General features: G+C 46.9%; 2 protein-coding genes across 2 annotated transcripts in view; both read left to right on the top strand.

Moving 5' to 3' along the window:
- Positions 1 to 25,273: 25,273 nt before the first annotated feature.
- znf609a (zinc finger protein 609a) lies at positions 25,274 to 134,575 on the top strand. Its single transcript, XM_061222039.1, has 9 exons — positions 25,274 to 25,681; positions 69,974 to 70,852; positions 116,350 to 116,575; positions 124,361 to 124,448; positions 125,726 to 128,066; positions 128,526 to 128,928; positions 129,252 to 129,587; positions 129,888 to 129,966; positions 130,396 to 134,575. The coding sequence occupies exons 2-8, from the start codon at positions 70,103 to 70,105 to the stop codon at positions 129,959 to 129,961; spliced, it is 4,218 nt and encodes a 1,405-aa protein (XP_061078023.1). The 5' UTR covers positions 25,274 to 25,681; positions 69,974 to 70,102; the 3' UTR covers positions 129,962 to 129,966; positions 130,396 to 134,575.
- An 8,399-nt stretch (positions 134,576 to 142,974) lies between these two features.
- Positions 142,975 to 144,179, top strand: part of LOC133112008 (GRAM domain-containing protein 2A) — a 31,272-nt gene continuing 30,067 nt past the window's right edge. The window contains exon 1 of the mRNA XM_061222672.1: positions 142,975 to 143,178. The gene's annotated coding sequence lies outside the window, so the exon portion shown is untranslated. The remainder of the gene's footprint in view (positions 143,179 to 144,179) is intronic.

Here is a 144,179-nt window from a genome sequence, read left to right as displayed (position 1 = left end):
TTGGCCCAGTAGGGTCTCTAGGTTCTACAGGGCATCGCTGTGGCATTGTGGGATAGAGGGGGTGATCAGTCACATATGACAACATCCATAGAAAAGGATACTTATGTGCTCCAGATTCAGCACTGCCCTTTACCCAGAGGCATTTTCAGCTCAGTTTCCACTGAGAAGAAAAGATTGCCTAAAAATGCCTATTCTTCTCTGTCCAAGTGACAGACTTTAGTGTATCTTGGGATGGATCCATCATTTCTCATGCAGCGTTGCATCCAAAATGTGTCTGGTCGCACGAAAAGCATTTTAAGGACAGTTCTTCCTTTTTTCACTTAATTTCCGAGCATTGGCATACTGTTCCTCACTAGATATCTATCTCACTATTATCTATTCTCCAAATCAAGCGGTGGCTGGAATGCAGTGTTTCTGGAGGAACGTGTGCAGGCTTGTGCAGCAATTACAGTCTAACACAGGTATCTGCATTACAGTGCACTGAATGGGCTCCACTTGGGGATATAAGAGCAACCCTGACAATGCTGAAATACATCACAAAGAGGATCCCATGCTGTGTGCTGTTGAAGAACAGAGCTTTCCATTATTTCTGAAAGACGGTGTGTGGCTGTTCGGCCCTGCCCGGCTGTAATGACACATCTATCTATAAAAGTGTGTAGCTGCCCAGAACATTTGGAGCATTAGGAGCAAGGAAAATCAATCCCAACTGATGGCTCATTGGTAGTCTCCTTTGTTGCTTAGGATTGTGAGATGGACGCCCAGATGGAATAATTGATTAAGTATTGACCCGCTCTCACAAATGATGGATTCTGGGAGTCAAACTGCTTACCTCTGCCATTCTCACTTCGGAGGTGGTGATCGAAGCGCGCGAGAGCCCCCGAGTTTAGACATCATTCGTGCCGAGACGGAGAGGAGAAAGAGCGAGAGACAGACGGAGAGAGAGAGAGAGAAAGATGGTTGTAATCAACGTTCCCTCCGTGGAGGATGCAGCCGGTGTTCTGAACGCAGCCAATCCCCTTGAACTGTGAAAATGTCTGACATTCCACGCTTTGATCCGATCTCTCCGCGGCGGGATGAGCTGAGACGCTCGCTGAGAGAGCCACGCGTTCGCACCGCCAGCCTCCGAGCGCTTCCTGCCTGTCGTTACGCCACCGTGAGCGCAGGTTTCCCCTCATCCGGGAGAGAGGGTACAGCCACCCAGCCGGGGTGCGATTTCTCCCGGTCAAACCGGGAGCCGGGTTGCCGCTTTACTCTGTAAGTGCTCCTAAGTGTTTTAATCCCTCATATGACAGCCAGCCATTTATCAGCACCCCTGTCCTGTTGTTAGTCGTGCATGTGTTCGCCCTGACATGAGGAAATCGACAGAGGAATGCCGGGCTGGCCCAAGGCCCGTTTTGCACCTGGGGCCCTGCGTTAAATGTCAACGGCGGGGGCCTGGCTGTTGGTCTCTAGGTGTGTGTGTGTGTGTGTGTGTGTGTGTGTCCAGGGGCGGTGGGGTGAGGTGGGGGAGCCAGTGCAGGAGCGCGGGCCGATTTCCATTTTTATTAACAATCGGGTTACCTCTGTCAGGGAGACGGATGGATGTGAGCTCCCGGATCAATGTCACTCCGCCTCCAGCATGCCAAAGGAGCCGGCGCCGGGCAAGCACTAACCGCGTCCTGTCCTCTCCCTCTCTGCCCCTCTCTCTCTCCTTCTCTCACTCTCTCTCACTATCTCTCACTCTCTTCCACTCCCTCTCTCTCTCTCCCTCTCTCTGTCTCTCACGCTTTCTCTGTCATTTCCTCCCTCTCTATCTCTCACTCTCTCTGTCTCTTTCACTCTTCCTCTCCCTCTCTTTCTTTCTCTCGCCTTCTCTCACTCCCTCTCTCTCACTCTCTCTGCCTCCTACTCTCTCTCTGTCTCTGTCTCTGTCTCTCGTCCCCTCCGAGATGCAGGTCCCACCCACAGTCCCCTCGGCCTGTCCCCGTCACTGTTGGAGTTCGCACAAGGCTTCATTACACATTCCCTTTGTGTGGGAGGTCTGTGTTTACGCGAGGTAATATTCTGAGTGTCGCATTTCTGTGGCATGGCGACACACAGAAACACACTCTTACGCACACCGGGATGCAGATGCAGTCAGAAAATAACAGTGCCACACATTCGCCCCAAGCTGCCTGCTCGAAGTTATTAAAGTGACTGCGGAGGTATTATTAGAGGTTATTACACTATTGCACATTATTGGATAGTAATCCAGTGCTTGGCGCATAAGCGCGCAATATGTTCTCGGCTAAATCAAAAAGAGTGGTGAATCTCCACAGGAAGTGCAGCAGTGGGACTTTAATGAAACGACTGAACAGAAAGGATGGGTTTTCTTTTTTATTATTCCACTTCTGCGTGTCAGCCGTGAGGAGAGCGGGCAGTTTGAGGGAACGGACGGCCTCTCAGGCGTGTCCGTCAGGGGCGGACGCCGTGGGAGAGGGAGCGCTCACGGATGTGGAGGGATGGGAGAGAAGGCGGACACACGCGGGGCGGGTTATCTGGGTGTGCTGCGCTGAGCTGGGAGGCGGTCGCAGAGGGACTGTTAATGTGAGAGGGGACTGCGGTGGGGGGGGGAGGGGTGGCGGGCGGGTGTTCACGGGGCCAGCAGACTCTGAGGCAGGCATCACTTCACTGGCTCCGCTCCACTGCCTGCTATTGTAGGCAATGTATTGTCACAGTGTAGACTCCTGAGGACACAATGGTGTGCGATGGTCTGACAGTGAGCCTACATACACGCATACACACTGTGCATTCATGTGTACATACATACATACATACATACGTACACACTACACACTGTGAATTAATGTGTACATACATACATACGTACACACATACACACTGTGCATCCATGTGTACATACATACATACGTACACACATACACACTGTGAATGAATGTGTACATACACACATACACACTGCATTCATGTATACATACATACTTACGTACACACGTACACACTGTGCATTCATGTGTACATACATACATACACACATACACACTGTGAACTCATGTACATACACACTGTGCATTCAGGTATACATACATACATACGTACACACATACACACTGTGAATTCATGTGTACATACACACATACACACTGTGAATTCATGTGTACATACACACATACACACTGTGCATTCATGTATACATACATACATACACACATACACACTGTGAATTCATGTATACATACATTCTTACGTACACACATACACACTGTGAATTCATGTGTACATACCTACATACGTATATACATACACACTGCACATTCATACGTACATACAGACATATATACACACTGTATAGTCATGCATGTATGCATACATACATACGTACATATGTACATACAATGCAGTCCGTAAGTATTTGGACGGGGACATTTCTTGTTGTTTTTGCTCTGTACTCCAGCGAACAGTTGAAATGATACAATCACTATGTGGTTAAAGCTTCAGACTTTCAGCTTCAGTTTGATTTACATTGTACATATATACATGCATGCATACGTACACATTACAGTATATATACATAAATAGTATACATTCACACGCATAGAGTCTCTCTCTGTTCACACGCATAGTCTCTCTCTCTGTTCACACGCATAGTCTCTCTCTCTCTGTTCACACGCATAGTCTCTCGCTCTGTTCACACGCATAGTCTCTCTGTCTCTGTTCACACGCATAGTCTCTCTCTCTCTGTTCACACGCATAGTCTCTCTCTCTGTTCACACGCATAGTCTCTCTCTCTGTTCACACGCATAGTCTCTCTCTCTGTTCACACAGAGCAGATGTCTCCATATGCCTCTGCAGCAGGGGGACCTCCTCCTCTCAGCTCATCCCCAGAGAGCAGCTCTGCACTCTGACCGTTAAACAAGCACCACCACCACCACCACCATCGCCGCTGCTGCTGCTGTTGCCGCTCAGCCAGGGACAGGGCTGAGGGGGAGAGCACAAAGGCTGGCATCCCCCGCCTGGGGAGAGCTGCCCTGGCTGTGTGCAGGGGAGAGAAGAAAAGAGCCCCCTGCAGCAGTGTCAGCCGCCCTGTCAGCCCTGACACGTCTCTCCCTCCGCATCGCTGCACAGATATGCAAATCGGCCCGCCTCTCCCCAATGCGGCGCACTAGATCAACTTCAATTCACTCCCCCATTTCACCGCCCGGCTCTCAGCAGACCTGAGCCGCCGCTAATAAAGAGCTTTCTCTTCATGCCTCAGAGATCAAATGGAGAAATGCTGCGCGCATTCCTCTGTGTGTGTGTGTGTGAGAGTGTGTGTGTGTGTGTGTGTGAGTGTGTGTCTATGTGTGTGTGTGTGTGTGTGTGTGTGTGTGTCTATGTGTGTGTGTGTGTGTGTGTGTGAGCAAGAGAGAGGTGCAGAGAGAAACTGTGTAGGTGTATGTGCATTTGTGAGAGAGAGATTGTCTTTGTGTCTGCTAGAGACTGTGTGTGCGCTTGTGAGTGAGTGAGTGTATGTATGTATGTGTGTAACAGAGATGGACTGTGTATGTGCATGCATGCCTGCATGTGTATGTGTGCTGGCACGGGTCATATGCTCTTGCATAATGCAAATGATGTTGTGATAAGACATGCTTTAAAAAAAATAAAAAAGCTTCAGTGACCTGATTATTTCTGAACGCTTGCAGTCAGATTTCAATAGACACCAACAGCGTGTCTCGGTACTAATCAACTCTCCCACATCATTTGAATTCCAGCCTGTGATCCGTCTAAATCCTGAATTGAGTTTGACATTATAATTTGGGGCTGACGATGGATGGGTTTGGCATTTTATTAACTTGTGTTTTTCACCTTTTGCAAGTTTTTCAGTAATCCTGAGAGGCAGTAAGTTGTGCTGATGACATTGAAACAAGCTGCTTTAAACACCAGCATGAACTCAGTTGGATGTAGGAGCATGCTGTCTGGTTATTTTTTTAAATCTTGCCATTCAGATTTAATACAAGGGGATTGGTTCTTTTTTTATGCATTTTAATGTAATCATTTATTTTCCCACTCCTGTGATTTGCATTTCCGCTGTACAGCATGAGATATGGTGTGTGTATGTGTGTGTCTGTGTGTGTGTGTGTGTGTGTGTGTGTGTGTGTGTGTGTGTGAGGGGAATTGGGATTTAGGAGGTGGGTTGAGGAGATGAAGTGAAATTAACATCTCTGTGGTCACGACAGCATTGCCTTCAGTGTCTGATATCGGGGTTGAAGACCAAAATGGTCTCCACTACAAACACTAGAAAGCCTTAAGCCTCTGCCTGGCTGCAATGAGAATAGCCGTCCCCTTGTCCCCAACATGGCTGCTGACAACTATGCGCTAAACTGAGATAAGGCACGCTATAAAATGGCCGTAGGTGTTTCACCCACAGAAATATGGCACACAGTCAGCATTCTCTCATTACTTGTACCGCACAACAAGTGGGCAGTAAGCTTTACTTATCTCAGTCAAGTGCTTGTTTATGAGGCGACGCACGAGAGGTTAGCTAAATAAGACCGGTCAAATGGCTGGTGAGTGTGGTAGGCTCTATCAGTGATTAGGGTCTAGGGGAGGGGGAGGGCTAGTGGAGGGCGGTAGCTGCCACGCAGAGGAAATTGTGGGGAGGGATTTTTAATGAGAAGGGGAGGGATGTGTGGTCACAGCAGTACAGATGACCCCCAGCACTGGGGAGCGTTTGTATCCCTGCGTGGCGTGGGGAGGCCAGGGGGCCGGTGTAGCGCTAGCGGCCTAGCCTCGGCTGCCCGTGGCGAATCCCCTCTCCTCCCTCTCTCTGGAGCGGCGGGCCCCAAACGCCATGTGGCAGGTGGAATTGATTAATGTCACAGCGCGTTAGGGACAGTGCCGTAAAGCTGCCTCACACATCCACACTGTGCCCGTCCTGGCGTGTGTGTGTGTGTGTGACTAAAACAGATGACAGCACTCACTGGATCACTGAGTCAAACTGCTTGCCTCTGACCAGGACGGCTTGGCGGTGGAGAAGTTGAGTGGCGTCCACAATGGAATCCGCACAGCTATTCAATTTACCTTCACCTTAAACTGAACTGCCAGAGCAGAGCGCTGTGGCAGGCAGGGATTTAGATCTGACTAAACCCAGGGTGAGCGTAAGAGGGGGATGTGACTGAACCCAGGGTGAGCATATGAGGGGGATGTGAATTAGATGTGACTCATCCCAGGGTTAGTGTATGAGGGAGATGTGAATTAGATGTGACTCATCCCAGGGTGAGCGTATGATGGGGATGTGAATTAGATGTGACTCATCCCAGGGTTAGTGTATGAGGGAGATGTGAATTAGATGTGACTCAACCCAGAGTGGGCATAAGGGGAATGTGAATTAGATGTGACTGAACCCAGGGTGAGCGTATGAGGGGGATGTGAATTAGATGTGACTCATCCCAGGGTTAGTGTATGAGGGAGATGTGAATTAGATGTGACTCAACCCAGAGTGGGCATAAGGGGAATGTGAATTAGATGTGACTGAACCCAGAATGAGCTTAAGAGGCTGTTTCCTCACACTGAGGAATATAATAACTGAATTTCCTCCCACATTAGACCGGGGAAGACGTGAGAATCTTCGTGATTTTTTGCCCTCATAATCTAATGAAGTGGAAAGTAACAGCTGCGATTTGCACTTGAACGAATTGAATGAGCACTTCTTGTAGTGAGATAAGCCTCTAATGGAGTCACATTTCAAACAATAGTGTCCCTCTCTGAAGGGTGATATTTTAAAGTAAAGGGCACACAGTTATGGTCGCAGTTACCCTGTGGACACTGTGAAAATTCTGATAGCAACGAGCACATCAAGTAGCATATTCAGCGCCCAAGCTCTGATATTCTCATCTCACAAGCGTAGCGCTATCGCCCAGCACGCTTACCTGTACCTGCAACTTGATCTTCTTATGATCGCACTGAACCTCTGGTCCTTTTGCACCAGATATCCATGTACTCCGGCCATTGGCTTCCCAGCACTGTGTCTCAGGTAGCGTACTTTGTCTCAGGTACACGTACAGTGTCTCATGTTGGCTGTGTGTGGCTGGCTCAGCTCACTGATGAGTGCCTGCCCTTCCTTAGATTACCAGGGTCAGGCTCCATTCTGTTATTTCTGCTGCATCATGCTGCCTTAAGTATGAGCCAGCTTGCGATACCCACTGTGGCCTTTCGTCCTATAATAATGATAACAATGGACCTGGACTGCGTTTATATAATGCCTCTTATCTCCTAATGTGAAAGTGCTTTACAGTGAAGGACCCAAAAAATCCCTCATTTATAACACTCGCCTGAGGTACACTCTACAGCCATTTTATGCCGGAATGTTCTCATCTGAGGTGGAGAGGGAGGGACATCTGTCTGTGTGTTTTCTTTCCTTGTTTCCATAAAAACACTTTATACTGACCTACAGTATATTATCCGGTCTATGTGATTTTCTAGGTCTCCAGTTATTAAATAAATTCAATAACTTGAATTGAATGAAGCCTGGAGCTTGTAGCCCATTTTAAAAACACCATTCTCTCATTACTTCTTCCCTTCTCCCCACCCTTGTCACTTTTTGAGTGAGAGCAATTTGCACTCCTGCCAACATACACAAAATAAATGTATGACATCATGTGGGGAGTAATAATACGTTTAAAAAAGACAGTTGTGCTTCTTCCTGTGCTGGAATACAGACAAAATAGGTATGCTCGCCAAAATGAAAACAGCGTATCAAGATGAAACAAGTGAATGCATATTAAAAAAACCACACCTAATAAAAACCAAGCTGAGGGCTTAATTGGGTAGTTATTGCATCTGGTTTGGTTTTAACTTTGATTATGTTGTCAAAATAACATTGTGTTTTCTCTTTGGTATCAGCTTTTTTTTTGTGTGCTCGAATTACACTTGTTCTGCAGATAATCCATTTAGCTGCCAGCATTGATGGAAGGGGTTTGGTTTCATCTAACAACACAAAAAAGATGTTTAGGGCTGCCAAAGTAAAAAGGAGCATTTGTAGTTCAGAGAGGAGGGGAAACAGAAGTTTTTCTTTTTATCGGAGACCTAGAGCTACCGTTGATCACCCTTCCATTAAAGCTCACTGGACTCTGACCTGGCTGAGAGTGGAGGTCTAAATGCAGTAGAACCACAGAGGAAGATTGGCTTGTTTGTTTGCTGGGGTCGGGTGGTGGATGTGCTCGAGGAACGTCCCGCAGCGTTGGGGGAGCCCTGTGCGGGGCGGCGGTGGCCTGGGCGGTGGCCTGGGCGGTGGCCTGCTCAGGGCGGTCTGAGCTGGGTATTGAGCCGAGCCCTCCAGCGGCCCTGTGGGTAATAAAGTGCGCAGACAGCAGCCCCGAGTCCGGCCGCGATCGATGGCGGCCGCTCCTGCCGTCCCGGCTTTGCCGCGTCGGCCGAATCCCAAATCCTCCGGCTCAGCAGCTTCCAGAGGAGCGATCAGCCTTCCGCCAGGACGATCGCATCGCACGCGGGTTTCACGCCGGCGTTCAGCCGATCGCCACTTATCTGCGTTACGAAAGATCATCTCACCCCAGGGACAGCTCGCTGTCAGTCTTCCACTGGCCTTGGTTTGTTTTGCTACCCCCACCCCCCCCACCCCCCAAAAAAAAAAACCTACCATAATTTGTTGTCTTTTGTCTGTTTTGACTCAGCAGGTCAATTAACAGCGATCTGTCTGACTGCCACAAAACGACGGAGCTCTGTTGGATTAGTGTGTGAACCGCAGCTGACTGCAGAGTCTGGCGTCCGTGAAAGATGAGGCTCCCATCCTGCGGTCGGGGAGCGGTGTCGATCCGCTGTCCTGCAGAACGAGCACTTAATGAGCATGAATTAAGCACGTCTACAGTTTCCACTTAGGCGGCCATTTGAAGTAACCGAAAGCACAGAAGGAGCTTTTTTTCCCCCTCTCTCTCTCTCTCCCTATTATGGAGGTTGTGCCTTCTGGAGTGACAAAATAAACGGTGTTATTCTGTCTGGCCTGGCAGCATGAAATCTCCTCGGCCACAGACTGTTTTGTCTTGCAGTCCTGAAAGCGGTGAGCGCTGAGTGTTTCTGAAAGCCCTGCTTACATCTCCACAGCCCAGGCCCCTGAGTCCTGCCTTAATGTGATCAGGCAGATAACAAACACAACTGACAAGCGCTACCGCCTCCGACTCACTGCACGTTCTTCCCTGTATCTGCCTCGGACAGAAGAGCGGGGAAACTTGCCAACCTGCCTTTGGTCAACGCCCGTTGTTCCGATAGCGGGGGAGCGCGGGCGAGTCGCCCAGGGAGGGGGGTTAGCGATGTGGCACCGGTGTAAACCATGTATGTGCCGGATATATAGCGGGGCGCTTCCCTTCCCGAGAGGGGTGCCTGAAGGGTTTGGAAGTGGAACACTGGAGAGAGGAAGGGAGAATAGCTATGCTAATTCAGGCCAGAGTCTCGTATTCCCCCGGTTAATGATCCAGTCTCCCCAGTCCGGGCGGATAAAAGTGGAGCTGGCCATCGAGGCAGCCCCCCCGCCCCCCAGCCGGCATTGTCCGCCGCTATAAAGAGGAGCGGAGAGCTGTGGGGCCCGGGGGGGGGAGGGGGGTGCAGCTCGGTGGAATGACTGCCGACTAGCCTGGAGACATCTGACCCAAGCGCCGGCGCAGATTAGGGGGCTTTTGTATTCTGGGGCTGGGATGCCTGGCAGTCCTTTGTGCCTGACAGGCAGATAACATGTCCACACCTTTCATGGTTAATTGGGGTGTGAGTGATGGGGGGGCCTGAAGGTCTGGAGGTTAGCTTGGAAGAGGAGCCAAGGTGGCAGTTCACGGGGGGGCAAGGGGGGTGGGGGTGTAGGTGGCAGAAAATGTTGGTGGTTGGAAGGGTGTTCTTTTCACCTGGTCTTAACTCCCATTCTGGGCTGATAATGTATGTGCCTGTGTTTGAAACTACTGGGGCTGATGTCAACAGAGCACTGTGGAAATGTCAGTTGACATCCTCAAAAAGCTTTTAGAGCTCTAGAGATCTAAAATAGTTCCTTCCGCGTACTTTCTTTTAAACACAATTCTTTTTTGAATATTTTTAGTTCAAGGAAAGGCTGGTCCAAGTTTTTGTCAACTTGAAGAACGGTTTCCCCAGCACGGCGGATGAAAATATCCATTGCAGCTTGTGTATGATTCCAAAAATAAGCATGAAGCCGTGACCAAAGAATACCCTCAGAGTCCCAGGTTGAGTTTCCTTCTTAAACAAACAGTTTCAGCGCTAAGTGTCTGTTCACACACACCCGCATAGCTCCTCCCTCTCACACATTCCACTCTCTCCTTCTCACAAGCCCACTGTTGCCAGTCACTTGCAAAGCTCAACTTTGATCACTCTCCTCCAGTAACCGTTCTCTTTCAGTCAGGTCGAGGGCGGGTCCCTGTGAATTTGGCCTCCAGCGCTTTAAAGAGATCAGATTAACGTACATTAGAGGTGCCTTTAAATTTGAGCCTCTTTGTATTTTTTTTGACAACCAGGAAACCCATTTAGATTAGGTGCTGAGAATCCAAACAATATTTTCCCTTTGACTAAGATCCAGATGGGCTTTTGGGTAAATTATTTAAAGGCAGAAAAGAGCTGTAAATGGTTAATGGTTGTATATACTGTGCTGTGTGCCTCTATGAGGCTCTGAACGGGGGTGGTGTAATGGAAAAACTGAGGAATGTCGACCACATTTGCCTCAAGTTTCTTCACACACACTCCAGACTCTGAACACTTTTTTTTTTTTTACTAGAAACGCAAAAACAGAATCTTCAAGGGGGAAGGGCATTCCAAACAGGCTTTTCATACATTTCATTCTCTCACTCCATAGCAACGCCGAACTGAATGTTGTCGCCTGGGAGATTTGGAGGGCTTTATTTCCTGGCACCTCGAACACCGTACTGTAGGATAACAGAGCAAATGTTTGACCACAAGCAAGAACTCAAAGTACCTTTTCATGTCTCAATCATTTGAGCTCTGTTGAAGGGGCACACTGCTACATTAAGTAAACCTCCTTACCAGCAATCATGGAAAATGCAAGAATTTGATAGAGGCATCTCCTGAAATTTAGCCTGAAGTGGGGTGCTGGATAGAAATTAAATGAGCAAACACACACACGCACACACATTTCAGAAAAGCAATCAGACTTCTGCATGTAATGGCTCAAGGAACAGGATCTGTGGGACACATCTTGAATTTATTTTGCCAGGCAGTGTCAGAACCCAGGAAAAGCTTTTATCAACAGGTCTATTACTCATGTCATCCACTGGTGAACAAGGTTCTGTGTGCATGTGTGTGCGTGTGTGTGTGTGTGTATGTGCGTGTGGTATTTTCTCAGGCCAATAGCTGCTTGTATAAGCCTGTGGCAATTTCCACCTACTAACAAATAAATGAATGAAATAGATTACATTTGAGGCTCTGCTGGCTAACAGGAGAGCTTTAGGCTACTGTGTTGCAGCTACAGTCCAGTTGCTAATGACAGGCTTTGTCTTCAGCAGCATAGCTTGACTTGCTAGGCTAATAATCTACAGTGCTTTGCACCTGACCAGGTTGACACAAGTGTGAGATAAGTCCATCCAACCTCCAAGGAGGAACTTCACGAGCATTGATGGTCAGCATGACCTTGTGTAAGTGGGGCTCCAAGTGAAGGCACCAATTCATGTCGTACAATTGTCCTGGCTGGCTTGTGTAGCTGACAAGCAGCAAACATCAAGGTTCAATATTTACAACAAAAGATAGCTGGAATAAACTAGTTTGCTACTAGCTTGCAAATCTTGCGTAACCAGCCAGTTACCTGTGTCTATGTTCACATTCATACACGGGGGAGAAACACATTTGAAGTACCATGGATTGTGCCTAAGCTATTTCAAATGATATATCTACAACAAATTGTTAACACAGGCTTGACATTTCAAACACGTCCTCCCATATTTCTTGTACGCCAATCGTTTTTAAACAGAGCCGTACCAAGGCCTTCAAAGATGTGATGTGAGCACTTTTGCTGTCTTTACTCATGTTTTGGCCCCCAGTTGAATTCCTATTGGTCAACTCTGATCACTGTTTTTGGTGAGAAATAGGCAAGAGGATATAGCTGCCTTTGCTTCTTTTTTGCTGGAAGGAGAATCCTTTTAGACTGGGAATCACCTCGCCCACCAACAGAATCACTTGGGTTCAGTGATTTGATGCTTTTATTAAAAATAGAAAAATATGTATGAAGTATGCGATAAGAGGTTCATCAAGTACATTTTATGTGGGGCTCTTTTTTTAATAAACTGAATGTTTGACCTGAAAACTGAGCTATAACAAAATGTGGCAGCCACATTACCCCTGCTTTCTGCCTTCAGTCATCCGTCTGCTAATTAGAAAGACAATGTTAAAGTATCCTGTAACATTTGAAGGCCTATTAATCTTATGTATTAGCCTCTGGCTGTAGCATATATCCTATACCAATTTCACAGGCATTGATTACGCTTAGTCCTGGACTAAATTGAGTTTTGTATTGAGAATCTCTATTGAAAATTGAATTTAGTCCAGGACTAGGCTTAATCTGTCTCTATGAAACTGGCCCACAAATGACTTTGGTATGGTATGATATAGCTATGATATGATAGCTATGATGAATATGCTAATTATATGTTTTTGTTAAACAATTTTTTTTGTCTGTTTTTTTATTATCGTTCTTGCAAAAATGTTTTCTGTAATTGTATATTTTATTATCCTTCCTTGTCATTGACATGTATGCTACCTATAAGCCGTCTGTTGGGGAGAAGGTGGAAAGGGGGGGAAATGTATCCTTCTGGATAAAAATAAATGTAAACAAAGAAGAGTTGGACCAGTGGTCTGAAATCTCCATAATAACATAGCATTGAGGAGATCAATAATGTTACTTGGGCAAATTATGAAGTACAGGTCAGGTTGCCGGGAAAGGGGAGATCTTACTGTCACCCGTCAGATTGCAGGAAATGTAATTTCACAGACTCTAACTACCCTTCCCAGACACTCCCGGGGCTGAGGCTACACCACCGCACCAGCACAATCACCCCCGCAGAGCCCTCTCCCCCAATCAGCAGGCCTCTCCCCCTCTCCGCACCTCTGCACTCTGCTTTCCTAATCACTGGACCTTGAGATGTGAAAAGGTCACACTGTGTTCTCTGATGGGCTTTTTCCTCACTCTCATCTCTAAACCTCCCTCCCCCCTCCAGCCCCCTGCCCTCAACTCCAAACCTCCCTCCCCCTCCCGCCCCCCTGCCCTCATCTCTACACCTCTCGCCCCCTGCCTTCATCTCTCCTCCCTCCCCCCTCCCGCCTCGCTCCCAGTCGGCTGATACCGGTGGAGGCAGCCCGACGGCTTCCCACAGCGGGCTCCTCAGAACTCCTGTGAGAGGGAGACAATGAGACAGCCACGCTGGGGCATGCGCCACGCCACGCTGAGCGCGCCTGTTCCGTCGGGATCCGCCGCCCTCGCGGCAAAATGGCCCTCGCGGGAACCTTTCCAGAAAAAAATCAGTCCGAGCTCTTTTCGGGAGAAGCTTCCCGTTCGGAAATTTCAAGGGCTTTCAAAAGCCCTCTCCGCGTCACATGACTGTAATTGAGTAAAGGGCAAAGCCGTCTGAAAAATACACCCCTGCAAGGGGCTTAATGGGCTAAGTGTGTTTGCATCCTGCACATTTATATTCTCTGTGGCGAGGCGTGCTCAAGTTACAAAGATTTGTGCCTCATTTGTTATCCTTGATGTTAACATCATTAAGAGAATGTCCTATGATATGATAATGATCTAAATTACAGTGACTGACAAAAGTAATGACTTGAGAGAATTTAACAAGAATGGTGTGTACATGGAAGGAGGGAGAGAGAGAGGGAGGGAGGGAGGGAGGGAGAGGCGACAGGCTTCCTCATTAAATCTTCCCCTAAGATGTTGAGAATTTGCTTTGCTTTTAACTGGTCCGCAGTGCCGCTGCTTGGCTTTTTTCTTGTGCAACGAGTTCTTGTCTCCGGTTCAACGTTTCAATTATCTCAATTCACTCGGCTTGTTTGTTTTCTTACACCATTCTGGCAGTCTCCCTTACTCCCCTGTGAAACTTCGGTTTCAGCAAAGTTTTTTTTGACAGTTTTGAAAATAAAAAAACGGGGCTCAGAAGAAAACGCCGTGTCCTCTTCAGACTGAATGGGGGTTTGGGGATTTAATGAGCTGGCGGGGAGAGAATGTGGAATTTCGCTTCGACCGGGGAAAGGAGCGGGCACAAGAGCTATTTAGTTCCTCTTCTCTCTTCATTATTCCAGCCACAAAGGAGCCTGTCAAAAGCAGCCCGCTCAGATTTGTGGCAGGCCGGCCCCAGTGTGATTGAGTGGCCTCTTTTGGACAGAAGCATCTCTCCAGCAAAAGGAATAAACAAGGGAGCCAAATGAACATAATGACTCCTGATGGAGGCCCGTTCCTTCAGCAGATACAATGCCGCTGCCCCTGCTGCTTCTCCCGGAGCTCCACTGCATCTATAATGCAGCTCCGTATCTGCTTTTTTTAAAAATGGCACAAAACAAAATCAGATTTCATTATTTAGAACGCAGAGACCCAGGCTGACCCGACCGGCTTCGCACAGCTGCCGGCCTCAGTATGGTTTTGAATGTTTTCTGATGGGGTTTTGCGATGTCGTTTCGCAATACTTCTGCGGTTGAGCCATTCCCCTGATTGCAGATGTGCCCTTCTGGTCACATGCGCGCAAGCCAGTGTGGGATTGTTCAATCTTGCCCTCACTGCCAGGGAGAATGTGTCGATTTGTTCATTTAAAGATTATAACTGAAAATGGAGCTCTTCATTTTATTCATCAGATTCATAGTATGGGAAGGATTTTTAGCTTAAGGATTTTTAGCTTTTTTTTCCTTACTTTACTCAAGAGATAAGTAAATGTGTTTTACTGCCAGTTGCTGTTGCAGTGATCTAATGTGTATTTAAAGATAAATAAATGAATATGAGAGATACTAATAAAATGACATTTTGCTGTTTTGTGTTGATGATCTCGTCCCTTGCAGCCATTTGAAACCACCCCTTGTGAGAGAGCAGCTTTTGTTTTCCATCCACACAAAGGGGCTTTCCGAGGAACACGTTCAACAATTTGCTGAAGTTCAGCCTTACTGAATTATTAATGACAGCTGATGCGTGAAGCTACAGCAATTGCTGTTGCCCCCCCCCTCCAAAAAAAAACAAAAAACTTGCCACATCATGCAACATTTGATCTGTATCTTATTTAGGCAAAGTGCCACCATATTTCTCTGCTAAATAAACACCCAAGGCCATATAGGGCGCTCTAGTTATTCAGCCACAGTTTGGGAGGATAAAGGTGCATTGTGGCTGTTTGAATGTGAAAGCGGAGAATTAGTGCGACCTCTGTGCTCCTCAATGACAATCAACACTTGGGTGGGAAGGAATCAGCGGGCCTTCCTGTGCTCTGCCAACAGTAGCCCTCCAGGTATGTTCCCCTCCCCCCGCCCGCTGTGAGTCAGCCAGCCCTCTGAATGGAGAGGAATGCTAATGTGCTAATGCTAATGTGCACACCTAATGCCTGACGCCGTGGGGCCATTCGAGCTGGGCTTTTTGTTCCAGAAAGTCCTGTCCACTTGTCGTCAATGGTGTCTTCCACAACACCGCTACTGTCACCCTGGAACAATGGGCCTGCTGTGCCGTCAGCTCGGATGGCCTGACTTCTTTCAAGTCGCTCGGTGATTTCTATCCTGCTTGATTAGACGTTCATTCAGAACTCAAGGATCAAACCCCCCCGGCCGTGCCAATCAAAGTCTTGGCCACACAATGATTAGCGTCACTTGCGACTGACGTTAAACGTTTGGCGTGGATGGACTTTTGCTTGGAAGCCGTGACACAGTCCTACTCAAACCTAATGTTTGACAAGTTGATATCCTAGAACATTTTATGGACCTCTGCAGTTCTCACAATCTTCATGTGTCCCTCTGAATCTGCCAGAGGAACACAAAGCATCCATGACAGTTGGCTTAATTTGTAAAATTGGTTCATAGCTGCTTCCTCTATCTAGAGGACTTGTAATTAGATGCTCTTCAGTATTGGACTACAGTTGATGGCATATTTAGCCTTTCCGTATATCCAATTGTCATTTTCGGCAGATCCAGTGTTGAGTAAAAGCAAGAACTCTGTGAAACGGACGCTTAATGGCAGCACTGTCGCGTGTTCTGCTTCTATTTACTCCACATGGAGGGTTGAGCGGTACACAGCGTCAGGCGTGCCAGTTTTCACGATTCAACACAGAAGATTTTGGCAGGGTGGGAGCTTGGACATGACAGCTTGATGTGACGTGCTTGGCCTGTGGAAAAAGCCTCTCTCGTCCAGCCCACCCAGGGGGAAAGAGCGCACTCTGTGAAACGGCTCACCCCCTTCTAACAGCGGTACGGACAAGCATATTTCCCTGTGCATCAAAATACACCAAGTATATTAAAATGGTGGGTTCGTGTGTGCCCTGCAATGGACTGGCGACCTGTCCAGGGTGTATTCCTGCCTTTCGCCCAATGTATGCTGGGATAGGCTCCAGCCCCCCTGCGACCCTGTTCAGGATAAGCGGGTTAGGATAATGAATGAATGATGAACGAATGAATGATAATTTCTTTAAATTGTACAATAAATAAAAATAAGAGTAACTCCAAACACCATTGCTTATTTTTTATTTCATATCATGCACCTGAAGAAAATCTGTATTTCTGGCTTAGATTTTGTGGTACCTTGGAGCACTGCCTAAATACATAATATATATATTTTTATGAGGGTTAAGTCCTGCAACCATCTAAGAGCTGGAGCAGAATGCTCCACAGCAGCGGTGTGCTTTAAGTAGCCTCCACGAGGAAAGTGTGCGAGTGAGCATGCTTGCATGGGGAGGGCCGGGTGCACGACCCCACCCCCACCCCTTTAACTGTCATTGCAGTGTACAGCTGAGAGAGGGGTTTGCTGCTGGGGGCTTGAGAATGGGCAACCACAGGGGCACTCTCTGACTCATCCATCCAGTGCGGTCGTAAACGTCAGCGCCGCGGTCAGCGCTCTGCGGCCTGCGTCTGTTTTCACTCCCGCAGCGTTAAAAGAGCCTTTTGTTGAGTGCCAGGGTAAGAGGGTAAAAGGGCTCCTCCAACAGCATTTACCCCCCCCTTCCCCCCTCCATCACACACTACAGAGAAAGGCCTTGTCCTTTCTCCAACACTGGGCAGGCCTGGTTTTCACTACAATGCCTGCGGTCAAAATGTCAGCCAAGCTGTGCAGTGGGAAATGTCTCATGTGCAGAGATTAGACCTACGGAAAAAAACCAAAAGGCATTTTCATTTCCTATCGCAGTCCTCAGGGATGTGGGCCTTAAGTGCTGGTTTGTTAAGAAAATATATTCCCCTCCCCCACCAGAAAAAGAACAACCGCTACTCTTTTTTTCTACAGAACAATTTGTAGCTTTAATCTATTGCTGTCCCTAACCATACCTTAATCATAAATAAATCAAATTTGAAAAAGCGAAGCTGTTTGATTGCGTGAAATAATAAAACGTCTGTTTCTTCTTCTTTTATCACACTTGTTCCAGATTGACACAAACGGAGGACTGTCATCTGCCTATTAAAATCCCTGCTGGGTTGTACATACATGTCATACATCTTACATACATCTTTTACCGATTGTGTCCCTGGACCTCGCCAACGCTTCCCCATTCTGGATGCCCGAGAGAGGCGCGAGACACATTGCGAAGATGCATATCGGAGCAGGGGCCCGGGAGTTGTGTTCATTACATGCGCTCACCGCCGCGGCTCCCCGGTCGTCCATTCTGGTTAGTCATGAGGTCCGTAGCGGCGTTCAGGGGGGGAAGCGAAGCGTATGAACTTTTGAACGTCTGGTTCCCCCAAGGCAGGGAGCTTCACTGTGAAAATCTTGACAGGCTCAGTCTACGTGAAGAATGTGGTGGCACAGCTGGAGAGAGCTTCGCACAAGTTCCCGGGGAAACTGGGACAAGGAGTGTCACTCCGCCGCGTTCAGAGGTAGAGCTCTCTCACACCTCCAAATTAACACACAGTGCCTTCTGTTCTCACGTTCCCTCACTCTGTGGAAAGATACTACCGCGCTACCTGATTTGCATCTCATGTAAATGTGTGAGCGTGTGTGTGTAAAGGGGCTTATTACTGTGCATCAACTATGGTCTTGAATTGAGTTCAAAGGCCAACATAAATATAATTTAAACTCGTATTCTTAGTTTGTTATGTTCCGAGTACCAACAACCATTCAAGAGACTGACCGCTTTGACCTTTTGTCATCCATGGTAAACTGTAGCAGCTAATAATTACATTTGTCTGCATTTAACTAGGCCTGTGTTTGACAGAAGATTAGGTCCACAGGTGCAAGTGCAAATCCGCTCTGGTGTAAAATTCAACTATGACCAGCTTGAAATTGCCAGCTACCAACTGCCTCAAAACATAGCTTGAGCTGGTCAAACCGTGTTGGGTATGGAGCTGGTCTGAACTGGTCAACCAGCTGTCAAATCTTTCCCCTGCTGAAAAAAACCACTCAGAACAGTGAAGATACAAACCGTTTTCCACCTGTGCCGACATACCTCAGGTGTCCTCTCTGTGCGGGCGGGGGCTGACAGTGAGCGGCGTGTGAGTTTGTGCTGCGGAGCTGTGACTGCACCCAGCTGGCAGGGAAAGACGGGCCCGCAGAGCTGCTACACTTCATCAGGCGAGGGGGAGCCTGCCTGTCATGTGCCCCCCGGCCGCGGGCGGCGGGGCGAGGGGCCAGGCTCTCCAAACACGGAGCAGGAAGCGTCCGCGCCGCGGGGCCCGCAGGCAGCGGGGGCGGGTCAGCGCTGTTTACACTGGGCCTTCCCGTCGGCTCTCCGGCGAGGGGGAGCGGATGCCCGGCCTTCGCTCGCGGGCTCCTCTTCCTCACGGAGAATAAGAAGGTCAGATGAATAAATCAATGGAGTGACGTCACCCGCTTTTCCTCCCGTGGGCTGAGAGGGCCCGAAACACACCTGTGAGTGGCTGGGACTTGTGAAACGGCAGGGCCACGGAGCGAATCCTGCGTCTAATCGCCTAAGTGGGCTTCCCTGCAGGTTTCTGAGGACATTTATTACGAGGGATTACTTAAAGTATGATGTATGTGGACTGGGATGGCTTACTTTACAGTTACCAGCACACTTAACTCCTCACGGCATGGCCTCCATGTAAAATACTGCTGATTTGTTATGGTCTTGTCAGACCGTGTGAGGTGAATGTTTACAGTGGGGGGTGCTCGCCGTATTTACACCAGATGAGAGCAATATACAGTCATATCAGGAGCGCGAGTCAATGCGAGAGTTGTGTCAGATGTCTCTCGCTCTCATTTGCAACAAAAGCGCTCTCCTGTGTGCACTAGATATGTGTGACAGAGCTTATTTCCTTTGCACCTGCACACATGCCATTTCTCATTTAAAATCACATGCTTTTTCTGTGATTCATCCCGGCCTGTTTTTCGCTCAAATCAGGCTGCCTACTGTTGCGCTAAGGCGAACATCTGCACCGTGTGGCTTGCTTGGTTTCTCCATGAAACACGCTTGCTTGGCACAGCGCTTTGCGGACTGGTAAAATGGCCGGGTGTAAGCAGTAATTTGCTTTCCCTTCATCTGCGCTCATTAATCTTTCCTCCTTTTTTTTCCACCGCAAAGCCGTTCGTTAGAATTAGCTATTAATTAACAGAGTAAGCGCCACTGTCGACATAAAGGAGAGATAAAAACACAATTGGGACATTTTCTCTGTTTTTTTTCCCTAAAAAGCAAGGTAACAATAAAAATGTATATGTAATCACAGAAAAGCACAGGTGATTATCGCGCAAGCTGCTTCTTTAATTAGTCTTCTGGTGATTTATTTTATTCGATTTCGCCCACAAGGCACAATGTCACATTCACGCTCCGCAGACATTACTGATATGAATCAAGCTCAAATCTCTGTCACCCACCGTGGCTGATTTATGGTTGTAAGTAAGGAAAATGCGTGTTTCTGACATAGCTTGTTAATTTAGGTTACGCCCGGTGTGCCTGACAGACGGCACAGTTTGACGCCTCTGACTTAAAGAGGGAATCTGCGGCATTCTCCTTTTCCTCGCTGAGCTGTCTGCTATTTAGGAGTGAAAAAGCGAGCCCCAGCTCGCTCCCTTGCCTCAAAATGGCAGCTGCTTCTGCGCGGATGAATGTGCGAGCCAGCATGAGGCAGTGTGAAGACTGAGTGCTGTGGCTGACTGCCGCGCTCTCTGTGTGAAAATGATCCCATTAATTCAGTTTTCCCTGGCCTCCCTGTGCCTGTTGTCTCTGTGTGTTACTGAGATGATTCCTCCTGTCATGTCAAAGGCAACATTACCATATCCTCGTTGCCTGGGCAACCAGCTCAGGGAAGAAATCCCTTAAAGCCACCCCGCTAGAAGCAGGTAAACATGAGAGGTTATCTCTGCTGCTGTATGACAAATAGCATGGCATGTCAGCTTGTCGAAAGGACCAGCTCTCACTGCTTCACAATTCAGCTGTTTGTTGTTGGTCTTATTTTTATAATAACCATGCACTACTGAACCTGTTTCATTTTTCATTTGCAGCCAGGTTCACAGTAGACACAATGGAGCTCGGTGATTTCATCTCTATGTTTTGTTTTTGTCATCTCACAGACAAAGAGCCCGATTTGTCCTCACTTCACCTTGTGTTTTAGTGAAGGAGTTCGGTTCAAAGGTTATCCACCCTACCCTACCCCGCCTCGCCTCCTCACCCCCTTGTCAATCACCTTTTTTCCCATCTAATGGAGCCAGCCTAATTATCTTGTTACGTGTAATCAGAACCACCAGGCCTGCCCTGAAACCAAGCAATTGCAGGAAATCCAACCTCACACTCCAGTGTGGTTCAAAGGGCTGGACACAGGGCCCCCCAGAGCAGAGTAATGCTCAAAACAACATCCACAGTAAAGCCCTGTGAATGAGCAAAGCCAGGTCTGTCTTCTCTGTAGAGGCTGACCAACATACCGTCAGTGTGTTTTCCTCTGTGTACATTTTGAAGAAGCACACACACCCACACATAAAGATACACATACTATATGTTGGGAAGTTATACAAATATATTACTTATATGGAAAATTGTAAATAATTTATCCTTGCTGCACACCCATTGATGAGTTACCTATCGAAAGATATAATGCATACAACACAACACTTCACAGTCCCTAAACAGGAAATTTGACTTACAAACATTCCTAAAATATAGCAGTGATGTGAAGCATTGTAACACCATGCTAACTTCATGATTATTTCAAGAACAATGTTGAATACCAAGCAATGCTTAAAGCAGCAGAGAACAGGTAGGTGTGAAGTGAAAGGTGAAAATGATAAATAGTTTGTATTAATTGCTCTCACACAGTTCACTCTTTTTCTCACTCCCTCGATACAAAATCATCATTAGTAGAAAATGAGGCTTTTAATTTAGACCCTGTTCATTTAATCAGCTATCTCGGGTAGTTTAGGTAGGAAATTGCGGTTATGATGAATGATTTCATAGCCCTGTCACTTTTATTTTTTGATGTCAGAAAAATGGTAACCAGAAGTGATCTCTGGCTTGATAAGGAATAGGTCATTTGAATTTGAAGTAGGGCTATGCTTAAGAAGGGAAACATTTAGCATGTGAAAAGAACAGGATGCAATAAACTAGTTTAGTCTGATACATGCATGATATTTTACATAAAATCTCAGTTTAGTCAAAGGCGGAAATATAAATTTAAATGTTTGATATTATTTTCAGAATGGTGATGGAACATTCTTCCTGTGCATTATTTCTCGGTAGCTTTGGGTTGAATGTGATGGATTAGGCATGGGCTATAGTTACCAGAGAAATCCCTCACACACACACACACACACAAAGTTAGCAGCAGGCAGACCCATAAGGATGCATGACCTGCCCTCAGTGCCCAGGATCTGATTGACCTTATTTGTGCCTACGCTGTCAATATCACAGCCATAGATAGATGGCAAGTAATGATTTAGTGATACAAAAATCATCCACCATGCATTTCCCCCCCATGTGAGCAATGTCTTCAGCACCCTCGTGTACTAATTAATCACCTTTTTCTTTAGCTCAGTTCATTGTTTTGTTGTTAAATGCACTTAGTATTATGTTGAAATGTGTCAAATATTGAAAATAAATTCAATTGAAATCAATTAAAAAAGCTTACTCAAGCTGTGAATAATGAAAGACTATTTCTAATCTTGTTAATAATTGTAATAGTGTATGTACTTACAGTTGGCAGTGTAAAAAATAAACATAAAAGACAAATAAATGATGACAACATTGATGGAGATGTTTTGTTATTGACCTTCATCCTGTGGATTCAACATTTCTAAAGCAAGTTGATACATTTCCTTTGATGATGAATCCTTGTTTCTCGAATGTAACATGTCATGCATTTCACTCCTACTTGGGATACAATGCCTCCATTACTTTAATTGCTTGAATACAATAATCCACAAGGTAACATTATCAGTATTACCAGCACATATTCAGGTTTGTAATTATTTATGGACACATCCATCTGGATAGCCCACAGACAGCAAAAGCCCTTAAGCAGAGGACATCAAATACTCATACAATCTTTTGCTAAGTTGTTTCACACCCTGTGGTCTTTTTTCCACTGCTCTATGGGAACACAAAGTTCAAAATTTTTATCAATAATTTTTTGGTTAGTAACATGTGTTAATGAACAAAGACCTTTCTGCAAGAACAATCGAGAAAACAGCTTGTGGCAGGACATGACAAACTAATACGCTGCCACTCTGTGCTCAGAATTCAGGGCCATGATCAAACCCGAATGAAAAACTAACAGGGAATATATTTTTCACAGATCATATAGTGTATGTATGTGCTATCTGTTTAACAATAGATAGGACTGCGGGTTGGTAGGAGTCTGGAAGCATGGAATTTAAGTAAACTGGTGCATATAATTCACACGCAAGACATTTCTGATTCCAGGTGTGTAATTCCTTCCCTTATAAATATTCAGCTGTAAAAATATATTGGGGAAATACAAGCTATATATCAGATTAATTATGTGCAAAAATTAAGCAACACACATTTTATGATTTTACTCATAAAAAATTAAGCATGAATCCAATGAGCACCTTTGCAATATATCCCTTGTTATACACCTAAGCACAACACAAGGTGATTGACAAGTGAAAATCACCCCCGTGCAGTATTTTGCACAAATTGTTCTGGCACCTATCCTCAGTCATCTGTCATGCCTCCATTACATTCCCCTCCATCCATCTGCTGAAAATAAAACAGAATAATTTCCATTGCCTCGTTTGCCCCTGTCCTTTTGCCTCCTGTACACAGAGGTCTTTGTGCAGTCCTCTCTATCTCGGAGCTCAACAGCTAAATTAATGTGTGAATGCATCATCTCAAACTGTGTTGCCATATGGCTTGTTAAAACCTGTGCCTAATCTCTAAAATATAGGAAATCAGTTCACTTGACAGTAAGTAGTCTACTTCATGGTGTAAATCTTTCTAGCCATTTTGTGCAGTGGGATAATAGTGCTCCTTATTGTGTGAGATTGTCCATATGGGTTTTTATAGTAAGGCAATACTATATATATTTTATGTTTATTGCTAAATTCTTGTTGGTATACCATACCATAAGTGAACAAACTAAAAGATAAAATTGTTTTCTTCCTGGAAATAGACATTGTTAGGAGCCAAAATGAAACATTGTAAAAATTATTGATTGACCTTTCATGTGTCTTTAAACCAATGACCATGATGCGTCATTTACACCACAATAAGCAATACCAAAGATAGAAATGACTGCAAATGTTTGTCTTCCTCAGTTAACTGAAGGGAAATTTAGCTATTTAGCTAAGTTTTCATCGAAAATAAATTCCGATATATTGATGATGTTTTAAGACTCTACGCTTATTTAACAGATTATCTTGAATAGAATTTTGCAGTACATTGTTGAAATTCAAAACACACTCAGTAACTGTAAAATGTAGCTACCAATGTAACGGAGCGTTAACCGGACATGTTTACGACTATTTTAGATAGTGTTGATAATAACGTATCGCATACAGAAGGCAACAGTAACATTATATGATATTGGATTTGCTACCGATTATTATCTTCGTTAGAGATATTTTGCTATTTGTGGGTGGCAACCACTTCAACTCGAATAGGCCGAATTGTATTGCAGAGTTAGCCATAGACTATCAGATTCAACGGTTGCAGTGGAACGTTGTAGGCTGATATTTTATTTTGCGTTCGACTAACTTTTAAAAAAAATCTTCAACGAAACTCAAGAAACCGTGGTAAGTCTTTATACCATTTTATGCTTTAATGATGATACAATAGTGACCTGTTTGGATTCAGACCATTCAAATAAAAATGATCCATGTAAACGTGGTGGCTGCGAACTTTCTAGGCTATTTAACTTTTTAATCTAAGCACATAATATGTCTACTTAGCTATAGTGGTCAAAAAAGCACATGTCAAAACGTTATTCAAGTTGGTGTAGTAGGCTAGTCATTATTTTGTTTAAACGTATTTGTATTTTGATTTTTAAACTTAAATGAACTATTAACTACTATTGTGCAAGATGGGCTTTGATTACTTTGCGTCATCATCATCATTGCCGTTAATTTATAGGCCAAACCCATCCATTAGCCGAATTTATTTGTAATAAAAAAAATTGTAATGTTTACTATAAAGTGCATTGATTCAGCCCATTATAATAAACATATAAATATGAAAATCTATTCAGTTATAGCCTATACATTATTGTGATCAGTTATCATAACGTTACATTTAAATAGGCTGTATTTGATCAATTAAAGACTGTAGTGTGCTTAGCTATATATTTTTAGCTAGCAGTTTGTAAAATATCCCCGCATAATTTTGCAAGATTTATCCTGACAACAACACACTTGCTCTATGAGGCGCTAATGAGGTTTGTTTTTAAATAATCTGAAGTAGCTCCGTGTGTGAGTTAATACTAGATTAGTGTTACACGCGTGGCGCGCTTTTCATTGTATCAGTATCTAAGTAAAAGTCAATAATGGCAGTAATTCTACTTAGGATATTGAGTCGTTAGATTTTGTAAAAAAAATAAAATAAATAAATAAATAAATCCAAATCCTTCAGAGGACTCCAGTTCCGGTTCTTTGTACTGTGCTAAATCTTCTGGCGCCGGTTCAATCCGACTGGAATATTTGCCTGGGCTTTCGAGTAGCTCGTTCTGCTTGTTGGTTACATTGTATCAATCTCCCAGCATTGAGAGATACAAACAGCCATCAAGATATATTAGAGATAGCAACAGCAAAACGGAGTCAAGGATTTTAACTGGGGTGGAAACTGCCTGAATATACTGGATTTTACTACCCGGGAGGCCGAGGAGACGTGCTTTACTTTGAAACGGGCTTGAAATTGAACCCCCCAAAATGCCCATTTTAGCCGGTATTTTCCTATTTTGAACGGGATCTCAACGTGTGAAGGCTGCAGTCTACTGAATTGGCCTTTCCCTTGCTGTTGGATTTCTTGGGAGTACACTGATTGATTGTGTTTATTTTGACAAAACTCGGGCCCTTCTATTCGTTTTACCCTTACTATCTGGATCTATGGAGTGTACTTAAATATTCGTTGGATCGGGGTCTGCAAGTGGGGTAAGTTGTAAGATTTTTTCTCCCTTTTAAGACGAGAGGCAGTCAGTTAGCTAGTTAGCAAGCTAGCGAAGTTAGCTATGTGTTGACTGCACGCTTTGCCTTGGCGAAAAGCCCTTTGTCTGGGAGAGCCAGGAATATTTTAATCATAACGCCAGCCAGTCTTAAACTCTTGATGTGATATGTTCGAAAGGCATGAAATTGTAAACGGAATACTTTAATCCCAAATTTAGCAAGTATTTCGTTTGGATTAGCCAGGTTGCTAGCTCCAGAAATACACATTTCATCATGGTCGCCTCAGAAGACATTGTCGGGCATGTAACGTTAGTTAGCTTGCTAGCTAGTTAGCTAACATTAGTTCACAATTTTCAGAAGTTTTTTTCTACACACGAGAGGTATACATTTTGATGTGTATGTCGGTCTGTAAAACATGATATGAGGAAGATATGCATTATCTTACAAGACATATGGATAAATAATTTAGTGTGACTTTTTGTTTAAACTTGGCTGGCTAGCCAGCTAGCTACTAGCCCCAAATCACAGCTCAGTTTCCTGGGACGACCTATTGGGGGTAAGTTAGCTAGCTAACGTGGAAGCGGAGAGCTTGATCAAATACAAGGAACGTTTATTCTTACCGACCAGTAATTTAGCTGTAACATAGCCGTCGAACTAGCTTACGAGTAAATGAGACGTATTAACCTACGCCGACTTTCATATTAGACTGCGAGTAAGATATTAATACTAGCTCGCGTTAGCTAACTTGGGCCTGGTGTTTGCACCGCTGTGCATTTATGGAAAGAGAGAGAGGGTCGTTCTTTGTCAAGGAAAACGCGGTCACTTTAAAGATTTCGGTACATATGCAGTGCCTGTACGTGTCTAGTGGTTGCTCGGTGGCAGTCGCACATCTTTGAAATGTATTGTAATGTGTTTATCGTGTTTGTGGCCTGCCCCTCGTTGTGTGTTAAACACCGATCGGCATGTTCTAGGCGCGGGGTTGGAGGCACTCTGCACCGCGCACAACACAAACGACCAACGCGTTGGTAAACTGTGCTGTCCTGGGATTGTGACGGATTAGAATTGGTGCCAGTCATTCTGATGTGTTTTTTCGATTTTAAATGGTCAGTTTTGGATTAGCGTTATGTTTGTATTGAATCGTATTGTATTGAATAACGAAAACAAGCAAACAATGATAATCATTCTAATTCATTTTCAAATGTTGCATTGGCATGCTACAATTTGGCGTATTGGCACAGATGTCTTGCTTGTTAGCGATTATTAAATGTTAGCTAGCAATCCAGCAACCCGTGTGGGTACCGTTCTCCGTGTAATTATAAATGAGCCTTTGTATAGTAGTTATTTGTCTTTGCTTTATTAGCTATCTAGCCAATTCGACAATAATAAAGCTTTAATTAGCTAAAGTTAGTAACGTTAGTATAGCAAGCTACGTGCTTTTCCTTAAAGCCTCACTGTGGAAATATTACAGACAAGTACTTTAGCTATTTTTGATTAAAATATTGACTAGATTAAACGTTTTCTTTGAATTATGTTATCAAGCTACTGACTATCAAAGTTAGATAGCTACATAGGGTGGGTCTATAGCTAGGCTATAGCTACTTTCTCCATGACTTGCACCAATTATTTAATGTTCACTCAGCGTGGCGAGTGTTTTTCTTTTTCTTTTTTTTTCCCTACCTGTATAACAATTACAACGTGTACATTTGCCCGCCCACTGGCGTGCTAATTGTTACTATTTTGGTGAATTTCTCTGCAGGTCACAAACCGATAATCCTGTGATAATTTTTTTTGTTGCTTTGTTCCTTGAGGCTACAAAGTGTATTTTTAGAGTAACCCACTTTGTTCCTACCCATTGGTGGGTGACGTCCAAATAAGACACAATGTGTAATTAAGGGAATCGTTATTTTCAGTGCCAAGGCCTTTCAGTTGTCACGATTTTCATTATGGTCAGCTAATGTAGTCATAAATTAAGCAGGATTGATATAATTACAGAGACATTGTAGGATATCCTACGTAATATCATTGTTTGTCATGGTTGCTGCACTTGCCTTTTTGAATATAGGCTATTCACAACCACAATAATGCATAGCCTATAATTCATTTGAAAGGTAGTCGTGTATGTATTTCAGTCAGCCACTCTGTGAAGCCAGGAGTCCAACAATGATCAAATTAATTGCGGCAGTCATCTCAGTTAATCATCAATTCCCACTTTATTGGTCATGTGAGAAGAATGACAGCACAAAGTTTATGTCCATTTTCCCAATCTAATGTCAATCCCCATCCAGTGCGTTGGAGAGTGCGGCACTGTCCCCGAAGGACACTGAAATAAGCTTTTCTGTTGCTATGTTTTAAAGCATGTTGCTGTTTATCATTCTGTCTGTGCCCTGACCTTCTGTGCCAGTCACATGAGGTCAGTCATCTCTCATGGCGTTGCACAGCCGGAGAGAGACGTTTTTTCAAGCTGTTGATATCGGCTCAATGGAGCAGGGTCTGATGTCCACCTCTATCCGCTCGCCTTAAATAAAACTCAGTGTACTGTGAATGGTACTCTACAAAAGAATACAGAGTTCCCCATCTGCCTTTGCTTGGCTCAGAAGGCAGTCCTATCAGTAGAGAAAAGCCTTTCCAAGTCAATCGGTCTCTCAGATGTTCTGTAAACCATATTTTCTTGTTTGAACAATGCCTTTCCCCAATCGCCACATGCTTGTAAAACTGCATGTCATTTTGAGTGAGTCACTTTTCCAAGAGGAATATCTGCACTGACCAATGCCTCCGTTAAATCATGAATGAAATCATTGGCCTTTTGCCACTCTCTTCCCTTTTGACAGCCATGTCCCTCTTGCTTCTGTCCATCTCACACTGTTTTTTGTGTCAGGTGCAGGTTGATTGTAGTCTTTGTCTTGTGGTCAAAAGGCACATTTGAAGATGTGCAAAATAAATAGAATCCATCGTTATGCAGTTTTTTATGAGTAGGACATTATTTTACCTTGGATACTCATATCTGTATTTCACTTTCACCTCTAATCATTTCCTGGAACAACATCATTTTATTGTTTTGCATTGATCAACACCTCATAATTGCTACCCCAATTGAATAATTACTTGTGTGTCTGTGCTCATTACTAAGTGATTGCAGAACTCGGGAGAGCCTACAGGGACACCTGGAGGATAACACCTTCAGTTCAGCTCGACAGCCCGGATGGTCACGTGCTGCAGATTAACTCCAGGCCATAATTATGGGTTATGTTCCATTTAAAAAAGCCAACATGTCCACCTAGTCATTTCTACCTTTGCTTTGTTAATCAATTGACATTTCGGTTTATACTTTGCAAGACATTGGTGCCAGCCATTTGCTTATGATGCAATGGCAAGTTTTTAGTTTTTATAATAAAAAATCGCAGTTATCGCATTGTATTATTGCCTTTCATTCTTGGCTTATTACTGTGCACTCCTTGAATGGAACACGTCTAGAGAGCAATGTAGCTTTTCAATTTGTTCTGCATAATCTGCGGTAAACTTCATAAAATCTGTGTTTGAATTTAAAATTGTCTACAGCAGAAGCTAGGAATAGCTCGTAAGTCAGAGTATAAATTCTGAGTTCTCTGGGATTACATTTGTAGTTCCCCACGGAGCCGCAAGGTCAGTGCTTGTTGTGCTGCCCGATAGCCTGATGGTGTAACATTTCGGAAATGGGTTACTCAGTCCAGCTACGAATGACAGATGTGGAGGCCATAGATGATTGGATTTTGAGTACAAGCTTTAGGAGTGAACATTCATTCAGGGTGCAGTGGGTTGTATGACCTGAGAAGGCCCTGTGCTATGCCATTCTCATGCTACTGTGACATTGAGGTTCAGCTGTTTCAGCACTACTGGTCCTGTGGCAGTTGCCTGCTGACTTTTTCCCCTTGGGGGTAGGCTTTGTATCTATATTCTCTATACATTTGAGCAGTTCCAGTTGGGCTTGTCATCTCTCTTTTTGTATTGCTGTATAAATATTGCTTATTAAAGTAAAACTGACAAAGTAGTTTGGAAATTCAATGTTTATTGGCACATATTTCAGATAATGTTTAGGGGGGATGCCTTAATCCCTATGATTTGGCCCTCATGTTTTCATGACTCAAGGGCTAGGATTAGATTTTCTCTGTGTATGTGCAATTATTTTTGACAACCAGGGCTTTCTAATGAAAGCTTCACTTTTGTGAAGTGCGTACAGTTTGATTCTGAACTAAAAGTGTAGGCCTATATGATGATTTATATAGAGAGTGAAAATGTTACATTTAAAAAGATTTCAATGTCCCCATCTAGGGAAGTTTTCTTTATTTTACCAGATGGGGTTTTCATCACCAATAGTGTTTTTGTCTGAAGTGGTTTGATAAATAAGTATCAGGCTTATGGCCTAAATTATTCTCTCAAAAATGTCTGTGAATGTTCCCTTCCTGATGAATGGCATTGTGTCTGGAATGCCCTTCTAGCATTTCTGTGAACAATTCAGTGTTCTTTGGCCAAGGGAGCATTATTTGCTCTGACATTAATTGCTACATATTGTGTATGGTACGGATTAAAAATTGCGCAATTTGTGATATTCCCAGGGTTGCGTTGGATTCTGTTTTTGCCAGTGTAAAAGTGTCCGGACTGTGAGACAATGAGTTAATGCTGGATACTGCCTGCTTCAGTGGGCGGGTTATTTTCCTTTCCCGATCTCTGCATCCATAAAAATCACCTGCTATTTGTCCAGAGCTCCTCTGGAGGTAATACGATGAGAAAAATACAAGCAGCAATAATGATGATATTATTTGGTCCCTCAGTTTTCTATACGTGGTTAGCACTGCCTACTCTAAAACGCATTCAGCAAATGAGCCTGAACTGCTTTACACAGATGTTTAGTGTATCAGATGCACTGGGGTGTTACATATCTCCTGGATGCTAAGGAGCATGTAAATAAGGCTATCAAATACGACTGCATGGACAAGTACGTTCCATCACATAGCTTCGCTCGCAATGCGAGCGGTTCCCCAGTGATTGTCAGATTGTTAACAAAGTGATCAGTGTTATTACTGTTGGTTTCTGGCCAGCTGGAGGGTCCCGGGAAACTCGGACTCTGGTTTTGTTGCTGGATCCGTAACGACAGTGTTCATGACCACAAGGCAGAAATGGCTAACTTTTCCCTTTGACAAGCTTTTGACAATTTAAGTGGGGTTTTTTTACGCCCACCACAGGATATAGATTTTCCAATTGTCTAATTGTGTAATCATTGCTTTAGAATTGTATTAGCAGAACACTGTTGCCTAGCAAAGCAGAGTGAAATATCAACAATACATGGGATATAATTGGATATTTGACGTGTTACAGTGAGTGGTTCTGGTCAGGAATAAAATGGGTCACTCTACATGTGCATAATACTGTTTTGGTACTGCCATATTCAGGATGATTCTGATTCAACTCCAGCCTATGGTCTGCAGAGTTTAAAGGCAATACACTGTCCTGCACTGTTGCTGTAACACTTCTGCCCTAGTTGCTTCAATTTCTCGACCTACAACCAGCCTCCAATCCCTGGTCTATGTTAAAAACTCACAAGACTAATTCAATTTATGAGAAGTGCATATTAAAATGAAAGTAGTTCATTGAAGCTTTTTCATCCTTTTTTGTATAAATTACTTTAATTTCAAATTTAATAGAAATACAGTTGACTGATTTTCATGCAGCTCCATTTTTAATTTGGAATTGGCTAAGTCCTGAAATCCTAAAAGCTAAAACTTTAGGACTGTTTGTTGGACATTTTGGACATGATTACTTTGAGAACCAGTTTTAAAGTGTAAAGTACAGTTTATTATAACCAGTATGGAGTTTTAGCAGACAATCTTATTTTCGAATTGCTCCTGCATTATAGTTCATATGACCGTCCATCATGAAGCTGGTCTTAATTAAGTTCCAGGCTGTCTCATACCGCATTCCAACTTGTTTTAATACAAATGTAACCGCCGTACTCTTATCCAGATTTTAGGCATGTTCAGTGGAATGGCCCAAATGTCTTATGTTTCTCTGTCCTAAATCAATCAAACTGAGCTTACCATTCTCTCCAATAGCTACTGTTCAGGACCCGCTTGTAGACAGAAAACTGTAAATTGTTCACTGTGATGAGAATGGTTACATTAATAAAAGAGCAGTTACTGTTACTTATTCTGTGAACGCCTGTTGGAGAGGAGACATTTCTTCCGGTAGGACCACATGCAGAACAAGAAGTAAGGCATGATATAGCCTAGCCTATGTTTGTACTTGGTTGTCAGAACCCAGCTGTTTGAATAGGCAACCTCTCTGATACACTTTCATTGCAGATGTGCATGATTCACAGGCGATTGGATGTGGTGTAGGGAGTCCCCATGCACTCGCCTATTTATTGAGCCGTCAATCCAACCTTCTAATTCTGCACCTCTGCCACTCTTAAAATGGGCTCCTCAATCTAGAGTTTAAAAATTCAAACCTTCACCTCTATCCTGTCTGTTTTGATAAATGACCTGAAGTCATTCAAAACAACTCAGGCAGTGTGTAAGTGATTTACCTCTGGCTCTAGTGGATACCAACAGAATGGTATCTGCTATTCGGCCGACTGTGGGGTGTCCGTTGGCTTGGTGTCCCTGCCTAACAGATGCAATGGCATAAAACTAGAACCTGCTGGATGTTACTTAAAAAAAAAAAAAAAATTATAATAATAATGTGTTTCCAGTATTCATGTCATAAGTATAGCTGCGGTGTATACGAGTCAGTGAACACTATATCCTAGGAGTGTGAGTCAACAGTGCACACAGATTTTGAAACCGTAGCCAGTGATTGTGTGTGTCACCTCCTCAGGATGTGGCTATGGCTATGGCTATTACTTCAAGCCCAGCCAGTCTTGCTGTTTTCTAGATAGTTCGCTTGTCGGTTTTGGCCGGCTTTCTCTTTTGGTAAGTGATTGCATTCCTTCACCTTCTGATTCATCACCTGGGTGTGCAAATACCTCGGTGTGCAAGTTGGTAGAAATGTATGTGCTGTGGACGCTTGGTGCGGTTTCCTTGATCAGAATTCTGCGTTTGAGTAAATGGTCAGGCAAATCTTTTCTGAATATACACATTTTTAACACTCACTCGCCAGTATTCAGTTTTTAAACAATACCCATTTTGCTAACAAGGCTTTAGTCTCTGTGGTACGCCACAGTGCTTGCTTGCTAGTTTTCACACCATCCTGTGTATTGTTTGTCTGTTCCTGCTGGCTGTTACAAGGCTATGAAATCCCTTTTCCACTTCTTTTCAATTGATTTATTGGAGGGTTGCAAGTGTGACATTGCCACCCAATGTGAGATCTGTGGACTACTTCTTACTCAGACTGCTGGGCTGTGTACCCATCTCTTCTGAAGAGGGCTGCCTGTCTGAGGCCTCAGGCCCAGTGTTCACACACTGAAACATCACCCAAAATCCAAAATCACCCATTCTGTTGTTTCCTCCAGGCCACCTGGACATTTCTTTCCACATACCATACTTCTGTTCTTGGTCGTGTTATGTGCGATACCACTGCGGATGGTTAGAAAGAGGAATTCTTGGCCTGCATTTTTCATAGAGCCATTTTGCCAGTGGCTCATAATGTGGTTGTGAACCTTCAGGCCATTTTGTCTTTCTTCTTCATCAGCCCTACGGCAGCTTCCTGCCGGTCAGGTTCCACTGGAAACCGCTTGCCTGGAGGAGCCCCTGCCACTTAATTCTGCTGAAGGGCCATTCTTACTGCTGACTGTTGTATTTTATTGCCTTTTGAATATACGCATTCCAGCACAAAAAAGTTCTGAAAGTGCAGTCGCATTACATAGGTGCTCAGAGTGGTAATCTTTGTTGGCCATAAGCTCATGACACTGTCAGAATCTGCACTACTGAGGTAATGTGCAGTTTCAGTGAGCATTGATTATAACTGCCTTTAGGCCTGTTTATAGTTCTGCGACAGTGTGGCTTGACTGAAATCGCAGGGCGGTCGGTCATGAAAGTTCTATTGTCGCCCGACATATACTGTGGTCATTGTCCTTAGCAAAAAACTGTAACCAGCGATATCCATTGCCCATTGCCGGCCGAAGCAACGCTCTATCGCCGGACTACAAACTGGCATTTACTCTGGCTATTGCTGAAATGGGCTAAAGTGGGGGGGGGGGGGGGGGCACTCCTGCTATTCCAGAGAATGGCACATTCCTGTTGGTGTCCTCTCAGAAAATGGAATTGTGCCTGGTCAGTTGGTGTAAAAATACAGACAGTCTCAATTAAAACCCTGTTATTCAGCAGCCTCAGTATCTGTTGAAAATTCAGCAGGGCTTTACTGGGCCTTGTTGAGGGGAGTTAATTGAACATTCAGATATCATGCAGTATGCAGGTTATTTGGGGTGAAAATTGCTCCGTAGTGCCTGCGAGCAGTTCAAACATTGGTTACAGCCAGCTGAATTCTGAACGGGAGTGCGGCGGCGTATGCTAGCGTACTCAAGGACGGGGATGTGAGCAGCGACTGTGAACACCTTTGAGACCGCATCAAAGGCAAAGCTTTCTGTTCACGAGAGAGCCGAGGAGATATCGTGAGTGCATGCTCTTCATCTACCTTGCTTCTCCCCTCTGAAAGAAGATACCGTCTCTGGAAATCCAAGGCGTATTGTCGAAACCTGGCTGGGAGCTTGCGGTACACGCAGGGAGCAGGCCTCCCTCTGGCATTGGATGTCATTAGGTGGAGCAGTGTCGTTTAAAGGAAATAACCAGTCCCAAACTTGTTTACAGCCCTCTTTATTGGTCCGAAATTCTGCCAGTGGGCCTGAGCCTGTGACTGAGACTTGGTGTTGCAAAGAATTTGTTCATTTTTTAAATTCAGGAGAAATGTAAAACAACCTGTGAACATGTATGGATTAGCCAGTTTATTTTTATTAGGGATAATGCCTATAGCCTGTGAACCACCCCTGGGCATGCATATAACTGTCAGCACATTTGGAATTTCCTGTTCATCACAAAACTACAGAATACCGAAGAGCCATCCATGCTTTTAATTAACACCCTTTCTCTGGGTGTGTATAAATTATCCTGGATTTATTATGTGAGAATTGTTCTCTAATGTAGGTCATTACGTACTAAATACTAAAGCATACTGAATCCTGCGCCAGAATTTGCAGAGGCGTTGTCTTCCCAGTAGCCATATTTGTCACTTTTGATGTAGCTTTGTGACAAGATTCTGTATAATGGCCTGCTACATGGCTTAATCACCCAGATTAGAAGGCATCTTCAGGTAATTATTTTCATCTTTTTTTCCTTTTCTTTTTTTTTTTCTTTTTAACTTGATCATGTTTGGAATTCATTGACAGACATCTTGTTCTGGTCTGATGTGAGCTTTCTTTTCAGGATTTGAACTGGGCTCCAGCATGACAGCATTCTATATCAAAGTGAGTTTTTCAGGATGAAATTTCCACTTCAAGCCTTTATGAAACTGGCCCACTCTGCACGTTAACAGTTCTTTTTTTCTTTTTTCTTTTTTATCTGAATCAGATGTTCGATAAACCTTGGTTCAGACCTGTTGTATTGTGTTTCCACATCATTGTGGTAGAAACGGACTGAATCATCTCATTCTGCTTTATGGGGTTGAACATGGCCTGGTATTTTAAGTGTGGAAATAATGTGGACTTCAGACTTTCTCTGGTTTCGCCATATCGATGTAGAATTTAAATTTGAGTTTGAACATGGGTGAATACTCTGAATGTACTACAACAGTGCTGACCTGTTTTGAGTGAAGCTGTATTGAGTTCAGCCTGCTCATTGGTCTCAACTGATTATGAAGGCATTATGAAATGCCCTGGTAATCTTTTTAGCCCTCAGTATAAATGTTGCAAAGCCTTTTTTGGTAAATCCATAGTACTCTTAATTCTAAGAAGAAATCTCTTCCTTTGCCTTACAGCATTATTCAGTATAAGCTTTACTCACCCATTTGATCTTAAAAACTGAGATTCTTTTTAGTATCTGCTATGTCAACTTTTTTTCACCACATTCATGAACTATTGCTGGATGGTGCTGCAAGATGAATTGGCACCTTTGTGTTATATTTGGTTTAAATTGGGTATATTTCTTGGATGCATCAAATGATGAGTTTCATGTATGCTTCACATGGTACTTTTGTGGAAGATTCGGAGTTGAAAGTGTGTTGCTTTTTATTTTAGGAGCCAATTTGTAGACATAGCTATACTGTGTCTATCTACCAGGACTAAATTAGGGATCAGTGTTTTCATTGGTGGGGTTTCAAAGGATTGGGGGGGTTTCCAACACCAGCAAAGCATTAGCCAGGAGCTGGAGTAGCATTTAGCCTAAGCATAGCCTGCAGTGAACTCCTTAACCTCCATCTGTCAGTAAGGCCTCCACCCCCCCCCCCCCCCTCGAGAGACTCATTTAATTTACTCTGGCATGAAATCTGCTGCTTTTATTGATCTGATTTGGGAGACTTGTCATGCCACTCGCTGGTTATTATTAGAGCGGTGCCATTGGTTAATAGGCCGAGCCTGCATTTTGCAAAGAGCAGGAATTACAAGTCCATGAGTTCACCATGTGGTTCAGTTCAACTTATGAGAAACTCATCCAACAAACATGGCTGTATAAACTAAACCTAAGTGGTAGAAAAAATGGTAGAATGATATTCTTTTAATACAATTGAGATTATTTTTCCAAAATGACAGCATCATACCCCATTATTTTTAATAAAATCCAACAAAATCCTCTGTTTATGATGATTTTTTCATCTCAGTCGGCTTTCTGTTTCACTGGTGTGGGATAGGGATGTCAAATTTAGATCCAATGGGCCTCATGCAAGAACATTTTCGTATTATCATACATTTCTGTGCTCATAATTTTTGGAGAAATTATCTATTTTCCTTCAAATTTCCATGCGAGTTCCCTCTTTAAGAGCCAATATCTCTAGAATGACAAAGCCAATGAGGCTAATGTTTTGAATGTTCTCTATTCAATATATAAAGAACATTTCCACAATGTTTGACCAAAATTGGAGTGGTCACCCCCCACAAACCTGGTTGATTTCACGGAACGACCCAATATTTACACAGCCATAGGCAGCACTGTGAGATTCAAAGAGAAAGCACTAATAACGTTAGTCTCTTTGAATGAAAAGTCGAAAACTTGATGTCAATGTCTTGCTACCTTGCTCTTATTTCACATAATTGGGCCTATTTCAATGCGTGCAGCAACACTTGACGACATGGCTCAGGCAGCAAGAGCAGTCGTCTGGCACTGTGTGTGGTTGGTGTGCGAGTGTGTGTCTGAATGGGTGAATGAGAAGCATCAATTGTACAGCGCTTTGGATAAAGGCGCGATATAAATGCCAACCATTTACCATTTACCATTCACTTCTGTTTGTCAGTTCCAATTCCTGTTAAATCTGTCAAAATGAAATTATTAATGGCAGCTGCTCGACTAAATAACTTATTATTTTGAGGCATTTTAGCCAGTGTAGCAAAAGTTTGTTTTGATTAACGCCCAAACATTATTAGAGGGAAGTTATTAATTTCTTCCTGCTAATCCCGCCATTTCATCCTGCTTCTGTCAAGTGTCATCGTATAATGATCAAATAAATAAGTTTGTGTTATTTTTGTGAGTTGGCGTATAATGGAAAAATAGTTTTTTATCAGAAACGGAATTGGTGTAAAGGACAGCATGAAGTGAGCACTTACCCGATTTGGCAAGTACAACATCAATCAACTGGCCCGACCCCATCTCGTACTGGCCTTGGCTCAGTGGACACTCCTTATTGTTAAGCCCTGCTATATGGCATTGGAGCTTTCATTGGGCTCAAGTGTTATGGTCAGATGAGACCAGCATTGACCTTTTTAGCCATGTACACCAGTTTGTTTGAGATGGGAATGACTCCCTGCATTCAGGGTAATCTCCATATCACCACAGATGCCTACGACAGCAAACCCAGTGTAGGATCCTCCAGTATCAACCATACAGCTGTATCTGCAGTTCAGATTGCAATTGAATTTGGTGGAAGGTGAGTTTCATTGATAAACTACACAAGCCAGAGAATGGGTTGGATCCACTTATCTAGCTTTGAGGGCTAAGTAGCTAAATTTGGCATGCATTATGATGTGTTAAGATTCAAACTCACTGAGGATGTCCTGTATTCTGAAGCGCTGCCTGTCTTCAATGTCTCCGGTCTAGATTAAAGGGAGATTCCACTTTGGTACAACGCAAGTCATTTTGTGCCACGAGCCCCATTTTATTTGTACAAAGTGAATGCTAGCAAGTCAGCTGTTCCTTCTGACTTTTAACGGTATCACCATATCTCTCATGTGTCCAGCTCCCAGTTTACTCCCATTCATTTTTGGGACCTCACCGAACGTCATTGTTTTAAAGGGCTCACTAACGACGGAGTATAACTGTTCAATGAAACCATATGCTCTTTTTTATAATGTCTGATTAATATGACATTTCTGTCATATTACCTTAAGAAGAAAAAAAATCTGGAAAGTTCTGTTATTTGAATTAAGTGACATTCATGCGAACACTAACATTCAAATGGACACGTGCATTAAAATACTCTACGGCTTGTTGCATGTCTATTCAGTAGTTCTGTTCATTGCTAACCTAAACCTGAAATCAGCTTGAAAAAAACATTTGAAATTAGTATTCTCACTTATTGATGAATTATCTTCTGCTTTAGTGTGTGCTTTAAAACTATTAATTTTGGCGAGTACTCAAATGAATGGGAGTGAATTGGGAGCCAGACAAATGGGAAATACCAACACTAGCAATGGGTAATGCTAGCAGGGACAGTTGCCTAGTATTCAGAGAAATTGAAGAGGTGACCTTTAGGAAATTGTCTGGTCTAATTAAAATAAATAATAGAACTGTATAAAGATCAGACTTGCCATTTCGAACATAGCTGTTCTCTTGCTGAAATGAAATGTGATGACAACACTTGCGTTACACTTTGAGTTTTGCTAATTATTGGGTTTCGTGAGATGTGCAGATGGTGCAAGGTCCCCCGTGCAGGCAAAATAATTCCCTATTTATTATTGTGAGAGTTTTCCACACCTTTTCCTCTATAGCCTGAAAACCTTGGTGGTGTTGTTCTCTACAAGCTTGAAGATGTTCTCCTGATTCTCACACCAGAAGTGTGAACATTACCACCAACTGACAGAAATCACACCAGCTTGCACCATGGGACCATCAGTATGTTCGACACACCTACTCACCATCTACAGGGCTAATGTTAATGTGGATTTTATAAATCTCCCACCTCTCAATCATCTCCAAGCATGTGTTCGAGCTATCAGATTGAATTTTGAATTTCTCATGCCATGAATCAAGAAATAAAAACAAACTTGATATTCATTACAGTTGTCTACACAAAAAGAAATGCCTACTTCGATGGTGAACTGATACTGTAATATGTGTGTTGTCTTGAGCTTGAATTTAGACAAATCCTGAGACCTGCAAGAAAAATATCACATTGTGTTTTATTTGCTACTATATGCAGCCTACATATTTCTTCGTACATGGAGCATGGCTGTTGAGAGATTCGCGACTTCGTCCCTCAGTTTGTGTGCCTGGCCTGTTGCCACTGCCTTGCGAATGTAAGACATCAGGAGGCTGGGTGGAAGCAGAGCTCTGTGCTGACAGCATTAATTGTCCTTTACTTGTTCTGAAAGCAGATACGTTACATCCCACTGTGGTGTCCTGTGGGAAAGGGGAGGGGGAGGGGGAGGTGGGCAGGCAGGAAAAGTGAGGGCCTGGCTATATTTAGCGCTTGGCTCACTGTTTGATCTTATTGGATCTGTCATTTAACTTTGAAAGCTATGCTTCAGCTCCCAAGTGCTGGAGGCTGGCACTGCCCAGGCAGCCGATGAGCAGGTCTTGGGTCTGCCAGTTCAGAAGTCCGGTTTTCCCACATGTTATGGGTATGAGTGACTGAACTGTGCCTCTGGGCATCTGATACTAATTCAGGGAAGATGATCAGTGCCACCACAGTGATGTTTTAGCTACATACCAACTGATAACAAACCAGATAGGGCGAGTGGCTCATCTTGTTAAGGCCGTCTTCTAGCTCATGGATGGGCATAAACGAATCTCGACCATCGCCAACTGTGGCCGGCTGATCTGTTGACTCTAGCATCTCCCAGGTTGGTAGGGTTTCCTGTGAGTGAGTCCTGATGAATGCAGTGGAGCATTACAAAATTCTGAGAAAAAGACAGAAGCAATAAAAGCATTAAAGATTATGGGCTACAGGAGGTGTGTCCTAGCACTTAAACCCTCCCTCCTTGGAAAATGTGGGTTTATTGCAATGTTTTTCTGTCGAGGGTTGATTGGTTTTTTGATAAGATTTTCAATGTCAGATGAGTGACAAAACCATGGCAATTATATTTTGCAGTTATCTTCAGACTATATATGGGTATTATTGATGTGAAACACAGAAATTACTCGATGTTCAAATGGATGATTTATAGACACGATGCAGATCACGGTGAACCAGATGTGATTAAAGGAGGTGTTCATTGCAGAAAATTATTTTAACCTCAGGGTACAATGCATAAAATGGTAATGTACTAATTCCCAGAGTGAACTCCAATTCCCAGAGTTACCATTTAAAGCTGAAAGACAAACAGAAAATGAAATAATTTTCAACACATTCAGGCGCAAACATTTTTGACTGACTGCTGCATTCTCACGGAGAGTCGCATACATTTTTAATTCAGTTTCGTGAATATTTAGCAGCATTGCTCGACTCCTCTGAAGATGCTTTAGTACGTCTTGCGTCGTACATCTCATGCACAGGTATGGTTGTGGTTTATTGGCTTCCTATCATGAAGCATAATCAGTAAATCATAACAATGACATAACGTCAAACATAACAATAAATCATAATTCAGACCGAACAGTAAATGAAAATGTTGCGCTAGTTCGTACCCCTTACTCCCCGTCTTCTTGAAAGAATAACTTGACCATTAGGATTAACCAGATAATGCTTTTGGTTCACTTGGCTCTTAAATTATGAAACCATTAAATTATGTTATTACAGCTGCTTAAATGAGGCTGATTTCAGCTTTAGCAGGCTGCTAGCAGGCATAGTCTACATGTTTGCTTGTGTCCTAAATGTTTTTATGCCTGCAGTCTTTTCTCATAATGGCAGTTTTTCGCAATTCATTTCATCCTTGTAGCTAGCTTGGTATGATGTTTGGAGTATTTTGTCAGAATTTTTGTATTCAATATTTAATGTTGTGTAATATATATATTCAATATTAATTACTCCATTTTCTTTTCTTTTATGAGGTGAGGATTATAGTTCCATTTATTTGACAAGACTAAATGGACATTTCCAAAATCCTAGTAAGCAGTAATGGATAGGCCTAGTGTAACTGGAAAAACTGGATAGAATCGGCAAATAATGGACTTTGTTTTTCAACATGCTCGCTTATGCTCTCCCGATGCCAAGTCTCTTCATCAAATTGGAATACAGGAGAACCCAGGGCCCGCCAAAGAAATCCATTCTGACCAAAAGTGTGGTGCCAAGGAACTGGGCAGCAATGAAAAGGTTCACACGTCTAAAGTCCTGTGCTAATGTGACCGCTGTTCAGTGCATTATTAGTCCCAGGAATATTCTCTACAGGAGTACTTATTGCTTCCATGCCCAGAATGTAACCGGGAACCAAAATGTTTTCTCTTCTCTTCTCCCCCCCCCCCCCCCCCCCTCTCCTACCTACTCATTTTCCCTGCAGTTAAAATAATGTAAATTGAGTTGCTTTTGAAAGCTGGCTTTGATCGTTACCTCCGGGGAATTGAATTGAAAGTGTACTCATGCTGCTCCTGACCGCTCGCTGAACCTCTGCTTCTGACAGGAGAGTGACAAGGGGCTAGATGGCAGAGAATGAGCCTTGTACTGCGGAGAAAGAGCCTGTCTATCTGGAATTTAGACCCATGGCTTTGCCACCGACAAGCTTGGAGTGTCACCTGAAGCATTACGGTTTCATCAGTGAGGGATCGTTGGGGCAATGTCATTTCACACTCTAACCTTCACCCACCCCCCCCCCCCCCCCCCTCACACACACACACCCACACACCCTCGCTGCTCAACCTCCCATCGATCTTTCCGGAAATTTCTGCCCCGTCGCTCAACCTGGTTGCTGGTCTGCGTCACTCATGACCATGGAGGGGGGAGTGTCCTAACCTACCTTCTGCACATTCTGCGTTTTCCTTTACCTGGAGATCATTAGGCTATCTCTGGAATGTGATTGATTGTGCAAGCTTGAAAATTTCATGCAGTTGAAGTTATGTCCATGCTTTTGGAAATAAGCTCTCTGGGACATGCTCGGATGCATGTGACGAGCACACACCAATTCTGGCCCTAACGAAGCTGACTAACACCGGCTTGGGGCGTCTAACCATAAATCCCTTGGTATTTTCTTCTTTGTAACATTCTTTGGCAGCTTACTATAGGACTCTGACAAAATTACTTCATCAAGAAAAACCATTTGTTTGCAATTTCAAACCTGTCAATAATTTTATGAAGCATTTAGATGGTGGTAATTGTTCACTTGATAATGATTGTACTCCAACATGTTTTTGTGTACATTTGATATCTACAGCTTTAGAATGGATTTTCTCGGGTACAGTATATGTGGACCACGGGGGCTGTTTTGAAATGATATGACACAGGATACACAATCACGGTGAAAGGATAATGGCCACCTTTCCTTTTTCATCATTTCCTTTTTGTACTAAAAATAAAACTGAAAATATTAAGTGGAAGGTGGCTAATGCATGAGTGTTTTTGAGTGAAATGGCTAGAGAATACTGGAAAGGGTGGGCTGGTGAGAGAATCAGTAGTGGAGAGCCGTTTCCAAATACAAGGAGGTTTTGCTTACAGTGTAGCTTTGAGGGAACGAGCAGCGATTCTTTCGGTAAAGTCAGTAGCTAAAACACATCTGATTGACTGAACAGCCCGATTGTTCAGCTCCGGCTTTTTATAGGGAGTCCTGGAATAGCAGCGCATCTTGAAAGCGAGTTTGCTAGCTAGTTTGTCCGCAATCTGGGAATAATGATATATCTTCACTCTGTGGTTATTTTTTCAGCAGATGTTCAATTTTGGTGGAAAACAGTGTGGCAGGAAGGTACCTATTTGTCTTCCTTAAAACTCTTAAGCAGAACCTGCGGAGGTCACAATTTCTGCAATTTAAAGAAATTAATCTGATGCTTTTTGTTTTGTGGCTACTTTTGAGTCCATATAGTCATTTCCTCATATAATAGAGTACTTTCAGTACTGGCTAAAGAAGACCCTCTAAGATATCCCCTCCCCCATCCCATTGTAGCATAAGGCTTGAGAGCCTGTGGGTCTGGCTGAATGGAGAGGACACAGAGGTGAATGGCCAGTTTGCCCCTAAGTGCGGTGGGCTGTTGTTCACTGCTAATCGGGCACTGCTGCTTCACACGGCTTTTGAAGTCAACGTATCGCCTTTCCGTCGCCCTGCGCCTCCGCACCAGGGCCCCAGAGCCCATGCTGCTTCAGGGAGGGTCGGCGTGTCTTTCTCCCCGGCTGCTGAATGCCTTTCTGATCTCGCTGTGGTGGAAATTGGCAGGTGACAAAAACAAAATCACACAGGCTGGGTAATTGCACAGAAGGGAAATGTCATATGGTGACTGTGTGGGCGGTGTGGAAAAGACACTATCGACTACAGTGGATTGGGGTTTTTTTTTTTCGTTTTTTTTTTCTTTCCCATTTAAACCCTGCAAAAATAGGTTTGTGTTGAAGGCATATGTTGGTTTTGGTAAAGAAGGTGACATTTTGGCTAATTTCTTCATTATGAGATTTCTGTTTGGAGGCCCTTGTATTTGTGAGAAGCCTCTTGAACACTGTGGTGCAAGCAAGTGGGTTGAAAAGCTGTACCTTTCAAGCACCATATTGTGCATGCATTATCCGGTCTGCCATATTCAGTAATTCAAGTGTCTCTTTAATGTGTCAAACTGTGTTTGTGCTGATAATGGGAACATGCTGAGATGGCCAAAGGAGCTCTCTCTCTCTCTTTCTCTTGTTTTCTCTCTCTCTTGCTTTCTCTTTCTCTCCCTTTCTCTCCCCCAATCTTTATCTTTCTACCTATCACTCTCTCTCTGTCTCTGAGATTGTACAGTGTGGGTGTTTTAATTTTTTAGATTTATTTTATCTTCACAGCTACACAGAGGGAAGGAAATTGGTGAAGGTAGCACAATGCCCAGTCTCCTGGAGGAGATCTTCAAAGATCAGACAGGGTTGTCGGCACAAAGCCGGGCTTTGAGAACACTTCACCTTGTGCGGAAAGCACAATAAAAGAGATGGATTTACTGTGAACTGGGGTTGGCTACGTAGCCCAAGCTTTCATCCTTTTTATCACCTCCCTGAAAGGGAGACTTTAGATTTTGTTAGTATTTATCATTCTCCTTTCACTGAGCATGTAGAGCATATTTTTGTATAAAAATAAAGAAAATTGATTGATTTGCCTTCATAGTAATGGCCAGACTAATGTAGTTACATTTTAGATTACCCCACAAGTAAAATACTTGAACTGCAAAAATTCAAGCTCTGTTCTCACCTCAAACCATTGAATGGTAGTTTGCACTGGACTCCCGCCCTACCAAACCAATTGAAGAGTTATTAATGCACTCAACAAACCATGTTTTTGTCCCCTGCAAATGATAATCAAAGGTGGCCAAAATACGACCTAATTTTGTCCATCATGCTTTGGTTTCTTTTTATGTTTTATGGTCTGAGGCTTCCAATTTATTCACCTTTTAGATGAGCCAAAGTACCACAGCACTGTCAGAATTGCCTTTAAAATGGGCAGGAATCACAGCACTCTGCTGCCATCATCACCTCTTGATTCATGTGTATGAGAAACGGCTCGTGTGCAAACTGCCTGGCTCTAGGTCAACATAGATGGTAAGTCACAGATCATTATACAGGCTTCAGGCTATTGGAAAGATAATGCACGCCATCAGTGGGAGATTCAGAATGGTGAAAGTATGTTGCAAAAGAGCTGGTTAGTGTCTGCGACTGTTTTTCATTTCTGTTGTTTGTCCGTGTTTGTCCTCAGCCGAAGGCTCGCTTCAGTGTGTAACTGCATAGCACTGATGGGCTTGTGAAATTCCACTCCACCATAATGCACTGTTGATAGGCGGCTGATTTATCCAAATGCATCTCTGAATATTCTTCCGTTGAAGGTTTTGTCAGGTTTGGTTCATTCTGTTTAATGAGTGCAGGCTCTTTTGTGCTGAAACAATAACAATAAGGCCACAATGATTAACTGCAACGGGGCACAGATTAGGTGTTTAAAGAATTATCCATTGCGTCTGGGGGTATGTCATCATTTTACCCCCTCTCGCCCCCTTCAGAAATGACCGTTTTGAGTGGTTCCCCCTTCACTGCAGAGTAGATTGAATGTGTAAGTGATAGATTGGCTTAACGTGCTAATTCGGGGCGGCAGCTTCCTCTGTGAATTCCCCACGGGGAAAGCAATTACATGCCTGCTCTGAACTGGGTCATCTTGTAGCAGGATGAAGTCGCTTGAACAATGCACCGCGGGAGGCCACCAACAAAACACAGCTTGTTTCCTGTATGCGAATCTCTCCTCGCTGCTGAGCCCATGAGTTGTGTCAAGCGATAATGCTTCATGGCCAGCTAAGCTCTAGGACATTAGTCTGGATGGACACTGTGCAAACACTTTGGGCTGCATTTCCTGAAAGCCCATATTACCAGTACACACACACTTTTGCTTTGAGGAAATGGACTCTTAAATTTATTCAAGAGCCTTTTAAGTTGACAAAGTTGCAAACTGATGGTGACTCCCAGATGCAACTACTCTCATTTCAGGCCTTGGGTGGTGAGGAGGCGCTCCTCTCTTGACTGTTGGCGGTTTTGACTCTTGTTCTCTCTGACTCACTTCAAATTTGTTCTCGGAGCTGTGGGGCGAGTAGAACTGTAGTGCTTTGCTGCCATTGCAAGCAGACTGGAAGTGCTCTGTAATGGTGCCCTGGTCAGCCTCCAACCCACATTGAATCTCAGCCCAAAGCCACCACAGATTTGGTGGTCTTGTGTTGGCTGCAACATTCGGGACAAAATCCATCTTTGACACAAAGCCTGCGAACTCTCTCTCTTTCTTCCAGAATACTAATCTGCAAAGCTTCAAATTATGTGAAGGCATGAGAATGCTTGCTTAATTGGCTAGCAAGCCCTTGGGGAGCGTTATTAGTTGGGGTTTAACCCGCTGTTCTCTGTAAACAGTGTACACTTGTTTTAGTAGGTAATCTTCAAGCTTCAGGATACTGCTCTGCCTGAAAAGATGTTGCAATTTTCTGTTTGTTTAATTTACCATACCTGTTTTAGCAGATTTAATCAGGGAATAGAGGGCTAATTAATTTAGAGAAGGTGGAATTAACCATTTGTTTAACCTGTATTGAAAACAGATGCTGTAGGTTTCTGTCTGTGTAGGTATCTGTGATAGGCAATACTTTAAGCCCTTCTCCTGCTTTTCTGTGCTTGATTCCTGTACAAACAAAATGGAAAGCAATCTCTTTAATTGCCTACAGTTTACCCACAAGCCCTACATTTTTGCGTGTGCCAAGAAAACCTTTGAACCTCCTGTGAAAATAACCAGTAAGAAATTTCCGTTATTCTCGTCAGTCTGCCTTCTATTTTTGAAACTAATACTTCCAAAGCACAATGGCGAGTGCAATCATCTTGTACTGGAATTAAGGAAGGGAAGGAAAACAAAGGAAACATCCATTGTTCTTCAGACCAATTAAGTGCTATTACAGCAGCGGAGTCTTTCAGTGTGACTCACTGCACTGGAAAAACCACCCAGTGCTCCGCATTCTAACAGTGATAATTGTGCGTTCAATGTGCCACCTTACAAATGGTAAGAATGTGAACGCATGATGTATACACGGGTCCGTATAAAAACCGCACACTCCTATTATTGGACCTAGGAGACCAGAGATTATTCTTCCTGCTTTTATTTAAGAGTTCATTTTAGAGACTTAGGACTAGGTCCTTCCTTTCCCTAGCCTATTGTTTGATTTATTAATGTGATTTATTATTTATAAGAAGCCTGGTCTTGTAGAAGGGTGCCTCATTTCTGCACATAAAGGTTGCACATTGAGGAAAAGTAGCCTCTCCAGCTGGCCCTGTTTGCTTGCATGCCTCTACTTCTGCTGTTTGCTTTATGTTGCAAATGAGCCATGACCCAGCACTCTTTCAAAGCTATTTATTAATGCACAAGTTTGAAAGGGAATTTTAAGTGGTCCACACAGGCGTGCGCTTGTGCTCGGTCTTGCGTGTAGCCCGGTTACTGGAGAATTTCAGGCGATTTAAAAACGAAACGGGCGATGTTTGTTTTGTTAATGACATAGCCTATTTCAAGGTGTCTTTATTTTTAAACAAAAACACATAATGTTGTCTGGTGTCGGAGCCTACCTGGGGCCTGTGGACAGATAAAGACTGCTGGTGTGTGGCACCAAAGAATGGCTGACCTGAGTGAGGGCTAGAGTCCACTGCTGGGTGTTTGTTTTACACGGATTGGTTTCTATAGCGACTTGTAAAAAGTCTCCAGCTAACATCTGAGGTGGCTCTTGGAGCTGATCATTGACAGGAGGAAGACCCTTTTCTGTGAAGGAACCTACTGGACTTGTTTGGGCAGCAAAATGGCACCAAGACCGGCTAATATGCATATACACCACCGGTGGGCCTCTGGACGAGTTTCAGGCACTCGTTTCTCCCACGATACAGCAGCTTCCAGAAAAATGGAACCAGTTTTCCCACCGGTTTACTGCCATCGCTTGGTGCATGGTAGCTATAAACCTGCGTTGGTACTGTATTTTGGTTTCACAGTGTATATTTAAAGGTATAGTATGTGATGTGTTTTGCTATATACTTTTTGATACCTTTAGTCTTTGGCGGTTTTTAGGAAAACTTAGTGTGGTGTCGTTCACCAAAAACTGAAGTGGCACACTGGAAGTGATACAGAAGAAGGCCATTGGTTCAAGTTTGAGCGTAGCAGCTAGATATCACCCATACCTCAGGCTGTTGTCACAGAATGTCGAAGGGGATGCCCTTTCGTCACTTTCCGCACGGTCCACAAAAAGCATATGTAACACCGCCCAGTTTACTCACTAGTGAACTAGTGGCTAGACTGTTTTATATTTGATTGCCGTACTTCATAATCTTATATTAATTTAAGCTTCAAAGTCTGCTCCAAACATTTGGCAAAAGGTTATCGTCCAGCAGGGGATGGTTTAGCAAGCTGAAATGCTGCGTTGCAAATTAACTTGAGCACTCGTCTCCACTAAACGGCTTCCTGAAAGTATCATTTTTCCCCACGTTGGGTGAAATGTTTTTAACACTGCCTGCCTTGCCCCTCCTGACTGCATTGCATTGGATGAGCTAACATTAGCTCACAAAGTAACATGCAATGTTTGCTTTGTCGTGCACTTCCTAGCTATCGAGCTAAGACGAGTAATTAAGCTGGCATATGCAGACAAATTAAACCCATTTTAGCTGATTCTGAGCTTAATTCTCAAATACAATTTATTTTCAGTTGCCTACAAGCATGTGATTAAATGTAACAACAGTCAGTTTTCCCTAAAACTAGAAAGCTGCTAGCGGCGGGCCATGAAGAAGGATAAAAGGCTAAAAGGTTTGGTACTTCTTCACTACAAGATTGCTCATCCCATGAACTTTTATCACTGTGCTTCTCTGTGGTTTTTGCCTTCAGGGTAGACCCTGGGATAAAGCAGAAGCAAAATGAGCTGTGCGCCAGCAGAGATAAAAGCCGATAACCTGCAGAAGATTACAGCACACCGTGACCCAGACTTGAACCACAACAAAATAAGCCAATTTAGCCAATTACCTTTGGAGTCTGATATTTGTGTTATTAGAAACATTTGCAAAAGCCATTGGTTGCATGGCAAGATTCTAGAGAAAAGAGCTTAATTCGAAAATGATATGTCACTCTAACTAGCTTGCTCAAGATGAGTAAATTAAAACGGAAATCGCTCCTAGGGTAAAAAAAAAGAAAAAGAAAAGATTGTTTTGATCAGAAAATACCATTTGTTGTTTATTTCAACCTTCTAATCACACGGTTTCATTGTGGTTCTGTTACAAGTGTCATAATTACGAATGACATACAATTATTGTGACTTGCCATATTATGGCCAAATAGTTATCTTTATCAGAAGTGAATTGGTGTAAAACGCAGATTTCGAAATGGTGCTGCCCTGCTTCAATGACGAATTGAACAAAATCGACAAATTGAACAAACATGCCTACTTTTTTTTTCACCATATTTTTAAAGTGGACCAGGAAAACAGCAAGCTGGCAGAATAAAACCCTGAGGTGAATTGGTTCCCAACATTGTTCTTTGAGAGCTACCATCCTGATCACACACTTTGTTAGGGTTGGAATGAAAACCTGCAGGATTGTAGATTTCCAGGAATAGGGTTGGGAACCACTGATTTAAGTGTCGCCTAACATTTAAACCATGTTTTTATGGTGGATGATACACCAGTCATTAGTGGCCAATAGTGTAATAAAAACAAAACTGCCTTGTGAGCTACTCTTCTGCACTACAAAAACTCATAGTGGATTTCTCAGATGTCTGTGTGCGCTTAAATAGGCTCAGGATATTTTCTCAGTAGAATTCTGTTGGTAGTATTGAGCAACAGCGCTTTTATCAGGAAAAATGAAAAGGACTCGCTCAAGGCAAGAAAGGAACCAACAACAAATCCGCCTGCAGATGTGTGTTTAGATCTCACTCTTAATTTACCCTTTCATTTTATGTATATTATTATATACTTTGTGTGTAATGTTGAGATCATAGCTTGCTTTGTCATGGTGACTGTAGAGCTGTGAAGCTTTGTGTGCTTCCCTGAGAGTGGTTGTGCTGTCAAGTAATATTGACAATACTTCCCAAAGTCTAGCTTCGTCAGTCAATGCAAATCTAAAATGGTCTGAAGTCAAAACAAAACGGCACAGAATCAAGGAACAAGGTTTGCTAAATTAATATAAATTAGGGCTGTTTGTTAGATATGTGTTTCCAGTGGCAGTCCTTAAGTAAATGTACTGTTTAAGGAATTAAATGTGAAGTGTAAAATCAATACCTAGTAATAATAAAAAGTTGTTAGCTCTAAATATTTGAACAGGTTAGCTAATTGTCTTAGTTGGCTATACTATAAATCTGTGACTTGGTATTGGAGAGGGATGTGACATTGGTTTTGTGCAATCTTATTGGGTCTCCTAGAACTTATGTTCTGTTGCATCATTTTTTAAATTTTTTAATTTTTATTTTTTATAATTTGACCACTGTTTCTTTTAGTTATATTTTCAATAGAACATTTATTTAATCCCTCAACTCTCAAAATTTGAGAGGTTTTTTTGAGGGCCACATTTTAACCTTTTGTGACTTCAGAATGTTGGAGGTAGCTATACTTTGGCCATAGCCTAATACAAGAGATTGACCATTGGACCTCTCCAACCGGACCCCCGATCTGAGGTTGTGGACTGCTGCAGCCATGCTCCTCTCCTGGCTCCTGGTTCATGCCCACACTTTGACACATCCTGGAGTGCCATATTCATCCCCCTCCCCCTCTGGACTGCATACTCTCCATCCATTCTGTTGACTTTCTATACTACCTGCTAGCTTAATACCTGAACCATTTTAGCCTATAGGCCAGTGGAGGATGGGCAACCCCCTATAGCCGGTTCCTCTCAAGATTTCTTCCCATCGGGGAGTTTTTTCTCACCACTGTTTGACGGTTTTTCCCCTTCTAGGGAGTCATTTACCTCATATGCTATTTGGGGGCTTAGGGCGGATATGTCCCTTTATGTTTACTGTTTAAATCATCCCTGTGACAGTCTACTGTGAGAACACAACCGAAATTGAATTGAAATCATTGCGAAAGTATCATGCGTCGCAATCTCAGGATGTGGGATGCAAATACATTCTTGGGTTCTTGGCAGAAGCTAAGTAAGCTCCTCAGCTTCCTCTTCCGTTCAGATAATTTTTTGACCTTGGGGCTCATGTCTTGTTATCATGCCTTGCTGATCTCCTCCTCCCCCTCCTCCCACACACTCCAAAGGGACTCGATTTCTTCATAGTCGTCATTTTGCACTTCTGTAAGGAGTATGTCACTTAACGGGTAACAGATCATAGTTGTCCTCAAGCAGTTCTTGCTCATAACTTGTGAGCATCTGAGACACATCTAGGCAATGTGGTGAAATGGTTATACAATTTCAGCAGGCCGTATGCTGAGTTTCGGCAATATTTGTTGCAGACTTGCAACAGATGTCTTGCTATTGAGTTATATGTTCTAGGCTCTAGACTGCACGCAAGTCCCATGGCATCCTGCAGTTATTTTTTCTGGAATGCAGATTGACTGCAAATAATGCTATGTCATATCCTGACAGGCTCAGTCCTTTAGTAGACTACGCTTTGCTTAATTTTGCTTTTGGTTAGTGGAAAACCTTTGAAGCATTAAATATGTTTGGTTTACATCTTGCAGAAAACTAGCCTTTCTGACGTACACCTCCCTAAGCTGCCTAAACACTGGTATTGTCTGACATTTAGCCATAATCTGCCTAAAATTGTTTACTTTTAAAAGAGGCAAAAGGTGGGTCATTCTTATCAAACAGGAAAACTTCACTATAACAAACCAGACATGGGGATCGCTTCATTTTGTTATAGTTAGCTGGACTACATAACCATCAAAATAAGTTTGCCATCTTGGTGTTAAGTGTTTGCTATTGTTTAAAATTAAAACCTCATTAAATTAATTTAATCTTAATTACTGATTCAGTTTGAAATGTATCATTTGAATTTTTTACTGGTGGATGCATTGAACATGGATTATCCTATAAACGTTTTTCATCCTTGGCAGATCTTGTGGATCTTTTACTCTCATTCGAGTTCATTTTCTTCTGCTGCCTTTGCAATGTTCAGAAGGCCATCTTGTGACAGCTAGACATCTAGTGTCTACGAGCTGTAGCTGTCGCTGCCAGTGGGCTGGCTAATTCAGTTTGCGGAAGTCGTCTTGCATTAACCAAATTGCCAAACTGCACAGCCTCTTATGTAAGACAATCTTGATATCATTTACAGGATGGCTTGCCATGTCACTCTGATTAGATATGCGCCACTAGTCTGCTTGAACTGCACATTTGTTGTGCATGACTTTGACTTCCATCTTGGCAAATGGCAGGAATTGTTTCCGATGGCTATGTGAATGCAGATATTGTGGACCATATATTAAATGCTCACATCTATTGGTGCCTCCCCATCTTAAGTGCTGTCATTGAGTGCCACCACTGGAGATTGCCCCAATGGCCTAATGCATTGAGTACATGTGGCTCAGCTTGGAGCCCTAGGTTCCCCTGCCATAAGCAGACACTCACGACTGGGAAACCATACTGAACGCCCCATACAGCACTGTTCTCCAGCATTTTAATCAGAATTTTTACGAATATGTCCATTTCCACCACCTCCCCCCATCCCTATTTTACAGATTCAGCAGTGAGCATAGGGCCTGTCAGTCTATGGATTTTAATAGCAAGTAATTACACCCTCCTGTAAGTTGATTGATAGGCAGTAGAAAGTTCAGTGCAGGTAGAATGCACAGGAGCAGACTTGAAACTTTAGACTTTTTTCCGGCAGTACGCTCCATCAGCATCAGTACAAACGCAATGATTCTTTTTTAAAAAGGTCTATTTTCTTACAGCTCAAATTAGGATCTCTTCTTACAGCTCCAATCAAATTAGATTTGATTGGACCATGATTAGGACCTATTTGGACATGGTTTGCATTTTTAAATGAGAAAGTAAGAATTTATGCTATGGCTGCATAATTAAATTATTTTTAAAAGGAGAGGAACATGTTCTTATTTCAGCCTGTAGGGTAAAATCTGAGAGGCGTTGATCAGGAGACTATAAATAACTATCTGTAAAAGACCCACTCTGTCTATCAGGAAAGTTGAGGCTCAGTGTTCAAACATTTCAGCATTGCTTTTTGAATTTTGTTATTGCATATTAAAACTTAAAATTCTCCAGTCAACGGCCTTGTGCTGTGAATGGGCTTCAAAGCTTCAAGTAATATTATGATAAAAGCAATATAATATGAACATGGTTGCATGCTTTTTCATTTCAAATATTTGGAAACAGAAAATCTTATCAAAATCTTCTCATCAACTGTGTGTTTGAAGCAAAGCTTGTTAAACCAATTGCGTACGTTCTTACATAAATTTCGAAGGAAGAGGAGATGAATCCTAAAACATCTGTGCCATAGGTATGCTCAAGTGTCCAATTCCAAGTAAGCCGTCAACGTGACTTCACATGCTTATGTGGATCTGTAGGAAGAGATTATTTGTGTCGTACATTCCAATGTCTGTTTCCTTCACTTCAGTTTTCATCTCATTTTGTAAACGTTTTACCACGTGATACAGTCCCTAGTGGTCATAAGCAGTGTCTTGTTTATATTTATATTAAGTGAAGTACTGACATATTTTAATGCGTTTTCAAAATTTATTTTGGCCATCTTAAATGGTTCCATTTAAATTTAAACATTGAAAGTCATATAATTGCCTAATTGGCAAATCAAAATATACTTTTAGATTGACTCTGTGCTCACGGATGTTCAGCAGTGGGTAGTTAAAGACATAGGTTATTTGACTTTAGAGAGCTTGCATTTTGCAAAAGTCATTATAGTTCCTCTAGCCGGGTTTAATATTGTGGTCGGGTTGGGTCTTTCACCATTCGCGTTGTGGGTTTTGACGGGTTACAACGGGTTTCCTCCTTATGTCGGTTGATAAAGTTGGGGAAATTGGGATTCTAGATGCAGCACTAATTGGCCGAATTCTGGTACTTGCTCTTGCCAATGAGTCTCCTATGAACTTCAAGAAATGTCATACAATAGATCAATAAGTGAACTACATATTTAAAATGCATACATTATTTGATAGCTGTAATACAGCAGCATTCAAACCCCCCTGAAATAGCCAAAGATGGATTTCTCTAACTAGTTGTCGATTGTTCATAAAGCATGTGTGTCGGGTGGCTTAACATGGAACCGGGTACTACCACCAGCTTTTACCCACTTTGGCTAATAGTTTGGGCTATTCCAGCAGCAAATCACATAGCTACTGGGAAACTATCAGGAAATAGGAAGTTGCGAGTGATGAAAGGGCATTTATTTTTACCTGAACTTACCATTTCAGCTACAAAAAAAATCTCTTATTAGCTTGTAATTTTTTGTAAATGCTTACAGCTTGGTTAACCGTTTAAGCGTTTAACCGTTCAAATCCCTAAAATGAACTGTAGTCTTAATCTGTTTCAGTTCTCATAATTGTTCGACATGGGTTACTCATCATGCATATTAAAGTCGCTATCCTTAATTTTCCAGTTTTGGTGGATTTTGGATCTGTGGTGACTGGTGGTCACAAAAGTTTATTTTCATACTTCGAATCCATTTGAAGTTCCATTGAAAACGAAACTGTGGAAACAATGTTGTTTGACACCTATTGAGCAACATACCAAAACCTAATTTTAAAGGATTTTAGGTGCTTGACATGGTGATTGTCACACCCTACAACACTAGTGGAAAACCGCATACATGAGCAATTTAAGGACACAATATTTTGGGAAGGTATCAAATATGTTGTTTTTTATATATGTATTCATAAGAAATATGTTAAATTGCAGATTGACCGTTTAACTTCAACCTTACATTTGGTAGCCATTTGGCACAACCCCTGGTTATATTACTGCTTGCACATACAGTGTTGTGAAGTTTGTTGTCATACTAAGAAATTGGCTAGACCCATTTTGCAGAAAGAACACATCATTAAGCAAATGTGAAATGCAATTTATAGCCTTGCTTCCCTACAGAAACGGAAGCACTATTTAAAAGCTAATGAGGAAAATTTGGAGCGTTTAGCCTGAACTGAATCCTATCATTTGAAGGAGCTTTTCTTTTCCTCCGAGACTGCTTCTGTCACAAACTAGAATACATTTCGGCTGCGTACTGTCAGCGGAGAATATCAAGGATGTTCATCAAAAATACTTTTTCATTCCCCCGTGTCTATGTACTTCAGTGTGTAGTGTACTTTACATTGGAACAGTCTGGCCAGTTTTTGGTTTACATTAAATAATAAAGTAAAAGGCTATTCCATTTTATCTGCCTTTTTTGGTGAGAACCTCCCTCCTCACCATGACCTGTCAAGGGTTTCACCTTGGTTTTATCCTGTGCGTCTCTTCTCAACATTTGTAGAACATTTGTAACTGTCATGTCAAACACACATTCTGTGGCTTCTGGTGAAACGCAATATTGGGATCACTTGTTATAATTCTCATTCCTCCCTAGTCCCCAATTTCCCTCTGCCGGCCTCAACGGGAAACCAAGAAGACGTTTTAAAATGACGACAGTGAGCGTAGGGAATGGACTTTGTTCTTCTGGAAGGCCTGGTCGGTAATGAGCACCGTATGCCATTACGGTCCTTAATGTTTTCCTGTGCTGTTTGGTCATGGAAGGAGCGCTTCAAGAGGTGCTGGGCAGCTGGTCTTTATTTCCATGCCTAGCACGAGTGCGTATGGCGCACATGTTCCTCTTTGTTAGAAAGCCGCTCGTCTTTTCGTGATTTGACTCATCGATGGCACGACATTGTGTTCCACACAGAAGAATTTCCCAGAAGATTTAGGGGGGAGTGTGATTTGCACAGGACTTTTGAGTGGGTCTTGCTTTGCACATGATGCTCAAAGTAGAGACTTCTGGGGTGATTTTGATCAATGCCTAGACATAGCAGCAGAAGATGAAACAGGTTTGTTGACCAGTAAATATGCGTTATGACAACTAGAATTATTTCACATGACCACCCACCCATTTTGGGCTTTGTGAAACCTTGCTTTCACACAATCTCTGGATTTGAATTTTACCCGACTTTTTTCTTTTTTCTTCTTCATCCAGTCGCTTCAGATTGCATACTTGTAATATTTGCATTGAAAATGTACAGCTCTTGTGCGTTTGTGTAATGAAGGGTTTTGCCTGTGTGTCCATGACCGATTTCATGGAAGCCTTTTCATGAGCAGCGAGGGCTGTTAGTACGCCTTTGATTCGGTTTTGGCCTGGAATGTTACGGCTGTTGGTTCAGCTGGATCGCTGTGGTTAAACCTTGGCTTGCACTCTATTAGTCGTTGATATTTGGCAGATTTATCCCTCCCTTGACCTGCCATGTGGTCTTGGCAATTACCGCCGGTGATCGAATGTTTACGACGCAAGTTCACAATCCGCTAGCGGTTACTGGAGGATCACGCCGGCATAAGCTATTGTCAAGGCATTAGTCAGTCGTTTCGGGTTTCCTTTCCTTTTTTTCTGCTTCTGAATACCTGCGATTCCACATCTGTGCTTAACGCTCACTCTCCGTTGTGACCTCCATGCCAAATGAGGCTCCCCCGCCCGAGCCGTCCAAGTGGAACCGTGGAGCGGAGTCTGCCCTCCGGAACAGCTGCTCACGGAGGAAAGGGTTGTTGGAGGCGATTTATCAAATTAGAAGAATTTGGAAATCATCAGATGCCAGACCCAGTCTTGCAAGGCTGAAGCAGACTGCTCTTGACTTCATTAAAGCACTTAATTGATCAATAACGAACATATGTGCCGAGTGCAGCGAGCGCGGCCGGGTTCTGAGAGACGCCTTGCAGCTGCAGCTCGGGCCTCTAAGATGGAGGTTGTGGAGCCGTGTGGAGGACACCGGCCTTTGGGAAGCGCTCCCTCCACCCCTCCCCCCCCCCAACTCCCTGGGACGAAGCCTCCGGCCCCTACATCGCGTCTCATATTTTTGTTTTATTTTCTAGGCGAGCGCAAAGGGAAGCGTGCAGGTTGACTGACTGTTTTAATTCCCCCAACAACTGTAGCCGGTTATTTATAACCACAGGGAAGGCATGTGTCAGCCCCTGACGAGCTGCACTATCGTCAGATCGTTTCTGGTTTTTACCCTGAAGCAGGACTTGCCCTCGTCATTCGCTGCGAGCTTGCTTGGGTTCCCTTTACAGATCTCTTCTCTCTTCTCTCTTCTTCCTTCAAGGCCCAGGGATCAGTGCTGGCTTTGGCGGTTTGAATATTTTATTGAGTGCTCCATCAGCTGTGTTGGTCCCAGGTGCCATTTTGCCATTTCCTCTGTGTCGTCCAGAGGGCAGGGCTGGGCTGAGTGCTGCGTTTCCGCACGCCCGTGAGTTATGGGGCTGACACCTGAGAGCGACGGAAATGAGCCGAAATGGATTTTGACCGTTTGGCCTGAAGTACCTGTTCAGCCAGCCTTCAGGTTAGCTGGTAACAGCTGCTGGTGAGTGGACACGCGCACAAGCACAGTTAAGCTTGTTGGCTGTCACACTGTGGAACTGTAGGTCTAAATAATGCCCTTGGACAGAAGTGACTTTAACCCTCAGCCAAGCAGTGTTCCAAGTGCTTCCATTTCAGAAAGGTCTTTGTTTTGCGGCAAAATCCAAGTTAATATTGGACAACTGAGGTCACCCTTTAATTGTGTAGGTTGTAGGCATTTATTCTTTGTTCAATATAAAAAAGTTTTAATCATCTTGGTAGTGCTTTGAATACTAGTTTGAGCGCTACTGATATGCAGTGGTTGCGCTCGCCTATGGAATGCGGTATCTTTTGAATGCAGGACATTTCAAAGTCTGCTTTGCTGTCATTCAATTGTTTTGACAATGTTTCCATAATATGCCAACTCACAGTAATAACACTGATTGATTGCATGTTCATAATTTTATTATGACACTTGAAACTGAAGTGGCCTGAAATAGTGAGATTAGCAGGATTAAATGAGCTACACTTCTTTGGCGTTCTGATCAAAACAGATATTTTTCAGTCTAATAATATTAAAAACCCTAAGCCCCGCAATTTTGGTTTTAATTTACTTTAGTTGATTAAGCTAGCTAGAGCGTGACATCTCGATTTCAATTCTTCATTCTTAAGCACTTACTTTTTCTCGAAGTGCTACAAACGGCTGTGTAGCTAAATATTATGATCAATAAACAACACACGTCAGACACCAAAAGAAGATTTGCTGAAAGAAACACAAGTAAATATTTTGTTGTAGATCAAGTCTGTCATCGGCTGTTGTAAAAAATAAAATAAAATTAAGATGGTACCTTGGGATATCTGCGTTAATGGAAAGCAATATGTTTTTTTCTCATGCATTTAGTTTTTTTTTCTGCACAAATTCAGAATCCTGCATTAATCCAACCACTGATTTGTAAAAACACAAATAAATAAAAAACGGAGCAGGCAGTCACGCCCCATGTTTTGCCTGTGTCCTGTCCTGCTCTTTGGAGCACAATGAGGCCCTGCAGGAGACGCAGTTGGCTCAATAGTCAGGAAGATGGTTATGAAAAGCAGCATTGATGAGATTTAGTCTCCACTTTGCCGAGTCTCTAATTTGATTTTGGGAATTTGGTGCCATTAAATCGGATGAGGTTGAAGCACAGGACATGCTCGGAACAATAAGGCGACGTCCTCCATCTCTTTTTAAGAAGATGGCTGTGACGAGGCGGACTGGCTAATGCAATTGTTTTTGACAGCATTTGGGACCGGTTGTTAAATGGGTCAGTTGGAATGAGTCTGATATGAGCTGGCAGTTCTGGTTCACGACTAAAGGGTGAACTTGAGTCTGTTCAGTTCACTTTATTGCCCAAATGATCTTATCAGCCGCGTTATGAACCTAGAAGGTAGAAGGTAATGAAGTGGGTATTATTTCCTATGTAGCAATCCCGTTATGAATGAAAAAAGGGAAGCTAGTTTGCAAGGAGGAAATGTGGTGTTAAATGTTTGTAAATATTATTTTTCAAATGTGACAGTGGAGATCCAGTCTTGTTATTAATCCTAGGCAAAATACTTTTGTCATTTGTGAAGGCTGTCTGCCTCTTGTATAACCATCCACCATAGAGGGAAGTGCTCTTGTGTCTCGTTGTGAATTCGCAGAATGCCTCTTAGTGCCGTTAGGCTATTTTTAGTTTGTTTGCTCAAGTTCTGTTTTTGTGTTATGAACTGTCGCATGTCGTTACTTCATACTAAACATTCCACCAGGGTGGACTTTTGTTATGTTGCCTGGTATTGGGTCATCCAAGGCTGTCATGATTATTGAACGCTTCAATTTTTGCTTTGGCCATTAGTGTGCACATTTCTAGCCTTCATGTGATCATTGTTCTCCAGATTTATTATTAAACTTTTGATTATCCTTACAAATCTTGCCTGCTGACGGTTACACATTACTAAGATTCCCATGACGTGCTAATTATTTTTGCATTTGAAATGCAGTTACTTGCATTTCCTTGCATTCCTTTTGATGTTTGGTGAAAATCCAAAGGATTGTGAAGATTTATCTTTTAGAAATGCTACTCTCACGGCTTTGAATCCTTTCATGGAATTTTCTAAACAAAATGTAGGCCTGTGTTTTGTACTTGACCCAGGGGAAAAATGCTGTTCCCTGATATTTCTTATAATTTATGAGCCTAGTTATTCTTTGACAGTGTTGTGATTCAGCTATTCTGTCTGTCTGTTGGTTTTCACGGATGTGGAAGGCTCTCGCACAGTTTCTCTGAAGATGCCTGACTTCCACTGACTGCATAATGTACTGCGTGCAGCTGACTGTGGACAATATTCTTGCTGTGTTATCTCACTGTTAGGTTATGGGGAAAACGCTCAATTTCTTCAGCGCCCCGTGTGGCATTTATGACATGCAGGATTTCATATTTTATTACAATCCAATCTCATGCTTTGAACGTCTCTGCGTGAAGCGTGTTTCCTCTTGAGTCAATATGGCGGAGAGGAGGAAACCTGAGAGGCGCATAGCCTATCGCCCGAGCGATGAATTTCACAGTCTTCTCCTTTCCTCTCCCGTCTACATCGGAGGTAATGAATTGCATATGGCTCAAGCACTTTAGATCTGCAATAATTTGTCACATCTGGGGCGGCGATAAGTGATGTTTGCATGGAGGCTCTTCCACCGCTGTGTGAGTGTTGATCGATGGAACGCTAGCGGCTAGCGGTAATGCCCAGTGTGTCGTGTTACAGCCTCTTCTCCGAAGCGCGTTCTTCATGTGTGAAATCTGGGAATGCCTCCGCAGCGAGCCGTTTTGGAGGGAAAGGTTCGGAGACGTCTCCAGGGTTCAGCTCGCGTTTAGAGTTGGGCGTACGCTGCCCCGGTCCGTGCGGCCCGACCCGTTAATGGAGCCGCTTCTTCACACACCAGGAAAATCAATCCGCCGGCTTGTCGGCATCTGAAGGTGCTGCCTCTCTGTCCACCGCCGGGGTGCGGGAGGTGCCTCCCTGTAAATTGCCCGGAAGCGATCTGTGACATGATGGCCGCGGACATTTTCTCTCCGCTTCCATTAGCCAGGAGGCTGCGGTTCAGCCTGCCAAACCCCCCCCCCCCTCTCTGGACTCTGGGGGTGGTCACAGCGGAGCGAAACCCACCGCTTCCCCCAATCATCTGCGCTTAATTCATATGTATGTGTGTCACGCACGCGGAGATGAAAGCGATAGCGGATGCTTTATTTATGCTTTTTTCCCTTCCCCCGGTTATCAGCCCGCGCCGGGGCAGCATCAAAGCCGTTTCTGGAGTGGCCCCGCTCCCCCGGAGCAGGCGATGGGCGGCGACACGACCAGGTGGCCTCGGCAGTTCGAGGCCGAGCCCGCGCCCTTTCTTAAATCTCTGCGTCCGGACCGAGCCGGCGCGGGACCCGGAGATTAGGTGTAGAGTCCACTTAAAGCGCAGCGGCGCGTGTGAAAATTGAAGTCACCACCCCCCCCCCCCCCAACCCAATCCCACTCACCCCGCTCTGACATTTGCTGAGATGGAGCCTGGCTGACCCACGGAATCTCCGCTCGCATCACCTGCAGCTCCCTGTACATTTCTATTTCAGTCGCCGGCTCAAGCACACAATCCAATTACTTGTTGTGGGGGTGGGGGGGGGTTACGGTATAGATCTCTGTACGGCCGCCTGTCTTTACCTGCAGGGGCAGATAAATTGCTCCTCTGCACAGGTTCTGCACATGTAGCTAAAAGACTTGGTGAAAGGTTACCATGTAACCATGTTTGATTAGTACTCCAGTCCAAGGTGGATAATATTCTCCAAGCTGTATACCTCGGTTATCAAGGTAGCTGTTGAAATGTTTCGTTTTTTTTTTTTTCCTCCTTTTACTACCTTATTGTAGATAATGTTCTTGTGAAATTTGCATTTGTGCAGCTCTAGTGCTGGGTGATTTGTCCATAGTTGCTGTTAAACCCCCTCCTCCGCACCGCACCGCCTGGAATTACTGAAATGGAAAATTGCCATTGAAATTCTCCTCACACTCAGAGGGAAAGGGTACGCCGCTCTCCTGCAGAAAAGATCGATTCCAATAAGAGCGAGGGTGGCAAGAGGGACGGGGGGGAAAAAAAGCGAGCGCGGTTCGTCGAGGGTTGTTACGCGTTCCGTGATTAGATGGGGCCCGACTTGTAAGTCTGTTACCATCCATGTATGATCATCCCGCCATTCCCTGCATCTCCGCCGGACTGTGATGAAACGTTTCTGCCGCGGAACTGCGCGCGGGCGCGGGCGTAAATCCCCATCCGCTGCCGTAGCGGCCCCCGCGGTCTTGCGCATTAACACGGCGGGTTTGAAGCCGTCACGTGGGGTGGTGGGGGTGGTGGTGGTGGTGGTGATGGAGTCCTTCGCCGCTCATCTGCCCGGAACCTCCGGAGAGGCGGCTGTCATGTTTTCGGCAGTGGGGGTGAGGTCAGAAGGACGCACGCGGGGGCGTTGAAGGGGACTTGCTGTGCATTCCTCAGTAAGGACAGTACAGGTCAAGTGGCTATAGCGTTCCCTGCTTCCCCCCCCTCCCTCGGGGGCCAGGGGTGACTCAGACCCCACAGCTGTTCACCCGGTCGAATGGGACAGCTGCAGCTCCCCTTACCCCCTCCCCCGTCTCAGGGAGGGAGAGAGGGAGCTAGAGAAGGGAGCAAGGCTATCGGATAACGGTGTGGTGCGAACGCGGTCGCTGGAGGAGACCGTGATCCGACCGGGCCGATGGCGGAAGCCGTCGGTGACGGGCCCTGGAGCACGGGCCCCTGGAGCGCGGGGCCCCGGCAGCGGTCAGGAGTCGCGTGTGGCCCTTAATGAGAGCTGGATAAGGCAGCCGCTCCCCTGTCAGGCCCGCGGGGCCACGAACGAGAGAGCCACCGCGTCAATAACAGAGCAGCCGATGTCAGCGCCGCGGAGGGCCGGAAAGGGCCAGGCGTCAGCAATCAGTCCGTGTATCACAGAGAGGGCTCAATAAATCCCCTCTGTCATCCCAGAGGCCTATCGGAGCCCCATCTGCGGATACCGCGGTAAAACAAGATTACAAAAAAAAAAAACTGCAGCCGATCTGGAGACAGAGAGCGCCGCTTTCATCTGATACCGCACTTTATCTAACCAGGGGAGCTGCTCTCCCTCCCCACGGCTCTTTAGAGAATGACAATCCGGGAGCACGGCGGAAGCAAGTCTTTCTCAGACAGCAGGGGCTTTGAAAAAAAGAGGAAAAAGAAGAAATTCTTTATTAGAGATCCTCTGTTGCTCGCCAGCGCAGGGAATTAAAAAGGAGAGGCAGAAGCCTCTTCAAGCAGCCTGGTGGATTTGCAGAGGCACTCTTGTGTAATCACTAGTTTTTTTTTCCCCGTTGTGTCTCTTTTTGAAACGCCAAGAGAAACGGTCAGAATTAAGGCCCCTCTGATTGGCTATTGATCCGATCACAGTGACTGTCATCTAAAGTCGCTCTCTGTGCCCCTCCCCCAGTGTGGTTGTTATCGCTGGGGGAGAAGTGCTGCAGATGCAGGTGTTGGTTGCTCGCGGGCGGCAGGAGGGGGTTGCGGTAGGGTGGGAGGATGTCGGAGCCGCCGGCCCTGTCCCCACGGCAGCCCAACCCAGCCCAGCCCAGCCCAGCCCTGCCCACCCCGGCCCCTGATAGCACACCCACAGCTCACTGGCATGTGAAAGAGAATTGCAAATGAGTTTATGGAGGTTATTTACAGCCTCTGAAAGAGCAGCGGTAGCAGCAGGCTGGAACGCCGCCCTTCTGCCTGCCTGTGTTTTATGGCCGTCCCTATCGAAAGGACCACCTGTTCTGCTGCCTGCAGAGGAGATGTGTGTGTGTGTGTGTGTGTGTGTGTGTGTGTGTGGGAGGGAGAGAGAGTGGGTACTGCACCGGAGCCCCACCACAGCACAGAGCATGCTCAAATACACCAGCGCAGGACAGAGCACGCTCAAAAACACCAAATCTCACTGCAACCACAAAAGAAACCGGCTCAAACGTCTTGGTTGGATCAACCATACCCCTCTTCTCGTAGTTAATTGCGTCTTTGCATTTAGCGTGCGCTGTGCATTTTGGCACAGGGAGGTCTTTTGATGAAATGAAGGCTGCCGGCGGGGCGATATTTTCCGTGAAGGTGCGGCGGCCGATAGGAAAGGATCTCTCTGAATGGGATCCATTTAGAGCGGAAGCGTTTGATGTGGCAGGATCAGTGGGCGCATGTGTACGCCATATGCTTGTAAAAGCTCTGGAGTGGAGCCTAATTAATGTTCACACAAGCACACTTTAACATAGGGCTTCACACAATATGGCGGCTGTGAAAACAGGCTATAGTCCCTGTAGTGGATTTATATATAAATATAAAAAGGTAAATAACGATAATGGCCCGGAGATTGATCGGTTCGGGGCTGCCTCCGCCCGCTTGATGGAGCATGGCCGTATAAACGGCGCGGGGCCTTGTGTTTCTTCCTCCATCAGAGATAATGACATCACTGTTCCAACTGGAGAGAGAACCAGTCATTCAGAACAGCAACACCACATTGCCCGTCAATCAAGCTCTGGGTTTCAAAGTGTTACCATGGTGACAGCAGGAAAGGGTTATGAAGTGGGAGAGGATTTTGGAGAAAAGCTGCAGGACCCAGCGGATTAGAGCAGAGTGGGTTTAAGTGTACGCCAGACTTCTATCAATAATTTAACGCTGCGCTGGCCCAAGTCTTAAAAATGCAGAACACTGATATTTTAGGCACTGAAAACGACCTAATGAATACTGATTCGTCAGGTTGAAGTCACACTCTCAGTCTCAGTTGAAGCTTAAGAACTGGTGCAAGTAGCTGGATTATGCAACTTCAAAGCGTTTGCTGTTGGTCAGAATGACTGAGTGATTTAAAGTAGGTTGCGTGTGATCCATGCTCAGATCCAGCTCACAGCAAACCTGCTGATGTCTATCAACAACGACAAATTGCCCACAGTTTAACCCACAGTTAAGAAATTGCCACATGCTAACTTTGATTTCAGTAAAATATTTTCTTTTTATTTCCTTGTTATGTCTGAAAACAGACTTTGTCTCACGTCTCAGTGTGGCTTGTAGTTGTTTTTCTTGGACTGAACTGCAGTGGGGTCGTGAATGGTGAGTGCTGAAATGTTGAAATTGAATAATACGCTGTTGTAATCTTGTCACATGGCGCTAAAATTCTCAGACTACGGTTTGTTACTGTAATTAACTACGGAATTACCCCGGGGTTACTGCAAAGCTGCAGCTTGGAATTAGTCTCTTCTTTGTCTGCTCGTCTGGGTGGTTACCTCTGAAATAATCCGCAAGGTTCATTCCGAGTACAGCGGTGAAGTTTTCTTATTAGCTTTTGTATTATCTTTGGCCCTGCCTCAGGGATATCCTCCTGGATTTGTTGTCTCTGAACTGGTGAAGTTCAGACTTTTACATTTGTTTATACTCAAATGTTGTGGTTTATTTGTCTGAACCCTAAAGGTCAACCCTTGCAGCACTGTATATTTACCAGTAAGACCAGAGCTTAAAACAAAACAAATTCCACTATTTATACACTTGTTCATTTTCCACAAGAAACTGCAGGGTCACGTTAGGGTTGGCTGATATCCGGGAATGCAACAGTGTCATCTGAAAATTGAGTAAACCCCGGCCACTCAACTCTGTTCCTGGAGATCTACTTTCCTGTAGTTCCACTTCAACTCTAGCAAAGCACACCTTGTCCAACACCTAGAGATTTGGTTAAGCTGCAAATTATTAGCCAGGTGTGCCAAATTAAGGTTGAAATGAAAATCTACTATAGATCTCAGGACTGTACATACCCTGGATCTTGGTTGGGTATGAAGAAACATACATCAGATGTTTCCTCAACCATTTGTGGAGCAGATAGTCCTTTTGCCCAGCCATATGGTAAATGGGTTTTGCTTGAGAGTTGATTAAGTAGGAACAAGAGGAATATGTGTACATGGCTGGAACAATATAGAATGTGCCACCGCGTGTATACTGTAGGTTTGGCGTAAAACACTTGAGTTCATGTATCCAAGAGAGCTTGCTGTTTTGTTCTAGAGAATTCACCTTGCTGAAGGACTGTGAATTGTCTCCCTGCTACATGTAATAGTGCCTTATCACTGTGGTCCTTTGATCAACAGTTTGAATAAAAAAAAAATGTCATCTCTTCATATAGTACTGTCGACATTGTGGTCAAATTAACATTCATGTGTTATTGGCTAACGCATTAAGCAGGAATGAAGTGGAGAGAGGCCTGTAATTTGGCTGCCAAAAAATATGCTACAGCTCTATGTTGTGGCAGTATGTTGGCTCGATACTACTTTATAAAGGGAACCCCTAAGACTTAAATAGGGTAATCTGCCAAATTTGGGGATGGGAAAGGAACACAAAATTTGGAATCACCATGCTCACTTGGAAAAGTATCATCCTACCCAGTATATGGCAGCACAAACATTTTCAGGAAGTTTTGTTGTTTATTCAATTGACACAGATGAACAGATGTCCATTTTGACCATGTGTCCCTCAAGGATGCATGGTGTCCCCATTTTAAACAAAATAATAACATGGAAAAGCATAATTATCCATTCATATCCTTTTCCATCATTGCTCAATGACGCCCCCCTTGTCCTGATGGAGAGCTATGACTTGCGCCAGTAATAGGGTAGTCAAATACGGTTAGACGCTGGCCAAAAAGGTGTCGTAATATTGAGATATATGAATAGATTTTAGTTGGGACAGATGGACAGAGCAAAAAGGAATGAACCTGCAGCTACAGAATGAGAGCGGGAATGTAATATTTAGCCCGTGCCAACTGATGAGCGGAGAGCCAAGCGCAAATCTTTTTCAAATTTTTTTTTTGCCATGGAGGGCAACGGAATGCGGAGCGGCTTGTCACCGGAATTGTGCCATAAAACTGTCACACAGGAATAAGCACGTCCACGGCCGTGTTTAGTTTAAAGCCCCTTGCGAGAGCGGACTTTCCTTTGAAACGTTTACAATGACATAGACCAGTATGTAAATGCATTATGAACAGTTGATGGAACTCTAAACGTGCTAATATGCCAACATTTTCCAGCTGTTACTGCTGAAACCGAATACCTTAATACCGCAGTGTTTTTCAAAGATGTTATGACAGTGAAAATGGATTCCGCCCAAGCCCAGTTCACACTATAAATACTTTCCCAGTATTTGTTAGCACTTTTGGCTAATCTTCCTTTTTCTTTTGGGCCACGCTTTTCACGACCGTGCCAGAGTGTGGTCTAAGCTACCTCACTTGTTCTGGTCAGCCTGTTTTTTGTATTTCTGCATGTGCTCATGTGTCAGGTGCACGGCACACGGTCAGAACACTAACTCGCATGCTGTGCCCAGTTTCCTCAGTGGGGTTAACCTTTCACTGCCCTTGGTAGGCATTTCCCTCTTCAGAAATGCATCTAGGGCATTGAGACCCATTCAGGCAGCCCAAATTTACATGTATCCTCCCCCCTCAAACTGGACAGAGGCAGACAACCCAATTAACATTAACATTGAATTGAATTGAATAAGATTTAAATATTTTCTCCCCTATATATACTCTGATAACCATGCTGTTATTTAAAATTTGCTTTCTATTCAGGTTCTGCTATGTGGGTTTTATCACATCATACTTTGTTTTTGTTTGCTACCTCGAAATAGACTGCATTAAGTGGAATGACATGCTTTCTAGATGCCTATACAAGTCAAGAGTAAGAGCATTTTTAAAGTGGGTATCATAACACTGTCATTGTATACATTACCGCAACAATAGCGTGGATCTAGTCATTTTGAAATGTATGTTTTGAGTTGTGTGACACACTGCTGAAGGGCAGTTTAGGCTGTACTGTGTGTACTACTGCGTCTGGCCATTGGCACTTGGTAATTTAGTCTGGAGAGAGAGGGAATGTCAGCATGCCTTGGGCACCTATGCAGGAATGATTGACATACTGGTGGAATGAAGTAACAACAGATGGAAGCAAAAATTTTCATGTTTTTTCCAGGCTTATGTAACGTGCTTGGAAGTGATGATCTAATCTTCTTGTTGTGCTTGACAGTTGAACAGTGGAACATTATTTTGCGCCACGTAAGCACCAAATCTCACTGTAGAGCACGAGAAGAAAAAAAAAAGGTTTTTATTCCCTGAAAGTGCCGCTAGGGCCCCCACTGTGCACCGCCTCGTTCCTCCGAGCGCTCGTTGATCATTTTCCGCTCGGTCCCGGTGTACAGGCAGCACGCAGCCAAAGGCCTGAGACTAACCCAAGGACTGGAACAGACCAGGAGCTCCGCTCCGGCCATCTGGCTGCTTCAGACTGACTGTAGCCCTCTGTCACCTAGTGTGGGAGAGAGCCTCCGAGGGCTGCCACGGGCAACGGTGCAGGCAGCACCGAGCCCGTCTGCTCAACCAGGTCTTTGTTCACTGCCACTTATCGATCTGCCACCTCCGCCTCGCTCCAATGACGACCACCCTCCGCCTCGTTGCTGAAGACGAGAGCCACCTCGGGCACTTGGACACAAGCGGGCACGCTTCATCTTTACCAGGATGCGTTAGGGAGGCGTTTTAATCAGCGCCCTTAGCAAAAAAAAAAAAAAAAAAACATTAAAACAAATTATTTTAAAAAGCAACTGCACAGAAATGCTAGCGCGAATGCGCGACTTGGGAGATATCTTCCGTAGTCCGTCCTCAGTCCAATCTTTTTTTCTTTCTTAGTTCAGAGCAGAAAAAAAAAGAAGCTGGCATTCATGTCCTTGCCAGACTGTGGGGTTTAATTAGCATCTCTGATAAGTCAATAAAGGGAGGACAGGCCCGCGGGCAGGTTACAGTCGCTGCTCTTTTCTGGTGACGGGGAATCTGACCCCCAGCAGCACTGGGCCCTCCCCTCCCTCCTCGCTGACAGTAGCCCGCATTGTTGCGGAGGGAAAAGGGTTACGCCAATGTATTCATATGATAAGTCCCCTGAAAGGAAGGCCTGTGAAAGGAGCCGCTTTCTCTCCCTCTCCCTCCGCACGAGTTGTTTTTGACCGAGTGCAGGGGAAGCGAGCACAGTCATGTCTGATCGCGCTCAATGGTGCCTTTGTGCAAACTGTCATAAAACAGCACTTTCTTTGTCTTATTTTTTGTGCGTCTTTGTCTCTTTGTGAATTTTGAAGAACATATAAACAGGCCAGTGAGGATTCGGTGCTGGTAGCACGTTTGAGTTTTCAGTTTGAGAACGCCATGGTACGCAGGTTTCTTCAAGGCTATTTTTGGAGGGAAACATTTTAATGTCATTGTTTTCACCTCTGTTTTGTCTGATGCACTCCCTCTCGTCTTGGTTGTAATTGGTTGTGTCACAATCTGTTCAACAAATTGGGGGAAGAAAACTAGCTTTAGCATTAGATTCATTCTTTATATCTGATTTATTTAATTAGTCTTTGTGTCAAGATTATCGAATATTGAAATACTATTAACTGTGATGGGAACCGACCATACAAAAAAATAAAAATCATTAATCGATGTGCACTTTCCTTATCTGCACATTTAAAATGGACTCCAACAAATGAGTGGTTGTTTTCATGGAACAAAACTCCCAAGTAGACTATGTATGGTGTTTTTTATTTTAGCCTAGAATGGTATATTTTCCCATTATCGGTTTCGCTCCAGTTAAGGGGTGTGACTTAATACAACTTATGGAGATGTTTCTAGAAACTGTAGATGGGGTTTTATTGCCATAGATGTTGCCGATCAGCATTGAGTGTCGAGGTTTTCTGCTGTGCGGCGTTCACCAAAGACCCCCCCGAGCGAGCTCGGCTGGGTGGAGGGAATGGCTTTGGTGATGTCAGAGGTCTTTCACCTCTCCCACCCGGCTCCAGGTCGTCCGTTAGGTCTCGGAGGAAATGGATTCCACTTGTGTTTGGATAAAAAGCTGTTGGATGTCCAGGAACTCTCTCCACAGGACGACCCAGACTGACCCGAAACCATTTGAGTCTCCAAAGTTTTAGATGCTGGACAGCTCGCGGAATCTCTCGCCAGATATTCAAGTTTATTTATGTTTTGTTCGTAATTTGATAGGCACTAGCATTTTAGCAGACGTGTCTATCTTGTGCCTCTTGGGAGTTTATCCAGGGCTCTGTTGCACCTGTGAACAAAAATGCCCAGGAGTATAAAACCGATTCATACAAAGGCTTGAGTGAAGGCTTGTGTTGTTTCATCTTAACACGGTTGGGTTTTCTTACATGTTTCAATGCATGAGGCCGAGAGGCTTCATGAACCTTGAGGCGTTGTTTCTCTTTGCTTTGCCTGTGGAAATGTAGTACTTATTGAATTGTAAAACGTATACGTGTAGATGTTTTTGCATTTGGCTGTGAGTTATGGCGGCATTATGGCAGGTTATGGGTTATGTAGTAATGGAACCCTTATGGGAAAATCTGTCATTCATTTTCTCCTCCGAAGCCAGCGTGGTCCCACATGACATCACCTAAATTTGAGTTGCACAGCCATCTCTTGTCCTGTGGCGCAAATGAGAAGACTGGACAGTAAATCTCTGGTTTATCTTGGCCGCTCCAGCTGTGTAAAGTGAAACTGATCGGACCGCACTCTCCGTCTGTATCCTCTGTCTGAGCCTCCCCCCCTCCCACTTGGCAGTTTCAGTGAAAAATGGGAATAGGTTTTTTTTTTGTTTTTTTTTTCCTGTGTACTCCCTGCAAAATCCTTGTTTTGTCTACAGATGTGGCTGTTATTCCTAAACTGATTTAATCTGTCTGGTGAACTAGCCCATCTCCTGCTTTTGATTCTAGGGCTTGCGGGGAATTATGGGCTTGGGTGTCGTGTTTGTAGAACGTAATATTGTCGGGTAAAATCTTTCCACATTTAAATGTTTTCTTCTCTCTCTTTCTCCAGGGCAAAATGTGGGTAACTGGGACGGGGATACCAAGACCCTGAGGCTACTTGAACCCTTCTCCCACTGCCCCCAGTAGTCTGAGAAGGAGTCAGACCTTACTGTGGCACGCCTGGGCCGCTGGCACTAAGATGTCCCTAAGTAGTGGCACTGCAGGCGGGAAAGGTGTGGACTCGAATGCGGTGGACACTTACGACAGCGGCGATGAGTGGGACATTGGTGTTGGCAATCTGATCATTGACCTCGACGCTGACCTAGAGAAGGACAAACTCGAGATGTCTGGCACCAAGGACGGCGGGGGCATGGCGGCCCCCCCCAGCGCTGTGGCGGCTCTGCCCGACAATATCAAATTCGTCAGTCCCGTACCCGCCCCTCAGGGCAAAGAAAGCAAATCCAAATCCAAGCGGAGTAAGAACTCTAAGGACAGTGGCAAGGCCTCGGCCGGAGACGCGGCCAAGAAGGAGGCGCAGGCGCGTGCCCAGGGGGAGGGCACCGGGGCGGCGGGGGCCGGCACGGGCGCGACCGGCAACTCCGGCTCCGGCAAGGGCACGGAGAAGAGCGGCAAGGCCTCTCGCAACGTGCCCAGCAGCAAAAAGGACAAAGAGGGGGGTTCAGGGAAGAGCAAGAAGGAGAAGAACGAGGTGGTGGCCACGGCGGCCGTGACCGCCGAGAAGGACAGCGGGGCGCAGGCTCTGCCCCTGGGCTCCGCCCGCAGCACCCCTTTCGAGGGGACGCAAAGTACGGACCTGGCAGCCTCCGAGCAACTTGGGAATATTGCCCTCGAGCCTGCCGGCGTAGTCCAGCCGCTGGCCATTAAGAGCGAACCGGAGGAGCTGGACAACAGCGAGTGCCGGGCCCTGAAGAAAGTCAAGAGTGAAAAGGTAAGTGTGCTCTTCGCTAATGGGAACATGCCACCACGGTGTTTTCCGTCTTCGTTTGGTTGTTTGCCGTGTGGCCGTACGCTTGAGGGATATCCGGCTGAAGGGTGTGCCTTGTCGAGGGTTCATGAATCGACTGGAAACCGCCATTTCAGTTTCCTAGCTCGCTGAGGACCCATTAAGCTTTAATGCAGCGCCATAGATTTATACTGCGCACACAAGTCTGCGATTTGCTATGTTAGCGTCTGACGTGGAACAGAAGGTTGCTTTAGAGGCTTGTGAGCTGTTGTTGGATTCATTGTCTCATTTATCACTTCACTTTTATGAATTCCCACCCCGTCTCCCTGTCGGTCTCCTTTAAAAGGCAAAGCCCTTTTTAGGTTTTCCGTAGAGTTCCGTTGGGACGTAACGTGCCCTTTCGCCCCACCCTCGTACACGCTCAGTGAGTGTGGATCTCGCCCTTGCCCCTTCCGGCGCGGCCCCCTGTGTTGCGATAGGATCTCTGGGCTCTGAGAACCTCCGCTAGATCCATTAGGGTTAACGCTAATGACCGCGACCTCGTGACCCTCTCCTCGCCGTGCCGCTCCTCAGCCCGGGAATAGGCAGGCTTGTTTATCGCGCAGGACCCAATGTAATCCTTTGCCATTTGCGGTGCAGTCTCCCTCCCCGGTAGATCTAGAAGCAATCAGACTAATTGCGGCCCAGGTGCCTGCCGCCGTCCCTCTGCATTCTGCGAGCTGCCGGAGCCGCCAAGGCCATTTAAAAATAACCCAGAAAAGCTTGTGTTCCAAATGGGCTTCTCAAATGTGCATTCAGACATGTTTTGGCAAGAAGAGAGCAGTCCCTCGTTGACATTGGGGAGGGTAGAATTCTTCGCCGGTGTCAGATAACCAAAGATGTGACAGAATTTGAGTGCTGCTGTGTCTGATTGGGTTTCTCATTCGAGCGGGGGCGGTGGGGGGCGGGGGAGGGGGGAGCACGTATAAAATGGCCGCCTAGCAAGAGAGGCTTGGTGTGCTTCTGTCTGTGAGGAAAAGGCCTTGTCCCAGCCGGAATTAAGTTTTCCGGAACGTTCTTTGTTTTGGACTTTCTTTCACTTTCATGTTCTACCTGTGTGAAATGACACTGCATACCTTTGAAACCCCTTGAGGTGCTGATCGTGCCAAGTTCTCACTCTTCGACATTCTGCACTCCATTTAATCATTTACACTGTTACTCAGCAGACACAAGGGTGCCTTGCTTTGTGTAGAATCGTGAATTATGATAAACACAATCTCAAACACGATCTAAAGTGCAATATTGCATTTGGATGTAGTCCAAACACTTTTTTTTTTTCCTCCCATATGTTAAATTGGAAACATGAGAACCAAGAATCTACTTCAGTTTAAAAACAAGTAGGGGAGCTGTTGCTGTTTGAAATGAGAACCTAGAGCAGTAAAACAATGAAGTGAGTCAAAGAAATGATGTAGGCTAAGAAATGAGTGACTAATAGAATTTTACGACTAAAATAAAAATAGATGGGGTGCGCAAGGTAAAGTATTTTCTGGAGTTGTGTCTGCAGGCGATAATGAAGCAGGACAGAACTTGGGCCTCCATTAACCTCTTATCGCTCAGCGCCTCACCCCTGTGCCTGGTTACGCCTTCGCTTTGCAGCGCAGAATAAACGTTCCAAATCCAAGCAATTAAATCCCTCGCAAACACGACAGAAGGCAGAGGGCAGTTATTAAATCGTCCGGCACCTGGCGATAACCCCGCCGTTTCACGCTGGCCGCGTGCTTATGCTTATCGGGAGAACGGAGGATTGTTTCTGAGACGGGCACCGGTGCTTCGTGTCAGGCTCGGGCGAGGCTGCGACTGCAGATGAGATCGGCTCTGCGAGGAGGGCTAGCTCTGCATCCCCGCTCACAGCCAGTTATCAGACCGGTCTGTTCGGGGCCGCTGACACGCTTCCTTTCATTTCAGGCCAACGTCTGCCACCGCATTTCAAGTGCTGCCCTCGCAGTGGGCTGCAGGTTGGAGCTCGAGATGAAACTATGCCCCGTTTTCTGTGGATAAAATCCTTCAGTGAAAACCCAGCTGTAAAAAATGCATTACATGTTGGAAGGGGATGTGCATGTATGGAGATGTACATTACCAGTGAAGTGTAAAATTAGTCTGGTCAATAGACCACTAGACCCCACTGATTAAGGAATTTGTTAAGATGGTTATATTAGCATAATTTTGGTGTCATCATAATTTTGATATACAGTGTAGTAACTCTGTAGCATAATTGTGTCATTAACACCCACACACACACACACACACACACACACACACACACACACACACAGTGGTATTAAAGCATGGGAGAAGCATGTGAGCAGTGGCTAAACTGTTTGCCCAGTGCGTATTCTGTCCTCACACAGAGCCGCTTTATTACCGCGTCTTTTGTGTCTTCCAGGACAGTCTTTTCATGCTCTCCCCGCACAATGGAGGGAGCAGAGCGGGGAGATGGAGGGGAGGCTTTTTCTGTGTCATCTTGTTCCGTTCTTAATCCCAGAGGCCCAGCAGCGGGTGGGGGGAGGGGGCGCCCCTCCCGCCCGGCTCCGAAAGTGGAGTGGGGGGAAGGGGGGGGAGGGGGATTGACTGACTGTTCTGTCGGCGTGACGATGGTTTAGGCTCTTTCTCCCCGAGGATCAGCCCATGGAATGCAGGTTTTTTTCCTTTCTGTAGTTCACTCAGGAGCCTGCGGGGGAAAAAAGAAAAAGTCAGCAGCACTCCTGCAGGCCCTTGCGCTAGTGTCCAGAAACCGCTCGGTCTGGCCAGGGCTACAAGTGCACCGCGGAGCTGAGGGAGCTGAATAAGAGACCTTTTTAACGTTTTGCCTATACCCTCCATTTTGAAGCTGGTTTGTGTTACAGCCAGATTAAAGCCATTGTTCTGCGTTCCTCACACCCCTCTCATATTCATAGGACCCTGGAGAGGGCGGTAATTAATTATGCATCCGGACCTGGGAGCGCGTAAATGTGCCTGTGAAAAGAGAGAGAGCGAGAGAGCGGGGGATGGGGCGGAGGTGTGGAAGCACACCGGTGCCTATTTGCTTACTTTCCCCCAAACACCTGAAACAAAAGCCCAGTGTCCCCCCCCCCCCCCCCCCCAGCCCAGCCCTGGAGCAGGTGCAGTCAGCCATAAAGACACTCTCTGACTGCCAAATATTTTAGATTCACCCTATTGATTCTTTTTTATTTATTTATTATTGCTTATTCTGCCCAGGAGGACTGCGGAGCCCGGTCTTGGATAATAACCTCCGGGCGACTGCTGAGTCTTCTCTTCCCCCTCTGCCAGCGGGCACTTTTCAGACAGCCCTGAGTCAGCTGACTGCGGCGAGCAGGACCCCGCGCTGTCCCGGCCACGTTCCTCACCGCTGACCTTCCGGTCTGCCGGCCATCGATACGGCAGTGCTGGCAGTTTGTAACGCAGCCGAGACGCATTAGTCATAACTGACGCCGGAAAGTTTTTATGAACTTTGTTTGTTTGTGGAGGAAGTGAGTACGTTTTGTTGACCGAAGGAAAACGATGTCTTTTTAATGATGGGCTGATTCACTATGGCCATAAATTTATACATTTTAGTTCTGCTCACTGTCCAGACAGTACGTTTCTTCTAGTCGACCTCAGACGGCTAGCTGGGGCTTTTTTTTTTTGTATGTAGTTTTATTTAATGTTTTTTCCCCCCGTTACAGCGTAGACTTGTGGGAAATCTAAGCCCTGCTCATTGCCGTAGATGCAGATGAGTGCAGAGTGAGTAACTCTTGAAGTGAATGGAGCACTTTAGAAAAAAAGTTTTTTTACGACCTAGAACACGCTGATGTGGTTCGCAGATGGTTGAGGCGTAACCCCCAGCGCTTTTTAAAAAATAGCTTCAGTTCTGTCACTGAAGCAGGCTTTCAGAGCAATGTTTTATTTATTTTTAGACTGGCTGGCATTTTTTCTTTGTTAGCTCACCAAGAAACTGCAGCACTGAGGAGGGAGGCCCTGAGGGTGCAGACCTCCAGGCAGTGCCCGACAAGCAGAATATTCCGGATGCATGACATACTGAAACCGGCAGTTTTTACATAACCCGACTCCCGAATGTCCCAGTGTTCAGTAAACACCCCCCACCCGGCCACCTAAATTCCTCCTGACTGTGGCTGGTCTAGTCCTGTTGTCCTGTGAGTAGTCTGATCGGGTATTGGTAAGTTCAGTTGACCTCATGGGAAAGTGCGGGGGTTGAGAGGTCAGGCCCTGGCTGGCTGCGGCAGAGCTGTGACGGGGTCCAGAGCGGGCCGGGACGTTCAGACACACCTCAGGAAGATCGAAGCGCTCCATCGCCAGGAGCCTCCTCAGATGTGACCGCGTACAAAAACCCACATTCAGCGGTAGCCATGCTGGTACTTTTCACTTTATTTTTTAGTTCTTTTTAAAGAGTAAATTCCTCATATTCTTTGTCCCCAATTCAGCAATGAAACATTCACTTGCAGTGTTTGACGTAGTGTCCGTTCATGTGCAGAATTGTTCCAACACAACTCACAACTTGGTGCAAAAGTGGTGATGAATAAGTGGCTCCATGCTGTCATTCTGCTCTGCTCTCATATCCATCTCTTTCTCTAACGCACACACACACACACACACACACACACACACTCACACACACTCTCTCTCTCACACACACACACACACACACACACACACACACTCTCTCACTCACTCACACTCTCACTCACTCTCACACACACACACACACACACACACACAAACACACACACTCTCTCACACACACACTCTCTCACACACACACTCTCTCACACACACACTCTCTCTCTCACACACACACACACACACACACACACACACTCCACCCTCATTACCAGCCTGCATGACCCGGGAGCTGGTCGAGTTCCTCGGCCTCACAGGCCGCTGTGTGTAATGAGTAGCCGGAGGAGAAGGCCAGGCGTCTGGGCTCTTATGGACCGTCGCTGTGGAGATGTGGCTTTAGGGAAATGGAGGTCCTCCTCGGCTGCATTTTAAAGCAGGGCCACGGGCGGAGGGGAGCTGCTGACACGGGGCTCCATGAGAGGGGCCCCCTCCCCCCTCCCCCCTCCCCCGTGCTGCCGGTGGCCTCTGACTGGGGCTATTGTGTTACAGCGCATTCCTCACACTAGCACCAGGATTTTTAAGGACGGCTGGGGTGCGGGGGCAGGGAGAGAGTGTGGGCGGGCGAAACAAAACATGAAATCTCTTCTTTCTGACTGCCCAAGTACAAGAGGCTACGAAGGTGCAAGCGGATGCTATCAGGTGACTGGAGGAACAGGCTTGTTCCAGTCAGCGGTGGAGGGGGGGGGAGATTCTGCTGTTGGTTTCGGGTTACTGGGCAGGCAGAAAGGAGCAGGAAAAACTCCTCTGTCACCGCTGCAGCGCTCTCCTTCCCTGCAAACCCCTCGCACGTCCGCACTGGAATGCCATCTTTCTGGATCCTGCCGGCCGTCCTGCATGCCATGAAGCCGCCATGTCGGGGATGTGCGCTCAGAGAAGCTCCGCCGTGCTCTGGGCGAGGCCGGGGAGCGGCTGCCTCCGCAGCCCACTGGTAAAAACCCTTTTAATCCGATACACTAATTAAAAACCTGAACGTGCGGATAGTAGGGCAGAGCTGAGGAGGGTCCTGATGAGTGTGGCTGCTTTAGAAGCTCAGAGTGCTGCGGTAGCTAAATCACTAACAACGTCCGTGTCAGATTATTGGTTTAGCGCGCAAGACGAAAATCTCCGCCGGGTGAAAATCTTCGAAAGGAATCGGCTTTGCTTCCTGTAATCTTAGATGTCCTCTTGTCAGGACACCTTGAGATGAAAACGGGCGGCGTCTTCCACTGTTTTTCCAGAAGGTTCTCCTCCCCACGCCGACGGCCTCCGGACGTTGGAATAAAAACACGGAGGCCCTCCGACCTCGCGCAGGCCGGTCGTTGCGAATTGTGATGTCGGCAGCAGATTCGGGCCGGAGGTGGAATAGTGCTTGCCTCTTCAGTTCCGGCCTGGTTGGAGTGTGAAAGTGCTGCTGGGCTCGGTTAATGCTCAGGGCAGCGTGGCAGCTTTCTCCCCCATCAGCACTGGGACGGCTGACCGCAGCATGCGGCTCACAGACACAGCCCACCATACGTCTCCTGCACGCCGTGACGTCTTACTGTCGGGAAGTGCAGAAAGAGCGACAGTTTCTTAGTCAGACAGGGAAAGCTTAGCTATGCACAAATTTGGGCTGGGAATTTTCCATAGCTTATACCTGAGCTGGTTTGAATGTATTTTTCTTTTTCTTTTTCTTTTTCTTTTTCTTTTTCTTTTTCTTTTTCTTTTTCTTTTTCTTTTTTCTTTTTTCTTTTTTAGGTGAAATGCATGGTATATACATGGTAGCTGGCCTGACTTAATCTCAGTTCAGTTCTAACCAGAGCTGGTTAAATGTATGCACTTTCGTTTGTGTGAGCAATGCAGGGGTGGTAGATCATTAGAAGCATTGGTGGAAAGTTTTAGCGCTGTCAGGCTAAATTCCAGCTTGGGGTTTTCAGTGCTGTCTGCTCACATTAGACCTATGTGTTCACCAGCAGAACCCTGGTCTAATCAACAGCGTAGAGTTTACACTGAGCATGATTCTCCAAAAATGCACTAAATACAAAGCATGCACTGTCATCTAGAGCGAGGACCAACAGCTACAGTATGCTCTATAAATATGTTAACGGCGTAAATTTCAGGAATATTTGCCTTTGCGTTTGGCTTGTCTTTTCCTTTTAGTAGTTCCATAAATCAAAATAAGGCTGTATTTAAGTTGTGCTGGGATCCCTGAAGGCCATATAGCTACAAGTCCAAAAGCCAAAAATGCTGGTTTTATAAAGAGACCTAGGAATGTTCTGACTGTGGCTGGTAACCGTGGGGGATGGGGTGGGGCGGGAAAGCGAAATGTCTTTGCCGAGCTCTTTACCAGCAAGCGCTTCCTGTCTGTGTTTGAAGTTAATTTGGCCGTGCAGGACGGCAAACCGCTGCCAAGATGGACCTTTTAGTTCCTGGCAGGGGTCAGGGGGAGGGCGGACTGGAGGCCGGGGCTGGCAGATTGTGTGCTCTCCGCCACAGCAGCTGTGCTTGCTGGCTGGGGCCTTTAAGATCCTTATCTTCCTTTTACCTTGTTTATTTTCACTCGGACCCCCGCGTTTGCTCTCTCTCGCCCTTTGTTTGGGATGTAATGTTCCTTTGTGTAAGACCTGGGTTTTTGTTTTGGGGCTAACCCCACCCCTAGCTCTTGTTTTTTTTTCTCTCTTCTGCATTGTCAAAGCTTTTCCAACTAAAGAACATTTCCTCCCTAATCCTTATCTGAGAGATGCACCCTGCTGTCAGACCTGGTTCCTTATTTCTGTAACTTCATCACAGTAAAAAAAATTATAATAATATTTTTTTTTCCCTTGTACAAGCATTCTGAAATTTTTTCATGGGGGTAACTGAGCTGCGTAAGATTCAGGCCTTCAAAATGTAATCCATTATGATGTATTTTCAGGAGTTTCAAGTCTTTAAATATAGCTCTTCTGGGGAAGAAAAACAAGTGTAAAATATGACATTATTGGTATTGGTCAATTGGAGGATGATTCAGGCTAAGTTTACATTTGACAGAGTACTTTCATCTTCTTGCCCAGATTCGCAATCCTGACTAAATTTAACTAACTGATTTGTTTCAGCAGAAATGTCAAATGGTAGCTGCACACACAATCCCTGCCACTTGCCCTAAAGCCATCTTCAGAATCCAACACTGAAGGTAAATGGAAGATCATCTCCTTTGCCGAGGTCCTATTTTTTGCGCCTTGTGGCTGCCTACGGTATTTGCCAGCATTTAATTCGCTAAAAGCGCATCTGGATTTGAACACGGTCAGTTTGCTGCCTCTGTATGTGTTGTTTCTGGTGGCGGTGTTGGCGGTATAGATCAGGGCAGCATTAGCCGCTGTGGGCTCAGTCTGCTGTGATTCCTGCAGCGCCCTCGCCACTGCCTGTTTGAAGCGTTCGCCCTCGGGGAGCCGTTTCTACTCCAGTAAAAACACTCCACACTAATTGTTTTCCACATGTCTGCCATTAGCCTCTGTCTCCACAGTGCAGAAAATGGCTTTGAGGTTACAAGCTCAGCAAAGGCACAGAACTGTAAAGAATTTGAAGGCAAATATGGAGGACAGCGGAAGGGTGAGGGGGCAGGGAACACTCGGCTCAGTTTCACAGGCCGCGGCGACCACTTCTCCCTGCTTGTGGCTGAAGCTCCAGTTTGGATTTTATTGTGTTAAAAACAGGGGGCAGCTTTCACACGCAACTTCCAGATTAGACGATTTCAGAAGCCAGTTTCCACATTCATTTTATAGGTGAATTATGTGTGGAAAGTGTTGGGAAAATGGTTGTTTTTCTTGGTTTAGAATGAATGAGCAAGCCAAAAGTTTCATTAGCATCGCTCCCGGGCGAATATCTCTGTGTTTCTCTTGAGATGGAGACAGGAACAGATTGTTATCGGAGTTCTAGTGTTGCTGTCCCATTATTATGACCGAGTGCCTTTTGACTTCATTGGTGTCCACAGAAAATAGGATGCATTGAAACTTCCGAGGGCTTTGATGCCATGGTAGAAACGTTCGTTTTATGAACTCCGTTCGCCTGGGACCTTTATTTGTACCCATATCTGGTAAGCCGGGGCCTTTTGTGAATAATGTGCTTTGATATGGTAAAAGAGAGTTATTCAAAGGGCTTGATTTTTATCAGAGCAGGAAATTAATGCAGCTAATTAATGGGTGATTTGGAAACCACTTTTGGAACACATCTCGCAATCTGGAATTAAGATATCACTTCAGCGGTCGTTTTCATATAAGAAGAGGGACCCACAAGCCCTTTGATGCCAGTAGAAACATCTAGATTGTTTGTCTGGAACGTCTGGTCTGTTGGGTTTACAGACTGAAGAGCAGATCTTAACGATGGAAATGCATTAGGTCACTTGTAGCTCTGCCCAACTGCACTTACTCCACGAAACGGGTCTTAGACTTGATTTATATTCCGTTCTGCGGTTTCAATGTTTTTGCCGCTTTGGTTTATTAGTAATTTAGGATGTACACGCCAGCAAAAACAAGCTCACTTAGCACCACGTATCTCGGCTGCCAAAGGCTCTTCAGCAGAATGCTTCAGCAAAGGTCTTCAGTCCTTGCTTTCTTTCCAATTTTCTTTTTTTCCTTTCTGCTTTGGGAGCGCTTTTCACAAGCAGTTTTTGTCGGTGATGTGAGCTGACACGATCAAGTGGAAAGAGTGCGCTCTGCAAAAGCGGTCCTGAGAGAGATACAAAATCAGAGTGTGTGTTCTGTTCTGTCCTGTTCAGAAACGTGTCTGTTTATTGCTGTTCAGCAGCGTTTCAAATGACAGGGGTCCTTCCCCTCTGAAACGACTGTGTTTTCCAACAAACACTCAGCACTGTTTTAAGTGTGAGGGATTTCCTCTCCCAGAATGTGGGGCGTGGGGAACAAAAGCAGTGAGAAATAGAAAACAAATCTCTGGATGCAGACTCATGCTATCTGTGGTTTTTTCAATGCCTTGTTCTTACAATTCTTACTGCAGTGTGAAGATTATATTCATGTTATCCTTGTGGATGAAAATGTTCTGTTGCTTGTGACTTAAGCAGAATTTGTGTTGCCTTGATTGGCTTTGTATTATGTGATTGGTCTTCTTGGAGAAAAAAATACAAACAAGCTTAACAGCTTTTTGCTTGTGCTAGCATATGCAGAATTGCAGCATTCCTGTTTCAGTTGTGAATTGGGAAAAACATTTTCTCTAGAAACACAGCATTTACCAACAAATAAAAAAATGTATATTAAATTGTGAATTAAGCAGTTGATCTATGTAGTGACAAGGGATGATGACAAAGGATGATTTTTTTTCATCCAATAAATACTACAAGATGCAACCAGTATACCAAGATAGTGTGTGTTTGTGTGTGCGGCACTATTTACCCACTCAGAGTAGGCTAGGTAGACCTCTATGTATGCTTGTTAATGCAAATATTGAATCATGTTGCAGCAACAGCAATGCCTATAAGCATGCAGACATGGTCAAGAGGTTCAGTTGTTCAGACCATCAGAGAGGGGAAGGAATGTGGTCTGAGTGTCTCTGGAATGATCGTTCTTACCAGACAGGGTGGTTTGAGTATCTCATACTGCTGATTTTCACACACAATGGTCTCTAGAGGATGGTAAAAAAAAACACAAGCATTCAGTGAGTGGAAGTTTCGTGGCTAAAATGTCTCGTTAATGACAGAGATGAGAGGGGAATGGCCAGACTGGCTCAAGCTGGCAGGAAATAAGTCAAATAACCACACATTACAACAGTGGCATGCAGAACAGCATCTCTGAACACACAACCCATCCAGCATTCTCTATCTCTTGCAGCACACATTTCATTTTTCTAGATTAAAGGAAGTTGCATATGCAAGTGTAGCTTAGATAAGACGAGACAAGATCTCACATATTTCACAGGTCACTCGCGTTCTCCTGTGAGCATCGCGCATTTGTTTTTTTTAACTGTCACCCTCTCTCTTTTTAATTGTTTTGATTTCGAAATGCTGTCTAGTACATGGGATTTTTAACTTCATTTAGCACTAATACCTAATTATCATTGTCCTCCCTCTCCTTTAATGTAGTGCACACTGGAGACAGAGCTGTAGGCTTCAGGCGAAATGTTTCGCAATCTTAGGCCATGATTTTTAAGATGTAGCCTAGCTTGATCAATTTCTTGTCTGTGTCTTAGCATAGCTCACTAAAACCTCAAACAATGTCTGTAGCTGGTCAGAGCCTGATAATTACTGTAAAGACCAATGCTTACTTTCCTATCCCAGCTGTAACCCGTCTCAGTGGCCTGTGTGAGATGACCTGTCTCAGTGGTCTGTGTGAGGTGACCTGTCTCAGTGCTCTGTGTGAGGTGAGCTGTCTCAGTGCTCTGTGTGAGGTGACCTGTCTCAGTGCTCTGTGTGAGGTGACCTGTCTCAGTGCTCTGTGTGAGGTGACCTGTCTCAGTGCTCTGTGTGAGGTGACCTGTCTCAGTGCTCTGTGTGAGGTGAGCTGTCTCAGTGCTCTGTGGAAAGCTAGTGCTCTGTGGAAAGCTAGTGAAATGCTCTGCAACATGTACCTGAGTTCAAACAAGTACAAACCAGCTTGTTATTGTGTCGAGAATGTCACATCAGCCGAAGACCTCGCCCTGCCGCGATGATACCCCACATTAGGGACACAAGTTTAGTAGCATCCTCTATGTATGGCTATTATTCAAAATGGCCGCCATCTCCATGCATGTGCTTTTCTTTTTTCATGACATTTCAAGAGACTTGCCACCCGGCAAAATTTCTCCCAAAACAAATGTGGAAATCCTATATCAGCCCATATATTGGTCGGACCTTCGTAGAGAGAGACCCTTAGTGGAGAGTCCCGCCCCGGATCTTTAAAACAGGTCCTCCCCCACCTACGCCCAGCTCCACCAGCTCCAGAGACGCTCACTGCAGAGGGTAAAGCGGCAGGCAGGGCCGAGGCTTTGAGTGACACCCGCTTCTGGGTTTACAGTCCTTTTGGACAACGATCCAGGAAATCCTCGTCAAGAGCTCTGGGAGTGCCTTGTGTGGAATTATTTAATATAGGACTCCCGTCCACTCTGGTCATAAACTGCACTTCCACATCTGGCAGTCTGCGTGACCCGGAGAGCTGTGCTCTGATTGGTGCTGCTGCCTCCCCCCTCCCCAACCACAGCAGGCTAAAGTAAGCAGTCAAAGAGCTGCTTTTGTACACAGCTCTGTGGGGTTTACAAGTGAATAAACGAACACTGTGTTAGCTGTGACACTGTTTGGAAATGTTCGCATGCTTTCCCGAAGAGGACAGCCCATTTCCCTCCTTTACTAAACGGGAGCAAAGAAAAAAAAGATGGTCACCCCTTTTTAAAAAATATATATATATTTTTTTTTTTTCCCGCCATGGAGTTCTGTGTACTTGCCCAGCACTGAAGGAAGACCCATCAGGCTTGGGGGTGGGGGATGTTGGGGGATGTTGGGGGATGTTGACAGATGTTGAAAAGGCTGCATTCACCTTTTTGCTGTCTATGATCTTTGTGTAACAGGGCCTCAGGACGGCTTTTCATCATCTGTGCCAATTTTATTTCTCAGAAAATATGCCAGTTTTGCACCGGCCCTCTTCATGCATCGCTTCATGGTTTTATTTCCTACCTTTGGGGTTCACTGCCACCAGGAAGCTACTAATGTCAAACCAAGCACAGAATTAGCACGGACTGTTAGCACTCGTAGAAGATAATAAAGGAATGTTTATAGCAGCACATCATTACACCGGCTTGAAGTCGTATCTTGATGTTCTGGCATTGAAGGCTTCCAGTAAGATCAAGGGGTCTTCAGAGAAAATTCATAACTCTGTCAAGCTTTGTTTGGCAGAATGCTTTGAAGGCCCAAAAAAAATGTCTGCTTTTTTTTTTTCATTTTTTTTTTTTTTCATCCCGGTTTTCCCCATTCCAAGTGATTTGTTCTTAACATATTTGGAGTGACAAATCTGTAAACAGTTGGGTTGCACAGTTGAATTGAGATTAATTGTGTAGATAAATCAACTGCGGCTTTGATCAGTGACCATGGCAACACAGGCAGTATTCCAAGCGCTCAAGAACATTGAATATGGGCATTTGAAATGTATCCCAGTGAACTTCCATGCATTTTTATATTTGCACATTTCCATTTCCACTGGTGGTGGAATCGCACGCTTGAGTGTACCTCATTCCTGCAGCTGTGGGCTTAGAGGAACAGAGGTGCATTTGCTTTATCTTGAGTCTTGTATCTCTACAATGGCATGAAAGAGCCAATTACAGAGGAAAAAAGACACCCCGCTCTATAAAAGCAGATATTCATTGATATGTATATATAATATAGATAGATAACTGAGTAATGACCTAGAGTTGAACCCCAGCAAAATAGATACTCCTGTTGTTTGAGCCAATCATGTTTTGGTGTCTGACATTTATGCTGGGTATTGATCAGAATATTTACACAGCAGTTGGTAGCATTGCGGGATTCAGAGAGGAAAAGCTTCATTTGAATGAAAAGTCAAAAACAAGGTTCCATGCTCTTGCTAGCTTGGAATCAACATGAGTGAATTTTACTATACAAATCACCTGTATGATTTTTTTTTCTTTTTTCTATGTATAAATAACCTGTCTGAAATGTATTTGGATCAAAACACAGCAACCTATTGTTTACCTTATTTCACCCCGCTACTGCAACCACTGCGTTTTCCCATTCTGTTAGTATTCCACGTCTTATCCTCTGTTAGTATTCCACGTCTTATCCTCAACACTTTCTTTGAGTGTTCTGCCATAGACTCCATACCAACTTCCAGGTAAGATGTTTACGTGACCTAGCCTATGTCAGATTTAGAACACATCCATGTTGTATTTGTATACCCTTTTAACATTGCGGGTCATTTGTTTACAGTAATTAGACTGTTTGTGAGGTATCATGTTATGATGTTCTGGGTACTAATTGGAAAAACGGCTTACAGAAATAGCGCTGATGTAATAAGCATCTGCCTGGAAAATGGCTTGAAGCCGTCTTAGCCCCGTCTCGGTGCGACAAGCTTGCGTGGGCTACATGAAGACAGAACTGTGCATGTGACCTCGCTGTGTGACAGGCTATTGAAAGGCAGTGATAATTAGCCTACACTTCTTTGCACAACACAGAAGTAGTTGTATTTCACAGAATGAATGCCTCCACGTTACGCTCTGCCATGTTTGTCATACTTGTGGTGTCAGCAAAACAAATGAACAGTCAACAGAAATGCTCCTTTCCCAGAAACCCAGGCAGGTTTTTTTTTTTGTTTTTTTTTCTTGAATTTACACAGTATTAGTTGAGAGTGAAATTTTACTCGCTTACAACATACTATTGTATAATAAGCAATAGGGGATATACACTCTGAGCCTTTTTTAAAATTAAAATTTTTTTTTTTTTTTACTTTAGTCTTCTGCTGCCGTAGCCTGTTCACTTAGTGGTTTGTCGAGTTGTGTGTTCTGCATACCGCTGTTGTCGTGTGGGGTTATTTAAGTTACTGTGTGGCACTTCTCATCTCACCTCTCTCATTTACCACGCGTTTCTGCCCACGGAACCACTGCTCACTTGTTTTTTGTTTTTCTCACCATTCTCTGAAAACTGTCCCAGGTCAGCAGTTTCTTTGATACTCCCCGATGATCTTTGGCACCAACAATCACCAGTCAAAGTCACATTTCTTCCCCATTCTGAAATTTGGTCCGGAAAACGGCTGAACCTCTAGACCACGTCTGCATGCTTTCATGCATTTAGTTGCTGCCGCATGTTTATCCGGTTAAATATTTAGCAAGCTGGTGTACAGGTCTGCGCAATAAAGTGATCGCTGACTGTACTCCTGTCATGTCGGAAGATGGAGGCACGGTTGCACCTACGTTTCTTGACGAGTGCGTTCGCAGTGTAAAATGATGTACGGCTCGATAGATGTTTGCAGGCTGTTTTATGACGTTTGTTATTTTGATTAGGGCCTAATTGTTCAGATGGCCGTGTGAAATTGAAGTCAATGCTGGACCGGCCTGCCTGCTGGTCCCTTTCCAGCGTGCTATCTATTGTCACACTGACAACCTGAATAAGCCCTAGATTCCACAAGGGAATAAGGCCATTTGATTTTTAACAGTCTAATGTAACTAAATAGACTCCGGGCAGATTGAGCTGCCACAGCCCTGCGGTGTGTTTTGTTAGACGGTCCGCACACCGCGCTGCCTAGAGCCGGCTGCATAGGGCTGTTATTGTTGGTAAAATTGAACTGATTAATCTGTAGATAAATCGGCTGGAGCTAAGGAAAAGCGGCTGAGTGACAGGCCCAATTGAAAACAACTGCCGCAGACAAGCCTGCTTAATTATCTATTACCAACAGAGGGATTTACATGAGTTATCCACTTCCCAAGAATGGCAGCATGAATGTACACAGCCACAGAAAGCATTTGCACTGATTAATGAATGATAAACAGTTCTTATAAATGGTCGATGTCCCCCACTTCAGTTTCCATAAACCAGATTCCCATTTGAGAGGGTCCCTTAAGTAGCAGAAAGGCCTCTGATGTCATTTTTCAAACCCAGCGCCTGGTAACGTTTCTACAGTCTTAATTATTTGAATTAATACTGTTCCCCCGGAGGTATTGTAACGAAGGCAGAGCATTTCTTTGGGCCTAAGCCTTACAGAGACTAATCCAGGCCAACAGGCTGAAGCGGGATTAGATTTATATTTATCTGGGCCAGGTTTTGATGCACTTCATCCGGAACCTTCCTCCAACATGCTTCTGTGTGTAATTGCCTTCTGGAATGTATTTCGTGAGAGGTCAAACCTGAAGGTGACTGCCGCCTTATTCTGTTATTCTGGCTTATTCTGCTTTATTCTTACTCTGTGAATATTTCAACGCCGTTCCTCATGACTTGTTTTGTTCACTGTAAATAAATAAATAATACTGCAGGTTTTATGTTTCGCTATTAAAAGCTTCCGCTGTTATTAGTCGGTGGAAATTGTTGTAATGTTTGTGTGTGCGCAGCTGAAAATCCTTTGAAAGCGGGTTTTAAACGCCTCCTTATTTTAAGGCTTCGGAGTAATTTCTGCGAGGAAAGGTTTCCGCGGCGCGGCTGGCAGCACAGCCGGGGGAGAGGAAACAAAAAGCCAGAGCGGGGCCTGAGAGACGTGCCCGTGAGGCGGCGGGGGGAGGGGCGGAGCTCGGGGACTCCAAACATCTCGGGTCAGGCCTGCAGAAGCCATCGCGGATCCGGCAAACAAAGCCCTTTCATGGCCGCCTCTCCCCTCCCTCCCTCCCGCTCCCCTGTACGAGGCGCGCGTGTGTCTGGATCCCTGCGCCGCTCGGTGTGTGTGTGGGGGAGGGGAGGAGAGAGAGAGGCTCCCCTCGCTCGCTCTTCTAATTCAGCTCATGAAAGACTTGCGCGGGGAGAGCAGCTGTCTTCCATTGTCAGCCAGCAAATTTCCAACGCGCCTCATTTCGCCTCTCGATGCGTGAGTAGCAAGACAGCCAGGGCTGTGGGGGAGGGGGGGACGGGAGGGGAGGAGGAGGGGGGGGGGCAGTCTATGAGGAAAAGGGAAGAAGGCCCAAGATGTGCTGATTATGGCGCGTTGGAGCCGGGTTTTACCATGGGGGGGGGGGGGGGGGGGCAGCGAGCGGAGGTGGGGTGGTTTCTAATAATACATCGTTATTCTGTTCGTACTGTGGTATGTGTGGAAGGAGGGACTGCTGTGCTGTTGCTAGAGAAAAGGGCACTTCAGGGGTAGAGGGAGGCGGAGAGAGAGAGAGCGAATGAGCGAGAGAGAGCACGAGACCGAGAGAGCTGGCTGAGGTAAAGGACGGGGGAGGGGAGGACTGCGTTATGAATGGGAGAAGCGGTTTAACCCTCTGAGCTCTGAGCTGCCCCAGCTGGAGGGAGACAAGGTCGACGGAGACGGTTCGGGGGCGGCCCGGATCCTTCCAGCACGTTCCTCTCAAGACCGGAACGGACCCCGCTGGCATTTAGGGAGTCGGGAAGCGCGGGGCTAACCCTGCCCCCCGGAATTCCCGTCGGCAGCCGAACCTCGGCGTTCCGTTTGGTGCCGACCGCGGAACGACCGCGGGTTCTACTCTCAGCCCGCATTCCTCCTGCCTTTTGTTGCTGGCTGAGCTATCGCCTTTCTGGGGAGAATACGGCTCTACAGTCCAGGAAATGCCATCTGGGGAGATTTACGAGCGGTTCTGCCAGGTGTGGCATTGTACTGGATTTCATTTTTGTAGGCTGCGGTAGTGATCGTTTCTTTAAAAAGAATCTCCTTTTTTTTTTTTTTTTTTTACAAAACGGGATAGATGGCTAAAGCAGTACAAAGCCCTCCCAGTTGAATGCAAACTGCCTCCCAGGTTATTTTAAGCCCTGCTCCCCTCCACGCTAGCACAAGCTCAGGAAGAGGGGACGCTCATGGGAACGGCTGGGAGGAGTTTTCTGAGGGGGGAAAATGACACCCACACAGACCGGGAGCTGAGCCGGGACAAAGCCCTGAAAAGGGAGAAAGTTTGGAGAGGCTCGGCTCAGCGTGGCAGGGGGAGGGAGGTGACCCCTAACCCCCAAGGCTGCCATTATTAGGTGTTTGCTGTGTGGCGTGAGGAGGAATGCAGAGGTTCTTTATCTGAGGTAAACATTTTACCGGCTGTTTAGAAAATTGTCTGTGATGCATTTGGATTTTGCAGTGCTATGGGCTTTGACATGCAATGAGGCTAGACTGTTGAGAGGTTGTGTACCATGTGTTTGAATGTGGTTGTGTACCATGTCTGTGAAATATGAAATGCAGACTGAGAAAATGAAATGCGACTTGAGACTGGTGATACCTAACCAAATGGAATAATGGGTCTTTCATTGCGTTTCAGCTTTGGCTTCTGAATCAGGAGTTTTTCTTTCTGAATCGGGTGGCAGCTTAACAAACCACTGAAGCTGTAAACTGGAAATCACCCAGGATTCCAATGGGTGCCTTGAATTGCCCCCATCAAAAAAAAAAAAAACCCCTCCCCTCCCCTCCCCGGCCTACGTGGGTATTTTTTGCGAGCGTGTCTGAGGGCTGGGGGGAGCGTTCCCAGCCTTGGGGCCGGTGGGAGCTCGGTGGCGGGGGGCCAAGGCCGGCTGAATGGGCCGCTGTCGTCCTCCCCTCCCTCGGCGCGGCGGACTGGTGTTAACCCGGGTCAAAGCTGGCAAAACAACAGCGCTTTATCCACTCATTTATCACCGCCCTGCCTTTCGCCACTGCCTGCAGCGGCCCCACACTGGGCCGCTTGAGCCCAGCCAGGACAGGACGCTTTAATATGTGAGCCCGTTGTGTGAGCTGCGGTTATCCCACCCTTTAATTTTCCACTGGGAGAGAGGGAGAGATGGGCACTCGCAGGCCAGGATTCCACTGGCATCAAGAAAGTGTCCTCTTCCAGTTGTCCGGTGGTCAAGGTCGCGGTTTCTTAATGGAGGCTAATGCTACCTGGCTAATGCGACTGACAGGTGCCGCATGATTGGAACTGGACTGAAATGGTGAACCCAGTGCGACAAGATTCTTCGGTTCGGTTTCACTGACACAGAGTAAGCTTAGTCCTGGACTAAATGGGAGTTTTGTATGAAGAACTCAAAATTCCGTGCGAAATTGAGTTGTCTAGGACTAGGCTTAAACGTGTCTGTGAAACCGGCCCCATATCTTTCAGCTTTATTAAAACGTTCACGCCCACGGGTTAAGCAGCCACGCGCCGTGGCTTTTCGGTCGGAATTTGTCTTGCGGTAATGAGGTTAGTCTCACAGACAAGTTTGCTTTAATAAGATTAAAGGTGGAGAAGCGGGCTCCTCGTCCAGAGCCCTTCTTCATCCACGGCCTCGCTGCGTTTCCCGCCCCGTCCAATGGCAGCCCGCGCTCAGACTTCCCCCAGCGTCCTCCACACGACTCCTCCAGATAAGAGCAGGGAAGGGGGAAGGAGAAAACAGGGCAGGCATTTTTATTTGATGGCGGCTGCTTCAGCCGCAGCGGCCATAAATGTTTTAAGCATGTGCCATTTCGGATTAAAGCCAGAAAGAACATGGCTCATCTCTCTGTCTCTCTCTCCTCCCGGCCTGACATTCACCTACAACTTCAGAGAAAAACAAAAGCGCGGAACTATCGCAGGGAATGAGCATAAAACCCAGCCTTTTTTACGCTTCCTTTTGATTTGCATGCGATGCCATTACTTGTGCAGTTGAGGGTTTACTGAGAAACTGGTGGTAAATGTCCAGGTGCATAAATCCTGCAGGATGAGGATGATCGTACAGGATGTAGTCTCGACTCGACTCTCGAGTCTTTTCAGCCGCAAAAGAAATCTCTCCGTTTTACAGAAAGCTCATGTGTGCACCACCCTCAGGGTTTCTTTTTCGTCCAGAAGTACAAAATGTTCACAAGGCATGAATAAAAACATTGAGGTTGAAAATTTAATTCTTTATTGGAATGTAAGGAATGCAATATGTAATTTATATAATAACCATTATTGTAAATGTTAAGCTATGAAGTGCCGCTTCGGTGTTGGTAGCTAGTCGCGTTAATCCCATTTTAATTATTTTGCTTCATTTTGTTCCTCATGTCTTTCTGTGAGCGCACAGCTAATTATTTCCTGGAACATTTGCGAGAAAAGATTTGGTGAACAAAATTAAGACAACTATTTGTTATTCAAACATTTTGATAACTTATCTACTTTTGCTGAGTTTTTTTTGGTATCATAACTTTAAGTTTGATTGCCAAAAATACCTTTCAGAATGAGAAGCCATTTTTTACAGTTTGAAAAAAAAAAACTGTGCTTGTCTTGTCAGTGCTGCATAACTTAGCATTCACTCACATACTGCCTTCTTCCTGCCTTATGAACACCCTGATCAACCCATATCTGCAATATGGACACCCAGGTTAACCACCTCCCTGCAATATAAATGCCCAGGTTAACCACCTCCCTGCAATATAGATGCCCAGGTTACCCACCGTCCTGCAATATAAATGCCCGGGTTAACCACCTCCCTGCAATATAAACGCCCGGGTTATAAAAAATATAACCCTCCCTGCAATATAAACATCCAGGTTAACCACCTCCCTGCAATATAAATGCCCAGGTTAACCATCTCCCTGCAATATAAACGCCCGGGTTAACCACCTCCCTGCAATATAAACGCCCAGGTTAGCCACCTCCCTGCAATATAAACGCCCAGGTTAACCACCTGCCTGCAATATAAATGCCCAGGTTAACCACCTCCCTGCAATATAAATGCCCAGGTTAACCACCTCCCTGCAATATAAATGCCCAGGTTAACCACCTCCCTGCAATATAAATGCCCAGGTTACCCACCGTCCTGCAATATAAATGCCCGGGTTAACCACCTCCCTGCAATATAAATGCCCGGGTTAACCACCTCCCTGCAATATAAACGCCCAGGTTAGCCACCTCCCTGCAATATAAACGCCCAGGTTAACCACTTCCCTGCAATATAAATGCCCAGGTTAACCACCTCCCTGCAATATAAATGCCCAGGTTAACCACTTCCCTGCAATATAAATGCCCAGGTTAACCACCTCCCTGCAATATAAATGCCCAGGTTAGCCACCTCCCTGCAATATAAATGCCCGGGTTAACCACCTCCCTGCAATATAAACGCCCGGGTTAACCACCTCCCTGCAATATAAACGCCCGGGTTAGCCACCTCCCTGCAATATAAATGCCCGGGTTACCCACCGTCCTGCAATATAAATGCCCGGGTTAACCACCTCCCTGCAATATAAACGCCCGGGTTAACCACCTCCCTGCAATATAAACTCCCCGGTTAACCACCGTCCTGCAATATAAACGCCCATGTTAACCACCTGCCTGCAATATAAATGTCCGGGTTAACCACCTCCCTGCAATATAAACGCCCGGGTTATAAAAAATATAACCCTCCCTGCAATATAAACATCCAGGTTAACCACCTCCCTGCAATATAAATGCCCAGGTTAACCATCTCCCTGCAATATAAATGTCCGGGTTAACCACCTCCCAGCAATATAAACGCCCGGGTTAGCCACCTCCCTGCAATATAAACGCCCCGGTTAACCACCTCCCTGCAATATAAACGCCCATGTTAACCACCTGCCTGCAATATAAATGTCCGGGTTAACCACCTCCCTGCAATATAAACGCCCGGGTTAGCCACCTCCCTGCAATATAAACGCCCATGTTAACCACCTGCCTGCAATATAAATGTCCGGGTTAACCACCTCCCTGCAATATAAACGCCCGGGTTAGCCACCTCCCTGCAATATAAATGTCCGGGTTATAAAAAAATATAAACCTCCCTGCAATATAAACGCCCAGGTTAACCACCTCCCTGCAATATAAACCCCCAGGTTAACCACCTCCTTGCCGTTTAAATGACCAGGTTAACCCTCTATCTGTTATGTAAACACCCTGCTGGATTAGCTGCTGTGCTTTGCTATTGCTAACCTGCTAGGGAAAGAGAAATGCATTCCACACACACTTCCCAATCCTGGGAGCTGCCCCGGTGCCGGTTCAGTACAAATGCACAATGCAGTAATCACGGCCGTTACAGATGAATTGTCGCAAGTGAAGTTTGGTTTGGCAGCCGTGCAGCAGAAGACGGTCATTGAGTTTTTCCTCAAAGTGCGTTCACCGGCTCATGCTGAAGAAACAGGGGCCTCACACATCTCTCTCACAGAGGGGGAAATGGGCTGGAAATGGAGGGGAGCAGAGATGAGGAATTGCTGAAGAATGCGAGCCGCATATGCGCAGCAGCATAAATCTCCCGCCTGAAGAGGGAGGCAGACGGGAGGAAGGGCTTCGCCTCGCTCCGCCGTGCTCGTGCAGGGGAGCCTTAAGGGCGCGTTTCCAAATCCCGCGGGAGACTCCATATCCCAGCATGCCCCTGGCGCGGTGACGCAGAGCCGCCGGGAGGTCATGGCCGCCGCTGAATGACTGGGTTTAATGTTAAGGCTGATGGGATGTGAAGGGAATTCAGGTCTGCTTCATGAACTCCATATCTTTGGGGCGTGCCGGCAAGTGGAGAACATGAGTTATGAAGGAAAGAGAAGGCTTCTGGCTCATTTGAGGTTAAGACGAATAAAACAGTCAGGCGTGCATCACATTTCCAACAAGTGAGTGTGACTGTTTCTCTGTGAATCTCTGTGGCCCACTGAAATGGGATAATGCAGTACACCAGTGGTTTTCAGTGATGCCTTTGAGTTTGTGTTCATGCATATGCGTAAGTGAGGATGCTTCTGGCGAGAAACACAGCGATATGACTTACACCAGATTTCATAGTAAAAAGTGAAGCGCCCGTGATGACAGCTCATGTTGGGAGGACATGGCATTTATTAAGTCGTATGCAACACCCTGAGCGTGAGGGTTCCAACCGTCTCCTTTTGTCAGGATTAAAGATTAAAGGAGCGCATTTAAAATGATAATGTATTCTCAGCCGCTGTCAGCGACACAAGCTCCTCTCTCCACCGCAGAGTCTGAGGCCCATAGCGCCTGTATTGCGTTACATTTCGCCAACATAACCAAAGAGGCTTGTATATGGTTACAGCCCGGACCACAAAGTGCAGGTACGCAGGATGGGGCGCAGTCATTCAATCTTGTTAAAGAGGAGAGGAGTCTTAGAAACGGGGGGCTGTTTCGGGTTTCACTCGGCCCCGGGCCACACGCTGATCCGCTCCGCTTTCGGGTTTCGCCTCTCCGGCGGCGGCCAGTTTCGGTTCTGGCGGCGTTCACCTCGGGTATTTATTTAGACTCTTTCGCGACGGCCGGGTTCATTCCTCTCCTCCCCCCCCCGCCTGGCCGTTTGGTCTCCTCCGCACCCCCGTCTCCCTGCAGCTGGTACGTTCCTGGTGTTTGTTTTTGAAGCCTGGGCCCTGCTGTCCTGCGCTTGGTTTCCGTGTTTGTTGTTTTTGGTGTGGGGTTTCTGCGCGATGGAGAACGAGCCGTTCGTGTTCAGCGGCGGCGGGGCACGTGAAGCGGCGCTCGGACGCCCGTGGGAGGAAGCGTAATGGGAGCCGTGGAAACGTGGCAGGTGACGTGGCCTCTCCCCATTGTCTCCCTCCAACAAAGGCTCCTCGACTCGCTCCGTCTGACCGGGGAACCGTTCCAATCATTTCTTTGTTTGGCATCATTTTTAGATTTTATTTCTCGTTGTCTTTTTGTTCCTCCTCGCCCCTCTCCTGATTACTCCTTTTCTCGAGCGCGGTTTGTCACACCTGGATACGGCGGCGGGAATAACAGTGCAGCCGAACTGGGGAAGTTGTGCGGCGATAACGAGCTGCCCCATGGGATTGTGGGAAGGCAGTGGCGTGCCCTGCTCACTAGAGCTTCTGTAGGTGCGTGGTGGCCACAGTGAGCCAGCAGGATGTGCTGATCTGTCCACCCCCAGGCCTCACCTGCAGCTCCGGCCAGGGCCTGTATCCACGCCCCCCCCTCACCCGCCGCACCCAGAACACAAGATGGCCGCCTGCCGAAAAGGTCAAATGCGTTCCAGCATGAATGCTAAACAGGGACAATCGCTCTTCCCTTTATCCGTTTTTCTCCCTTCCGCTGTGGGCTTGTCGCCAGTCCAGTTAATCTTGTACAAATTTTTTTTTTCCCACAAGCGTAATTGAATATTATCTACCTACGCAAGGCAGAAAAATAGCTAGTAAAAAGTAAGACGAACAGAAATAAAACGAGGAAAGTTGGAGAATGAGTGTTTTGCTGCTTTCGGTTGGGAGCAGGCTTTGGGCTGTGTGCTGTGTGTGCGTCTCTGGACTGGAAAGTGTGGGTCTGAGATGAAAGGATTTTCTTTCCCATGCTAATCCACACAGACAGCTAGGCCCTTGTGATTATTATTACCAGCACCACCACCACCACCCCCCCCCCTCTTCTCCCTCTACTCATCTCCTTTGAATACAGGGCCTTTCTAATTCACCCTAAAAAGGGTTTCAAAAGGGGATTATGCCACTGATAGAAATTAAAAAGGGAGTGCGGTTGTCCTCTGGGAGCGATGTCTAACATTCGTAATTATCTGTGGAAGCGGCACTGAGCACAATGCGGGATGTTATTTTTAAGGACTGGGACCTCTGCAGTTATTGGAAACGGAGGCCCCGCGGCTGCAGCTGAGAGACACGCAATCCAATTTGCTCCAAGAAGCTGATTGTAAATGTCACATGTTCAAATAAATTAGCCCCTCCAAACGGGGCCATTGTGAAAAGGAGATGAGGTTAAACTGACCTTTGGGGGGGGTTGGCTGTAGGTCGTTTGGGGGGGAAGGGGGGGGGGCATTTTAAAAGCCAAAGAGCATAACGCATGTAGTGCCCAAAATAAAACAAGGTTTTTAAAATAAAATAAATAAATTCCCCTCTCCCTATAACAAATGACAAAATGGCGTAATAAAGAGAGAACCGTTGGAATGGTCCTCTGAGAGAGAAGCTAAAAGCTAGCATCAGGAGCCCATTGAACGATAGTAACTATGGTAACCATTAGGGCCAGCAACTCGATAATTTACTGCACTACCGAGCAGCACAATGGTAAAGCTTTAGAAAAAAAAAAGAAAGTGAAATGCAGTGAGAAAAAAAAGAAGAAGAAAAAAACACATTGAAACAAGCAGTTTGTGCTCCACCGCTGTGAGCTTTGGGAAAGAGAGGAGTCACAATGGAGCCTATGGGAAAGCTAGGAGCCGCAATGGAGCCTATGGGAAAGAGCCCCACAGTGGATCTGCTGTGAGAAAATAGTGAGGGGGAGGGGCCAGCACAGAGCCGCTCTCTGCCCAGGGCCTCTCAGCAGAGCGGGGGGGCGGGGGGAGGGGCGGGAACGAGAGGGTTATCGCAGGAATCGCTACATCTCTGCCTAGCTTCTTCAGCAAAGAGCATATTTCCATAAGCTGAATTTGAGAATATGGCAAGAAAACACTTGAACGAGTTAACGGCCGTCTCGTCCCCAGATCGAGTCCAACCTCCATCACGTTTGTCTCTTAAAAAAAGAATAATAATGATGAAATGTTTTTATTACTGGGGCTGCTTGGTGACGTGCGACCTCGGCGTCTGGTTTTAACTCTGAAAGCTCCCAGGATGGTGGCCTGGTGTGAGGAGACTCCACAGGTCCCCCGGCCGACCTCGGCCCCCAAGGCACGGCTCCGCTGAGGCGCGGTTCCAGCCTTCTCCCCCGGTCCCTCTCCTCTGCTTGTTTTGTTCTCTGGAAAATCGGGAAGTACCAAAGTTTTGAATGTTGACTCACACCATGCTGTGCAAAGCCCATAAAAAATCCAAGGTGCCATGCAAATAAGTCAGGTTGGGGGTTTTTTTTGACGCCAAATGAATTACCCAGTCTATCTTTGTCAATTTCATTAGTGTATAGACTGCTGAAATGGTTGTATTTCAGAAGGGTGCTATTAGTTTGGAAGAGTCCTGTGATCATTCATCAAGGTCTGCACCATGCCAGAATGTATTTTAGTCAAATTTGATAGGCCCCTTTATTGTACTGGACCAGCCCAGTGCAGCTTTTTTGGAGTAATAGAGAAGAGGTAAACTCATTCATTGATAACTTGAACATTCCTGCTTACAGGCAGTAGAAAATGCTTTACAAATGGACTATCCTCGCTCCGGCTGGGGGTCTTCTAATGCGAATGCCTTTGTGATTTACAATATTGTTTCTGTCCGATATAAATGCTCCACTGATGTGAATATATTGGAGGACTGCTGCTAAGGGTGGGGAATTGAGTTGACAAACAACACATGCCTTGCCATTACACATAACTAGTATACACTTAAGCGAGCCTATTTATGTTGTGTTTTTTGTTGTTAAGTGCAGCTCGAGTTTACGCTTTAAGTAAATGCTGCTCTCTGTGGTGTTTTTAAAGTTTCCCGTGTCTGACACGCACTGGTAATTTAGGTCCGGCGGGAAAAGCCTTTTCTGCCTTCTTTTGTCTGCTCTTAAGGGGCGAGCGTTTGACCTGAAGACCAGCTCACTTATACTTATCTGTGAATAGATATCCCCTCTACTCTCACGCACTGCCCCACAAGTCTTTAATCAGCATTGCCACAATTTGTCTTCCCTTGCATTTCCACATGAAATTCCCTGTCTCTGTCTTATGTCTCCCAGTCTGCCATTAAGTCTTCCTCAAATTAGATGAGAAACGACTGACTCAACTTCTTCTCTGGGACAGACTTCCTTATGCACGGCTTTACAATATCTTTATTTTCATTTTTAATGATGTTGTCAGAGCCTGCGTCGCCTCTTAATCGTTTTTGTGACTTGATTCCGGAAAGCGCAGCTCTGCGTCTACCTGCAGAGGAGCGAGACTGTGAGACACGGCTTTGATAACCTCCTCCTCACACAGTCATGTTGTGTGGGTGGTGAAGACCGAGAGAGAGAGCGCTGCCTCCTTGCAGAGACGCCTCATCCTGGTATATAAACCGCCAGCCGCTGCACTCGGGGTCCAGGGAAGGCTGTCTGTCAGCCGGGCTCATTTATCACTTCAGCTCCAGTCCTGCTCTGAACGCCAGGTCTCCGTGCTCAAAATGCTGTTCAGTAGAGGCATCGTGGGCTCCATCTCTGACTCGAGCTGAGATAAAGCTGTGCAGGGGACCACTCTGCTGTTGGAGCTCCTTGAAACTCAACTCGACTCATTAAAACGGAGGGCTAAGACATTAGGCGCCTAAAACCAGCGACGCAAAGGGGATCTCGCAGTCCGGAAGGCTCTCCAGTGAGCAGCCAGGGGGCGCGTGAGCGCTCTGCGTTATGGGAACAGGGCCCAGCTTCAGGCTCGAATGACACGCCAACGCTCGGGAGACGCGGCCCAAAAAAAAGAGCACCTCGGCAAACTCGCACCCGGAACGTTCTCGCGTTTCCTCAAGTAGGTGCGACTGAATAATTGTCACTTTTGTTCTTGTTGTAGTCACCTTGGAAATGCGCTCCGAGCCAAGGAGACTTTCATTACTGCGTAATGGCCCTGCACTTAAACTGTCTTCTGCTAAATGCATTAGCGCAGCGAGAGCTGGCCTGATTGAGCGTGCCAGAGGGGGCTTATTCTGGGCGTGGCCGTCTTCGCCCCCTCTCCTCGGGAACACCGGCAGTGACCGACGTCGGCCCCTGTGACCCACGCGGGCGGCAGCGACGCAGCACGGCCGGAGGGAGTGGGAGCGAGGACCGCCAGGCTCTTTAGGACGGGGCGGGTCTCCTGCCGCTCCTTCAGCGGTAACCATGGCGGTTCTCCTGGAAAGGTCTTTCATGGCTGCGGTCCCGGGCCGCACGGTGGCCTACGTGCGGGAGGGCGCCACGGAAAAGCGGCCGCTTCACCTTCAGAGGCCGGAGAAATACGACGTGGAAACGGCGTTTAATTAAAATGCGGGGACCGCGAATGCAAATGAGACGCCGGTGTGAGGGGGAGCGGTGACCCTGGGTTGCGTGGCGTTCAGACTCAATTATGTCCTGTAAATGAGCCGCTCTCCATCGCCAGGGTGAGACCGTACATCAAGAGAATTAGGTCCGTCCTGGAAGTGAAGCCCCACAGGGAAAAGACCTTGCACGCTAAGACCAGGGAAGGGATACGCAAGGTCGGTGGTTCTAATCCCGGTGTAGCCACAATAAAAAATCCGCACAGCCGTTGGGCCCTTGAGCAAGGCCCTTAACCCTGCATTGCTCCAAGGGAAGATTGTCTCCTGCTTAGTCTAATCAACTGTACGTCGCTCTGGATAAGAGCGTCTGCCAAATGCCAATAATGTAAAAGGGGTCATCTGTCACGACCAGATGAGAAATATTCTTAAACTGTAAACTTTCCACAGCGCTTGTGGTTTAGCCCGCTTGGGAATCAAACCTGTGTGTGTGTGTGTGTGTGTGTGGTTCCTTCTTGGAAAGCTGGGGCCGGCTTCCAGGAAAGCGCCCCTGTGTGCTCCATCTCCCAGGGCTGAGCGTTGATCTCCGTAGAGACTGGACATGATTGCTTTATATCTCAACCATTGCAGTTATTTATACACACTGGTTTTAACGACCGAACAGTACCGTGCCTGTGTTTTTCAGCAGCTGGGCCCCGGAGTGTTTGTTTTAAGTCTTTATATCCTTGTACGCTTGTGTTTGTGGAAACGTTTTACAGCCACCGAAACTGGCTGCCCGTTAGCGTTAAGTCAAACGCAGCTCTGTTAAGCCGTCACCTGAAAAGGACCTCTCCCTGCTCTCAGTCAAGACCTCTCCATATACACGCCCAGCGGAATGTACTGGAACTACTGGGTTTTATCCAATCAGAATCTCCTCAGATTCCCCAGCCAAAGGTCAGCCAGTGGGGTTCCTACTGAAGTGTGCAGATGGCGTTGCAGTATTATACTTTCCTCAGTGTTGTGCAGCTCCTCTCCAGTTAGCCTGTGTGCTACGTGTGTAAATGGAGTGCCTTATCTAGGCCTGTTAGTGGCAGAATGGCACGTCATCACCTCCGGGCAAGACTGGCTGTGCCAGTGCCCCATCCCCTGGTTTGAGGGTCACCGAGGCCTGGGACAGCAGCTGTGGCTGAGTGGGCCCTGACAGTCTCCTACCTCCACCCCCCTTTTCCAGTTTATTTTTATCAGAGCATTAGCGGATTAAGTGCTTGAACTAACAAGGTCATCTAGCTGTGATGCTGCTTTTCGCACTGGAGCTGGGTCTGCCAGAGAAGAGACGGAAAGGGCAAATCAAATAAATTGATGATTTTCTTTCTCCGCTTTCCTCCGTCCTCTGTTGTCGCCTGTTACTGGCGTGTAGGTAGGTTTGTGCAGACGGCCCGTGGCTTGACGCAGTGATGAACCAGTGGTCTGGGTGGCCCTGTGTTTGGGGAGTAGGCTGAGGCATCGTTGGGGTCTCCTCCCCCTGCAGTTACCCACTGTGCCCTGGTTCCACAACGCCGGGGCCCCTATGCCATGAAAGGCGCAAGCGGAACAGGAACGTCCTGTGGGAAGTTCTCGGGCTTGCTGTGGGAAGTTCTCGGGTTTGCTGTGGGAAGTTCTCGGGCTTGATGTGGGAAGTTCTCGGGCTTGCTGTGGGAAGTTCTCGGGCTTGCTGTGGGAAGTTCTCGGGCTTGCTGTGGGAAGTTCTCGGGCTTGCTGTGGGAAGTTCTCGGGCTTGCTGTGGGAAGTTCTCGGGCTTGCTGTGGGAAGTTCTCGGGCTTGCTGTGGGAAGTTCTCGGGTTTGCTGTGGGAAGTTCTCGGGTTTGCTGTGGGAAGTTCTCGGGCTTGCTGTGGGAAGTTCTCGGGCTTGCTGTGGGAAGTTCTCGGGCTTGCTGTGGGAAGTTCTCGGGCTTGCTGTGGGAAGTTCTCGGGCTTGCCGTGGGAAGTTCTTGGGCGTGCTGTGGGAAGTTCTCGGGTTTGCTGTGGGAAGTTCTCGGGCTTGCTGTGGGAAGTTCTCGGGCTTGCTGTGGGAAGTTCTCGGGCTTGCTGTGGGAAGTTCTCGGGTTTGCTGTGGGAAGTTCTCGGGCTTGCTGTGGGAAGTTCTCGGGCGTGCTGTGGGAAGTTCTTTGGTGTGCTGTGGGAAGTTCTCTGGAGCGCTGCAGGGCTGGAACAGAGCGTATTGTGGGAAGTTCTCTGGCGTGTTGTGGGATGTTCTCTGGCGTGTTGTGGGATGTTCTCTGGCGCGCTGCTGGGCTGGGAAGGTGGCGCATTATTAGCAGTGTTTTGAATCCCTGGCAGTTTAAGAATGTGGAGTGGGGGCGGGGCCTGGTTTGGAGAGGGAGTTGAGAAGGCCGGGGAGGGGGGGAGGGTGGTAGTTTCTGCAGCTGTGCTGTGGGAGAGAGTCTGGTCTGCTCACCGCTCGGCTGGGGGAGGGGAGGAGCGCTGTGTCTGTCCGCCATGGCGGGAGGCCCCACCCACAGCAGCGCAGGAAGCCCAGGGGAAGACAGAATCCTTCTATAAATACCTCGTGGCGGCGTCCCCTCGGGAAATGGCACAAGCAGAATAACAACTTGTTTTGCAAGTCTGACGCGTCACAAAAGACTCGGTGGAGGGGCGAGGAAGGGAATCTCGCTTTGTCCAAAGCCTCGTGGCTCAGCTTTTTAGAAATAATAAATGAACAAGGCCCCTTTCATGTCAGGCAGCACAAAACATGGCGGCAATCTGGTGCCTCCTAAAAAGGCTGCTTTCACCTGATTGATGCCTAAACGCTGCGCCTACAGTTCCATGCAGGTATGGTACCGTTCGCATTGCACTAGACAACACCTGTAGCCTCTCGTGGGCTGTGCTCACATTTGTGTATTAAAATCTTTTGATTAAAAAAAGAAAAAGAAAATTTGTGTTCAAAGGCACTGTCAGCTCTCCTGAGGTTTTTTTTTTTTTTTTTTTTTTTTTTTGGGATGCAAATGTGAGCCTTTTATCTATAATGGAATAGTGGATAGATTAACATTAACCACACAGGTAAAAATAAAACCTCCTTCAGTGCGTAGTTTTGCGAGGTCAGATAGCCTTTGTAGTTTTTGATAACATGCTAATGGAGAGGGCTAATCTGATGTGTGGGTCAACTTATCGAAATGTTGGAAATGCCAAGATGGCCGCTGGTAGGGCGCCGGAACGTAGCCGGGAGCGGGTAAAACGCTGTGATAAGAGGCCGTTAAAAAGTAGCTTAACGCACCTCTGCCCACTGGATGTAAATGCTGCCGATAACCTTCTCCTGTAGCACGTTAAAGTCCCCGAGGTGTCTACAGTTGCGGACCGACCCCTGTAACCCTGAAATGAAGACGGTGGCTCCGACAGTGCGGCGAGCCCGCTGAAAGGTGGCTTTTCCACAGCGAGAGCAGAATTTATGACACTCTGCCCATTTCTGCAGGCGCCAGGGGGTCTTATCAGCCCACCAAAACCCTCTTTGACATTCCTCAGAGAAGCCACAGATTTATTCCGGGGCTTTGTGTCGCGCAAGGCGAGCGGGGCTGGAGTGGTAAAGGTGCCATTCATAAGTCAAATCCCTCTAAATGATATGAGTACGGTGACAGTTACAGGGTGCTGTAAGGTCTGCGGGCGAATGATGTACCTCAGGACAAATCTCTCTCTCTCTCCCTCTCCTTCTCTCGCTCTTGTTCCCCCTCCCTCTCTTTCCTCTCTCTTTTGAAATAGTCGTTTGTGAAATGTAGCTTAAAGGCGTAGTTCACGGTTTTTAGAGCCAGGTCCACTGAGCTGCTACGGAATTATGTGACAAATCGGGCTCAAGCCCTCCTGCTTTGAATATGAGTAGCTCACTGTCTTGTTAGCCAGTAGCTTTGTGAGCCAAATAACATTTGTTTGATTGGGGCTGCAATACTGCTGTATTGGTTGCAAGATATATTTTTGCACACAAATGACAAAGTGTTTATTTGTGGTATATTTTCTGGTTTATTAACAGTGTCTTTGTTTATTTATGAATCTTTATTTATACAGGGTAAGTTGACTGAGCACGCATGCTCTTTTGCAGCAACGCCCTGTTAATGCCCCCCCAAGTCTCCTAACCTGCATGTGTTTAGACTGCAGTCACAAATTTTCAACTGACCTGGATGTAAAAATGAGAACCATCCCTTGAATTTAAATTTGGTTGAGCATAGTAGCAGTACAGTTGCATGTTCCTTTTGTTTGGCAGAGGAAATCTTTTGTTTTAGTTTTCTCCAGTAAATTTTTGTTCCAGAGCAGTTTTATGCGACTGAAGGATGCTTTGAAACAGTGTGGTTTCCCCTATGTTACTGCGTGAGCAGCTCAAAACGTGTCTCCTGATTCGCTGTGAGAGAGGGGCCGAGCGCGTAACGCCAGGCCCTAACGCGGGGGCCCTAACGCGGGGGCCCTAACGCCGGGGCGCGTGGAGGAGCAGCAGCGCTACGGGGAGAAATCCAACACTGCAGGCCGCTTATCTCCATCTCCTCTGCACATCCATCCCCTCGGTCCCAGCTCCGCTGGGTGACCTTGACAAGAATGGGGATTATTATTGTAATAAATACCGTACTTGTGGAATGGCTTGGGGTCAGTGCGGTGGGGGAGGGGCAGCGTATCTGGTATTTTCCGCAGCACAGATGGGACTTTGTCAGAGTGTGGCAGGGAGACTGGTCCTGCGAGAGCAGCAGATTGCCCTCTCCGTTTAGACATTCTGTATGCGCTCAGACCGTCAGAGAGACCAGGAGCTCTCCTCTCTCTCCCTCCTCTCTCTCTCTCCCCCTTTCATTATTGATGGTCCCTGTGGGATTTCTGAGGGAAGGTAAAGGAGTTTCGCTTGAAGCAGTGATTTTACTGAGCCAGTGGCTTGCCTTTGACGAAGGCCAGAGCGTTTCGAAGGGTTAATATTGCTCACATTACAAGACTCTGGCTTGGAAAAGTGTTTCTGAATGAAATCGCACAGCCCATCTGGTGGGAAGAGGCGAATAGCTCTCCCGGTCCTGTTAGCAGGGAGAGGAGAAAACGCTTCCCACAGAGGGCTTCCATTTTCTCCGCCGACCACAGACGTGGAAGAATTCAGGTGGCCATGCTCAGCCAAGGGGGGGGGAGGCCCAGCTCTGCTGCTCACAATGCGCAAACCCCCCCTCTACCCCAGCGCCACCGCCCCTTCCCCCAGCCCCACCGCCCCTTCCCCCAGCCGACACACAATGCCAGGCGCTGGCCCGAGTCAGCCAGCTGCCCGGGGGGGAGGGGGGAGGCAGGCTCACACTGGGACTGGAGAATTGTGTAGCAAGCACCTGCTGGGTGTGAGCCAGCCAGCCATACCTCCGAGAGGAAGGTTCAGCTGCAGTCAACCTCTCAATTGCACTTTAGCCACTGCAGTCTGCTGCCAGGGGCAGCCTTTCCCTGGGGGAACGGGGCTTGGAAATGGTTGATCTTTTATTTTATTTTTTTTTTCCCCCTCCTTTTTCTGGAATTTTCCGTTCTGTGAATGTGCTTTTTTTTCTCTATTTTTCTTCTTCTTTTCTTCAGTAATACGTGACACATTCTGTGACACACGAATGAGGAAACGTTTCCTGCTTGGGGAGGTAGTTCTTCTCCTCAGCCCGGTTTCAGTGATTAGGCGGTTCCCCCGATCCTTTCTTTATGTTGTGTGAAGAGGAGCGGCGAGCTCCACTACTGGCTAATGCTCTCTCAGCCCTGGACACAGATAAGCTGGAGGGCGTTGCGAAACACTATCTTGATTGTAAAGCCTTCTGTAGAAATGGATTGTTCCCCTCCCCCCCTCTCCTCCCCCTGTTTCTCCTGTTAAGGTCATATTACATAAAGAACAGAGGCAGCTCTTTCGGGTCACACCAGCCTTTCACCTTGAGCAGAGAGGGGCTCTGTTTTTCTCCACAGCCTCTTTTTCACGCATGGACAAGGAGCCAGAGGCGCCCCTGATGGGGGCTAGCGCTAAAGCAGCCGCTGCTCTATCCGGGAGTAAAAACACATTAAAACAGAGTATAAATACAGGCTTGTGCGTGGCGTGGAATGGCTGACTCGGCCATTACGAGCACACAGGGTGGAGACTGAGGTCCTTGTGGAACTGGAACCGCGGTTAAGGGACCGGGCGACAGCGCGGGACGGAGCGCGTGGAATCGCGTGCCTCGCTCGTTTCCTGTTCCTGTCGGGGCCCGATTCAATTTGAGCGAGCCGTGCTCTGACGTCCGTGTCGGCGGAAGCACGCTGTAACCGCTCCAGCTCCGGCTGAGGCAGAACGCTGCCCCCCTCTCTCCCCTCTCCCCCTTCCCGTTTCCCTGCTCACGCACGGCAATTAACCGCCAGGCAGGCGCATAGCAACCGGGAGGCCGTCGCCATTTCAAGACGAGAGGTCCTCGCGCTGATTCAGACCCGTTTCTAACACTCGGGGCATCGATAATTGATCAGGAGAGCTGCTCTGACGCATTCGCGGGGGCCTCGCCTTCAGAGCGCAGCGTCGGGAGAGAGTAACGATTCCGCTGCCTCTCTTTAGCCTCGCGACCTGTGGGATTGCTCTGGGTAGCGCAGCTGGTTGCTCTTAGAAGATGGAGTCACTTTTTCCCCCCTCCACCTCTCATTCTCATGTTTCTGCAATTACGTCCGAGCCAGAAGCATTCCGTCTCGCTCGGCCTGGAGAGCGCAGAGCGGCGTGTCTGCTGGGCGGTCGTTTTTAGGGGGGGGGGATAAGGTCTCTCGCGCGCCTTTGTGTGCCGTGTCACACCCTCCCCGCTCCCAGGTGTCTCTGGGAAACGCTTGTTTATCCGAGCCACTCTTCCTCTCCAAATTACAGGTGTTGACAAGGTTTGGACTCCTGGCTCCCCTCCCCCACCGTCGCCAGCTCTCGTCTGCGTTCACTCTTTTCAATGCCGCAGGTAGCTGGCGCGGGAGAGGAAGCTCTACTGTAAAGCACCTGCAGTGATTGTTACTGAACGCCAATAAAGGGCCTCTTCAGGTAAAGCTTTTATTTCTAGCTGCCTCTCAAACTGCCTGTTTTGTTTATTAATCAAATCAGGTGTTCCATGTTCTTTTGTCTTCTATTGAATATCACTCTTTTTTTCTTTTTCTTATTTTTTTTTCTCTTTTAAAAAAAGCCAGAGGTCGTTGTTCGATCAAACCTTTTGTTATCGCGTCAGAATTTTTGTTTTTAGAAAGACGCTTTCATCACCATTTTACATTTATGTATTTTTTTTTTATTGAAATTTTCCCTTCCTCGTTGATGTTGCTGGGTTGTGAGGAAGGATCGGCTGAGAGTCTCCTCTTAGCAACAGGTGAATAGCAATCTGAAGCTGTTGCTAAGGGCCTGTAGATGAAAGGGAACACAGCCCTTCAGGCTGTCTGATGCGGTTGCCTCCCCTCTGGTTTGTGTGGAAAATGTCTCCAGCGCCATAGAATCTTCTGTTTGGCGTCCTCCCCTTCAATCAATCCTGCCTGGGACAGCAGATACCACTCGGTCAGGGAAGTTGCCAGCCATGAAATGCAAACAAGGTGGCGTTCAGCTTTCTGTGGAGGCGCTTGGCAGGAGGACTCCCTGTGACAAGGTATTTAAAACAGCAAGGCTGTTCATTCTCTTTGTTTTTTTTTGTGGGATTTTTTTTTTTCTTGTTGCTTTGCAGCAGTTGTAGCCATTCGTGCCAGTGTGGATCTCACAGCCCTAATTACTGGGCGCTGAGTTTAGAACGTGTTGTTTAAATGAGCATTTTTTTGGGGGGGGTAGGGGTTGGGGGCGACCGGTCAGTGTGCGAGGCGGCGCTCTAGCTGGCTAATTTGCTCCGGGCGGCCGCGCCGCACGGCGAGGCACACTGCATGCTGGGATTGTAGTTCAGCCCCCGCGGGCGGGCGCCGGTCCTGGGCCGGGAACGTGGGCGCAGGGCGTGGCGGGGTTTCGGCGCCTGCAGACAGGTTCGTGCTGCAGCGGGGCGCTCCCTGCCGCGCTCCCTGGGCCTCTAAACGCATCGCATAAAACACCGCGCAGGATGCAGCGCCAAATGCGCCGGGCGCCAGTGATTTAGAGAAGTGCTTGGTTTGCGACTGTGGCTCTCGCTGTTTTTTTTTTTTTTGTTTTTTTTTTCTCCCCCATGAATTATAGATGTTTCGCTTTCTTAAATCGGTGCTTTTAGACGGTTAAGGTACAGACTTGCTGAGCAGTGCACCTGCAAAGCCGTCCCGATGTCAGTTTTATAATGGTAATTAAAGCGGCTGTGGAACATGCCAGACCCGCAGACTCGCATCCTAATGCGCTTTGTTTTTTTTGTTTTTTTCTGAGGAGGGGGAACGGTGCCGTCCTCGAAAGGCTTGCATATGCAAATGAGCCGCAGAGCGGGGCTTCGCCACGTTTCCCGGTCTTAAACGACACGCGGGGCGGGCGCGGATAAACGCCGCCGAGGTACGAATCTGGGTTACGGGGGTACGCCGGCTCAAATTAAGCTTCATTAAGCTGAAATTGCGGGCGTCTTCGTGGAAAGCGGTGCGCCCGCGTTTGTGCGCACGTGTGTGTTCTTCTCCCGTTTATCTGCTCTTTTTGTTCGTGCGCAGGGAGTCTTTAAGAACCGAAATGAAATTGAAAAGGTTCTCTTTCAGCCAGCCTCTTGGCAGTGCTCGTCTTGGAAGCAGCCTTTTGTGGAGGCATTTAGTCGTTTTTTTCTGCATGCTTCGCTCTGAGGGCTCTGGTAGCAGGCAGCCCTGCCCGTAATGAAAGCCCTGCGTGTGGGAGATTTTTTGGGGACGGCTCTGCGGCTCCTGGTCGCGTTCCGCTTTAACGACGCCGTCGCTCACCTCGCTTGAAGCCGAAAGCCCACAGCCTGGGATCCCGGGATCCCGGGGGTTTGGCTCCTCCGAGGCTCCGTGGCCACCAATCCAGGGCCTCAAATGTGGTCCGCTTTGAGGGTTCCGGGGTCCAGCGCCGACCAAATTACAGGCACGGTTCCGTCTCCGCCGGTCCAAATTTCTAATGAGTTCCCCTCTCTAATTAGAGAAAAGAGCCTCTCGTCGCCGGATTTGTTTTAGGGGCTGGCAGAATGGCCTCTTCCAGACTGCCTTGGCTCAGCACAGACCTGTGTAACCATTCACAACGTTATGGCCTGAAATGGTACAATGAAGACTTCGAATTTCAGTACTCTATGGGATTTATTTATTTTTAAATCATGGTATCCTGGTCAAAAGGCACTGATCGGTTGGGTTTGTTGATATTGGTTGCACACAACGCTTTCTGTGTGTTCGCATGTGTGTGTGTTTGTGCATGCGGGCAAGCATTGTGTTTTGACCAAACTTGGAGGGTTTCACATTACTACCGTTACTGGCCTACGGCTGTTGTGCTATGAGATGACATTGCACGTATCGGTTGGGTTTCTGATTGGCTGTCAGAAACCCTCCAGCTAGGTAATTGGTCACTGCCGTGATGCAGCGGGTCCCTGTAAGTACTGAGCGGGGCTCTCGCAGTTGAGACGTGCTCAGCAAAGATTAACTCGGCCTCTCTCCAGTCATGGTCGTTGGCTCTGTCCCCTCTCAGGGCAGTACTTGTGCAAAGTGCCCTCCACCTCACTTTGATTTACTCCTGTAAGTGATTTATGCGAAGTAACCTTTGATGTGCCGCGAGACAGGCCCATTTAAACGCCACAGCCTGCGTTTGTAATGTCTGAAAGGAGCGGAGGCAGGGTTTCATGTGCTCTTTAAAATTAAAACGCGATAGCTTAGCAGCGCGGTGTAGGTACTTAGCACAGCAGCTGGTGTTCACTGGTAAGGTATCATCCCAGGCTACTTAGCTGGTGCTAAACGGTATCAGGAAAGCGAACGGATGCATATTCAACAACCAACTGCCTTAAAGTGTCGCGGTTTGATGACTGCGTTTATAGTATCAAACTCTTGTTTGCTTTCAGATAATGGTTGACTGAATACTATTACACAAGCCCTGTAGTTTAACCCGTTATTTAGCATTGCGAATTAATCTTACGCGACTCCACGGCGGCGTGAATATTTACAAAGTGAAGTTCTGGAGACGTTAATCTTTTTCCATCACAGTCTTGAGTGCCTGTATTGTTTGTTTTTTGGTGTGTGTGTGTTTAGGAATAGCCTGGCGTTCGTACTGTAAGGACAGCGCAGAGGAAGCTGGGTCTGAACTCTGCGTGACATCAGTCAGGGCTCTTATCAGCGCCGGGTGTTGGGGTGGAAGGGTCGCGCGTGATGGCAGATACGCTCCGCTGGGTCGGGCCCACGTGACGCACCGCGCTCATGCCCTTTCCCAAACCGAACACGCCACCATAAAGCCTCTCGTTGAGGCTGCAGGTCAGATACTGCAGGGTTTTTATCAGGGAGCTTTTACGGCTGCCAGCACCGGCTCAAACGGCCGCGGTCCGGGGGAACGCCCGGCGCTGACGGGGCGAAACGTTCGCACTGACGGAATGTTTACGGCCCGTATCGATAAGTGCCAAGGTCGCAGGGGGGGGGCGAAGGTTCAAGGATGGGTGAGTGTGTGGCGTCTGAACTGCCCGAGGATCAGTTCAGACGCCAGTGTCGTGTTCTTCCTGGTCAGATTTAAAAGAATGACAGGCGGTACATTTGGTGTAAAAAAATATTTATCGAAATGAAAAGCGGCTAGCTTCTCTCCGGTTTCTTATTTCTCTTTGTCTGGGTTTGCTGTCCCTCTCTGCCTGGCTTTGTCTGGATCCGTGTGTGAATAGGCTTATCTCCACTGCCATCTTTTCTTCCAGAAAGGTGTAGGCCAGGCAGATTTCAATCTGACCTTTGAGGAGGAAGCGCGGTGAGCCTCTTTGGTCTGAACGCCGACACACTTTTTGGCTGGTGTAGGCACCGCCAGGATGTTGCTCATCCTTCTCCAGTGACTGGTTGCGCTGCCCTTGACGGCACGCCCCTCGTTCTCCCTCCTGAAGCTGTAGCGTGCGTCTCGCGCCTCCTTTTCTTCCGGCTCCTTCCGTGATGGAAGCCTGGCCTCCCCTCTCCTCCGGTCTTCCGCTCACTTGCGCCTGGAGAATATTGGCCCGTGGCAGCAGGGCTGTCTGAGAGAGGTCCGTCTCCGCTGGGCCTCTCCGCTGGGCCTCTCCGCTGGGCCTCTCCTCTACCCCGGCCACAACCCGTGGGCCGCCAGGTCAGTCCGTCAGAGCTCAGGCATCCCAGCCAGGATGGTGGGAAGGTGACATCATTTCCCCGCACCTCTCTAAACCAGACGCGCTCACTCCTTCCACGGAAGAGCCCAGGGCGAGGGGGGAACCCGTGGAATGTTTTAATAAGGCGGTGGAATCTGGAGTTTTGTCATGCGTCTCTCCGCCAAACGCACGGTTCCTAGCGCCGCGGGGGGGAGATTCCAACCGCCATGACTTTGGCCTGGCTGCCATTTCTCTTTTCTGGTTTTTCTCCCCGGCTGCGTTTGCCAGCAGTTGTGTGTTCCTCAAGCGAAGCCCAGCCCAGAGGGGTACGAGCCCCGCGTAAGTGGAGACGGCTGTGGGAGGCTGTCCAGACCTCGGAGGAACAGGGGTCCCGCTCCAGGAGAGGGGGAGGGGGGCCTCTTCCCCAAACTCCAACCCGCAGGCCTGCGTAACCTCAGCCCGCTTCCCCCGAGTCGGGAAACTGCTCGTTAAGATGTTATTTTAGCAGCGGTGCCCTCGGTTGCGTTCTATTCGGACGGTGAATTGACAGGCTAAATCGAGCGTGTCGGCCGGACTCTGGGAGAACCTTGCCGGCTTGCGTCCGGACCGCTCCGTTCTGCCGCGACCTGAAGGGTAATTTGATTTAGCGGAGATGTTCAACTCCGCTCGCTGATGACAAAAAGGTGAGTTGGTAATGAGGGAAATGAGGTGATCAGAAACGGCCGGGCTCTGGAGAGGCAGGTCTGCGGACTGCGGTTGAGGCTTTGGGCTGCTCTCTCTGCGCCCGTCCTCCTGAGTAAACAGAGAGAGAGCTTCCCCTTCTCTGTACATTTCCAGTCCTTCCAGTCAGCCCAACCACAAGGCCTGTTCCCCTGCCCTTATTTAGTGTGTGTGCAGTATTCAAGTGCTTCAGGTGAGGGTGTGTGTGTATACTTGTGTGTATGTACTGTATGTGAATGTGTATGTGTGTGTTTGTGTGTGCATAGAGTCGAGTGGTACACTCCATACACACATGCTCATCTGTCAGCCGCTTTGGAAGTACCTGTTTATCCAAGGTAAGGTATCAGATCCTTGCAGTTTGCGTGTACATGTAAAATGGCCTTGTCGCATATTTGACTCTTGAGAGAATCAAATAAAGACAAACTTCCCCCCACCGCCTCCGTGCCACTACCGGTGCTTCCGCAGAGAGGAGAGTGAGTCAGAGACGGCAGTGTTGATTTAAATCTGCCATGCCTGGCCTCAGGCAGCGCTCCCATGGGTGAGCGAGGTGGTCTGCCTGCGCTATAACTGCCCAGGGCCCCGTGAGGCCGCTTCAGCTGTCAGGGGTCGCCGGGGTGGAACACGGGAGTCTCCCGCTGCCAGCCGTCCCGGCACCGCGGCCCGTTCCGTCTGTAAAGGACACTGACGGTATAATTAAACGCCGCCTATTTAAAAAGAGAAAAATAGCCGTTTCAATGTCACAGTCCGAAATAATCCTCCCGCTATCCCCTCCGAAGCCAGGGCTCAGTTTAGTAATCCTAGCCACGAGTGCGGTGGCAAGCCGGGGTTTAGGCCCCGGTCCAGCCCAGCGTGCTGCTGTTCCAGGGAGCCGAAATGGCCGCCAAACAACTGCTCCGCGTATCCGCGCCTGCCTCTGGGTGGGCGGAAATAAACCCGGCGCATTCTCCACAGTCTAAAAACAGCCGTGCGAGCCCTCCCTGCGCCCGCGCTCGACGAGCTGAGCCTCCTCCCAGCGTCCAGCAGAGCCCGCTCACAGAGAGACCGCTCACAGAGCCCGCTCACAGAGCCCGCTCACAGAGCCCGCTCACAGAGCCCGCTCACAGAGAGCCCGCTCACAGAGCCCGCTCACAGAGCCCGCTCACAGAGCCCGCTCACAGAGCCCGCTCACAGAGACCGCTCACAGAGAGACCGCTCAGAGAGCCTGCTTACAGAGAGACCGCTCAGAGAGCCTGCTTACAGAGCCCGCTCACAGAGAGCCCGCTCACAGAGAGCCCGCTCACAGAGAGCCCGCTCACAGAGCCCGCTCAGAGAGACACGCTCACAGAGCCCGCTCACAGAGAGACCGCTCACAGAGAGACCGCTCACAGAGAGACCGCTCACAGAGAGACCGCTCACAGAGAGACCGCTCACAGAGAGACCGCTCACAGAGACCGCTCACAGAGACCGCTCACAGAGCCCGCTCACAGAGCCCGCTCACAGAGAGACCGCTCAGAGAGAGCCCGCTCACAGAGAGCCTGCTCAGAGAGAGCCTGCTCAGAGAGAGCCCGCTCACAGAGAGACCGCTCAGAGAGAGCCCGCTCACAGAGAGCCTGCTTACAGAGAGACCGCTCAGAGAGCCTGCTTACAGAGCCCGCTCACAGAGAGCCCGCTCACAGAGCCCGCTCACAGAGCCCGCTCACAGAGCCCGCTCACAGAGAGACCGCCCCGCCGTGACGCTCCAGAGCCGCAGCGGGAGTGCGGCTGAGGGAGAGGTTGCGTGACTTCGCATCTCTCACAAACACTGCGGCTTGGAGGACTTTGTGAAACCAGGCTGTAAACTCAGAAGGCGGGGGGGGGGAAGGGAGCGGAGGCAGAGGGAAAGGGAGAGAGCTTTTTGATTCTGCGTTGGTGGATTACAGAGGGGAAGTGAGTGATTGATGTGTCAGTTTGTAGTTGTTCAACGACGCTGAAGAAATGTCTGAATAATGCTTTGGCTCGGGTGCCCAGAGTAGAGCCTTGTACGCACACCGCACACCGCGCGCACACCGCACACCGCACGCACATCGAACACTGAACACTCACATCGAACACTGAACACTCACATCGAATACGGAACACTCACATCGAACACTGAACACTCACATCGAATACTCAACACTCACATCGAATACTGAACACTCACACTCACACTGAACACTCACACTGAACACTCACGCACATACACAGTGTGTCACTGCATTGGTCTTACAGCCCTTAAGACATTCTGGCTGAATACGCTGCCCTTGCAGAAGCATTCATTGGCAGCTCAGACTAAATCGATGAACAGCATTAAGTCCATGATAACAATTTTACAATGGGTGTGCACTAGATTTTCTCTTAGGGCCGTGGTATTGGAGAATCTGCTCGACACGGTCTTAAGCATAATATTCTTCTGAGTGCGAGTAGAGAATATAAGCGTCTCATTGATATTATTTTTTGTTTTTTTACAAGGCTTAGGGTTTATTATTAGCCTATTGTTGGGTGCTCTATTGTCTTTTAGGGTACGGTTGGTCTGTGGCTGCTACTTGGCTGCGACTCGTGGATTCCTTTTTGGCAGGGTAGATTTTGCCAAGTAACAAGATAGATATCACACTAAGCCAGGCGAGCAGGCAGAAGAGGGGAAATTGAGCTGCGCGGCAGAAAATGCCACCGACGACAATGAAATAACACTTTTTGTTTGCTCTGTGAAAATTTCCCTTGGCGTGGAAGCCATGCTTCTCGATATTATTGCTGTGGTCGTCGCTGAAACTAAGATCACTGGAAGTGGCTCTTGCTTGAATTGGTTCCTGGCCGTTCAGGACGAGGCGCACCCGGCGTGTAGTGAGCGGAGGCCCTCCCGTTCAGACCCCTGTCCTCGTTGGGCACGGACGCCTTTGGCACGGCCCTCGGCTTCCTGTGTCGGCTCACCGATATCCTTGCTGATAAGAACCTGTAAGAGGCTCCCTCTGCAGTCCCTGAACCTTTGTAGACACCAGCTGCTGCTCCTTTAATTAAAGGCCACGCTCAGTTCATCAGGGGGCTCGTTGCTTTAGGTGAACACACAGGGAAAGTGACAAGACCAACAAACAATTGAGCTCCTATTGTGGTTGCCCCAAACACCTCCCCCCCCCCCCTCCCCCTCCCCCTCCCACAGCCTCCCTGACAAAGAGCCACTTCATCGCATTTCCTTTGAAAATCAGCAGAAAAACAGCTATGCAAATGGGACACCTTTTCAGGGCTCTGCACCCAGGCATGCTGGGAAGCTGAGTGGCGGGCAGCTTTGCGGAGGGATTCTGTAATGAGGAACCAAGGTTTTTCCTGTTTGCCGGTTTTCTCTTCCGCTTGGCTGGGATCCATGTCACAATACTTCCATCCGGATCGGTGCAAAGGCCAGTGATTATTGTAAATCAATCTGTATCATTATGAATTATAGCAAATTATTTACTTGCATGTTCATAATCTTATGACTGTTTGCCCTCTAGCAATCCTGCCAACTTCGCTGTTTCGGCCTCATTATCCTTTGAACTAGTGCCATTTTTCCTTCTGTCACTTCAGCCCCTCAGATAAGGGCAGCAACAACCCACGCTCACCTGCCCTGCCCTGCCCTGCTCTACGCTGCCCTGCAAGTGCCACACTAATGTAAAGGGCCAAACCTCACCCAGTGCGCTTGTGTACCTAGAGCAGGGATCAGCAACTCATGGTCCTCCAGGGCTGAGAACTTCAGGTTCTCCCTTTACCTGGGAGTCAGGTGTGAAGACAGCGTGGCCTTTAAGTAGCACTAATTAACGGGGAGGAAAGAAAATTGTCTGGAATCGGATCGAGAAAAGGGCCAGAGTTGATGGTCCTCGACCCAGAGGCTGACCGTTCCATCGGCCTCGCGTGCGTTTTAAACACGGTCGCGGTCCATGCCGATGTTCTCCTGCTCCAGCAGGGTGTAGCTAATGAGGAAGACGGCGTGGTTGCGTGTGCTCAGTGCGGTGGAGTCGGCCTCACTGAACACAGATTTGCATGCCGATAGAAATGGCACGACAGGGCTGTGTAATTTCTTTGAAAGCGCCATTTAGTTTTTTTTTTTGCCGTGCCCCCGTTTTTTTTTTTTTTTTCATGATGCCAGCCCTCGCAAATCTGCTACACGTTATTCAAATGTCATGCACGCTCTTAAATTGCAGGCGGCTTTTAACCGCGTCTTGCGCGTTGCTCGTCGCAGGAACCCCGTGAGCGGTGATTTATTTTCTGCCGAGGCGGATTCACCTTCGGCGTCGGTTGTCAGAAGCGCAGGCCGGCTGCCGGCAGGCGCCGGGAAATGGCCGTTCAGTAACATAATGTTCCAGCCGCTATTCCTGTCGAACCGGAGCGGCGTATGACCAAAGACACGCCGGCACCCAGGCAGAGGGAAAAACCTGCCGCGGAGAGAGGGGGTGATTGAAGCGTAGCGAGTGTGTTTATTTCATCCACCCACAGACACTACCTGCAGCTGAAAACAAGAGGCTGCTTCAGTAGACAGAGATAGCTGCGTGCTGGGGTAGGGATCGCGGGTGGTGTTTTCATCCGCCCGTGTCGTGTTCTCCATTTTGAAACCCGAGCGAACTAACGAGAAAAGAAAATGGGAAGCTTTGTAATACATCGGAGGCAGCTGTTGCGGGTTGTGGCGGGAACAACAGGCGCGCGCACCGTGGGGTCACTTGGCTTTTCAGCCCGAACTGCCTTGTACCAGCCCTGGTGGTGTCATACTCACAGATGACTTTGCTGGAAGGTTTAAAAAATACAGCGTGCCCTAGGGTAGTGCGTCTCATTAGAGCAGCTGAAGGGACTTGGAGCGACAGAGTTTCGGTGTCACTCGACCGATGGTGGTCCTGGCCTAACCCAGGCCTGACCCAGGATAAGCCTGCAGGCAGGCTGACGGGCAGCGATCACCTGGTCTCGTCTGTCCGCAGCACAGCAACGTGTGTATTGTGATGTGACACCCGGCAATAAGGGCACCGTTAGGCCCGCTCACCTCTGATCTCAGCCCTGCCGCCTGCCTATCAGGAGTTCAGCCGGGCGTCCGTGCTGCGGGAGCTTACCCTCCGTGGAGAGGGAGGCCGGCGTTTGAGCGAGCAGGAATTGAACAGCGCGCGCCCCCCGAGCGCAGAGGTTCAAATCATCCTCGGCGTGCGAAATTTATCTCCGTGGAAATGGCGGCGTGCTGCGCCAAGTCGGGAAGTCATTCTCACTTCCAGCTGGGAAAACCAACGGCACCGCCGAGTTATTTAATTCCGCGCCTTCCAAGTGAATCGTCAAAGTGGAAAATTTGAATTTTAAATTCACGGATATCTCGTATAAGATCTGCACTCATCTTTTGATGAAATCTGAGTGTTCTTTTTTTATTAGTTTAAGAGTAATGGGAGAGCTTTTCTTTAGAGGGGGGGGGGGGGGGGGCTGTTCTTGCCTGTACTTTTCCTGCTCTAACGGTTGTGGGTTGGCGTGCGCTGGTTGATAAACATCATTAATTAAACGGGCGGCGGTGCTTCCCCGCACGCGCCGCCCGGCGAGCACGCGGCCCGGCCGCCGGGCTGATGGATAACCGGGGGACGCGTGAGAGGCCCGCTCCATCACCTCTGCGCCTCGTGTCCTATGATTTAATGTGCCTAATGGAAGTGTCTTCAGCCTGAGTAATGCTCTCAGGGCTGTAATGAGCGGGAGGGTGGAGGCCGGGCCGGGGGAGACCGGGCTCACCCGCTCCCTGTCTGTCCCCCGTGTCTCGCTCTGCCCTGTCGCCTCGCGGGGCTAGTGCCGCGACAAGGGAGAGGAAATCGAGAGCTAGTATGTTCTCGTCTCAAGTAAACACCCAATCCAGGTTCACTTGAGGAGGAATAAGAACTCAATGACATTGTATTTAGAAAAAGTAGAAAATTGCTGCCATGTTCGTATTTTATTATCAAATATGCACACAAAAAATTAATCCCTTTTTCTTGAAAGCATTTACATGTAAATTGGTATAAAAAATATATATGTACGGTCGGTGAGTACTTTATGGTATTTATTAGACTCATTTTTTTTAGAATGAATCTGCTGTTGTAGCCTATCCACTGAGAGGTTTGATGGGTTGTGTGTTCAGAGATGCTCTTCTGCATAACACTGTTGTAATGTGTGGTTATTTGCGTTACTGTCACCTTCCTGTCAGCTTTGACCAGACTGGCCCTTCTCCTCTGACTTCTGTCATTAACAAGGCGTTTCTGCCCACAGAACTGCTGCTCACTGCTTTTCGTTTTTCGGTTTGTTTTCATTCTATGCAAACTCGTTGTGCGTGCCAATCCCAGTTTCTGAGATACTCAAACCACCCTTTCTGGCACCAACAATCAATTCACTTACGTCAAATTTCCTCCCCAGCTGAACATCTTGACCACGTCTGCATGCTTTTATGCATTTAGTTGCTGCCACATGATATTTGCATTAACAAGCTGGTGTGCATGTCTACCTAATAAAGTGGTCACTGAGTATATATAACCACGGAAAAGACTAAAAATTATTCCACCCCAGGTAATAAACGGCTAAACATTATCCGAAGATCACAGCACAACCTATAAACCCATTTGCTTAACTTGCTATCCAGCTACTCGTATCGGTCGGTGTGCCAGGGGTCCCTCTCTGGTGTTCGTCTCCCAGATCGATTCCCCCATGAGTTCAGAGGGCTAACCTGCGATCCGTCTCTCTCCCCTCTCTGCAGATGGAGTCTCCCGTCTCCACGCCCGCCCCGCCCCCGCTGCACCTCCTGGCCCCGGTGGGGAACAGCGACATCGCCTCGCCGTGCGAGCAGATCATGGTGCGCACGCGCTCGGTGGCGGTCAACACGTCGGACGTGGCCCTGGCCACGGAGCCCGAGTGCCTGGGGCCCTGCGAGCCCGGGACCAGCGTCAACCTGGAGGGCATCGTGTGGCAAGAGACCGAGGACGGTGAGACTCTCCGCCGCGCGACATTACGTGACGGTTACTGAGCTGGTGTTTTTAGTCAAAGTTACAGTTGATAAGATGATAAAACTAAGCAGGGGCCATCCCCCCCCCCTTCCCCACCGCAGCAATGTGGGGTTAAGGGCCTTGCTCGAGGGCCCAACCACTGCACATTGTATTGCTGCTGCGGCTTGAACCACCAACCTTCCCAGGTCCCAGTCAAGCACATTCAATTCATTGAGTTCAGTTTCAACAGTGGCCCTCAGCGTGCTGCTGTCGTCGAGGATCCTGGGAGCCCTGACTTGTTGGTGGGTACGGCTCTCATCTGGCCCTGCTCAGCCTGGTAGGCCACCAGAGAAGCTCAGGTGGCTTCCTCTTTGGCCTCTCCTCCTGCTGCCTGTGAGGTCCAGCCTCCTGCCACACAGCATTAGCACCTCTGTGGTCAACATCAGATTGCATTCTTAAAGCACGCCAGTCAGAGGCCCGGCTTATTCGATGCAGCGTCGCAGATTCCCTGCTTTTCGATTTGGGATGACTTCGATAAGTTTGCCGCCTCCAGCCGTGGTTTGGGCATAATTCAATGTGGTGGCCTGTGGTAAATTGGTTGGCGGTATTGTGTTGTTTTCACCGTGGCGTCAGAACACATTCGCCGTCCTCTCACTGCGGCCAAATCTCAGGCAGAGGGGAAAAAAAAAGAAAAAATGTAATCTTCAAAGGAGTGTGTGCAGCGTTGGCACCGAACTGCAGATTGCCCACACAGTGCCCGCCGGAATCCTCTCAGCCACAGCTATGAAAGAGCTCATCTGCATTCCGAGGACACGGCTAGTCGAGTGCTGTTCTTCTCTTTTATTCCTCTCGCGCTCTCTGTCTGTCTCTATGTCTCTCTGTCTGTCTCTGTCCCTCCCTCTCTCTGTCTGTCTCTCTGTCTCTGTCTCTCTTTCTGTCTGTCTCCCTCTCTCTGTCCATCTGTCTCTTTTTCCTCTTTCTGTCTGTCGGCCTCCCTCTTTTTCTTTCCCTTCTTTCCCTTCCCAGTTTGGGCGCAGTGTGTCTGATTTCACTCAGGCCTCCCCGCTGGTCGGACAGGACAAGGGGTGTGGTTGTTGATTAGAGAACCAGGGTGCACCAAGGCCCTCCCCTCCCTCACTCTCCCTCCCCCAGTACAGATGGGTTTGGGTGCGGGATGGTCGCTGCAGTGCAGGTCCAAATGTTCTTGAGCTTAGCATAGGGATGACCTCGGTCAATTTACTCTTGATTTGCTGCTAATCACAGGTGCATTAGCAAACACAGGAAAGCCCACGGGACACAGCCAGGTGAGTGGCAGGATAGCCATTTTCAGTCATGTTCGCATGATTGCGTGTGATCATACCCAGGATGTAGCCTATCAGTGGAAAAAAGGCCTGACTCCAGTCCTGGTTCAGTGGGCAGATTAGCGGGGCGTAGCGCACGAGACATCAGCCATGGTCCTAACCCCATCCCTGTGTGTGAAGATGGGAAAAACTGGTACAAATGACTTCATCCCCATCCCTGTAATGGCAGGACAAAGGCCAGGACTGGAGAGAGTGATCGATGGAGGGGGAGAAACATTACTTTCTTCTGTTCTACTCCGGCTTCTGTAGTAGTGTTACCCCACAGTGCTGTAGGAGTGTTACCCCACAGTGCTGTAGGAGTGTTACCCCACAGTGCTGTAGGAGTGTTTCCCCACAGTGCTGTAGGAGTGTTACCCCACAGTGCTGTAGTAGTGTTACCCCACAGTGCTGTGCTGTCTTCCTCATCCCTCATGATGACATCACCCCCCAGAAGTCCCTATACTTTTTTCATTAAAGTAATGTTAATTTTCACCTAAAGGGCAGAATCTTTGCGGAGGAATTTGACTACCAAATGGTGACCTTTAGGTGCGCGGTATTTATAGCCTGGTGTGTGGATCAATGAGTCTCTCTGTATGGCGCTGTCGGGATGATCCGCCAGGGGGGCGGAGGCGGGCTCCCTGACACGCACAGGCATGACCTCCTCCAGCCCCCCCCCCCACCCGGAAGAGTCTCACGCTTCAGTCACGAGCGCAGCTCGCCTTGCATCCTGGGAAAAGGCCCGAAGAAGGCGTAAAGGGGGGTGGGGGAGGGGTGGCATTTGAAGGCGCCACTGACACAACCCCCCCCCCCCCCCCCCCCCCCGAGTAGCGATAGGCTGTGACCCCGGGGTCACCCTGGTGTAGCGACAGACCCTCCCGAGGCCCGGCATGCTGACACTTTAAAATGTCAGCTCTAAATCTTCTAAAGGTTTATTGCTCTTGAAGTGCCGCCCGGAAAATGCGACTAACGGCAGGCCTGAGAGCGCGGTGCTCCAGGGGGGCGGAGCTCCAGGGGGGCCGTGCCACCAGTGCCCGTCTCTGGATGCCGCGGCACCGCACCCCCGTCGCCTTCCCCGGGGGTGCTCTGAGGTGAATTTGAGTGCCCGCCGGAACTCTCTGGAAGCTCCGCACTGGGTTTTTAACTTCCATATTTAGGGTTGTGCTGCACCACAGTAAATCTTTTTCTTTAGTGTTTTTAGTTTAAAAGTTGAAATGTTTATTAAGGTTTGGGAGCTCAAGTTAACATCCAACACATGCCGACACACTCAAGCAGCCCGGTCGCCTGCCAAAAGAAAAGGATAAAATGGAAAGTCTCTGAGAGGCAGTTGCCTAAATGGGAACCTTTTGAAGCGTCAAAGGGAGAGCACCTTTTCTTTTATTTGGAGCCCTGCCATGCTGTTTGAAATGATCCGTTTCTCAGAAGCGGGTTTTTAAAAGGAGGGGAAAAAAGGCCCTTTCGTGCTCTTGAAGGTTTCAGTTTGGGAACGGCGCCATGTTCTTTTCCAGACGGCCTGTCAGCAGCTGTATGGAGATGTCATCCTGAGGAGAGAGGGCTCTGTTAGAGCCCCACGTCGCTCCATCCCGCGGTTATATGTAATGAAGTGTGTATTTATGTACGTAATAAAGACCCGCACTTGACCCGCGGCTGTCCGTGCAGGCGAGCAGTAGTGTGGAAACGCTGTAGGCTGCGCCCGCCCCAGAGCTCTCCCACTCAAACCGGCGTGCTCCCCCGTCGTGACCCTGCCTCTCCTCCCGCGGTCAGCCCTGCCTCTCCTGGACTTTCTCACTCCGTCTTGGGCTCCGTCCAGCGCTGCGAGTGGCCCCTTTCCAGGACGCGCTCAGCTCCGCCGCAACGGACAGATTTGGAATGGAAATTGAAGCTGGCCAGAGGAAGGCGCGATTTTCCATTGTTGACATCTTCATTTTATCCTGTTATTTTTTTTTTTCTCCGTTCTTTTTTTTTAATCCAGTGGGGGGCGGGGTTTGGGGCCTGAAAAGCTGCTGCGGAGACGTATGTTTAATGGATTCAAGGTGCGGATATCTGAGAAGTGGCACAGCTCATGCGGGAAGACTTGCCCTCGCTCTAACCTGCCCAGAGCTCTTCGTGGATCGACGGGAGGCTTAAGAATTACAGCAGGAGCGAAGCGGGAGGGATGCGGCTGGTCTGGGGCCCGAGGCAGGAGTGCGCGCTACGGCCGCCCGCCCACCATCCCAAAGTTCTCACAGGCCTGGAGCTCCCTCTCAGGATTCGCTAACAGTCTTGTCTTCCCCTCGCCAGGCAGCCATTCCCCCTCTCAGTAATGCCCCAGACAGGCCTTCCCCCCCAAGGCTGCGGGGCTGCAGCCTCTCGGCCAGGGTGCGTTTCCAGACCGGGTATTAAAGAAGGGGTGGAACACGCTCTTTCCCTGGGGAACGAGCGCGCTAGCGCGGTCAATGGAGAGGCACGGTTACCATGGCAGCGGCGCCGAGAGACCAGGACTACATAAGAATAATGATATGATTGGCAAGTTCAGTGTTATTTTCCTAATTTCTCTCAGTGGAGCGGTGAATCATCCTTCTTTGTCTGTATCTCCAGTTAAGAAATGTTTTTTCGTCTGCCGAACTCTCAGGCAGGCCTGCCAAAACAAAAGGTTCTGTAACAGTGCAGCCTTGGATGAGGAAGTGTTGTTTCTCACTCAAGTTAAGTGAATCTCTTTCCCCCATCCCACGCTGTAACACAGATTAACACAAGATTAAGGCTTTTAGAATTAATTACGTCAAGTTTATCTTGCTTCACGACCGCCGACAACGTAGATAACAGAGTGACTTTTAAAGGACAACAATTAAGAAAAGGACCTCTGCCAGGAATTGGAGCTTGAAGGACTGCCGTTGGTGCCTTTGTTTCCCATTTGCATGGATTGCTTTTGTCTGCTTTGTCTGTTTGGCTGCCAGTCAGTGGAGAGGAAAAAATAATAAGACTAGTTAAATCACAATGCGGCAGGGGTCAGGGGTCAATCCCCAGAGACCTTGGCCTACGGACTTGACCTGCAGCAGGGGAGCTGATTATGAAGACGGTGGCCCTCTAATGAAACCCTTCATGGGGAAGACGAAAGCGCTGACCCAGGGAAAAGAGGCCCCGCCCCCTCTGACAGCATGTCAGCTCCGCGGTGTCAACGGGGCGCCCTTTGATAAAAGCCGGAGCGAAACCTGGAGCCCCCGTCGCTGAGGTGGCTTTTGTTACTCCTGGGGGCAGTGGCAGGGAAGGGGATAGGAAATGACAAGCCATTTCACTGGAGAAACACTGGGGGGAGGGGGTCTCTCTCTCTCACCCCTCTGTTCCGAGTTGTGAGAGTTGATTGGACAGTTTCAGTCAGGAGGGTGCAGGCAACTCTAATGAGTTTAACAGAAGAGGGAGAGGAGGAGGGGGGGGGGGATCCCACCAGTCTACTCCTTCACTGACCTCAGACTTCAAAGGGGAGAGACTTGTTTTTCAGTGGCTCAGTCTGGTCATTCTCCAAGTGAAGGTCCACCTCTCTTTCTCTCTGTGTCTCTCTCACACAAAAACCCTTCACCCGTGGAAAACCCCAGATCCTCTTCAACTTCCCGCACTTACAGTATCTGCAGATCGCATCTTTGCAGTGTATCTGCAGATCTGCCCCACATACTCACGGAGAGCCTCAACATGGCTGAGCTGCAGTCTGAGCTGTCTTTGTCACGGCAGTTGGGGTTTGTCTGCCCTGAATGTTTGCTGCTTTTGGCAGTGGAGTGAGGAGTGAGGTATGAGGTATGCAGAACAGACACCAAGATTCCCTCACAGCAAAGAGAGGGAAACTGCAATACTACAAATCATTTGAAAAAACATTTATATGCCCATTGTGTCCCAAGAATTAAACTGGCATGTCTAACATTTAATCTTAAATGTAGTCTCCTCACCACCCTCCCCCTCACCCACCCAATATTTAAAAAAATTCAGTCACTAACCAGAATTGTGCTAAAAGATACCAGCTTTATAAGGTATAATGCCAGAAAGTGGTTCCTTTATAGAATTTCAGGACCCTGAAGTGTTTATTGAGTTTTGTGCTCTTTAACCGCAGGCTGCTGCTGTGTATTTTTACTCCGCCGGCCAAGCGGTCAGATCAGGTTTTCACCTAAACCAGGAGCACCAAAGGGATTTATTATTAGTTTCCACAGACACCTTGAGTCAGTCTGCAGTTCGTTGAAAAATCTTTTCTGTGCCTTCAGGACTGCAGGCTAAGAATGTGCACTGCATAAAGAAAAGAGCCTTCCTTATCTTAGCTTAGCATAGCTTAGCTTAGCTTAGTTTAGTGTAGCTTAGCGCTTGCAGTTCCTGTAAGAGCCGTCCCTCTTCTCCGAGAAATTCTCTGGTCTCCTGCTGGAAGATAAAGCCTCGGTCAGCCTGGTAGACAGATGGAAATGAGTCACTTTGTTTCCCTCATTGTCTCTGCCACCGGCCCGTCCACATAATCCCCTCAGAAATGAATTGGCTCCCTAATCTGTCGCAAGACTCAACCTGATGACCCGCAGCTCCCATACTGTGCTGGACTGTCTGGCTTAAGAGACGGGCCCGGGGTGGGGAGGGCTGCACTTGTTTTCGCTTCATTTTGGTGAGATTGTTGTGGAACCATGTTCCACATAAGTGTGTTCGTGTGTGTGTGTGTGTGTGTGTGTGTGTGTGTGTGTGTGTGTGTGTGTGTGTGTGTGTGTGTGTGTGTGTGTGTGTGTGTGTGTGTGTGTGTGTGTGTGTGTGTGTGTGTGTGTGTGTGTGTGTGTGTGTGTGTGTGTGTGTGTGTCCGTGTGTGTGGTCGTTCACTTGCCTGCAAACATAACCCACTCCATGTCCTTTGCACCCACTAACCGGCCTCATGCCAGAGCTGGTTTCCTCATAACTGCTAAACAAATTGAAAAGTGAATAGGCTTTACATGAGGGAGAATAAGATGGAGGGCAGTGGGAGGGGGGAGGGGAAGGTGGGCCTCTCCTCTGCTAATAAAAAGTGAATTGGTCTGCAAGCTGCCAGCAGGCATTCCTCTGCCATTAGACACGTTACTTCAGTGCAGACTCCTGTTACTTTGGAGAGCTGTGCTGGCACAGAGAGGTCACCATCCGGGGAGGAATCCAGGGCAACAGGGAGGCTTATGCCCTGCCTTCTTCAAAAGCAGCACTGTTATATTCTTTCGTGTTATTTTAAAATGTGTGCACACCTGTATCTGAGCACCTTCACTCATTTTTAATGAGCTACGGGAGATTTCAAGAAATGTTTTTCTTCAATTTATAATGTATCAGGGAGCATCTTGTTTTAACTTTTGAATTATGTATTAATAAAAGTGAACTATTACTGGTTAAAGAGACAGGCTGTGTTGGTTTGGTGCATTGTGTGCTTCTGGCAAATTACTCTGAACCTGAAGCTTTAGCTTGTCTTCTCTGTAGAAGGCTGGGATAAGGACCCGATTCTGAAGGGGTGCTGAGACTTCAGTGTGAAATTCGAGTGTACACACTGACCATATTTGTGACTTGTGTCACAGATCCTCAGATGACAAAGGGGTCTATTGAGCTGGGTGATTTGTGCAGCAGTCAGCTGCGTGCCACTGAATTAAGCGCAGGATAAATGGAGCGCCAGTGCTTCCCTTTGGAGTTCCTGGAACACTGAGTGCCCAGGGCAGATGCTCCAGGACTGAGACTGCGATGGCTGCTGCCACCTAGTGGCAGAGTGCAAGTGATTGGACAAAAGAGATGGGAGAGGGGGCTCAGTAATTCTGTCTTATCTTCTCTGTCCTCTTTTCACCCTTTCCAACTTTGGTTTCCAGTTCTCTTCCTGCTGTCTCGTCCTGTTCTCTCATTCATCTCTGTCCTTTTCTCCTCCTCTTTCTCATTTTCCTTTCACTGCTTTTTCATCCTTCCCTTTTCTCACATTTTCTCTCCACTTCTCTTTTTCTCTTTTTTACCCCTGCCTCTTCCCTTTCCTTTTTCTCTCTGCCCTCCCCCCCCTCTTCAGCCTCTTTCTCTCTGTCTCACCCCCCTCACTCCCCCATGCACTGAATCAAAGCGCTCCCCCACCGCCCGATGAACAGTGGCCCTCCAGCCTAATCTGATCCGACAGGCCTCTGCTCCCAGTACTGGGAACTCTTTTATATGCCTCAGTAGTTTTCAGCGTGACACCAAAATGCGACCCTTTTTTTTCCGGGAGCCGCTGCAGACTGCTGCAAAGTCAGATGGAGGACACCGTCAAATCATTCCTTTCCTGCTGCATACAAATGGCTCTCTGCTCACCCGCCAGCTTAGCAGCCCCCGTCCTCGCCAGCCAGCCCCTGCGACAGGGAGGTTGTGTTCAAAGCGCTGTTTAAACGGGAGGGGCGCGTGTGGGCCAGGCGAGGGCCACTGTGTGTTCTGTGGCAGAGAGACCCTGCCCATTAGACCCTGTACTCACCTTTACATCTGTGTGTCCTCACAGGAATGCTGGTGGTGAACGTCACCTGGCGAAACAAGACCTATGTTGGCACCCTGCTGGACTGCACCAGGCATGACTGGGCACCGCCAAGGTAAGCGCACGCACAGGATGCCCCTGTGAGAACCCCTCCCAATGCACCACCACCCACCCACCCTCTCTACCACTCCACCGGCACCTCCTGTTCTCCTGCTTTCAGAAGTCAGGAGATCACAGGTATGCTCCTTATCCGAAGGGAACCGTTTCGGCTTTGTGCTCCGGCTCGGTGCGTTTGAACTGCAGCATCAAAGTCTAGTTTTTCAGAGCAATATTGCAAAGGCCGGTTTCTCAAACTCCCTCCTTCAGAGATTGCCTAGTTTTGTGTCAGTACTCAGTGTGATGGAGCCACTCCGCACTCTGGAGTGTCCAAGTACATTAAGTATAAGGCATGTTTATGCTTTGAAATGAATTTGTCTATTAAATATGTATGTCTAAATTTGGTAATTCTCAAGAAAGATGTGAATGGTATAGCCTATACTTGCACACTGTTCATTTGATATTATTTTTAATTGGATTTAGTTTTGCCAGCATCGCAGTGCAATTGATCAACATTTTCCATACATACCTGACACCGCATCAGGTAACCACCGTATTCCAAACGCAGATGGCATACACACAGAGCTCAAGCGATCAAAAGCAGAGGGTGTTTCACCAGCTCGATTTGAAATTCAATCTCATTTAAAGGACAAGTGGACAGCAAGTAGCAGCACTCCTCTCTGCCATCTGTGCATATTCATCTCAGTTAAGTGCATGGTCAGGGTTGCCATTTTCAGCTTTCCGTGCCCAGCTGGGGAGCGAGGTTGTCCAGGAACGGCAGTTGTGGGCAGCGCTAACAGGGGTCTGCGGCTTCCATGTCGCTGTTAAAGAAGTACATCCGAGCAGTGCCTCATCAGTACCCTGGTAGCCTGTTTCATTTCCCGCCGGTGATGTGATGGCTCGAGGTCCTTCGGAACCTGCCGGCTGTCAGAACGGGGATAACAGATGCGCCGACACAGGCTCCACGCCTGCAGCACCTCTGGCACCCTCAGGCTGTCACTAGTCCTGCTGCAACCTGAGCCCGCTTTGAATAATTCTGAGAGGAGCCATCGCTCATCTGAGTGTGTGTGGTCACGGGTTGTTAACCTTCTCTTAGTTGATAATTGCATTATAATTATAGCAACATCATAAAATGAGCCATTGTAATGATGTGGGATGTGGCATTTCCCCCCCCACCCCCCAGCCCCCGGCCCCCCTCCGTTTCCTTTTTTGATTTGGAGTAAAAATAGCGCCTATTGTCTTTTCTATGCTGGTTTAGGCAAATCAATGAATGTTTGTTTCTCTCCACCCCCTCAGATTTTGTGAATCCCCCACCAGTGACTTGGAGATGAGGAATGGCCGTGGGCGGGGTAAGAGGATGAGGCCGAACAGCAACACCCCCGTCAACGAGAACAGCAACTCCTCCGACAACAAGGGGAGCAGCAGCAGCAAGACCCGGGCTGGGTCCAACAGCAAGGGCCGCCGGGGCAGCCAGAACTCGTCAGAGCGTCGCACGCCGCCCAACAGCAACACTGAGGATGTGAAAGCCAGCCCTTCCTCCGCCAGCAAGCGCAAGAGCAAGCCGGCCTCTGATATGGAGCCCAACTCCAGCTCCGAGGACACCAAGGGCAGCAAGCGCATGCGCACCAATTCCAGCAGCGGGGCACCCCCTCCCATTATCCCCATCCCCGCTATCAAGGCTGAGCCCCTGCCCCCTCCCCTTGACCGCAACTGCCCCTCCCCCGTCCTCATCGACTGCCCGCACCCCAACTGCAACAAGAAGTACAAGCACATCAACGGGCTGAAGTACCACCAGGCACGTGCGCACAACGACGACGACATCAAGCTGGACCTGGATGGGGACAGCGAGTACGGGGAGGACTCCACCCTGCACCCGGACCCCGGCAGCTGCAACGGCGCCTCCATCTCCCAGAAGGCCTGCCTCTCCCCGGCGCGCTCCGTCACACCCAAAGGCCGGGGATTTGACGCCCAGAGCCCCTCCCCTTCCTCCGGGAAGTTCAGCTCCAAGCAGTCGGGCAAGAAGAAGGCCTGCGACGCTGAGGTGGACACCGGGGGCGGGCCGATGGACTGTGAGGACGGGCCCTGCCTCACCGACGAGGCTAGCAATGACGGCATGGACGAGAAGAAAGGCTTGGACAAGGATAAGACCAAGAAGTCCGGCACCAGCGGGAAGTCGGACAAGCTGGCGCAGAAGAGCCTGAAGTCAGCCCGGCCTATAGCGCCGGCCATACCACCCCAGCAGCTCTACACCCTGCAGACAGCCGCCTTTGCCGCCGGCAGCCCGGGCGCATCGCCCGGCATGACCACTGTGGTGCAAGCCATTCCCAAGAGTCCCCAGCTCAAAGCCATCCAGCCTAAGCCCACGGTGATGGGAGACCCCTCAGCCGTCAACCCCGCCCTCAGCGCCTCCAAGGACAAGAAAAAGAAAGACAAGAAGAAGAAGGAGGCCAAGGAGGCCGACAGCCCCAAGCCCCCTGGGAAGGGGAAGCCTGAGGAGGGAAAGAGTCCCTACTCCGAGTCCTCAGACCCTGGGGGCAAGAATGAGGCTCTCCTCAATGGCTCCTCTGACCCCCACCAGAGCCGCCTGGCTAGCATGAAGGCCGAAGCGGACAAGATCTACAGCTTCACAGACAACGCCCCCAGCCCGTCCATCGGTGTGGCCAGCCGGATAGACAGCGGTGGGATGGTGCAGCCCCTCACGCCTCTCCATGTAGTCACCCAGAATGGGGCCGACAACTCTTCCGTGAAGACCAACAGTCCGGCATACTCGGACATCTCTGACGCAGGGGAGGATGGGGAAGGCAAGCTGGAGAGCATGAAGGCCAAGGCGGAGGACCAGGCCATGAGGGAAGGGGCCAAGAAGACCCTCTTTCCCTCCCAGACACCCAGCAAGGAGTCCCCGTACTACGCCAACTACGAGACCTACTACTCCCCCAACTATGCCAACCCCAGCCCCAGTGGGCCCAGTTCCGCTGCCCCCCTGCCTGAGGGGCAGCCGGTGAAGGTGAAGAAGGAGGAGGAGGAGGCAAGTGAGGAGAAGGCCAAGGTGGAGCCCCAAGAGGAGCGCAAGCCAGAGATGAGCATCCCCACCCAGCAGCCCACCCAACCCCAGCAGCCCTCGGTCATCCAGCAGCGCTCCAACATGTACATGCAGCCCCTCTACTACAACCAGTACGCCTACGTACCGCCCTACGGCTACCACCCGGACCAGGCCTACCACAACCACCTGATGAACAACAACGCCTCCTACCGGCAGCAGTACGAGGAGCGGCAGAGGCAGGCTGCGGAGCAGCACCGTGCGGCTGAGAAGAAGTCGGACGCGGCCCTGAAGGAGCGGGAGGCCTCTATGAAGGAAGAGTGGAAGCAGAAGGCGTCCATCCCTCCCACCCTCTCCAAGGCTCCCAGTTTGTCCGACCTGGGCAAGCCCCAGGCCCCCGGCAAGCCCAAGGACTCTCCCGCAGAGCCCACCAAGTCCGTCATCATCCCCAAGGGCGAGGATCCCAAAGTCCTCTCCCAGCAGGCCGAGGGGCTGAAGATGAAGTTGAGCGAGGGTGGGCATCACGCCAAGGAGGAGTCCAAGTCCGGCCTGGAATCTGGCAGGCCGTCAGGAATGGAGCAGGCCATGTGGTACAGACAGGTATGTGTCTCCGCCCTCTGTACAAATCGTTTTTTCTTTTTTTTAAATATTTATTTATTATTTTTTCATTTCATTGCCTGTAGATGGTCTTTAGCACGTAGGTACCCAAGATGTCATAATGCAACTCTTAAGCTGTGTAGTTGATGTTTGGGAATTTGTGATTCAAATAAGGAAGGTGAAATGTAATCTCATTCTCTGAGGGCTTTTGTTTGGTAATCTCCTGAAGTTTACTGAATTCCAGTACATCACTGAACGTTTATTTTGTTTACTCCTGGAGTGGGACTGTTAAGCGGCTTACATTGTTCTTTTTAGCAGTTTCTTTTTGTGTTGAAGAAAATAATTTGTCTGCTCATGGTTGCAAGAGTGGTGCACTACCTGGTATTTTAACTGCAGCTGCCTGATTCCAGGCTTGTGAACTGCTACAGTGCATTGGCTCACAATCCGACCTGTGTTTTTCAGGAGCCCGACGCAAGGCTGTGGCCCTACGTGTACCCCAACAAGTACCCCGAAGCGCAGAAGCAGCAGGAGGAGGAGCAGCAGCGCTGGAAGGAGGAGCGTGAGAGGGAGCGAGAGAGGGACCGGGACAGGAAGGGCAAAGAGGAGAGGTCCCGGCCGAAGGACCCTGCCCCCAAAGAGGAGGGCAAGGAGACCGCCGACCCGCGGACATCGGCGGCCTCCTCGGAGGACCACCGAGGGATGGGCAAGGACCCCCGGCCGGCCGCCCACATGCAGTTCACTTCCCCCCTGGCACAGCACCAGTCCTACATGCCCTACATGCACGGCTACCCTTACGGTCAAGGCTATGACCCCAACCACCCGGGATACCGGGGGATGCCTTCTGTCATGATGCAGAACTACCCAGGTAAGAGACCGAGGACATGCCTAGCCAACACCTCCACAGAATCGCTCACCATTACTCCAGTAGAACATGTTTTTACTCAGTACTCACCAAAGAATCCCAAGTACTATGAGTATGGATACTTTTAATATAGTTTGGGTGATGTTTCTTTCTCTCCTTTTTATCATGCCTGTTTTATGTTTTGACAGAACATTAATATGTAGGTGTGGTTTTCTGGCTTAGCTTGTGATTTAGGGGTTTTGGTGCTTCCCACTATGCTTGAAGCGAATATTAACGACACAGGAAATAGCCGCCATTTGCCTAACGTTGCTCCCGTGCATCTCCAGGTTCCTACCTGTCCACGGGCTACTCATTCTCGCCGTACGGCAGTAAGATGGGTGGGCCCGAGGAGGGGGAGAAGTCCCGCGCCAGCCCCACCGTCAGCAGCAAATCCACGTCCGAGTCCAAGGCCCTGGACATCCTGCACCAGCACGCCAGCCAATACAAGAGCAAGTCCCCCACCGTCAGCGAGAAGGCGTCCCACGAGAGGGAGCGGGGCGGCGGGGAACGCGAGAGGGACATGGACCGGCCCCGCTCCTCCCCCTCCCAGCGCATCATGCCCTCCCACCACCACCTGGGCTACCCCTTGCTCTCAGGGCAGTACGACCTGACCTATGCCACAGGTACGTCCCTCCCAAGGGCCACATTCCCCCAGCATCCACACATGTTAACGAGACGCCTTCCACATTAACATGTGTACTCATCATGTGGATCATTTTAGTGTGTTAAATTACTGGAAATAAATATTGACATGAAGTCTTTATTTGAAATCTAACGTTTGCTTGTTTCCAAACCTTTATCCAGGATGATACACGTTTGCCTTTTTCTCTTTGTAAAGCTTTAATGGGAATTGAACTTGCGACCTGTGGGTCAGAAACCCAACTATCCACTGAGCCTCAATGACTTCTCCCTCCCTCCCGCAGGTCTCTCATCCTCAGCCATCGTTGCCAGTCAGCAAGCCTCAGCCCCCTCCCTGTACCCCCCCGCGAGGAGGTGAGAACGGTAAGGCCCCCATTTTCGGAGCACGGAGCAGTTTACTGGCACAGATTGTTTGACAAGTACCAAAGGCTGAGCGGCAGACTTCACACAGAAAGACATTAAGATGCAGTTGTGTGAGCTGTGTGACAGTAGTCAGAGGAAGGTGTTTTATGGACAGCACCAGAGCGCTTGTCTGGATTTGCGGTGGCCCTATGCTGGGAGCTGCTTCACTCATATAAAATGCACACTGCAGACCTCCAGCAATTCTACAGAACTGTTTTGCAAAGCACTATTCATCTGCATCAATTAGCATACATTATTAGCTCCTCTCATGTGTAAAATTTGATGACTAATATTTGTTTTGTAATAGCGTACTTACTGATCTTTTGTGCAGCAAATTGAACTTTGCAATTGAACAAGAAATTTACCCATTTTCTTTGTCTTTTTTTATAGGGAGACCTGATTGGCTCACCTCAATCTCGCAAGGAGTCATGTGACTGGATCACATGAGGCAGCGTGTGGAGCTCTTTTAGACATCAGTTAAATGGTGTTTCTGTATGTTTTAGTTTTTCTGCCTGGATGTTTGGCAGATTCTTCTTCCCTTAGCGTCTGTAAACCCTCTACCCCCCCCCGCCCCCAACTACGGACCCAAGAGCTGGTACAACATCGCCGTCTTCTGCCGACACCCAGAGAGCCACTGTACCTTCTTGCACTGTTGACGAGACACACAGGCGAACGAGCTGCTTTCAGGGACCCGGGGAAAGGCATGGGTCACACAGAACCAGAACTTTGGATCACTACAACAAAACGATTCCATTGGCTGACCTGGTCTTTCATTTGCAGCTGGACAAGGGAACATGTGGGTATCCCTGCGGAACTTCAGAACGTCACTATGAGTTCTCTGCTTGGTTTGCCTGTCGGATACAAACAGAGAGAGGGGGTAGGGGCGAGCAGCCCGTTTGCTGCCCTGTCTGGCCTGCCACAGTGGCTCTCTATGCAAACTGAAGCTGCTTGTCTCCACACACTGACCTGACAAAATCACCTCTCGTTCTCTCCTTCGGAGGAATAAACATCGCTTCAAGTTGTTTTTATTAGAATTTTTGTTTTGGAATAAAAGGTATCCACCTACTTGATTTCAGAGGATAATACATTGTCCATGTTTCGTTTTTTTTGTCCGAGACATTTTTACCACTTTGTCTCTGCATGGCAGTCCCTGTACTTCAGACTTTTTGAGTTTTCTTGACATTTTTCTCTCCTTTCTTTTTCAATGTCGTTGTCATTGTTGTTTTTAAAGTTATGGCTGACAAAATTGGCCCATCTGGTTGGCCCCACCTTTTTTGCCCGACGACAAAACGGAAACGCGCTGTTTGTGTCGGACACTCGACGGACCGCACTGTGCTGGCTACTTCAGTCTGGCGGTTTCTTCCGGAAGGGTAAAACAGTTTACAGGCAACGTCAATGCCTCCATTATAGACCACACTGTGTACTGGAGGTCAGCCGTTACACGAGGGGACAGGGGCGCGCCTGGAGGTACCTTTCTATTTGTGAAGGAAATGACGAAGGCTAAAGCAGGCCGCCGTGACCCCACCGCGACCCTGAGGAACAGGGTTTACGGCATGTAGTGGACGCACAACAGAGAGAGCCGGACTTGGAGTCGCTGGACCGAGCGGGCGATCACAGACTGATGTGACACTGGTGCTGGTCCAGAATGGCTCTGTCCTCACCAGGGCCTGAGGAACCCCCCTTCAGGGACCGATGTGGAGACAGCGCAGCCTAGCTGCTCAGTGCCAGCCGGGTTGACCCCCCCCGCTTAAACCCGCGCTCATTGTTGTGGTTGCTGTTTTGGGGCCCGTCTTTGCGCCTGCGTGCGTATGTATGTGCCAGGCCCGCGTGCTGGAAGGGGGGACTGGTCTGGACATGCTGAACTATGCGCCCAGCCGCCCACCACAGGAAGTGTCCACAGGAAATGCCCGCTTGGCTGCCGGGCGCCCGCCTCCGACCAGACTTGCGACAGCGAAGACGGTGGCAGGTATCCCCTCTCCTGCCCGAGGACACCGGGCGGAACAAGGACCCCTCCTCCGGTCCCGCCCTGCTGCTGCTCCCCCCCCCAAAAAAACTCAACGCCCCAGCAGAGGACTGCGAAAGTGATTCTTCGAGAGCGCACGTGACTGTTTTTGTTTGAACAACATCACAGCGCATTTGCATTGTACTTAACTATTTATTCAAGGACACTTCAACACGGAGTGCTGTGGATAGCTGTCAGGATATTTTTCCCGTGTCGTCAGTGAATGAGCGCTTTGTGAACGAAGTCACATCTCTGCTGTCCGTTTTGTTTTCCCTCCTTACCAGAAGCCCCTTCTCTCTGTTGTGTTCTTCCGCATGGTGTAATATAGCACTAAAAAAGCATTAACCCTACACAATGTTCTTTCAAACAGAGTAAGCCCCACAGGTTTGCTATGTTCACCTTTCTCCCTAGTTTTTCTCTCCCTCTCCCACACGCACTCAATATGTGGTTTCTGTATATATGGTACAGAGGAATTATTTTAAAAGGCTGTTGGATGCTATTAGAAATTTCCTACTTTTTCGTCTGTTTAGCCTTTTCTCTTTTTTTCTACCATTGTTGATATAATATGAAAACTGTAGCTGGTGTAACGGCTTTATATTTGAAGTGTTGTGATTTTTATTTTTATTTTTTCTTTCTTTCGAAGTTTGTCCCTCTAACCTTGCCCTCTCCTGCGATACTATTTCAACCTCCGTGTACTCCTCTGAAAAACAAGTACATATGAGGATCTTTCTTTTTCTTTTTCTTTTTTGTTGCATTTTCTTTGGGCTTAGTCACCAGTGTCGAACTTCTTTTTCCCTTACGATGATTGATTCTACAGGGCTGTGTGGTATTGTGGGGTACATGGTAGTACTGAATTTCAAAATGTCAGGGGATGGTCCATACCTCTCTGTTCAGCCAGGGGTTGAGAGCAGATGATGAATATTTCCAGAGCGAAACATAGTTTTAGTTCCCTGCTGCTTCGCAAAGACTTTTTCCACAATCAAATGGTTTTAAATTTTACATTTTCAATGCCAGAAATTTTGTTAGAAATGGTAAATGTGATTTACGCCTTCCAAGAATCTTTGTTGTTTATTAATGAGACAGAGTGGAATATGAAAATGGGCTAGTAAATTATATCGGTATTGTGAGCTTATATAAATGTCTGAACATAAGGGGGGCTAGTGCAGTTTAATGTGCATAAAGAGAACCGTAATGGCAGAACATGGCTTACTGTGAAGTTGTGTTGATGCTGGGCTGGTCTACCGATTGAACTGCAGTCATACTCCACACCATTGTCCCCCCCCGTACAGGAAGTGCCTCATGTTTTAACAGGAAGTGGAGCTAGATTCTGGAGAGAATTCTTGTCTCAAAATCAGAGGTATTAAATGGTGTCTTGGGATTTGTTTTTAGCCTCTGCCTGTGGTCCTTTTCCTTAATTCCATCGCAGCGAGAGATTGTCAGACGGAGGCTGAGTTTGCAGCCAGTGTACCAGTGGAAGTACTACCTTACTGGAAGTGCTCTGGGGATACCACAGTCACTGCTCTTCTCTTTACGCGTTTTTCCATCCGAAAGATTGTTGGATTTCCCTGCCAATACGCTTCAAGCCAAGCAGCGTTAGTTTTAAACGTTCGTTCTTAAAATTTGTTCGGCATTGTTTCGGTTCTTGGCTTCTTGGTTGTTTTTACGTATAGCAATGACTATAGCAAATCATTTGACTGTCCTCAACTGAATACCAGAGTAGGCAATGGAGAATTCTGTACAGTTCTTGCGTTGAAAGCCAATGTTTTTGAACGGACAACAGCCATTACACTGTCTGCAGCATGTCACATGCATGTCCATACATACTGACCTAAACTGTTTAGTGTTATTCTGGCAGGAGATTTAGTGGAAGTGGGTGGAGCCTGTAGATTTTAAAACAAGTGATCTTTATGGGACAGAAGGGGGGGTGAGAACCAACTAATAAAATGAGTAATTTGGCCTTCTTTTTGAAAGCTGCATAAGCAAACACTCGCTGCCTGTTGATTTGGTTCAGACTGAAGAAAAAGCGCTTGATTCTTTGTAATTTATTGTGGAGGTTTTTTTTATTATTATTTTTTTTGTTACCCATCGTAGGAGACAACAGTTGGATTTTTTTTTTTTTTTTTATCACAACACAGCCGTTGCTAAAGTCTTGTCTCAAATGGTGCTCGATAGACGTCCTTTTGTGATCCTGTGGGGGAGAGAGAATGCGTTCTGTTCTTGTGGGTTTCCTCCTGTGCCCCGCCCACTCCCTGCCCGTCACCCTCGTCCTCAGCCCCGCCCCCGTATCCCCTCTCCTGTCAATCACAGCTAGGGGGGCGTGACTTGGTATCAGTCATCGGTACTTGAAAGGAAGATGTTTACAGCTTTTTTTTAATCGCTGTGTTTGAATTCATTCCCCACAACTTACCCTGCTCCCCCTCCCTCCCCCTCCCCTTGTCTCAACCCCTCTCCCTCCTGGAGTTTTCTCTTATGTAAAGTGTACATTACCACGTTTTCTTTTTTTATACAATACTGTAACTTGCCTTTGTACATTTAGGCAAAAAAATAAATCTTTTTATGAGACAATCACATCTGTCATTCAGTGTCTCTCTTTCTTCAGCGTGAGTAATAAGGGCTCTGTAAAATGGATTAGCTCACTTCATAAGTGCCTTTCTCTTTTTAGATCAATGTTGTAATATCTGATATTAATGGGTTGGAAGTCCTTTTGTTATTAGGTCATCAATGCTGCTGTTATTACTGGAATATAGTGAGCTTAATTTATGCCGTAAACTTGCCAAGCCATGCTGTGCCATTTATTCTCTGGCGTACTGCCTCTTAACACACACAGTGCCTACGATAATGTACAAGTTAATGTTTGCTCATGTAGTTGTCTCTTCTAAGCTGTGTTAGCCGCACAATACAGTATATTCCTTTTCCAATAATCCTTCCCCCCTCCATGTCTGAAACCCCCCTGCTGGCCTGGACGCAAGCAGGCCTTCTCTGGCCTTCTCCTGGGGTCCTACGGTTCTTCCACATCCTTGGACATACTTCATCCTCGATTGTCATGGACCGTATAACATTTCTTAAAAGCAGGTTGAAAAAAAGATTCGTCCATCTCTCTTGGCAAGTCCCTCTGTTGATGTATAATTCACAATAAAGTGAAGTTGTGCCAGTGCTGGTATTGACATTGAATTGGCTAGCTCACTGACTTGTACACTGTGCAAAATGGTTCCATCTTCAATGTATCAGTTTCATAGGATTTTGATAATGGTCCTTGAAAATCATTCATCTCTCCCTAAAGGTGACTGAAATGTTATTAAAATGCTAATGAGGCTCTTTGCTGGGGGTGGGGGACAAAGGCCCTCATCAAACGTAGCAATGCCAGTGTGACTCAACCTCGGCACTGCCAAGCCATGGCCTCTCATCCCACCCTCAGTCAGGTCACTTTTCATTGGTCCGTGGCTGCCAATGACTCAGTGATTGGTGGAATTATCTTCCCTCCAACTCCATTTTACAGCTCAGACAGTCAGCCAACTGCAGGCAGCATGCCCACTGTAGGCAAAGTTCAAAATCTCATCCAGACTGTAGCCTATTATAAAGACCATCTCAACCATTTTATGTTTACGAGTTTGTATTTATTTTTATTTTTTTTGATATTCACACCATCCTGCACGCATCCTGCCTGTATGCCTGAGAGTCACTGCTCAGAACATTACATTTCAGTATTTCAATCTTTCATTTACTGTGAGGAGTTTTTCATATTCTCATGCATTTCATTTTTAAGAGGGGTTGAAAGCCAGTAAATGTGATCCCTTGTGGAAGGAGGCGTCACTAACATGTGCTCCTCCTGTGTCCTTATTCTGTGGTATTTGGCTCCCTCTGCTGACAATATTTGCTAAACTCAGGACTGTGACTGAGTCAACCGTTATTGGAGTTCAACAAGGGTTATAAATGTTAGAATTAACTTGGTTTCAATAGACAAGTGATCAAGCCCTGTTGAGAAGTGTCATCCGATACCCTCAGAGGCTCTGTACTGTATTGTGCATCCAATGGCCTGGAGTCGTTAGTGGTCAACGGGGAACTAATCCCAACCGTAAGACTTTATACGACCCCTACTGTTCAAGCAATTTTTTTTTCACCTAAATTAATGGCATCGGTTTCTGACTTTAATAGCTTTAGTTGAATGTGGCCTATTATTTGGTGCTTGGATACATAGTGACCTGGCATGACATCTGAACTTCAGCAGTATGCATGTCTTCCATTACACCTAAATTCAGCCCAGTAAGGTGAATCGTGCTTTTGTTGTTATTAATGAATGCATGAGAGAGCGCTCCAGGAACATTGCATTCAGTCAGGTAAGCAGGCTGTGCTGTGCTAGGCTGTGATCCAAAATCACTTTTTTGGGCCAAACGGCAGTGAAGAGTTTCATTGTAAAAGTGATTAACGTTCTCTGCTGGCGTCCAAACGAGGTGGAGCAGTACAGTGCTGAGCAGCACGCACACTGACTGCAGTGTATACCGCTGAAAACTGCAGAGTCACCACGATCTGCCCAACGCTTCATAATTGTACTGAATTTAAGCCTGTTTTTAATAGGTCACCTAGCTCATAGCACACTAGTATAGTTGTTCTCAGCGTCTGCTCTGAGAATTTACAGCACTGTTTGTGTTATTTAGGTAGAGGCATGTTTTGCTTCCTGTGGTGCTGCAGACCTCTTTCAACCTGACCCTGCATACTAAATGGTCGCATTCTTGCAAGCCACGTTCTCGAAACCCACATGTAAAAACCGCCTCTAGATTTTTCTTCTTCTGTGTATTCATTTTGTAAAATAAACGGCTAAACTTTATTTTAATCTGTGAACCGTGATGTGCGTATGATGCGTTCAAGATGGAGTTTTTATGGATTTCTCAGGCTCTGGAAATGGTTACTACTCATATGCGATTTGTGATCTCTGTTCTTGCATTATCGTATTGTTTTGCTGCCCTGTATACGGTGCCTGCCAAAACTATAACATTCATCAGAAAGGGATTTTTGCAAAGTAGTGCCAAAATTAAGATTAAAAAGCTATTTAATAAAATGTTAATGGCTGTTTTGGAGAAAGAATGATCAGTTTAATAGGTCCATGCTATTCCGGGAGCCATGCGTACGGCATATTTCTCTGCGAGTTGTTTGTGAAAACGGTGCCTAGAGACTTGCCAAACAACACCCTCCCCTGTGTTGCTTTTGTCTGTCCATCAAACTGCATCAAGGCGGAACTACTCCTTTAAAAAGTGGTGTGACACTGCTCTCAGAACACTGGATGGCATGTGAGAGTAAAGGGGCTCTTGATTTCACGTGTCAGGTGATGTATGACTGCTTTACCTCACGTCTGGAGCAGAGAGCTTTCCTTTCATCTTTGTGTGAGCAGGAGAGGGGTAAGGTGCTTTTACTGGCAGCCTGCAGCCAGACGCTGAGTCCGTCTTCAGTGACACAGAACACACACACACACACACACACACACACACACACACACACAGCTGCTTCTCCACACTTTGATGTCAAAAGACAGATGCTACAGGGCATGAGCAGTTTACAGACAGCATTTGAACTGACTGCAGGAAGTACTTCTTCCTGCCACTAGAGGTCTCAAAATCACAGTGTTGACAGCCTGAGAAATTGTCCTTTTAAGGGTTTTGGCTGATACACAAACAGCACTTTTCTGTGCAGTTTGGCATCACAGACCCCCATATTTTACATTTCGGAGCCCCTTGGGAGTTGCTAACCAAAATATTAGCAGAATGTAATCTTGAATTATTATTCAGGATTATTTATAACTTTTCACAGCATCCGTCATATTGCCATTGCCAAAAACATGACAAAGCCTATTAATAAACTATTTGCAATAGTATATCTGCTAATTGTCATTATTTTATTACCGAATATGCATAAACAGGGGAATATGTTTGTGTATGAAATGAAATCCGGGATCTGTTTAACTTCAAACCAAAAACACTGTATAATCTGCAAAGTGCATATACACTCAGGGAGCACTTTATTAGGTATTTATTTTTTTAGACTTATTAGTCTTCTGCTGCTGTAGTCTATCCACTTAGAGAGTTGACATGCTGTGTGTTCAGAGCTCATTCACAAGGCTTTTTTGCCTGCTAAACTGCTGCTTATTGAATGTGGGGGGGGGGGGGGTTTCTCTCCGCACAATTCTCTAGAAACTCTAGCAGGTCAGCAGTTTCTGAGGTACTTAAACCACCCTGTCTGGCACCAACAATCATTCCATGGTCAATCACCACCCGGTTCTGCATGATTTTACATTTGCACTGCTGCCACACAATTGGCTGATACAATAATTGCATGGTCAGCATGCTCATGTGTTCCTAATAAAGTGCTCAGTGAGTGTACATTCCTTTAATAACCAAGACCAGCTTTATTTTTCAGTTTGGAGTTCCAGGCGAGGGTATATATGGAGAGACACGTACAGAGACATATAAATCACAGGAATGCACAAACATAGCTGTGGGGAATTTCATGCATTGTACTTTCCTAACCTCAACATCTGGAGAAATGTGTGGACTGAATCTTTTCATAAAGCAGGCAATTGTTTTCAGCATCCAGTCTGATAAAATGTGTGTTCAGTGATTTCTAAAAGGTGAATCGCAACTGTTCATTGTGAGTAGCCCTAAGCACTGTCTAACAGTACCAGATATTATTGTACCTTTGAGCGTAGGAGACATTTATTGTCTCTGCTATGTAATGTATGGTTTGAAGAGATTGGGTGGGGGGTGGGGTTGCTGCTGCAATAGTCCAGTGATAATATATTGCATGTCTCCCTACGAACCAGGCTAACTAAATCCGGCTCACATTGTGTCCGTCGTCTTCAGTGAAGAAGCTAGAGAGTGATTCATAAATTTGAGTCTTGCCACCTCTTCCGGGCCTGTGAGAACATTACTTTTATTGGCAGAATTTGTGCTCGGTGGCAGTTTAACAAGCGACTCGTGCAGAATGTAACAACATAACCTGAACCCTGTTATTTCCCAGTCCCGCGTCATCCTGGATATTTCCTCGCCTGCCGCAAACGCGTTCTGTACTTCAACAGCGTGATGAGGTAATTACGGCTTCTTCCCTCATCCTGTAATTATTATTATTGCGGACTGTCTGTGCAGCTGGGAGAATAATGCCGGGCCTGATTTGCTTGGGCAGGCCTGATTGTCAGCGTTCAGCAGAGGCTCAGGGTGTGCAGCAGGGCGACCAGCCCCTTTCTGCATGAGGTTTCACAGCAGTGGATTACACCAGGATGATTTTTATTTTTTTTTCCCCCAGAGTGTAAATGTGAAATCTGATTATCCCCGTGCTGGGAGATGAGAGGGGGAGGAAGGCGAGGGAGGGAGGGAGAGAGAGAGAGAGAGAGGGAGGGAAGGAAGTGGGAGGGAGGAGTGTGGAGGGTGGGGGAGCAGGAGGAGGGCGGAGGGTGAGAGAGGGCAGGAGATGCTGATGCGATGGGTTTCCGCTGGATTCCTCGCGGGGACGGCTGGCTGACAGGCGAGGACAGGCTCCCCCCAGCCCCGCCACGCCACAGCGGCTCTGAGCGAGGGGTTCATGGGATGCACCATTTACGCTGCCCGCCCTGAGGCTCCGGCAGAGGGTCCCGGCCTGCGGAGGGCCCGTCTGGGTCACTACGAGAGGACGCCCAAACCCAGGACTGGAAAAAGGTGAGCCCGCCGTCTCCGGACACCATCATAATAATGATAATAATAATAATTGTATAGAACTTTGAGCATACAGTTAAATAAAAAAAAATACAAATATAACATTGATACATTTGTAATGACAAATTAGATATAAAAACCCATAGTATCAATAAATAAGAATTATGATATTGTTATTATTATGAATAAAAATAAGTTAAATTCAATTTCATAAAGTCACCCTGCAGAACAGCAGAAGGGAAAAAGAAAGACGAGCCCGCAGCCCCCTGATAGCAAAGGTAAATAAAGAAAATAAATACATTTTAAAAACTCCTAAGTGGGGAGAAAATGCTCCCTGATGGGAAGTGGTCTGGAGAGGAACCCGGCTGAATGGGGATGCCTGCCCTCCGCTGGCCTATAGGTTGAGTGAGAGTGTTCACATAGAGGAAGGAACATCATCGCCCTCTTGATAATCATGCAATTTTCTCACAGGTTTTTAAAAGGCAGTTTACCCCCTCCTCTGTGCCCTGAGACCCAGTGTGTGTTGTTGCCCCATCTTCCCTCCACTTCTAAGTTTCTGTCCTGGCTTTTCCTCTTTGAGAGGCTCTGCCGGGGCCTCAGAGTGCTTGGAATGCTTGGTTGGGTTGTCATGTTTCTGCCTTTTACCTGCTTGCTAATTCTGACTGATCAGGCATCAGGTGAACTAAACAGCAGCCTAGTTTTCCCATGCTGAATCCTTGCGATGAACGATTGATTTCAGATTTGAAATTTGTGTGAAAGTTCTGTTTTTTTTGTGGATGTGTTCGCATTCACCTCTGGAATGATGGTCACCATATCTCAGTGAAGTAGCCTCTTGAGGGCAACACTGAAAAATAAATCAATTTTCATGATATATCATGGGAAGCTCATTGCTAATACAAAACATCTCAAAGCATTTGTAAAATGGTGCACAGTTCTGTTCTATTCAATTGTTCATCAGAATTATGTTGGGTGTTTGTTTCTGGTCTGTTGTTTTTTCTAGTACTTTTCCACATGATGATTATTTTTGGTTGGCTCCTGCATCTGGCGTGTATATACAGGCTGCATACAGCAATTACTCATCAAAGAGCTCTTATGATCTCCAGGGAAACGGCCTGTGCGGTGACTGACTTGCCGTAGCTATGCTCTGGGGAATGCTGCGTATTAGGCGGTCTCCATTTCAAAACAGCTGGACATGGTGTGCATGTGGAACATTCGTACCCATTCCACTATAGAAATGCTCAAGTCAAAGGGTCTCCTACGCGGCAATGGTTGCTTGTAGTGCTATGGTCAATACAGGGAAAAACAGCACTGCTGGTGCATGTGTAATCTAACGAGAGAGATTGCCTGAGTCCAAGCTGGCGTTTGAACACTGGCCTCAACTCAACGATTTGTGTTCGACAAACGCGTTACCCGTCAGCTGAAGACGAAATCGCCTCTAGCCAAGGTGACCTGCTACGAGCCTTCGCTTTCCTAGCGAACTAGCCGAGCTGACCCTGCTAGACTTGCATTGTGTTTTTCCACGCCTGTGTCCCGGGGAAATAGACATCCGCAATTTCCAGTGGAATGCGTACTGTACTCTTGGTGAGCCACGTAAATTTGAGGCATTCGTATTAACCCTGAACGCAGCCAGCTTTTTAAATAATTGTTCTGCTGTCAGAGTGTATTGGAAGGCTATGGCCTGCTAGATTACGAAAGCTGCCTAAGATTCGTTTCCTGGGATGTTTTAAATCTGTGGATATGAACAGGTATTCCAGGTCACGTTGCCTAACTTCTCATTAATACAGTTTGATGCTCTCATTAATACAAAATGTTAGCTCTATTGGTGCATGGGACAAAGTAGAAACAAGCCCTTTTCATTAGTAATGTATTAAAAGTATCACAATCGTTCCACTTTGAAAATAGCTGTATAATAAATAATAATTAAAAAAAGCCTTTTAATTACAGTAAATAAAAAATGCGCGCCTGAAAAGAGCTCCCCGGAAAGAGTCCAAGGAGCTAAGAACAAAGTGAGAGGTTGTTGTTTTTCTTGCAGCTTTTCTGGGAATCGGGTGACCTGAGTCGGAATATAAAAAGCCCCATACAAACACTCTGGCTTGACCACTTGTGTGAGCAGAGCTGTGGTTACCATGGAGGCGACCCTTGGATAAAGTCTGAAGGAAGTGCGCGATACCTGTCTGAATCCCCCGATTGGTGCGCATCCTCGTGACAGAGGAAAAGACATGGTTGGAATAGGGGTTTAATTGTTCTCTTCGGTGAAAGCACCAAGTCGTTAGTCTGCAAAGGCCTCATGCTCAGGATGCTTGCGTCGATGCTTAACACAAATTAGTCATTGTGTGCAATTTCATGGATTGATTTCTGAGTACTTGTGCCAGGAGTAGCAAACAGTAGAGCGGCGCATTATTAGCAACTCTATTCTCATCCTTTCAGTTGACCTATTCATAATCGGAAGAGAACATAGCACGTGGACTAAAAGGAAACATACATAAACAAAAAGCCAATGCTACAGTGAATAATTCCCTGTTGAACTGACCGGTGCTTAATGAGGGGCTTTTTTTGGTGGTCTTCGGAATCGGTTTATGAGAGACGTCTTTGTCTCCCCCTACCCAGCTGCCCAATTTAGTAATACACGTGGCAACGTCAGAGGCAGCTCTGTGCTGCCAAAAATGCTCTTGGAGAGGTCAGACTATTTTCTCATTCTCATGACCACTAAACTTGAAATCAAGGTTATGAATACTATACATATATACATCATATAAAGGCATACATACATAAACAGAAAGTAATGAGTGGATGGGAATGCTCAAGTATCTTAGTGAATTTATTTTAGTCAGAAATTTTGGATAAAAAAAGGGTTTAATGTAAAGTGGCCTACAAATAGGATGCATAGTTTTACAATGTCACTCTTGTATGTTCAACGGGTGATTGTTGCAAATATGAATCAAGTGGGCTAGTCCCATATTCATTAATTAATATAGGCTACATGCATTCATACATGTAGGCGATGCAAAACTTGGATGCACAATGACACCTGGTTTTAAGCTGCATGTTCAAATCTAATCATTTTACTTTTCACGAAATAGGCAAGTCCAAATCTGGGCAAGGCTTTATTGCCTATTATCGCTCTGATTGGTGAACATGAAATTACATGACAAACAATGAAGTCCACATCAACATGTGCTAAGATCTTAGTGCAAAGGTGTTTATGAATTAAAGACTGGATACAGTAAGCTACTTTAAAATCCGCTATACGTGTGCGTCGAGTAGCTTAGGCACTGCCCACTTCAACCAGTGGATGCTCAACGCAACAAGTTTGCAAGCAGAGACCCAGCCTCCTCGCTGTTTCTACCGTCGTGTTGACAGCTCAGCTGTATGCTCTTTTCTCGCCTTCTTTTAACATCGACCTTTTTGAACGATGCACAGCTTCGACCGATTATTTTATCCCCAGTCGAGTGAAGAAATGACTGTCACCTGTGCTGTAAACCAACAATAGCGGTAAAGGTAGGTTCATACTAGTAGGCTAGTAGACAACATGGTTCCTAAGAAAACGGCAGATTTCTTTCAGCCTGTGCTTGAACTGCTTGGTTTAACTGTAAACATAACCGATTTTGGGTTCCGCGGTTCCGATATATTCGTAGTTACATTCGATATAAGCGGAACATAATCATGTGGAAACATGAATACATTCTGCAATATATTAGGCGGGTTCGTATTTGAACCAGGAAGATTAATGACTGCCGTTTCAAATGTAGTCGATGTTCGTATACTGTACGAATTATTCAAAGCCAGCTACCTGGAAGATCCCCGCCAACCACATAATACATTAGCTAGCTAGCCTAACAAAAAAGCTCAGATAATAGGCTGAAACATTGCCACGTGCAAACTAAGTAAGGTATATGTGGGTAACTGTCGTGAGATACCGCTTATACACGAAACCGGTTTGTTAATTCCATCGTATGAGTTATCCAGACCCTGGACGTAGGAGTTTAGTTTTCATTCACTCTCGTGGTCCAGTACAAAAGGTAGTAACATTAGCCTACTTCCTAGCTGTATGAAGTATTTGGGGAATTTACTGGTTTGGTACATTTGAGGTCCGTTTCGGTGTTAATGAGTTAATTAAATGCGCTGCTTGTACCGAGCGGAGAAAGAGCCTATGCGAGAATTAGTGTGCTGTTTAGGGCTGTCTGTTGGCTTTATGTAAATTACATTTGTTCAGCATCACATTCTCTCCAATGTTTGTATTGATATTCTATGCAATTATTTTACCCGAAATACTGAAAGAAGCTTACCAAATCATAATCCATCATTGTATAGTCTGTTCATGAGATGCTCTCCAAAACATCTAATCTGTGAGAATTCACTGACTTCCCCTGGTTACAATTCCAATGTTTAGTCATTCTCAGGTGAAAATACCATAAACAGTTTGAACATAAAATGCTATCAAAGCACTAAAGTTTGTACTCAAATCACCTAATACAAGTATTTTTTTTCTTTGTGGCTGT

The sequence above is a fragment of the Conger conger genome, chromosome 15, assembly GCF_963514075.1.
Source record: "Conger conger chromosome 15, fConCon1.1, whole genome shotgun sequence".
Classification (NCBI taxonomy): Eukaryota; Metazoa; Chordata; class Actinopteri; order Anguilliformes; family Congridae; genus Conger; species Conger conger.
This window is presented reverse-complemented; position numbering and strand designations above follow the sequence as displayed.

Coding starts and splice junctions, on each gene's coding strand:
- znf609a (XM_061222039.1), top strand. CDS start 70,103: ATGTCCCTAAGTAGTGGCACTGCAGGCGGGAAAGGTGTGGACTCGAAT. Junction 116,576..124,360: donor GTGGCAAGAGACCGAGGACG/GTGAGACTCTCC, acceptor GTGTCCTCACAG/GAATGCTGGTGGTGAACGTC. Junction 129,588..129,887: donor CGACCTGACCTATGCCACAG/GTACGTCCCTCC, acceptor TCCCTCCCGCAG/GTCTCTCATCCTCAGCCATC.